General features: G+C 46.4%; 3 protein-coding genes across 6 annotated transcripts in view; 2 read left to right on the forward strand and 1 right to left on the reverse strand.

The window, feature by feature from the left end:
• The window catches only part of LOC119449840 (probable ATP-dependent RNA helicase DDX52), a 20,680-nt gene extending 12,090 nt beyond the window's left edge, over positions 1-8,590 (forward strand). For both annotated transcript variants that reach the window (XM_049665473.1, XM_037713108.2), the window contains exons 7-12: positions 588-654; positions 2,025-2,237; positions 2,713-2,803; positions 4,129-4,405; positions 5,179-5,326; positions 8,446-8,590. In XM_049665473.1, the coding sequence (XP_049521430.1) occupies positions 588-654; positions 2,025-2,237; positions 2,713-2,803; positions 4,129-4,405; positions 5,179-5,326; positions 8,446-8,560 (911 nt within the window). In that variant the 3' untranslated portion in view covers positions 8,561-8,590. The remainder of the gene's footprint in view (positions 1-587; positions 655-2,024; positions 2,238-2,712; positions 2,804-4,128; positions 4,406-5,178; positions 5,327-8,445) is intronic.
• Positions 8,591-11,159: 2,569 nt separating this feature from the next.
• LOC119449839 (Hermansky-Pudlak syndrome 5 protein-like) lies at positions 11,160-51,114 on the forward strand. 3 transcript variants are annotated; one of them, XM_037713106.2, is made up of 22 exons: positions 11,160-11,300; positions 12,275-12,501; positions 13,290-13,400; positions 17,152-17,213; positions 17,795-17,981; positions 20,110-20,240; positions 23,031-23,157; positions 23,980-24,062; positions 26,495-26,575; positions 28,594-28,694; positions 29,777-30,971; positions 32,023-32,168; positions 32,793-32,910; positions 33,245-34,588; positions 35,779-35,940; positions 37,872-37,985; positions 38,947-39,054; positions 39,659-39,771; positions 42,478-42,766; positions 44,092-44,233; positions 44,932-45,064; positions 45,990-51,114. In XM_037713106.2, exons 2-22 carry the CDS (start codon positions 12,394-12,396, stop codon positions 46,070-46,072), a joined length of 4,938 nt encoding a protein of 1,645 aa, XP_037569034.1. In that variant the 5' UTR covers positions 11,160-11,300; positions 12,275-12,393; the 3' UTR covers positions 46,073-51,114. The 3 variants fall into 3 exon arrangements, with proteins under 3 accessions (XP_037569034.1, XP_037569035.1, XP_049521431.1); XM_037713107.2 differs by having other exon boundaries at positions 28,597-28,694; XM_049665474.1 differs by having other exon boundaries at positions 11,186-11,368.
• Positions 50,763-85,133, reverse strand: LOC119449841 (protein fuzzy homolog). The gene is made up of 10 exons (XM_037713110.2): positions 84,540-85,133; positions 61,933-62,054; positions 61,164-61,317; positions 60,007-60,123; positions 59,187-59,384; positions 58,468-58,563; positions 58,212-58,345; positions 55,504-55,700; positions 53,736-53,862; positions 50,763-52,892 (listed from the first exon to the last, which is right to left on the reverse strand). The coding sequence occupies exons 1-10, from the start codon at positions 84,687-84,689 to the stop codon at positions 52,835-52,837; spliced, it is 1,353 nt and encodes a 450-aa protein (XP_037569038.1). The 5' UTR covers positions 84,690-85,133; the 3' UTR covers positions 50,763-52,834.
• Between the last annotated feature and the right edge of the window lie 41,061 nt (positions 85,134-126,194).

A 126,194-nucleotide genomic window follows, 5' to 3' on the forward strand; every position in this document is an offset into this window, starting at 1 on the left:
GTTATCGCAAGTGTTCATTTTGTCTTTATACTGTCTTGTTCAAAAAGCGTGTTTAAGAGCAATACAGTGAATTACACAATGCCTGCGAATTAGCAGTTTCCTAAAACCATCTGTAATCAAGTCTCGGTACCCATAAGAACATACACATCTGCAGCAGCTTTTATCCAGCAGCAGTGCTATTGATGCCTTAGTTCATTGTGATGAGTATTTACAATGTTCGCTGAACCTATCTCGTGTCGTATACTAGTAGTCAACAGTGAACAAAATGGCTGCTTTCTCAAAAAAATAAAGACGCATCAACGGATATTAGTCTGTCCAGTCATATGTGTCGCACATTTATACCACTGTAATGTTGCCTCCTTTCTCTGGCTATTGTGCCTTTGTAGTTTTCTGAGCAGATTGGGTTGACCCTATGGCATTTTGTTGAGTTTCAGGAAGTTCATTTTGTACAGTATTATGAATGTAAATCTGATTTCATTTAGAGCATTGTTTCAAGTCCTAGCTAAAGTTGTGCTGCAAGTCAAACTTGACTTAAGTAATGTTTGCATCTCTTTTTATCGTGATTTTGACTGTCCCTCTTCTTACAGATATCTTGGTATGCACACCAAATCGGCTACTTTGCCTGACGGACAGCGGAGTTGTCACTCTTAACAGGTAAACCTGATGTCTTGTATGGCTCCACTGTCATTGCATGCTTAGAGTGTGCAGTCTTTTCTGTTAAAAAAAATACAAGTTCACAGATGACGTGTAAACTTTAGGTAGGTGCAGCAGTGATTATAGAAAATAAATGCATTATTTTGTGCGCTTTGCTTCAGCATCAGTACACAGTGAGAAGTCAGAAGGGTTAAGAAACTGTGGGACTCTTTGCAGCAACCACAAAGCATTAGGTAGATTGTCTGATACAACGTTTCTCGTAACCCTCATCAGTCACACTCACCTCCTCCCATGAAACGTTAAAGTGATGATCACCAGACTCTACCTGCACGCGCTTGTTGAAGACAAAATCGCTGGCCCTCTCGACTGAGCAAATAATGCCTTGTTGCATTGCTGTGCACCCTGTATTGCAAGCCATTGCTTTCTGTACCACGAAACAGCAAAGTTTTTGTCCCACAAAGATTCTTTCTTTTTTTCATAGTCTCGTCATTTTTTATATCTGGGCACATTGGAAAACTGACGAGTCTGTGCTGTACAAACAAATCCTTGCAGATTAGTAGTGCATCATGGTGACCATGTTGCAAACTGCTACCTGTTTTTGCCTACTACTAGCAATTCATATGTGCTGCAGATGTCACCCATGTTGTGCGATCCAGATGCAGAGAGGTCTGTTGGGACAAATTCTCGCATTCACATGAGTAAATTTGTAATTTTGTGTGTGTTGTTACCACATATTGACACACATAAGCCCTTCCTGACTGTAATAAATTGCAGCCTGAAACACAGCCATTGGAAAGTTTTTAGAAAGGCCCCTTTCAAATGAAATGTAAAAGTATACATGCATCATAAATAACCAGAAGGGCAGTTCACGTCCATGTAAAATGGTTGCTCACTATGAGCAGCATTAAGCACTCCTATGAAAATACCATGTTTTGATTGCATAATCAGTAACTGCCACTGCCATAGTGCTATTCACTGAAGTTGCACCAACACTGTCTCTTCCATCAAGGCAGCCACTGAAGCCACTGGTATAAAGGGGTTCTAATTTTTCATTTGTCGCCTTAAACTGTCACGGAGTACTGGTCTTTCTAATGGTACATTAGACTGGTTCCTACGGTGCTCCAACTCAGTTTGCAGCGATTTGGAGCCCTCTTGAGGTTGGAGACAGCGAAAGCCAGCCCCGGATAAACATTCAGCTGCTCCTAGAGCAATCAAACTGCTCTCGAGAGTGCTAGAAAGTGACCAAGTGAATGTGCCAAAGAAGCACTGTTGTGGGTGAAACCACTAGACATTGATTGCTCTGTGGAGGTGCCACTTCTGCAGAGAGTGGCTCGTGCCTTCTAACCCAGCTACTTTGCGGTTCTTTGCAGGGTGGAGTGGCTAATCCTGGACGAGTCGGACAAGCTGTTTGAAAATGCGGGCGGCGCAAGAGGCTTTCGCGAGCAGCTTGCCAAGGTCTGCCAAGCATGCAGCGCAAGCCCACTGATGCGTCGAGCCTTGTTCAGTGCCACAGCTACGGACCAAGTGGAGGCCTGGTGCAGACTTCACCTCGACGCTTTCCTTTCGCTCACTGTAGGCATCCGGTGGGTAGCCATTCTCATTCCTAGACAGAAGTCAGATCTGCAAAGTATAATAGCTTCTATTTTGCAGAATCCGCTCTCGAGCGATGACCTTCATTATTGCTCCAATAACCAGAAGTTTGAAATATAGCACTAGCACCTTATGTCACAAGAATCAATGCATTCGAATATTTTTTTTTCTTTCCACGTAATATACAAGAATGAAAATTTAATCAGGTTATAGATTACAAGTTATCAAATTTTTGCAGAATTCTTATCGTTTTTTTTTATTATTATTATATTAACAGCTCTCTCTTAATCTTCTTTGATGCATTTCTGTGTTTACCCCTTTAATGCCCTCTGATTGTACCTCATGTTCACAGCATTTAAGAATTGAGTGAAGCGTCTCAAAGTTTGTACGCAAGTTTAAAAAGCCTCGGTGCTGGAAGAGAGCTTTTACGAAACAAGTGTAGTCATGAAACTTTGCCTTTACATACAGGAATGCAGCTGCAGACCTCGTGGACCAAAAACTGCAGTTTGTGGGCAGCGAGTCTGGAAAACTTCTTGCTATTCGTGGACTTGTCAAGGAGGTTAGTTTTTCTGCTTCATAGAAAGATGCGGCATTGTTTTCTATGCTATTTTTCATAGCATGACTAAAAGCTGTGTTCAGTAATGCCACGGGAGGCTTGCTTTCAAACTAACTTTATGAAACACAACAAATTTTAAACCCTTTTTTGTTTGTGTTTCTTTGGGACCCTTTTGGGGGGAAGGGAGTGGGGAGGGGACACATGACGTAAACTGTGACACAAGCAGCCTGACGTCACTGCGAGTTCCCCTCCAATCTGCCGCACCGCTGAAGTGGCCGCTGGTTGGCAAAAAATGTTCAGCCAACCGGTTCTCTGCATAGGAGCACTGCTTGTGTCTAAGCTACTGCAATTGCAATTTTTGCATATTACTCTTTTCTGAAATGACAGCATCTACGAACTGTGTGCTTAGAAAGTAACCGTCCCCGTTTACTGGCATAACAACATAGCGTTGTTGTGTTGTGCATGGTGCCTTTTCAGTCAGCATAAGGTGATTTTGTAAGAATGCCTCTTCCGTATATCAAACAGCCACAAAAATTATATTATTCTTCGAAAGCGAATATTTTACCACAGAAGATGAAAATTTTCCTGGTACCAAAACGACACTTTGCTTAAATGACTGGTCTTCGGAAAAAAATTTGCATTGTGTTGACGTGAATGTACTTAATTTTCAAACGTTTACACTGTAATTTTAAACGATAATTAAGATTAACTTCGTTCATGACTATCATCCATACCCTGTGGTGGCGCCTAAATTCCGATGGGGGCTGTATGCAAGAACATTCATTACCATGCTTTAGGTGCACGGTCAAAAAAATTAATCCGGAGCTCTCCCTTACAGCGTTCTTCATAAGCCACTCTACTGATTAGGAATGTTAAACAGCATATTGTAATAATTTTACCTATTAAACATCGCAATGTGAATTCACGAAGCGTATATCAATAATACATAATTTGTTGCGCTTCGCTGTGCCCCTGGCCTCTCCTTGCTACTTTTAATTTTAGAAGACCCAGTTTTTCATGCTTGTGTGCATCATTACAGCCTAAATTTTACGTTGTAAAGGTAGGTATAAAAACAAGAAATAAAACAAGAAAGCTTCACTGTTTTAGTCAAAACCTCACCCTCACTTGATTGCCCTTGCTCCCAAAACATAACTTGCACGGATTGTTCATTCTTAACGCACTTGGACGTTATATGGAACATCAAAGCGACGGCAACAGGTGAAAATTCACCTAGAGTGTCCATATATAATTGCTGTTGCAATAACATATACATTTATGTATTATGTTTGTTAATATACAAACTCTTATTTCACATTACCTGTGTGCAGGGCCAGCTGCAGCCGCCCGTGCTGGTCTTTGTACAGAGCAAGCAGCGGGCCAAGGAACTCTTCGCAGAGCTCGTCTATGACGGCATCAATGTGGATGTGATCCACGCTGAACGAACGCAGGCGCAGCGCGATCGTGTTGTGCGGGCTTTCCGCTCTGGTCAGGTCTGGGTGCTCATCTGCACTGAGGTCTTGGCACGTGGTCTGGACTTCCAAGGCGTGGGTCTCGTCATCAACTATGACGTGCCGCCGTCGGTCGTATCATATGTTCACCGCATTGGTGCGTAGAACTTGAGCACTGGACACATTTTAGTCACCTATATAAAGGTGAAGGTGTGTAAAAGAGCAGCTGTGATAGAATATATTTGCAGCAGAACTTAGATATTCGCACACATGGCACCAGGGTTAACTTGATAGAATAAACATGCATATTTTGTCTAATGTAATACATTGTATAGAAGAAACATGCTTGATCTGGTATTATCTTGATCTGGAATTATTCCACTAAACTTCTGAGTTTAGTGGAATAATTTTTCTGGGAGAAATAATGGGAAATAGAAAATACGAACAATTTATCTGGTGCTGTAAGCTATGGTGGATAGAACAGTCATTGCCTTTTAATTTGAAGTCGAATTTAAGGTGCACTCAAAAATTTTGTGGAATCATTTTTTTTCTGAGATAATAACATAATGGGAAATAGAAAATAAGAACACTTTAACTGGTGTTATAAGCTATGATTGATAGAACAAAGTCATTTCCTTTTACTTTGAAGTCAAGTGAAGTTCGTTTCTCTTCACAATCTCATTGCTACCGGTTTAAAAACCAATTACTGGCCATGTGAAGATCAGGTGCATTGTATTCAACTTTACTGCACAGCCATATTAAAGTGCCTTCTCATTCGAAGTTCATGCTCCTACTTACAGAGCCTTTTGTATGTGTGTGTGTGGGGGGGGGGGGGGTTCCTATTAAACAGTTGTACCTGGCTTCTTACTCACTTCCTGCTGGGAGATTTGTTGGCGGAAAAAAATTTGTCAATCTGCATCATTTGTGCAGGTCGAACGGGCCGTGCCGGTCACCCAGGCAAGGCAATCACATTCTTCACGGAAGATGATGTAATAGAGGGCCGCTTGAAGAGCATTGTGCATCTCCTTCGTGAAGCTGGACAGCCTTTGCCAGATTACCTCCTCGGAAGCAATCCAAAGTTAGTTCCAAAACCTAATATAGTATACTTGTTTGTTTAACAAGCATGTACGTGTATGTGAGTGACGAATTCTTCAAATTTTATCCCAACCCATGACTGGCTAAGTGGTTATGACGATCTACTGCTGATTGTGCAGTCCTTTGTTCAACTACTGACTGTGGCAGCCATGTTTCAGTGGAGGTGAAATGCAAAAACAGTTGTGTATTTAGGCTTCGGCAATTGTTAAAGAACCCCATATGCTCAATATTAATCCCAAACCTCCTACGCAATATCCCACATAACTGAACAGGTTTTTTTATTTTTTTATGAACGATTGTTTTTGATGAACAATTAATATAAAATTTTATCCTGTAAACGAAAAATGGAATACAGTAGAACCCCGCTGATACGTTTTTCACGGGACCGTAAAAAAAAACCTAAGAGCTGGGAAACGCAAGAGCCAAGAAACAAGAAAAATTTAGAATTGAGAGTAGTGGTGAACTGCACACAATTTTATTTTAATTCTTCCGTTTGAAAATATTCGCAATTTTGCGCGAAAGCCGAAGCATCGATTGCGATAGCAAATTAGTAGACAGCTATACAAAGTAAGGATAGTATTATTCTCCATATAAACTTGTAAACATTCACTCTAATGTCATTTGTACATTAGTTTTCTACTTTGAACCCATAAAAAGTGGACAGGCATTTAATTCGTGGACGTGTGTTAGAAGGGGAACTAGAGCACTGCACGGGCCCGGGCCCGGCCCAGCCCGCGGTTATGTTTCGAAGCGTTTGTCGGCGGGCTCGGGCCCAGGCCGGGCTCAGGCTTAAGGCCGCAGGCCCGGGCCTGACTCGGGCTTGAAGCCATGGGTCCGGGCCAGACTCGGGCTCGCTCATTAAAGGGCCTAAGTAAGCCTTCAAGCACACGCGAACGTTATGCATTGCATGGTTCAATAATGCATTCTGTGCCTAGCTGAAGTGACACGTGCAAGAAAGATGACTGTATAGCTTATCAATGAAAATAGGAAAACAAATGAAGGGTTCACATTTTTAACAGAGCTACTTCAGCCGGGCGTAATGTGTCTGCTGAATCCAAAAATGTGAGCCGATCCTGGCAGCAGGTAGTGCAGAAAGGGTCCAAGTGCAATGGCACATACACCTGTGAACTAGCGAATTGAGCCTGGATAGGTCTAGCAAGCATGGTTGGGACTACTTAAGCTTAGTCAGTCATCGATAGGCAATTGATAGCCAATCAATCATCATCATCAGCCTATATTTATGTCCACTGCAGGACGAAGGCCTCTCCCTGTGATCCCCAGCATTTTCCAAAATTTATTGGTTATTGATTGATTATCGACTAGCTACTGATTGTCTCCAGGGGTAATTGGAGCCAATCAATAGCTAATCGGTAATCGATCAATAATCAATAAATTCCGGAAAATGCTGGGGATGACTTGGTAGTGCTTAGCCTAGCCCAAATACGTGGGCAATACATTGTGATAGACAATCGATAGCCAATCAATAGCTGATCGATAATCGATCAATAATCAATAAATCCTGGGAAATGCTGGGGATGGCTTGGTAGTGTTTAGCCAAAAGCCAGGACTAGCTAAGTGGCCATCAGCTCCGCTGTCTCTTAGGATTGCGCCGCCAGTGCAAGTTACGCAATTTTTTCTTTTCTTTTCCACAAAAACGAACATGTTTTCCACGTAAGGAAAAATAAATTACACAAAGAACCGCTCCTCAAACCATTTCCATGTTACCGCTTTTGCGACTGCACTATTACCAGTGTCGATTACAGTGTCGATCGGGCCTCGTAAAGCGGCCCGGGCCGGGCTCGGGCCGAAAAATCAGGCCCATGCAGTGCTCAAGGGGCACATACTGCCAAATGAATCAGCGGTGTATTTGGGTGTTTTCTCTGCCTCGTGTTTCATTCAACCCACCGGATAACTCAACCAATTTTGTCGGCCCCATCAGAGTCAAATCAATGGTAGTCACCTGCATTCGATTCGTTTGTGCTCAACTGTTGAGCTCAAGGTTGCGTGTTTGATCTGGGCCGCAGCACCCACATTCCGATGGGTATGGGATGCGAAAACACCTCTGTACCGTGCACCTCTGTATCGTGCACCTTAAAGAACCCCATATGGTCAAAAATAATCCTGATCCCATTACTATGGCATGCCTCATAACCGGATTGTGGATTTGGTGCATAAAAGCCCATAATTTAATTTATTTATTTCATTATTCTATTCATATTTCATTCAAGAATTCACAATTCAAAGTTGTCATATATGTATACATTTCTTTTGAATATATAATAGATAGAAACACTTACTGGAGTCTGGAAAGAAACAGAACAATATATGTGAGGACTGTTCCAAGTTATTCTGCTGCAGGATAGCCTGCGGTTGTTGAACCCCCTTATCCCGGCCGCAGTGGCTGCATTTCGATGGAGGCGAAATGCAAAAACGCCCGTGTGCTTGCGTTGTAGTGCACATTAAAAAATCCCAGGTGGTCAAAATTAATCCGGAGCCTTCCACTACGGCGTGCCTCATAATCAGAACTGGTTTTGTCACCTAAAACCCCAGAAAGAAGAAGTTGAACAGGGGTACCAGTTCTTGAGCGAACGTACAAGGCAGATCTTCTCAATAAATTTCCAGTAATTCACTGAGAATGGCTCACTTTTAAAGGTAGCCTGCATATACGAATTTGTTCCACTTTATTATTGGGCCAGTCTTACCATGTTAACGTCCCTTTAAAACGATTTGCACTGCTGTAGTATATGTATCACACTTCTCTCCTATAGTTAACACAACATTATACGTGCATCTGGTAACCTCAGCTGTTCCCTTGCTTCACTGTATATATAATAAGCCCGATTTCCGTTTTTTTTTAGCAAACGGACTTTAGGCAAACTTCATTATTGATGTTGCTTCAGAAATGAAAAAATACTATTCAATATTTGAGTTAATTTTTAGGGTCGTTTTTGTTCAATATTCGTATTTGATTCCGAAATTTTGCTATTTAAACCCCCCTACCCATCATATATAGACAGGTTGTTTGCATGCCACTGCAGGTGATGCTGCATGAAACACTGTAGCTTTGTCGTTGAAGGAGCTTCAATCTGGTATTCTTTTCAGGCAACGAGTGAGGCACCAAATGGTTGCTGAACGCGAGCCTATCTCAACCATCCCACCAGACTTCAAGAAGAAGACGCGTCGTGCAAAAAAGGCCTCAAGCGCAAACACATCTTGAGTTTCATTAAATATTAAAGATAGTATGTTACATTGTGTCTTCTGTTCATGTCCCGAATGTACTTTTTTCTCGTTTGATGGACCGCTACGCCTGAACAAGTGCAGGGCAGGTCTGTATACTGTATTTTCCGGTGTATAAGACCCATTCTTTTTTTTTTTCTAAAAATTTTCAGCAGTGTGTCTTGTACAACGGTGCATCTTATAAATGAAATTTACCCTAATGAAGATAGATACCGCATGGCTGCACTAATGACAAAAGTGAAAGAAGCACATCAGTCTTGGCAGAGACACGCACTTGACAGAGACTGCGCACTATCTTTTGGAACACACCATAAATTACCACTAACGTAATGGGGTAAGTATGACATTTTGCGACAAAGATAGTATGTGCATGTGGACCTATTAAGTATCTTGTTGCAGAGTGTGTACCTTTGTATAAGATTGTATCTTATACAAAAGTACACACTTTGCAATGAGATACTAACAGATACTAGCACTCCTTTGTATAAGATGTGCGTCTTATACAAAGGAATGTGTTAAAGATCAACTTTTTCATAAAAATGGCTGTTTTGGGAGGAGTGCGACTTCTACACTGTAAGATACTGTAATTAGAAAAATATTACAAATAGAAATTTCTGCATGAAATTGATTTGCAAAAGCTTGGCATGGCCACTGGTCTGCTTACTAAATCACATATGGAGACACCCTTTAGCTGCAGTAAGAAGGAGAAAAAAAAAAGCATTCAGAAAAATGCCAGTTTATTCAACTACACGTCCCAATGAAACATTTCGTTTGGGATGTATTGATGTGTGGGGTCACAATATGTTGCCACATGGTGAAGCAGACCAGTGACTGGGCAAGCAAGAGGCAAAGATTCTTCAGACCATGCACCTACACATATTCTGTGTGCAGTGCTAACATTTGTGAACTCAACATCCACTTCAACTTGAGTACACATTTCTGGTGGAGATGCTCGACCTATCCAACAGACCCTTCCAAAAAGTAGAAATGTCAGCCCCATCCCAGAGTTTACACCTATACACTGTGCCAGTCATAGAATTTTGGGACTGACCCTAGAGTTCGAAGATGTCGACAACTGACTGATCGACTTCAATTGTGTAGCAATGCATCTTGGCTCAGCGAAAGATGTTTAAAATTGCAGATATTCTCTGGCTCAAGTAAATAGTGTCAATGAATGAATAAATAAACTTTTATTTCCAAAACAGTGTTCCTGAGCGTTTCAGCTCAGGGTCACTATGCGGTTGTCATGCAATATTGTGAGGCCCCACTCAGTATGACGCCAAAGACTGTGCTGCACAAAAGCTTTAATGGATGCCGCAAGAAGTTCATGTTTGAGCTGTAAATTAGGTTTGCTGTTAGCAAAAAGGCACCTACATTTTGCCATGGAGATGGGTGCTAGTATGTGGAGCAGCACATGTTGGTATCCTTATCTCATAAAATGCATTCTCTTGTCTTGAACAAGGAGAAGGGAAACAGAGTGGCTCGATTTTTAATCACGACCATATAAAGCCAGTAGGCAATGAAGCAAAGTAAAAGCACAGGGGTGCTTAGCTGTGGTTGAAATTGAAATGTAGAAAATAGTGAAGAAAAGGGGAAATGGAAGTGGATGAAAATATAATTGTCACTGGTAGTAATAAGTTGGGTGCTGTTTTCAATGCCATTTGGCTGTTCTGTAGGTGTTTATTTCTCCAGGTCAGCACAGGATTTTTATTGTCAGTTCCTCTGCTTTATGCTCATATCACAGGCATCTTGATTTCTGTTTGCTCTGCGTAGTGTCTAGCAGAGCTGCTTGCCTCATCAATGTCAATATTAGCAATCATGCCATCTTTGCTCATAAGGATGCAACCAGCTGACATCTCGCAAACAAATTCTGTAGACACCACCATATTCTGTATGGCACCACCATAAATCCATAGGAGCTGTGAACAAACTGGTAAGATTGAATTTATCGACAGATTCTTGCCTAGTGAGCAGGCCCTCACTCTCCACCAGTCTCTCCGCCATTGCGAAGCGCCGATTTCTCATTACCGTATTTGCGCTGAAGCGTAAACGTAAAGCCATAGAATAAAGTAAAGCACAGACAAGCAATGGCGTAGCCAGGATTTTATTTCGGTTGAAATTGAGACAACCCGGACCGCCCGCTACAGACATCTGACAAAGTACTACATGTTTGCAAGCGTTTCGCTGATGTCGCTCGCATAACGCTGTGACTGGACCGTAACCAACCAGCCGAAGTGGACACCATGTAAACACTCGTACTCATTCGTACTGGCCGAATGTATCTCGTGCGCTACACCCGGGATGATTTGCAGCATTTTCCTATTAATTAAACCTTTGTCTCCTTCTCAAAATCCTTTCAAACTGCTCGCCTGAAGAACTGCCGTAAGTTTTGCAGTAGATATTACGTCTGTGCGAGTGAAAAGCTGCCAAAAAAAAACACAGCTCTCGGGTCGAAACGCTTACTTATTTCGTTCCAACATCGAATCGCTTCGCAAACGAGCGGCTCAGCTGGCTTCCGCTGAAAGCGAAACCGAAACTTACGGCCTCTTCATGTGCACTCGATGGAGCCACTTGTGCTCATCGTTATGGATCACTGTCATGGATGTGAATCTAAGGCTGATCTCGAGGATAAATCCAAGGATTTAGGCTGGCTTACCATGGAATAATGTATCACAGCTGTCTATGGACGAACTCGCAACTCTGCAGCATCGTTTTGAACGGCAAGGCTACCGATCACTTTCAGCCCATCATAATTCGTATCCTGAGCGATTAATAGGCTTAAATTCCCGTACGTTATGCTGTTTTAGCTTACTAATGTGTTTCGGTAGTGGTTTTCAGCGTGCATTGATGATGGTTTGAGTATGGGGCTCGAGACCTTTACTGTAGGCCTGTGTAACGACTCTGTGTGGGCCACTATGAATAATTTACGCTTTACGCAACTACGATGTGACTGGCCGTTATCTGCAAAGTTGTTGCGTCTCGATATCACCGTTTCCAAACCGAAATATTCTACGTTTGTGCATTCACTTGAACAAATAAGAGCTGTCCGCCTTCTAATTATTGTCTTCACTCTCCTTAACTGATTCGTAACATGATACACTTGTCGAGGTCAACGGATCTCGTGCATCAAATTGCGTGCGCCAGCTGCTAATCCGGCATTTCTCGACATGTAACGATGTAACCGCGGTCTGAAACCCTATGATGGCTAACTTCAAATGCCAGGCATGAATGAATGACGTATTGTCCAGCGCTGATATATCATAAAAACTAATAACTTTTAAATTGTCGTTTTATTTGGACACGTAACACCATCATGTACATCAAATCCCTCTCAATCCTGCAGCGGGTCGATCCTCGCGACCAGACAAAGCGTTATACGTATAACTACACACTTGTTGATGTGTTTTCACTTTATGTTGAATAAAACGGTCGTTGTGTTTGCTGGGACAACGTAGTTCACAGAAAGCCGCGCGTGCAATCTACGGCATGCATTGTTCTGGCCACAGCTTTGTCGCTCTAAAGATAGACATTTTTTTCTGCGTATTATTTCGAGCAGCTGATCACAGCGTTTGGCCAGCATAAAAAAAAACGTCGATGATAGTTCCCTTACCGACATAACAATGAATCCGGATGTACACGTTCTGACTGAGAGTCCCCGCACCTTATTTCTTCACTCTCGGGACCTGTTTTGCAGACTCACACATTTGACAGCATGGCCTGCACTGTGCCAGCAACAAGGAGTAACCATGTGTGGACCACTGTGTCCTAGTGCCAAGTGGTCAGGCTGTGCTGCAGCTTACCTAGCCAAAGCGCATGGCCGAAGGTGGAGCCGAGCTGACCTCACAGGCACCCTTTGTACTGGCAGAATACCAGTCGCTTGATGGCATCCTTGCTCCAATCAGAAACCTCACTAGGGTCAAGGTACGTCTTCTTGCGTCACATCATTATTTTTGCTGTCAGGCAAAACGGATGCATATATCTCGGACAATGCAGGACACTCAGAATGGCATCTGTGAGTGCGAGCATGTAAAGCTGATGAAGTGTAATGAACTTTTCAGGGCATGTCTTTCCAGAAAAAAAAAAAAAAAGAAAGCAGGGCAGTGGATGCTATTCATTATAGAAACAGTCTTCTGTAGTTTACTGTAGTTGGCCATAACTTAGGGGATACTGGTGAGGCTTGTTTCACATCCTGTGTGCCACAACACCCCTCCAAGCAGATAATGTTTCTTCCGAGGCACAAGGCCCAGTAAGTAATAATATCATGGGCGCAAGAGCATATAAGGATGATAAAGGATGCAGACATAAAATTAGCAGCAACCGTTGTTATTGAAAGCAGGTGTTACGGATGCATCTACCAGGACTGAGGAATTATTAATGTGCCTTTTTTAAACCGGTGTGCCTGTTTAATTTTATGTTTTAGTTTCTGACAGCCAACTAACGTGAAAATATTTCTATTAAGCTGTATTCACATGAGAGGCCAAACCAAAATATGTTTATATGGTAACCTAGTTGTTCTGTTCAGTTTGAACGAACACAAATCTTGAGTAGTAAAACTCATTGGTGTGGTGCTTTTCATGTTTAAATGTAAAGAACAATACTTTTAAAGACTGGCAAAACTGGCAAAGCTGTATATTGCAGTGTTAGTTTTTCAATACAAACATTCTATTCTATTTTTTTTATGTATCACTGACAGTTCATTCTCTGCACAGTATGCCTGCTTTGACGCATCCAAACGGTATCTCGCCTTCGGGGCTACAACTGGAGATGTGTTCATGTTCCATCGAGACACCACTGCATACATTACAACAATCACAAACAAGGTGTGGACTCTTGAAACCAATCCTATTCATTTAATCAATGCGTTATGTTGGTGGCGGGAACAAGAAATTGATGTACTACATTTATTTTTGTTTTCTAAGCAAGTGGGAACATTTGAATTAAACACCATGCTCTACATATTGTATATCATTTTTGGAATTTGTCATTTGGTTTGACCTTCAGAGTTTCCTTGAAATCTTCATGGTCATGTCTACTACCAAAATGGAAACTAGTGGCAGAATGCAAACTTAGCTTAATATTTATTTACAGTGGAACCTCATTGATACGATTCTGCGTAATACATTTTTCGGGACTGATATGTTTTTTTTTTTCTTCTTTCCGATAATACGATTTAGTTGGATAATACGTTGGATGATACGCTTTATTTTCTGGTTCCCATGAAGATTGTATCAGCAAGATTCCATTGTAATTAGAGCTGTCCTACTTTCTGCTTTATATAAAGTGGAGCAGCATGATTTCTTTCACTCCACTTGGTAGTTGCTAAGAGCTTTGTTTTGAGACATGTTATCATGATGGAATAGAGCAGTTGTGCTGCTTGTGTTTATGACGCGGGCTGTTGTATTTTTTGCTTGCTGCACACTTATTATTGCCCCATATATGCGCATTTATTCTCTGCATCTGAATTTGCTAGTTAAGAGTTTCTCCTTTGATGGCAGTCAAACTCTCTTACCTTTGGCAGTGTGACTCATCTCCTTTTCCAAAAGCAGCTGTACAGCATACTGCTTCATATTTTGGTTTTTTTTTTCCCCCCATTGTCTAAGAGAGACAAAGAGATTTGTTGGCATTTTTCCACACCACTTGTTAGCGTGCAAGCTGTGAGCATATTTAAAACCTAAGTTCATTTTTATTTCTTATGCAATTGCTGTCTGCATCTTTCTTAAAGGGCCCATAAACAACTCCAAGGTCGAAAATTTATTATATAGTGCCAGTTGTGTATGAATCTACAACGGACATGAAGCCGCAAGAATTTTTGAAAATGATGCTGCAAAAGCAGAGTTACAGGCTTTTGATCATAAAGAATTCGGCTGCCACTTGTTTCTTCCTCCCCTTCTCGTCTCTTCCCTCGAGTAGTTTCTTCTCCTCACTGTGTACACCTCTAAAATCCTCTAAATTGCACAAGGACGCTATGTTATTATCGATGTCACATTCTCGTTTCTTTTTGTTTGTTTCAATAAACTGTCCACATCCAGTTAGCATGACTCCGCAATTTTCGGCTAACTGCCCCGGCCCGGGCCCCGTGCCCCGTGCTTCTGTGAAGCAGGGCTGGGCCGCAAGGGAACCTGTTCTGTGAATTATATGTGACCAGTGCCCGTTTTTTTACAATACATTGTTAGAGGCCCGACAACCCACCGTACAAATAGAAAAGAGAAAGTGCAAGCAAATGGTCGTAGGAGGCCCCATTACTCGATGGTGCTTTTCCAGCCCCACAGCTTGATACCGTACCACGATGTGTTGCAGAGACCGCAGAGATGCCCCACTGCCATTTTCAGGGTGTACATTACCAGCACCTTTGAGAAAAAAGAAAGCTGGAGCATCGCGTTGGTGGCGGCAAAGGACTTCATTATGTGTTTCCTTCTTTCTTTTCTGTTTTTACTATTGTAAATGTGTCCTTTAATCACGAGCGATGTTGCACTGTGAATTGCAAACCGAAACATGCAACACATGTGTGCACAAGCAAGCAATACAACTAGGAAGAGCAGGCATACGACTGGCATCAACTGCATGATGGCGTGCCAGCAGATGAACCGAAAGTCGTAGGTTCTTGTGGGTCGACCAATCAACAGCATTCACCCTGTTGACATCACCATGTGCAGAGGGGCACTGGAAAGTCCAGGAGAGGAGCACAGTATTGTGTTTTGAATTTGTGGCCTCCCCACGCCGCATAGCTCAGCTGCATTCGCCAAAGATTATCCTCACGGCATTCTGTACACGATGCGTGTTTATTTGAAATGTGTAAAAAAATGTCAGAGGTTGCTTGGGGACTGTTTAAATGTATTCCTTTCACAATTTCCTCAAAAGGATAGCGCCGATTAACTTTTTGTAACTTATTTCTATCATACATTTTACTACAATTGTGTACATAATTCAATAAATTACAAGCAGGGCGAAGTGAATAATCAAATGACCATACAATGACTCTATTGATGCTTTAAATATGATCCATGTTTCTTTTTTATAAGTAGATTGGTTGAAAGTTAATGGACCAAACAATTTAGGCATGCCCCCGGGCCTGACATCAACATCATGACATCGGGCCTGAATTTCTTGAGCATGCAACAAATAATTAATTATATACTTTTATGCATCTAATTAAAGTGCATGCCAAGTGCAACGCAGCTTTGGGCTTGAAGCAGGACTCCTCTTTATATCATCATATCAGAGATAGTCGTTGCGTGGTAGTGCAGACCATGAACAGTGGCAATTCAGCCTGGTGCAGTGGTTATAGGCCACACCATGGCCGAGGACACAGTACACCCAGGGGCAATATTGTCAATTAATCATATCACGGATGCTTTCACTTATGTGGGACATTATGTCCCGCCCATTGCATTAATAGAGCAATGGGCATCTTATCTGCTTGCATATCTAATGAATGCGCAGTAAAAGTGATAGTCCTGAAAGTGACTGTTCAAGAATGTAGCCCCAGCCCTCAGTGATGAGGTCATTGTGTGGCTTGCGGCCACTGCATCAAACTGACTGACCGGTTCTTCAAGGATTTGTGATAGCACATGATGACCACTTTCGATTTCCGTGATGTAATGAGGAGTTCTGCTTCAAGCTTGAAGCCGTGCTGTGCTAGGCGCATATTATTGAGTTGGTTACATTTATGTATGATGTATTTAATTATTTGTTGCATTCTCCAGGAATTGAGATTTCACTGCAATTAGTAGTAGCTTAACAGTGGTGTAGCAATGAACAGAAATGGAAACAAAAATTTTGTCAGTACTATTTTAATGCTGCCAACTTCCATTGATTCAACTTTGATGTGTTTCATCAATACTGAAAATTGTCTTGAATTATCTAATGTTTGAATTGAAAGGGTGCCTTGTAAATGCCGCCTTTTGATTTGTGTAAATCGCAGTGCCATTGGACATACAGTAAGATAACTGCCCTATTACAAATCCTGTACTTTTGTTCCTTTATTTATTAGTCACGTACGTAGGCAGTCAAGGACTGGTGAACAATCAAGCTAAGCATTTCGATCAACCCCCATATACCCTTGTCACAAAGTGTGGTACTGTTCTATCAGGACTTGAAATATGAGGCAGAGATGCTGAGTGAGGCCCAGTGGCCACGCTTTCTAATATTGTCGCACAGCATAGCCCATCCAATCACACCTGTCTTGTTCCAGTATAAAACAGGCACTTTCTTCAATAAACGTTTCTAATGCAGCCATCTAATTTAGCTTTGCGTAAAAATAATATGCTTAGCAGATTTTACTAAATGTGTTTTGCGCTTTTATCTGCTCTTGGAGCTGAGAGCTGCTCTTTCACACCTAGATGTGCTCATGAGGCAGATTTGTGTGTAATTTTTTGCAATAAGAAATATATAGCAAGAATGCCTTTGCGCTAGAGGCACAGTCATTAACACAGCACAACATTTTCATACTTCATTTCTAAAGGTTTTGGAGTGCCATTGCTTGCAGTTTGCTGGAATAAGTTTGTAGACGATTGCTATAAATGAAATGTCTACTAATATGGTTTGTAATCAGATATATGCATTCCTTTTTAGGAGGGTGCAGTGTCACAGGTTGCCTTGGCACCGGATGACTTCGTCCTTGGTATCGCCACTAGGTGTGTGTAACGCCACTTTGTCCTTTGGATTATATAACTCAAGTCAGTTTAGCTGGTTGCACTAATTTCAAGCACCACTTCTTTCTCACACATGCTCATAGGCATTCGGGATCAACAAATGGATAGTTCTGTAAAGACATCTTTTAGATTCTCTTTGGTGTTTTACTAGGCAATACCTTTGTGTCTGTGTTTATGTGAGAAAAATAATTTTACCGCAGCACTGAGCACGGTGTAACTGTTTCTGTACATTACTCAATTTTGTTTTTCTCATATTAAGAATGAACTCTTGTAAACATCCCAAGTATGATTACTACTCTGTAAATGTATCAAGGGGTTTCAGGGAGGGAACTCAAGGATTCCAGATATGACATTGATTATTATTATTATATTTATTATTATTAATTTATTTCTCAGTTTTCTTTTTCCGTGCGAGTGCTCAGGCTGGTGCATGTACTTCTCCTCCCCATTCTTTCACACCCATTTGACAATTTCATTTGATAGTACACTTGTGCATTATCAACAGTAGATAACTCAGGGGAGTAGGATCTCACAGGTGTGATACTCATTGCACACTGTTACAGTCGTGGGCATGTTGTTGTCATGGAGCACAATGCCAGGAGACCCGCAGTGCAGGCGCAGAGGCTGCAGCTGTCTTTCGAGCACAAGGGAAGTGTGGTCACATGTCTGGAGTGGAACAGTGTGGGAACCCGACTCTTTGCCGCCGACAGTACTGGAAAGGTCTCCGTCCTCAACGTGTCTACATCCAAGGTACATTCATGTTGAAGCACACTTTTGCCTCACGGTGCAGTTACGCTGTCACTCTCGCATTTAGCCCCTCTGTGTAGCTCATCATGCCTTAGTTAGAATGTTTCAGCAAAGCGTGATAATCGATCTGCTACTAGCCATATAATAGATTGCTCATCGCATTATGGCTTGAAGGATATGTTCTTAATCAGTGGATATGCCTGCATTGCACATTGTTTGCATTATAATCATAGTATCTTTATTTTTCTAGTTGTCGAAATACCCACCCTATGTTATGTTCGTGGTCACATTATATTCATGCATGAAAAGTCATATATAAGAATTACCATGCAGAGAGCTTCAGATTAGTTCTGACCACCATGGGTTCTTTAATGTGCCCCTAAATCAACGTACTATATGCAAGTTGTAATATGGCACCACACTTCAATACAAGGACGTAACACAGTGAACAAACACGAGTGCTGTGTTTGCTCAAATAAAGAACTAATTTGTGATTCTACAACCAACCAGTTGTAGCGATATGTAGAATTATGGAATTGTTTACAAGTTTGGAATGAAGGCTTTGCAAAGGTACTGAGCTGGAAAAATGTATTGTGCATTGGGTTATTTTTGCAATACTGTTTTCGGTCTGCCCCCTTTTCCATCCCCTGTCTTAATGATGTTCAATTTGCCCTGATTTTAACAAGCATTCCACCACAAAAAACTAACATGCATGCTCCTGTTGAGGGGTTTGATTGGATTTTTGTAATATAAACTGGGTTCGTTTTATTAATTTATTTGTTCATTTGTTTGTTGGTTTGTTTTTATGCAATGGCAATTACATGGACACTCCAAGCGGATTTCTGCCGTCGCCGTGAGTTTCCGTATAAAGTCCAAGGGCGATAAAATCATCGCCACGCCGTATGTTGTATGCGCGAATGAAAGTGCGTGAGGGACACGCGCTTTCACGGAGAGTGAACGCAGAGCGGAGAGGGGTGAAAAAATCGTCGCCGTGCGCCGTATGCTGTATGTGCGAGTGAAAGCACGCGAGGGACACGCGCTTTCACGGAGAGCAAGCACTATGTCTTCCGTCGTGTGAAAGGTCATGGGGGGATGGGAGGGAGGGGAGGCGACTTTTAGCTGCAGCACCAATTGCGTATCTTGCAACCGGGCGCAAGGGGAACTGGCGACTCAATTTCCCACGCGAAAGGAGGAAAGCGGGAAGGAGGTGGTGTTGCTTCTATTCTGCCAGCAACTGCGTACTTGTACTTTGCGTGGCTACAGGCTGTCGCGCGCGCCGTATCTTGAAAGCCATCTCCACACGGCTCTGACCTTTGTATGCGCTGTGCTTTTGCCGCTCAGTTTCCGTTGCAGCGATAGACGTCATGAACGTTCACTAGCTGCTGCTGCCGCGCTTGCTCACGCCAGCATTTTGACAGTGGTTGTCTGCAGGCATCGAGTGTGATCTATTCATGTTTGCTTGTGTGCGCTGACACCATGCTTGTTAATTCAGTTAGTAAGCGAATGTGTCCAAGTTTATGCAGCCGATACAATTACTATCCTTACTCTGTATAGCTCTCCACGAATTTGCTATTGCAATTGATGCTTTGCCTTTTGGACGAAACTGCGACTTTTTTACATACACTCAAGCAACAAGGTATTGTAGAGGGCAGTGGGTTACATAATATAAAAAAGAACAATAGCAGAATGATACAGTATTAGTAGAATATCATGAATACAAAACAAGTATCGAACAGAAATGCAGACATTGTAACTCGAAACAAAAAAGGGGAGGGGTGAATGCACCAAACGATAACATAGGATTATCACAGTGAGAATGCATAGATAAAGAACAACAAAAAAGATAGTGATCAGATATAGATACAATGTCAACAGGAAGGTGACTCCAATCGTTAGATGCGTGCGATATGAAGGAGTACAAAAAAATGTTTGTGTGTTTGAGAAAAGTGTGTGTTTGCTGATTTCTAACTAAGAGGATTGGTACTTGATAGTGAGTTGGTCATCTTTTATGCAATTTGCTCTTGATTTCAAATAAAAGATTGCCTTTTGTATGCTGCAAATAGTATTGATGTTGAGGGACACGTGCCATTGTGGTAATTTCTGGAAAAGTGTATCCCCTTTTCCCTTGCAGGCCAAGAGTCTGTTCCAGTCGCCACCGAGCACCCTGATGCGCTTAGACTCCAAAGTTGTGCAACTGAACTTCGCACAAGATCGGCTCCTTGCTTCAACTCTTACAAGATGTTATCTCGGTGATACAATCAGGTGGGCAGTCTAATAGTGTGTGTACTACATTGTAACTAGCTGTACCTTTGTACTTTCTGCGTAAGATATTGTTACGGGGAAAAGAAGCAAGAAATATATTTACACTGTATTTACAAGTATGGCAGCGGCTGACAAGATCATAGCTCGCGAAGTCCAGAGCGTCGTCTTCTTCAAGTCATGACCAAACGTCTTCTTCGTCGCTCTGTAACATGACCCCCGGCGGCTGAAGCACCGACCCGGTGCTGGTTAGGAGGCGGTCGAATGATACGGCTTAAGACGCGCCACGTGGACTACATCGGAACGAGGCTGAGCCACGGTGGGGTCAAGAGGGGCGATTTCGTAGGTGACGTCGGTTACTTGACGCAAGACGCGGTAAGGGCCAGAGTAGCGTGAAAGCAACTTCTCCGAGAGGCCAACGCGTCGCGACGGAGACCAAAGCAGAACCAGGGCGCCCGGCGTGTAGTGGGCGTCACGATGGCGGGTGTCATATAAGCGCCGCTGATTTTCCTGCGAGTCCGCAAGTCGACGTCGGGCAATATGGCGTGCCTCTTGTGCCTGGAGTAAGGCGTCCCGGGCGTACTCTGATGTGAAATGCAGGCTATCAGGCAGAAGGGTGTCGAAAGGTAGCGTAGGGTCGCGGCCGAACAAGAGGAAGAATGGAGAGAAGCCTGCGGTATCGTGGCGAGAAGAATTATAGGCAAAGGTAACGAATGGTAATGCAACGTCCCAGTCGCGATGGTCAGCGGAGACATACATGGACAGCATGTTAGTAAGGGTCCGGTTGAGACGCTCGGTGAGACCATTCGTTTGTGGATGGTAAGCAGTAGCAAGTTTGTGTTTAGTCGCGCACGAGTGTAGAATGTCATTAACAACTTTAGAAAGAAAGCAGCGGCCTCGGTCGGTAAGGAGCTGTCGAGGGGCACCGTGGTGAAGGATGACGTTTTCTAGCAGGAAATCGGCGACATCGGTTGCACAGCTTGTCGGAAGAGCCCGTGTGATTGCGTATCGGGTGGCGTAGTCTGTTGCGACAGCAATCCACTTATTTCCCGAAACAGACGTAGGAAAGGGGCCTAAAAGATCAATGCCTACACGAAAGAATGGTTCTGATGGCACGTCAAGTGGTTGAAGGCGGCCAGCAGGGAGTGTGGTCGGCTTTTTCCGTCGTTGACAAAGGTCACACGCAGCGATGTAACGGCAGACGTCACGGTAAAGACCAGGCCAAAAAAAGCGCCGACGAACGCGGTCGTAAGTCCGTGACACGCCAAGGTGACCGGAAGTCGGCACATCATGAAGCTGGGCGAGAACAGTCCGGCGCAGATGCGAAGGGACAACTAAGAGTCGGTCAGGGCCGTCAGGGCGCATGTTACAACGGTACAATATGCCATCGTGGAGTTCAAACATTCGAAGGGAAGGATCGGGCGTCGTTGAAGTCAGCCGGTGAATAAGGTCTTTTAAGAAGTCGTCCCGCCGTTGTTCCGCTCCGATATTTCACCTTTCCACACTAGAACACCTTACTGTTAACATGAGTGCAGCCTTATGGAGAAGATCGACTGAAGGATATCGTTTTGTGGTGGTGACAGTTTGCAGTCAGACAGGCAGGCAGGCAGAGGACAGTGAACGTGAAAGACATGTTCTTTTGTTGCATGTACTGTAATACTTTGAAATACCAAAAAACAATGTGGTAGCATCCATGGTGCTAAGCTTGGCAAGCATCTCTAGCTGCCATCAGACAGAATGCTATGGCTCGCATGCATCCACTTACATGTGTCCTGCAGGCACTGGAAGTGACACAATGGCAGCTATGTTTTAAGCACCACTGTTTTACCAATTATAATGGGGGTGTTGCATCACTGAAGCTGGTACTGTGTTTTCACAGTTATAAGGCCAGTTCTGTTCTACATTTGTCATTTTCTTGCTTAGAAAAGCTCCCATCTCAGTTAAAGTGGTGCACTGGAGATCTTAGAGCACTTTTCTGTAACCGTATTTACTCGATTGTAACGCAAGTTTTTTCCAGATTTTTTTCAACCTGAAGTCGATCCTCACGTTACAATCGAATACTGAAATTCAAGTTGTCTAAAAAGGGCCAAGATGCACCCAATTCTAAAGTGAAATATGCGAGTGAAAGCACGCGAGGGACGCACGCGAGGGACGGCTCTTACCTTTGTACGCGCTGTCCGTTTGCCGCTCAGTTTCCATTGAAGCGATAGACCACACGAACCTTCACTAGCAGCTGCTGCCACGCTTGCTCACGCCAGCGTTTTGACAGCGGTTGTGTGCGGTCATCGAGTGTGATCTATTCATGTTTGCTTGTGCGCGCTGACACCATGCTTGTTAATTCAGTTAGTAAGCGAATGTGTCCAAGTTCATATGGCTGATAAAACTACTGTCCTTACTCCGTATAGCTCTGTACTAATTTGCTATTGCAATTGATGCTTCGCATTTCGGGCGACACTGCGTCTTTTTCATGTATCCGGTGGTCTCGCGTACTTCAGCGGTTTTCTTCTTTTTTTTTTTCTGGACGCAACATTAAGTCACCCCTTGCGTTACTTTCGTGGTTTTATTTTTTCTTGATGGACGAAATGAAAAGTCACCCCTCGCGTTACAATCGTGGTCACATTACAATCGAGTAAATACGGTACTTTTCATTGAATTAATGTTTAGGCTTTTAGTGTCTCTTAAACGGGTTCTTTTACTTATAGAATTACTTTCCTGCTTTACATTGCTGCATTGTGTTTATCTTACCAGATGTGCTGGCGATTATTGACAGTATTGTTTGTTTCTTCTGCACAGGGAAAAGTTCACTCAAGTTGGCAAGAAACTGAGGGACGGCGAGTTTGGTGGCTGTTTCTACCCAGGCAGCAAGCCTCAGGACTCCATGTGCATTTACGCAGCCCGTCCAGGGTCAAGGATATGGCAGGTAACAATGAAGTAGAATTCCTTGAGACTTCTAGATGAGATTTGTTGATATTTCGCACTTGTTTCTTAAACGTGCAGATGCTGCACAGATGAGAAAGAGACAGGCAAAATCAAGCATTGACATGGTGTTGAAAGTGAATACTTGTGTTGTCCATTTTTTACGCACTGTGGGTCACCTGCGCTGTAAGAATGGCAAGGGGGTGGGGGACAAGGACAGGATAGAAGAACTGAAAGTTGGATAGGTTTGTTTATCTTTGTTGTAAGCAGTGTGGAGAGGATAGAGTGGTCAGTGTGTTACATTTTTTTAATAGACTTGTGTCACTCTTCTGTCTGTACCACTCTTTTCGTGCTTTCACAAAGAAGCAGCAGGGTGCTGATAGGTCAGTCGACCCAGTGCTGTGGAGCATAAAAGGAATGTGTGGCATGGTATGACGTCACAAATGCTGCAGTGGTGCTTGTAGCATGTTTTGATTATCTGGAAGCTGATAAGAATAGCAGGGTTGCCACTGACGAGTTGCCACGGATGCCATGTCGACCAAGCAAACTTGTCCTGTGCACCACTAGACACCACCTATTAATTACTTGCCTATCACTAGTGTTCTTTTGTGTGTGTGGGTGTGTGCTTGCACATGTTTCCTAGTCACCCACTGGCATTGATGAAGAGTTAATGCTTGGCGAGTTTTTTTTCTTATGAATTCTCAATATGTATTATATTAAAATGAGAGGACCAAACCAAAGCTCCAGGCAAACTGTTGGCGTGTAGCTCAATGCTTTGCTTTTGTACCAATAACAGCTGTACTACTCTGTGCCTTCTTGTGTGCAGGCTGATCTCAAGGGCAGTGTGCTCAAAACTCACCAGTTCAAGGAAGCTCTTGCCACCAATCCAGTCAAGTTAGTCACGTATAGGTAAGCAAGTGCCGTGATTGCTGCTGTGTTTTACAGCAAAAGCTGTATATGGCTAGGCGAAACGAAAAACCGTTCGCCACATGTTTCTATAAAAGTCTCCATTGGCTGCGCCGTCAGTTACATCGTTCTCTACGCTGCACCCAACCGCACGCTCCATTGGCAGCCCGTTAAGTGAGTCGTTAGTGAATGCGTTCCCGTCATTGGCACGTTGACGCTGCTCTACCCGCAATGCCGCCTCCTCGGCTCGTCGTTGTCGCATGCGTTCGATATCTTGAGTTAGCTCGGCATCGTGGTTAGCAGCATCCGCTCGCCATTGGTGCTTGCGTTCCACTGGAAACACAAACATGTAACCAATAATTGAGAAATGCTTCAATACAGCGTCGGGGATTAACCCACTGCTAAACACCGGGGCCGCACGTTTCAGCTTCGCTGGTTAACCATCTGTACGGAGTGCTTTGGTGGTGATTTTTTTTTACGGAAGCGTATAATTATATTCTGTTATGAAGTGTGTGCCTTAGCCAACGCTACTTGCCTTTTAGGATACAAATTTAAAATAAAGGGGCACACTTTTGCTGCAGATACGCATATTGTTGTTGCTGTCTTGCTGACGCGAAATGCTCTCTCATAATGTCTGAGGCCCAAGCTGTGCAAATATGTGAGCAGCACAAATGAAGTAGTAACACCTTATTCTGCATACCAATTGCTGCTGGTCTGACTGCCACCACTTCGTTATTCTCTTTCCTTTCTATCCACCTATTATGTTATGTTTTAGCTCATAACAGTATTAAAGCACTCCTGTTAAACTGATAGTATATACAGTTAAACCTGCTTATAACGAACCTCCATATAACGAATTCCTGAATATAACGAAGTTTTTCTATTCCCCGCCGTTACTCCATAGAAGCACATGTATTTGATGCCTCTACGTAACGAAGTGGCAGCGGGAGACCCCCTCGAAATAACGAATTTTCCCCACCGACAACCTAGAGATTTCGCCCCAAATTTTGTCATTTATGCACGAGCAGCAGCCGGAAGCACCTTCTCCGCCGCGCGGAATGCGAAGCGGCAGAGTCGCGCTTGAATTCACGACAACTGCGAGGCGAGAGCAACGCACGTGTGCGTGCGTGCGTGCGTGCGCTAGGCGGGCCTGCATCTCTCGACCCGGCGATCTTGCCGCCGCGGGCGTGACCTTTCCCCCTCCCTTCATTCAAACCTGATCCCGCTTGCTGGACGATGACGGAGCAGCATTGTGTTCATTGATGTCGTACGAACGGTCAGTGCTGCCGTCCATCAAGAACAAACAACAAAGTAAAATCACGCAGTTTTTTTACCGTGAAATAAATGTTTTAGGTGAGCTCTGCCGTCTGTTACCCTTTTGCTTACTTACCGTATTTAGTCGAATCTAACGCGCTCTTTTTTTCCGATAAAACGGGTCCAAAAATTGCCTGCGCGTTATAATCGAGTACGACCCTAAATTTGCGCTACCATATCGCCATCGGCATTTCAATATGGCCACCTCCTACGCACTTCGAGCCTAGCTCCCGTAGCTTTGACCATGTGCTGTAGTACGTGTGCTTAGGCATTAGTCTACCAATTTAGTTAAACAGTGAATGTTTACAAGTTTATACGGCCGATAAAACTACTATCTTTACTTCCTATAGCTGTCTGCTAATTTGCTGTCGCAATCGATGCTTCGCCTTTCGGGCGAAACTGGGACTTTTTTGTTCATCGCAACCTGAGTGTATTGGGAGTAAGTCTTGAGCGATAGTTGTATTTCTGTATGAAAACATGAGGTGCGCGGTACTGTAAAGGATTTTTTTCCCCTCTCTTTTGGTCACGGAAAACGGGTGCGCGTTACAATCGAGGGCACGTTAGAATCGAGTAAATACGGTAAGTTTTCTTTTTCAAATTTTCGCGCCGAACCTGCATATAACGAAATCCTCTTTTTAACGAAGTTTGTCGGGAATTTGTCAATTTCGTTATATCCAGGTTTAACTCTAATAAACAGGTTCCAGGCTCTCGTTTTGATTTCATTTTGTACTAGGTCAGGTCCCTCAGCCATTAGCTGATGCAGCAGAAGGATGGGCTGGTCCCATTGTCTCATTGCGACAAAAAGCATTAATGCACTGATCATAAATACGAGTTATGCAGTAATGCATATCTTCTTCTCCAACACCCAGCAATGGGCTCTAGTTGTTACAGCTACTCCAACTGCATACAGAGCTGTGACATTGATTCACTACCAATGCATCTAAACTATGAAAAAAAAAAGAACTTAGAAACCACTTTTTTCTCTTGTTAGCAGTAATCATTTATGCTAAAGCCTGATTAGATATTTTGACCTGTTGCACATGGTATTGTCACTGTAATATGATGGTCTCCGAAGTATCATTAAACCACTCGCAATGTCTTTGTGTTTGCTCAATTCCCAGGTCCGATTCTAGCATTTTTGGAAGCACAGCATCCTCAGCCTCAACAACAGCATTTACTAAACTACTGACTGTATGGGCAAGGTAGGACAATAGAGGCATGCCTCCTTTTATTTCTTTGCTCATGTGTAGTGCATGTTCAAGTTATTACAGCCCAGTTATCTCTGGTGTCAATTCCATTATTTTTTGTTGCTCAGTTGTTGCTGAGATTGTGGCTGGTGCAGCAATGAAGGTTTTCAGCAATCAAGGCAGTTGTGGATGCTTTCTTTTTATGAGATCGTGTCCTAACTTTAATACCCAGAATATTATAATAAAAGAAATATGGCTTTTAAAAATTGGAGTTTTAGCTGGTACATAAACATTGTAGTGATATTGCTAATGTTACTAGGATGTAACTGCAAAAGCGACTGCTGGTGCAACATCTTATGACACTGGGTCCAACCAGACCATGCAGGGTCTCTTGTTGGATTCTGTGGTTGAAAACCCTCATCTGCCGCTATAAACATTGTTGTAGCAACACAAATCTCTTAATACTGTACTTTCCACCACCACCAAGTGTTACACAGCTGAAGAATAATCGAGAACATTTTGGTTTGATAACAGCCACTGGTAGTGCTGTTAGCATTTCCGTCACAACATCCTGCCCGAACGGCAACTCTTAACACATAAACACATACCAGCTAAAACTCTATAATAGATAAAACTGCTATTTATTCATATGTTAACAAGGCTTTCTGTACTGATTTGGTGGCTGCATGACTGTTGCATTGCAGTGCACTGTCTTAGGTTTGCTTCCCAGTCGTAATGGCTGCCTGGTGGAGCAACACGCAAGAAATGCAGCATGTAGAAATGCAGCATGAAATGCAGCATGAAGACCAAAAAAGTTTTCGGACCACGGGATCTCGGAAAACGCTAAATATCCAAGCAGCCTTTAAATGTAGCCAGTAATACCGTACATCACAATGTTGTTTGCATATACCAGTAGAGGCTGGAAATGGGAATACCAGACTACGTTTTGAGGCTGCGGAGATATTCAGCTTTTTGTCAAATCCCTTGGTCCGTAAACTTTTTTTGGTCGATAGTAAATATTTATTAGTGCATTTTAAGGAGTCAAAATGTTAGTTATAGCTTTCCACAGCTACAGTAGATTTCTGTTAATTCAACTCCGGTTAATTCAATTTTTCGGGTAATTAGATCCTGACCGAAGGTCCGCGCTGGCACTTATGCATTTCTGTGGGCCCAAACATTCGTTATTTCAATCCTAAAATTGGCATTCGAACTTGACCAATCCGAAGCGCCTGACCCATATGGTGATCCCAATAACAACTCCTTTAGTGACAGCGTCTGTCATGGCGGAGCATAGGAAACAGTTAATGCGTTGAATACACGTCATCTCCTGTCAGAAATGCCTATTTTCGGCCCACTTAGGAAGATTTTCAAGCAATAAAGGTAGCTCACAATGTCTGATTATGTTATTTACCTTATTTTAATGGGTTTCTGTTGTTTTCCAAGTAAATTGGGATGAAAATTGCCTGCACGGTGCAATCGGATATGAAACTATAAAACTACCTCCGTGGCATGCACACGCTTTACCGCATAACATGGGTGTATTGCGGCGAAACTGATTTAAGGAAACTGGCCACCATTTTTAAAATCAGGTGCACGTTAGCTGACTACTTTGGTTAGGAGCTTTAAGTCATTTGTGCGTTAGCTTTTTCATTTTGGACACATAGAAAGTTGTCAGGCGTTTGATTCAGAGGCGTGTTAAATTTGAGTAAATACTCCCAAATGAATCAGTGGCGAGTTCTGGCATTCTTTTCTGCATCTTGTTTAATTCGATCCGCCAGATAATTCGATCAATTTCGGCGGTCACATCAGGGACGAATTAACGAAAGTCAACTGTACTAGCATTCTCAATTCTCATATCTTCTTTGCACCTTTGGTTTGTAAATTTTTTATACATCTAGCAATCAGATGAAAGTTAAACGTTTTCCTAGTAAAGTATAGCTGAAGTCTCAAACCCGCTGGATAATTTGTTTTGTATTCTTTAAGGTGATGGCAGAAAACCTTTAAATATGTGTTTTTGTTCTCTTTCTTTGCAGCAGTCATAACTTGCCATTTCTGATATCATGGAGTTCCAATGGCCTTTGTGTGATTGATCCACAAGCAGGAGAGATAGTCCTGTGGAATGACGAGCTGAAAGGTGAGAAAGCGAACTGGAACCTTTCAGTTTTATTTTAGTTGTGTGCTATGAATGAGTCATAGCATTAGTCTTGTTTGCATAGCTGAAACCTCTGCTCACAATGATGCGTACTAACAAGTGACTTTATTGAGGTGCTTTACTTCTGATCTGGTTTGATAACCTAAGATATGGTGTATAAATTAAGATGGAAGTAGGGGTTGTTGCATGGTATGTTAGGCTTGGTGCCATGATTCTGTGTTGTGCTAAGTATTTATGCTTGTATAAATTGTTTGTGATGTCTGTGAACGTTTTTCACGAGGCAGTCTGTGTTACAATGTTATCGCTCAGCACAAGAGGTGCCTTTCTGTATTGGAAGTTTCTCGAATGTTATCGCTGGTTCTATCCATTGTCTGTTGTCGCTGAACCTGATGTAATCAGATTGCATGGGCGCAACAAATTGTGTAGCATTTTCTAGAAGGCACACAAGCAAAAGCAACTACACTAGAACCTTTGACAAGTCATGTATAAAAGCCAATGCGCTCGACTTGCAGATCAGATTTTTGACGATCGACTAGTAGTGCTCACTGCTATCATTGTGCTGAGCGTTACTTGTTTTATCGGGCACAGATTTGCCCAATTAACAGTTTGCGTTTTGCTACTGTGATTCTTCACCACATCACGACAATGTGCCAATATCAGTGCAAGACTTTATTGTAGTGATTGTGCTATTTCTGCAATGCATTGCATATGCATTGTCTATGTTTGCACAGTTGATCAAAATAGTGTGCAATCTCTGCAACTTGTGGTAAATTTAGAATTAGGTAACCATGTGTCATTATGTGATTGGACATCAACATGTCACAGTTAAGTCAATGCAGTTGCTATTGCAGTTCAAGTGCAACTCAAACATCATGGCACTCACTCCTGCAACAGTAAAATATTTCCTTGGAGGGTGCGGCCAGTGGTGTGCAGTTCTGATCATATTTTAATTTTTGGCTGGCTGTATATAAATGGCACTCAGCATACTTAACACTAGAGTTGTCTCACTAAGTACGGAGAAAAGAAAGTAAGCTAAAGTTGTGATTGTGATTTTGTCTTTTCAGATGTGAAAGATTTGAGGTGTGTTCGCAACAACATTTACATCCAGCTGCACAGTGGTGAATTCTGTACCTGTTCTCTGCTAACGCCAGTGCAGGCTGTCCTGTGCCTCCTGCAGCACAATCATGCAATGCTGTGTGGTCAGTTTCTCTGTCAAAACCAGCTCCTGATTCCTAAGCCAGCCTTTGAAAAGACTCTGTCCAGTGAGCTGTGCTTTGAACTTCATGATAAACTCCAGGAGGCCGGTCAGGTTTCATTGGCCGTGTCTGTCGCAAAGGTACTCTTGGACAGCTATGACGTTGACATCACTAAGAAGCCAGCTAAGCCAAAGGTCGATCCTACCAAAGAAGAATGTTTAGACTCAGCATCGTCCAACCCTGCGCACGTCTCTGTTGAGCGTGCGCCGACCAAACGGCGCAGCAGAGAAGCCCAGAAATCTAAGGACGAATGCGGTGTCGCTTCGCCTCGTCACGTCCGCTGCCACTCATCAGAGCCAATCAAGACACAGTTGGTGTCCAGCCCGAGACCTGTGCGCAAGACAGTGAGGCGTGGAAGTGATCCTCCACCACCGAGCACATTAGACAAAATACTATCGGCAGAGAGCTCTTTGAAACCCAAACCGACCAAGGCCTGCAGTCCTAGACCAGCCCGTAAAACCGTGGGCTTGTCAAGTGCACAGAGAGAGAGAAGCCTGAGCCTGGATGCTCCTCGACAGGGAACGCACGAATCTCCACCGTCACGAACACTCTCAGAGAGGCCGCGGCAGCTACCAACTGTAGCCAAGAGCTCTGCGCTCATGGGTCTCAGCGTGGGAAGCCGAGATCAGAACAAGGGAATAGCAAAAGTCAGCAGCAGCAACAGTTCGGGAAGGGAGACCCCTGAGGATGCCGAAATGTCACCGACCCCAGGGTGCTCCGTGGCCGAGCGGGGCAACAACAAGAAGGCCTATGGGAGTGCATTGCGGATACTGCCAGCCATTCCCGCATCACCCTTGGATTCACCCATGAGTCCGTTGGACAGGGTGGACCCGGAGGTGTTGGCCAGCATGTATGCTGAACAAGATGTGGGCTACGAAAGCGTCTATCAGTACCTCAGCTTGGGTGTGTACGGCTCGAGCCTTGTGCCTGCTGCTTTCACCATGCGAGGCACTGACCTGGCTCAGCTGGCTAATGTTGCTGACCTTGCGAAGCTTCGAGATACGTAAGTACTCCCAGGATGGTTGTTTCTGGTGTTTAGAAGGAGCCAAGGTTTGCCTGATGTAGTTTTGTGTGCATTCGGAGCAATTATTGAACCGTAATATACTATGAAGGGATGACTTACGCACACCTTTTCTTTGCGTGTTGACAATTTCTTGTTCAGTGATGAATGAGCAGACACTCCTATAGGGTATTAACTGTCAGCTTCTGTGCATTTCACGACACATATCAACAAAATAAGACCTCTGTTCTGCTTTATTACCCCCTTCTATGGATCATGTAGAAGTTGCAAAGAGAGTGCCAACACTGAGCGATGGATACTATTGATGTATATGTAGTGTGTTTATATTTTAGTAGTGTTCATATGGTATATTAGCCTTGTGCAGTATTTTATGTGATGTTAGTTGCAGTACATACTTGTATTGTAAGGCCTGATATTAAGAAATTTGCAGGCTCTAGGGTGAGGTCTGTTGATGCTAGGCAGGTGTAATCCTGTGTGCCAGTAACAGGAATATACACTTGCACAGCATCAACTAGTGGCATGGCCTTCTACTTCTGCGTCTTCCTCTTTTTTTCTTTTTCTTCTCTCTCTCTCTCTTCTTTTTTCTTTGTGGGCGCGGGGGGGGGGGGGGGGGGGGCACACACTCGACCAGAGACGGGGAGGGTGACAAGGGGCTGGCCAGAAATTGGGGGGAGGGGGGAGCACGTGCCCAGTGTGGAACCCCCTGGCTATGCCACTGGCATCACCCGTAGACATCTGGCCCTATCATGACATTGCTCTGACAGTTTAATATCGTAGAAATTACTGGAGGAAATCTTATTCCACTGCAACAAACGTAAACCAGCAAACTCTGAGTTCTTTCCTGCCAAATACCCAGAAGTGCTTTGTGAAGGTGCTGCACGACTCCATGTGGCTTTTGCATTGAGAACTTGCCATAAAATAGTTGTGTCTACGATATTGAGGGCATGTTGGCTGTAAATTTGAAGTTTTGAGTAAAAAAAAAAAAAAAGTCCATTAACAGAGGTCTTGGCATTCTGCTTTGGCTATTCTGTAGGCTGTCGTCAAGGCTATCCAATGGCAAGGACACTATCTTGAAAAATCTCCGTGGCCTGGAGAGCAAGCTGAAGTACTTTTCAGTGGACCAAGCTGCAGACGTAGGCCTCACATCTCCATTGTCTGTGGTACCAGAGTACACTCCAGGTGCGTTGCAAGCTGTGAAGTCATCATTTTACTTATCATGAGTGATTTTTCATACTAGAATTTAAATGCCTGATTGGAGGTGGAAGAAAGAAAACATTGGGTTGACAGGCATCTGTGGCACTCCTCATGGCATGGCAATATATTTCATATTTTTGCAGTCATAAATGACATAAATTGTACAGGTGAAAACATTGTTGAATGTATATAAGTGGAAAAGTAAAAAATTTTTAAGGCACTTAGTTCAAAGCAACACTGCACAACAAGCCTGAAAGTATACGAAGAAGTACAAGATGAAAAAAAAAAATGTCTAAATGGCCCACTAATGCATCTTTGTGTAGTTTTTTCTCTTGCATGCAGTATTATATAGCACGAAATTCCGAAATTAGGTACATATGCATGTACAGTGGAATCTCATTGAAACGATTCTGCATAATACGTTTTTCGGGATAATATGTTTCTTTTTCTTTTCCCGATAATACGATTTGGTTGGATAATATGTTGGGTAATGCAATTTTCGGATGATACACTTTACTTTTCGGTTCCCATGAAGATCATATCAACGAGATTCTACTGTACCTAATTTTTAATGTTGCACTAATTAATCTTTTACTTTTTTTAATGCAGCTGAGCCTAACTTAAGGCCAGGAGAAAATTTTACCAAGCACCTGACACCAAAGGAGGAGTTTTGGTCTTTTCTTCCTGGTGTGAACAGCAGCTTCATAGATGCAACGTTGCAGGCAAGGTAAATCTTAAATAATTTTGTTTTTTGGTCATTCTTTCATTATGTTTACATTGTAGTTTTATTGCTTGTCTGAATATTAGTACTACCTGTTTGTTAGTGCAGACACTGCTATAAATCATGAACAGCAAAAATTATTTTGTCTCGAATCCACTATTTTGAATAATTCGAGACAGTCATTGCTGAAACACCACATATGTAAAAGTGACTACAGAAGTCAGACTTTTGCTTAATTTGGATCCTGAATTTATGACAAATAATGTTTACTGCACTTGTCAGTGTTTTCAGCATTCACCTTATAGTGTTGGGCTTGACTGTAAACATTTTTCTTTTCCAGCTCAAATGCCAATGACCCAGGCATATTCTACCATGGCCCCAGCCTTGTCATGGTCCTCGAAGAATGGCTTGATGCTCTACATTCCACTCAGATTTCTATAGTCAACCAGATAGCATCTACGGAGACAGCAAAGCTTCCTGCTGTTATAAGCCACTGTGATAGTGTACAGAAGTCTCCCGATGAAACATTCTCTTCTCCCAGCTCTCAGGGTGAGACGAGAATCACCGCACAACTGAACCTTATCAAATCCATCTTCACTAGCGATCCGTTTCGCCTCCCCTCCGAAGTGGCAGAGAAAGCTCGAGAGCTTGCGATGCTGTGCTTTCAAACCCGAACACTGGGCAGTGTGGAAAGAGTTGCGACAAAGGTGTCCGAAGTTGAAAGTCATGAGAAGCTTACATCGTCAATGTATAATGGCAGCTCTGCTGCCACGGACATGAAGCTCTCCAAGCACAGTAGTACAAATTCGCTCGGGAGCGAGGACACTTCGACGCACTGTGACCTCAGTCTTTCAATGCGGTCCTCGGTGTCTGAGAAGTACGGGTTTCACCTCTCCGAGATGCCAACCGTCGACTCCTGCAGCGAATCGGCCATGTTCCAGAGCATGTCTTCATCTTGCGGAGGCCTCTCGATCAACTTGGACTTTCGACCCGAAGAATCGGGGCAGCAGCCATGTGCATCGTCTGTGAGGAAGATGTCTCTCAGTCAGCACAGGCAAGAAACAAATGGTGACGGAACTGAGAGTGCAAATCAGGAGCCGGGTGTTGCCACTGTTTCAGGTGCTTCGCCCAGTGAGTCTCCTCTTCGAGAGAATGGAAGTGTCAGCGTGCATGAAGATGCAGCAGTGCCAACAGAAGGCTCTAGTGTTTCTAGAGATGAGTGTTCAGGTGCCGTCAGTATGAATGGTTTTGCATTGCACGAAGCAGCGAATTCATGCCAAAGTGTTGCAGGAGAGGGTTTCACAGGCCAAAGAAACTTGTCAGTTTACAGTGATCTGTCACCTAGTCAGGGTTCTCAAAGCGAAGCCACATCGGTTTCCTGGATGCCAATGATTGCACAGAGTAAGGAAAAGACAGAGTTGTTCAAAAACCATGTAAACGATGCCAAAACCGCACTCTTCATTCGGTATTACTTTCACTTCCTCGATCTTGAAGTTGTGTGGGACGTTGTGCAGCTCACGGAGAACCCATGTTTTGAGACATGGAGCACTGTGGTGTTGGGTGTGCTTCAAGAGTTGAAGGCTCGACATCGGAATCAAAGTGGTCCCGAACATCTGGTCATCATTGCGCATCAGGTGGAAAACTTGGCCAATCAACCATGGCTGCTTCTAGCCTACCTTGTGCTGTAAGTTACATGGAGATGTAGCACTTTGAAAACAGAATGCTGTTTGAAATAATTTTTTTCAGCAATTATTTTATTCTGTAGTGCTTTTAGTTTAGTGAAGTGTAATTTGCAGGACTTAAAGACTTGCACCTCAGTTCCTTTATTTCAGTGACACATCTCATAGCTCAGTGTTGGACTCTGCACTGGCCTTTGAACTGTTCATGAAAAGGTGTGCTTCAGTGGCTTTCAAAAGTTTTGGCTATCTGGACCCTTTAACCAACTCAGTAAGGATTTGTAGGAGCATCACGAGCAATTTATTGCTATTTGTATAAAAAATGGGGATCATGCTAAATACATTATTATACTAGTCAATTTGCTGTGGTTGCATCTCAGAAGCAGTAAATGTTACCAGCGTTCTGTAATTGTCAAGTGATGTCATGCCAAAAACTGAATGCAGAGTTAAAGTTCGGTAACCCGAGTTGCAAGACTAGTTCAGTGTCAATGGTGTTTTTGTCCTCACTTTGATGCTGATTAATGTAAGGAATCAGTTCAGAGAACGAAAGAGCAGTTCAGTAAAAAAAGATCTGCCAGACGTAACAAGACCTACTAACAAAACTGTTTATAGAAGGCCCTTTAGTTGTGAGCACTTTTATGTAATGCAGACAGGTTGCTTCCTCAATCGGAGAGGAAATGAGTAGTACGTGTGTTGGGGGGGAGGGGTTTACCAGTGGAATGTCGTCAAAGCTTTTGTTTCACTATTGCAAATGAAACTGCATTCTCAAATTTGAAGATAGTGAAGACAGAGGAATGAAGAAGTGCGTCTTAAGATCGAGGCAGGTCATATATTAGTAATTTTGGTAGCATGTGTGTAAGCCAGCTTTTGATTATCCTTCGTAAAGAAGAGTCGTTGTGCCTCAACCAATATATCTCGGAGTGAACACATGTGTCTGTGTGATTTCTGGGCGCTGCCTTTGCTAGGGCATGTACAGATAGTTTGATGTGTTTTCCTTCTTTTTCCACAAGTGCGACATTTCGCTTGATTGGCACTTGCGTTGGCATTTTTGTTCCTCTTCTTTCCATATTATTTTACGCCTGCTCTTTCATATGGCGAATCTCTGTCAACTCGCTTAGCTTTCTGTCATTCTAAGATAACCGATCAACCTAGCCAGCAAATTTTAGTGCTTTTAATGGACACTGGTGTTCTCCTGCAGACTGCACGAAGTGGCACAGGAGAAAGTGGAGGACACGTTTACCAAGAAAGCCAGCTGTCTGTCAGCAAGAGATATCCTCTACTTCACCCAGCTGTGCAAAGTGGAATCCCTTTTCCTCGGAGCCATGCAGGGTGCTCTAAGCTGTTTCACCTTGCCACAGATGTAAGCACACATTTGTCAACCGTGCTTCGTCCATGCTCTTGCTTGTGTTTGCATTGCACAAAAAGGCAAAGCCATCGCCTGATTCAAAAAGAGGTGTATTGCCCACCACTATTGTGGTTGCCCGTGTGTAGTGAAGCCTTGTGGCAGTGGCAAATTTGCTGGTGTTGACCTGATTTTAACTGATAAAGGCAGCCTGAGGCTTCTGAGAGGCTGTGCACTATTAAATCAGGCCAGTACAAGGCACTGTAGAAACGACACAAGGCTTTATGCTCACCCCAGCAGCAGCAGTTGCAGCGGGCTAAAATTTTTTTAACAGCTGAGCTGTTCTTAGTCGAGCGAGCGCCATCTGGATGGGATTTTCGCAAGGAGGAAACCGCGGCGCTCCGCTGTATGAGTGGTAGAAATGCTGGAAAAGGGGCTTGTGTTTGAGTTTCCGCGTAAGAGAATGATATTTTCTCGTATATTCAAATTACAATCCGACGCTATCACGTCTGTAGGTTGTGGTTACGTCATACTTTACGATTTTTCTGATGCATTTTACTTTGAGAAATTCTGTTAGTTCACCAGCACCTCTGCGCTACATGGAGGGCCTGCGTGATCGGCGTGGTTCAGGATCATTTTCTTGGCCGGGCAACGCCCCAATGCCGACGCCGGATTTTCTGCGACACAGGGCCTTCGCATTAAGAGAAACATACGCGACAATCGCAGAAACAGCGCGACCACAGCTCCGCTGTTTCGACAGATTTCACTTCGTGGAACTGGCTGCACTTTTTTAAACAGCCACTATATCCCTTTAAACCTTTGACATACAATAGAGAAAGCCAGGAGAGGATAAGCAGGAACATCAAACAGACCCAAGTCTGTTTTCCGACCCTACACAAGACAAAGTGGGATAAAGGTTAGAATGTACGAATCAACCCTGCTAGCAAGGATGGCACGGTATTACACCTGTGAATGGTCACCAAGGCCCGGCCTCTTTTTAATCGCTCTGGATTGAGTGTACATGTATAACCTAAATAATTTTTCATCTGAGCTGTGGAGCCTCACTGGCATTCCAAAGCCATAAACAATGGGCAGGCTAGTTCAAGTTGATATGATCTCGACCGGGTGAAGTCAGTCGTCACCGCAAGAATTAGGAGACGACGACGAAGACGGACATCTTGATGATGAGAAATAGAACGAATGTATTCACTTCATTGGTACGTTTGTGACTCTATCCGATTTTTGAGTGGTTCTGCCTAACACGTGGGCCAGGGCAGCCTTAAATAGCCCCTCGCGTACAGCCGTTACAATCGGTGAAGAGGTCCCCACCGAGAAGGTCCGAAATCACTTCGGAGAAGTGATCCGAAGTTTGCTGAGGTTGTGCCCATGTATTTGCCAGTGCCTGCGTGTTCAGCACAGTATTGTGTGCCCTTGTCAAGTTGTAAAGTCGGTGGCCTCCTCCCCTTCGTAGCCTGCTGGTTACCCATGCCAGCTCAGGATGTGGCAGGGTCCATAGGCGTGACGCTTTCTTGATGATGAGGGAAATTACCGCGACACGGGAAAGTGAGCTGGAACATTTCCCTCACTTGCGAGGTTGAATTCCATTCTGATCATAACAACGCGCTCCAGAGCTTAGGAGTGCTGCAAATTCAACTCGGGCCCTGTTACACATCCTCAATGCATCCCTGACAAAGGTTGTTATTGAAATTCTATTGTGTCTTTATTTACATTTTGTTGCCTTCAGGTGAAGTTGTATAGGTGTAATTGAATAGCATGATTTTTTATTGATGCATGATTTTTGCAACGAATGCTCAATGGCTTGGAAACATCTTGGGAGAGGTATGCATGGAATTGATAGTATGGTTTTAAAGAAAATGGTGACATTGTTGCTGTCGGAGGGGGACATTCTTGGTTTTATGTTTTATGTGTGAATATGGGTATCTTTTCAGGCTCTCGCCATTTCGCAAGTACCTTGAGAATGAGGAGGTTCGGTGGGAGTGGGTAACGCAGTGCTTGCAATCTGTAAATAATGAGTGCCTCAAGTGTTCCTGCGGAGCTCCAAGGTGAGAGAAAAGCATCCATGGGCATACACTTCCCCAATCCTCTACTGAAAGCGGTTATGTTCGATAAGTGTCTTGTTCATCAGGACATGTAGGAGACAGAGAACTACTGTACTCACTAAATGCTGCCTGCGCTCATTTAAGTCTGAAGCTTCATTCTGCCTGTTTTGCTGTCTCCATGGCATCTAGTTTGCGCTACTGACTGTGCATGTACCTAAACGAGCAATCGCTTTGAAATGGAAGCATCAAGGCAATTACACTCGGCTTCTGTTAGTTTTTTTATGTGCCTACTCAGTGACACTAAAAACAAGAGCTTAGGGGGTGCCACTTTCCCAGTGTTCGGTCACAGTTTATGGAGAATGGTAAGGGTCATATCAACTTTCTTACATTTCATGTTGTGTGGAAGCAAAGGAGTGACAGCAGCACATTGTGAAAGTTGCTTATGCTTTTAAAAGGTATAAAATGTCAGGGAATATGACGCTGCTGCAGTGGGCCACTGGCTTCCATGCACTGCATAGTGACTGGGCAGGCATTGTAAAAATACAGGAAGCTATAGTTTGACATAATGCAACATTTCCTTTCTTGTTGACTTTGTTCAGTTAAGAATTCTTGGCAGCTGCCAGTGCTTCATTATATTGAACTTAAAATAAATTTCAAAGAAAACAAAAGGGAATTGTCATCGGCTAAATTGCAAGCACTCGCAGTGGTGTCGGGCTCCAGTGAGTTTTGGTATGCCATCAAAGCACTAGAAAATCAACTAACTTAATTCAAGAAGTGTGGTTTCACACCACCCTAGGACATTGTCAACTTAGAAGGCTTGGTTAGGTTGTTGCTGGCTGAAGCCCTGTCATTTCGAGGCAGCACTGACAGAACAGGTAATGGGGATTTTGTGCGACACGAGCGAACTTAAAATTTTTAAGCCCATTATTAGATGTTTCATGTGGCATTCTTTTTTCTATTTCAGCTACAACTCACACAAAACTAACTGGCCCATGTATGAGCACTTAAAAGCCGTGTTGTGCAACAAGGACTGGATATCCCAGAAAAGCTTGGAGCTTTGTCGGACATATGCGTAAGCAATATAGTACATTATTGTTTCACTTCCCTTGGTTTTTAACTTCACAGCTGCAATTAACAGTGGCAGCTATAAACCATTACAGGATTTTTCCTGACTTGAAATGAGGTGATGGTGGTCATAGCTGTAGTATGTAGTAGTAGTAGCAGTAGTAGTAGTATTGCAGTGAAAGGTCATTATGTATAATGAAGTCACATCTGACACGAAAGTCCGATATTCTTTATATGCATATAATCATTACAGACTGATATCGGCGAGAAAAAAAATTTACATTTACTTCAGTACATCTGATAATTTGTTATATCCATGTTCGTTATATAGAAGTTCGGCTATTGTAGTAGTAGTAGTAGTAGTAGTAGTAGTAGTTAGTGGTGTGCAATGGTTGTAGTTGGAAGTCGACTTTCCAGGTTGGTTCACAGGCGCAGTGGTGTAACAAGGTTCACGCAGATCAAAAACAATGTCATGATGTGATGATAATGTGATCACAGGTTCACTAAAATGTGTGCAGACACACACAACGGTCTAGTAAGGTGCCTGCAATCAGACAAGACCTTGTGGTTTGTTCTTGTAACAGCTGATATCGGATTTTCTCTTGTGTTAGGTTTTGGCCTGGCTACCTCTGTGCACTGAAGCACTTGGGCCATCGGACGGAGCACCTTGTGAATGTGATACAGCTGGGCGATGCTGAGCTGCTTATGCCAGACCATTTTCTAGGTAAGTTTTCTCACTACTTTTCATATATTAGTCTTTCACTTGTGCTTTCAATCAGTGTTAACTATTGTTGCATTCTGTCAGTTCTCAGTGTTTGCTAAACATTTCGTAAAGAGCTTAATATGACCATGCGAATAACTTCATGTAAGAGATGAACTTGTGATTCCCCTTGGCAAGTTGGCTGGAATGGATAGCAGTGTTTGTTTCTTGCAGGATACTTTTCCTCTAAATGATCACATAAGGGCTGCATAATATTCTTTAGTTTATATGTATTATCAAATAAATTTTGATTATTTCTATTATGTTCTGGCACCTTGAATTGCAGTCTGTAGTGTAATCTGCTAAAATAGGCTGCAATGAAGACCTATCCTTTTTAAATATATTTCCTAAATGAATAACCTCCGCTTCAAAAAGTGTGTCTGTCTTTGTCTATAGATGACTTTATAAAATAAGTTAACAGAGAGTTTTAGATTAGGAAATGCAAGCTGCTTGAGTGCGCAAGTAGGGTTGGTGGAACTCTGCATGCACAGAATCCAATGTGCTTGGCTCTTTGGGGCAGCTGGCTCGAAATAAACATTGCTGCTCCAAAGACGTCTCATTACTTGTGCCAGGACAGGAACTTCCGAGAAACAAACTGAGTCGATTCTAGCCAAGAGAAGCCTTCAAAGGAACAACAGTAGGTACTGAAATAACTAATGATAATAAACTGAAATAGAAACTGAAACATGGCGGCGCCATTATTCACCGGGGATGTTGACGTCATCCTGTGGGAAGTGAGGACGACGAACCTCAGATCACAGTGGAAGCCAGTCACATTGGATGTTCGCAGCGAACGTACCATACCAAATGCTAGCTTTTTGGATTGCTTCAGCTTGGCTACAGCTTGACAGAGACCTTTGGCATGTAAATTAAATATCTTTTATGATAAGGTATTTCTTTTATTTGGCATTTCATGGTTTATTTTATATTTTAAGAAATGCAAATGCAACCGTAACTACATGTTGACAATGCTGCAAGCGTTTGTGCCTTGCATTTGGGAACACAAGCCTATAATGCTTTTCTGCTCGGGTATGCGACCCCAAACGTACCAGGGGACTCCAACACTTAGGTACCCTAATCTAAAGCTCTTTAATAAATAACACACACAAAATAATAAGTATAGCATCTGCGTGAATGAAGCGATAACTTTGTATTTTCTATAAAGATTATCATTAGACTCCTTTCAAGGCAAACTGCATTAAACTGAACTCTCAGATAAGCTGAACAATCTGGGGGCCTTAGTTTAATAATCTCTGTAAATTCAGTGCACTTAACTTTAAACCAAATTTCTAATAGGACAGATTTTCACATTGTCTTCAAGTTCATCTTAAAAAGGAAAGTCTGCTGCTATAATAATCCTTCATACTGCCAAAAAATTGATTAACTTTGATTTCGCTATAAACTTCGCCTAGTTTTTTTCACAAAGATGAATTGCATTCTATTCAAAAATTGGGGAAATCTCAGCATAGTAGCAATTGTACCTGTGCACTGTTCTTGCACACAAAATACAAAAATTTGTGAAAGTACCTATGAGACATGAGAACTGTGATCAGTGATTTTAATGGTGCTGTGGTGTGAGAAGTAAAAGAATTGTGTAGATCCCACACACTGTGGGAACCAATATTATGCGAAGCACTTTGCAGATATTCATTGAGTCCACAATGCTATCATGCGTTGTTTGCGGTTCTGCAAAGCTGTTACCAGGTGGACCAACGTATCTATGTACTATATCAAGTAATGTGTGTGATGCGAGAATACGTGTGTGTGATGACAGTAGCAAGATGGCGACCACATTGGCAATAATTGTATTACGGCAATGGCATGATTTCTACTGTGCCATTTGACGCTAATTTATACATGGTGATTGTTGGGTTCTGCATAAATATTTAACGAGCATAAGCAAGAGACTCAAATTTTAGGGCCCGAATCTGCTACTAAGCATTATACAATCGTTTGTACCATGTCTGTGTCATGTGGTCTATGTTAAACGATGATGGCATTTGTACTCTGTCGAAGAAATCTTAAAACGTGATTAACCTGAGTCGATCATAAGGACGGTACAATGTCGCAAAGTTTCTATGTAGCATTACCTGCTATGAGGAAAGTATTTGGGAAAGAAGGCCATTCCCGAAAACTGTGCAGTTTAACACAGCGCCCCAAAGCACAAGCTGTCACGAGGAAAAGACGAGAAAGTGGCACGGGACTCATGGACCAAGTGTTTTAAAGAGCTGGCTGGCTTTGGAACGAGAGAAAGATGCGCGCGATTGTGGCCTAATGGTTGGAGCACTGGGCTCCTGTGCTCGATGGCAGTGGTTCAATTCTACCATCAGTCACACATTAATTTTGGCATTTTATTAAAACAAGGCTAGACAGGAACCCACCTACCTACCTACCGTAAAGGGCCTAGAATGAGGCAAAGAATGCTTTGCGTTAAAGGAAGGAAGGAAATTGAAATGTGAATTTTGGCTTTGTTCTATCTACTGTAGCAGCTTAGGTGCTAATGGTGTAAAAGTTTCAGCACTGTAGCTTACTGATATAGCCTGAGCTTGTGTATCCCCATCAGGGCCACCTTTTACCTGAATTCTGCACTACGCTTAACTATGTTGGCATCGTTTAGAATCACTAGGATCTCACAGGTGTATTTTCTCGGACCACTGTGGTGCCTTCCAGGGTTTGTTCCAGAGTCCCCCCAGGAATGGAAGTTGGCGATGGAGCTGGTCGGGCGTCACCGCACCGAGAGGGTTGTTGTGGTCACGTGCTTGTCATGCGGGAAGCCGCAGAAGTCGGCGGAGAGCCAGATGCCCCTGACGGTGCAAAGCGTAGCACAACGCATGCTGGCCTCTCTGGGTTTCGAGCAGGCAGCCGCGGTCCTCCACGAGCTGAATCTGCCTCGCAACTCCTTGGGCCAGGGCTTCTACCTTGCCAGTGTGCTTCTAACACTCATTGAACAGCAACAGGCGTGAGTTGGTTCTTCTTTTCAACTGAAAATAGCTGTAGTTGATCCTCATCCTTACAATGTGTATGCTTTAGTTGAATGTGCAAGTGGCAACTGAGCCTGTTTGTTTAAATGTTCTCATTCTTGTTATCGTTTCGACCCCTCTGCGATAACGCCCGATGTAGGTTCCTGAATAAATGAATGAATAAGTAAATAAATTAATTCATTAATAGCACTGTACAGAGAGGCACAGCAATGTCAGGCACCATTTGTTCAGTCTGTGTGCATTCTATGCATTGTCGGCAGAGCCATCATCACTGCATGTGTAAAAGCCAGCAGCATAAGTTGCAAACTTTTTCAATATTATCAAATCGATCAGTCAATCAATGAATACCTGAATACCCACCCCTGCATGCCATAGTGGCTCTGAGGGGATGGCGTTCATATGCTGATGATGATGATGATGTACTATAGTGTTTACTGGCGCAAGGGCCAAGTATGGCCAAAGAGCGCCAAGAATGAGCTTGTGGGTTCATATGGAGCTTGTGGGTTCGATATCCAGCTATGATGCCCACATTCTGATAAGAGCTGAACGCAGAAACACTTCTATATGACATACTGGAAGGCTAGTTGGTTAATCATGATGTAATATGGCAGCGCACTTCGATGCAAGGACGTAACACATTGAACAAACACAGTGCTCGTGTTTGTTCACTGTGTTACGTCCTTGTATTGAAGTGTGCTGCCATATTACTTGTATATAGTACGTTGATTTAGGTGCACATTAAAGAACCCATGGTGGTCAGAACTAAACTGAAGCTCTCTGCATGGTAATTCTTATAGTGCAGATGTTACTTTGTTGTGTTGAATCAATCAGCCAATCAACCAACCCTTAATGCCTTAAGCACTCACATGACTGGATAGGCCTGAAAGGATTGCCATATGAAAAGCAGTTGTTTGGCCTACTTCTGTGATATCCATAAACCTTGCACTGCCCACATTGATATCAGAGTTCGTCTGGCATCTTTAAACACCTTTGTACAGCCTAAGCCAAGGTAGTTCTTTTTTTTTTTCCCTCTCTCCTTTTCTTCTTAGCACAAAGAATTTTTTAGTCTTCATCATCCTTAATTTGGAATTGCTTCTTGTCACTAACACATATGCTGTCTCAATTTATGTAGTAATCTCTCTGAGCAGATCTTTGTTTAATGGCGATGCAGCTCTACCTTCTGTTGTACGCTTAGGCTGTGAAGAGCAAGTGCTTTGTTGTTCTTTTTTAGCACTTTAGCTTCTCTGAGACTGAAAAGGTTGAGAATCCTTGAGTTAGAGAAGTACGCCTTCTTTCTGCACAGTGCCCTGAGCCACCGCATGTTGTCTCGCCTGGAGAGCTATGTCTGGTCACGGAGGCCTGTCACACTACCACCTCAGGTTGCAGATGTCCTCGACAGGGAGAAGCAGGGTCTGGCTGGCCACGATGACCTGACGGACGTGCAGGTAAACACTTCACAACTTGACTTCCCAGCATGCAACTTTTGGCTTCCCTGTATACCCGGTTACCACAGCCCTTCTTGTGGGTGAACATAGCAGGATCGGTATATGCCTTATGCCTTATTCTTATCTAGTCTTATCATCCACCGCTCACGGCCGGCTGATCCCGTTGATAACGTGAGCGGACTGTCGTTCTGACCACTGACCAAGCGCGAAAAGGCATTAGCATCGGAAGGGCATCGCTACAAAATACCGGCCCAGCGCTAGTCACCTTATAGGTGTGCTGAACAGTGCTAGTACTAGCTTGTTTTTGTTGGGGAACAGTGGTTTAGAACATTTATCATAGTATTATAATGTGTCTGCCACAGTGAGTCAGTGTTTGCAGCTGAGCTTAGCGTTGTCGCCAATTCCTGTCTGTTGCAGCTGTTTCCAAAGAAAGTTGAAATGGGGAGGCAATCGTTTTCTGTGGTTTAGGTGGTCTGAATTAATCTTGTGCTCTCAACTATGGCACAGACAAATTCTGTGTTGCACTGAAATGCAAGAAGAAGAAAATCTAACTAGTAGTCAATCTAACTAACAATCTAACTATCGTGATATAAAAGGTTTGCAGGCTGAAGTTGCTAATTGGATTTTCAGACACGGAGGCAACTTTGTGACTGGAATGAAGCCGTCATTCTTTCTTTTTTTTTCTCTTCACTTTGCAGCTGCAAGGATCATTTGTGGAGGAGCCTGAAAGCCACTGGGGGGGCAACATTCCTCTTCTCTCAAATTGTCTTCTTTGTGGGCTGCCTCTAGGAACTACTGTTAGCGCGCATGCCGTCGTTATGTGCCACTGTGGTGAGCATATTTTTATTCTCTCTAGAGCAAACAGTGTACTTCGAACAGTGTTGACTTGACCATGTAATAGACTGCGGACCCATGATGACAATTATTACTGTATATTGTTTTAGAAAGGCCACACCAACACTATTCAGGCCACCTAACACGGTGGCTTAGTAGCTGTGTCATTCTTCTGACAAACATGAGGTTACGGACTTTATTTCTGGCTGCAATTCTTTTTGGGGCCAAATGCAAAGAGGCTCATTAAAACCTGACTAATTTCACCCCCGTTAGTTATGAAAATTTAATTATTCTTCAGACTTGCCTCTAAAGGCACCTCCTATAAAGGGAGGTGCTAAATCAAGCTAGACTTCCAGATTACCCCCTTTTGGGAGTGCATGCATATTTTGAGCGGAAATAGGCAGCTCGTTATCAGAGCAATTGGCGGTCAAACCTCTCTTATTGAATTTCGCGTTGATGTCACAGCACTGACGCCAATGAGAGATAATGTATTTGGCACTATCTTTGCTCATGTGGGTACTTTTGTGCAAGAAAAGAATATCTAGGAAAATTGCCAAGTTCAGTGCTCTTCAGGAGTCACATAGGAGTCCAGACTTTTTTCTTTGGGTCCCTTTGAAGATGCTATATATCAAGTCACTTCATGCTGTTCGGTTGATTAAATATAGCAAAAGCTTTGTTAAAAGCCTGACACTGTGCTTTCCACATTTTGAAACGATTGGTATAGTAGAAGGCTTTCACTACAAAGTTGTTTGAGTGGAGACACTATAAATGTGATAACACACTATATTAACAAAAATAAAACTTTGTAGACCACAGCGTGCCTTTTTTAATACCCTCAATAAAAATTAATCTGCAACCTGATGTTTCTAATGATTTTTAAGTTTACCAAACTCGTAACAATTATTTGCGCCCACAATTGCAGGTCACTGCTTCCATGAGAGCTGTCTTCCTAGTCCAGGAGACTTTTGCGTAGTCTGCAAGGAGGAGCATATCTGGAAGCGATGATAGCGTTTGTGATGTTACGGCACACTTGAGTCAACAATTGCTGCTTGCCATGCGGCCAACTCAACAGCGCCTTTAACTCCTGCCAGGTCGCGCCTCATCAGAAGGAAGTGTTTGTCGTCTGGATTTCTTGCTTGCTGTGTATGTGTGTGCATCGTCCAGACAAGTGGCAATAGCGGTACTCAGTGCCATGTTGTGTGCTAGCCCTTGAAAGTCCGCTGCGTTGTCCTCAGGCTGCAACGTGCCAGGTTGCGCCGCCATCAGCATTTTGCAAGTTACCTGTTAGCCAGTTCAAACCACTTGGTAGTGAGAGACCGTGACCCTGCGAGAACCTAGACGTTGCTTGCTTTACAGCTTGGTGAATGGATGGTTCAGGTAATAATGCACTGGTATATAAGTGGCAACCACGTGGAATGTATTTGCTATTTTTATTTGATGACCTGGAGAACATGAAACGCCTGTAATTAGAGTGCTTTAGCGTGTCCGGTATTCGGATAAACGCAAGATGTCTTACCAGATGCGCGGAAACAGAAACGTGAACGGCCTGCACGGTGCAGCCACCTGGTGACGCAGAGCTCAATCAGACAAACACAGAGCTAACATAGCAGTAACCAAGTGTATTCTACTTCGCTTCTGGTGAAAATTTTAGGCAGTGGCGTAATCATGTTGCTGCCGAAAATTTACCCTTGACCACTTGTTTTCTGAAAATGACACTGCGGTCTTACGAAATTGTGCTTTCTGTGGAGGATAGAGTGAAAATGCATGTTACAAATATCGCAGATATGTTGCAGCCATTTTTTAAAAACAGCCATTAGGTAATTTTACTAATGATGAGGCTGAGGCCTATAACTGCTTGTTGCAGTAATTAAGCCATGGAGAGAGAGAAATTGTGGTTGTGAAGAAGAAGAGGCGCTATTTTCTGCGCCCCTTTAGGGAGCACGACTCAGCGCCTTGGGGAAGGGGCGGGGGATGTAAAGAAGAAAGAAAAGCCATGGAGCCCATTGATGTCAGGTAGTGTGCTGCTCTCTCTCTTATTTTATTATTATTTTTTATAACATGCAATCTTCTTGCTGAAATCATGGCCAAAATGTGGTCTTTGTGTCTACTTCACTTGGGATCACATTTTGGCTGCCATCTTGGTCTGGACACTGTGCAGTGTGAAATAAACACACGTACATGAAAATTACGTCTTGAACACACATTCCACACGGTTGCCACTTTATGCACGACTCCCCCTTCCCCTTCAAAGCAGCTTGTTTTTTACCATGACATGCAGTGAAACCATTTTTGATCTCTTAAAAGTAACAGTATTGTGTCTCTGATCTTAATATTTTGGGAGTGCTATTTTATTGAAATTTTCTTGCACCCGTTGCAAGGCTCAAGAGATAGTGGTAACCATTCAGTTCCTTTCATTAAGTTATTTTTAATTGAGAGTATATATTTATCTGGGGTGTATATCATATCTACACTCTGTCGAGCGCTTTGAACTGGTTCTTTTAGCCGAATTAACCTGACCTGCGAGCTTGCTTGTCCAAAGAAACAAACTTGTGCGTGCAAATATGCGAGCTGAAATATTTCCTGCTCATTAGGTGCTGTTTTACGATCTCGCATATGTGTTATTTTTGTTTATCTATTATACATACTTGTAGACCTTGACTGTAAAAGATACTCTTGACCATACTTTTTATTAGTTTTATTAGCTGCATGTCATCTGGTGTTCATTGGATCAGCACCATCAGTTTCCTGAATCATGTGCTTAATGTACAGTGAAACCTCATTATAATAAATCAGCATTATAGGAAGAAGTATCTCCAGTATATCCCATATATGCCAATGAATGTACGCATGGAAATTAGAGAGATTGGGTCTACAAGAACGCCCATACGAAGATCACCTAAGGTGCACAGAAATTATACTAAAACAGAAAAAAAAAAATTCTTCTGTGAATTGCTGACTCCATTATGAGTCCGTAATTCACGGTCTGTTGCTAAAGTGTAAAGGCCCCCCGCTGTCATTGCCACCAGCTCCTGTGCTTAAGTGGCGAGTCGTGCGACCTGTTCATGCTGACAAGTGAAAACTGGCAAAAGGTATTGTGTTGGGTGACATTTGCCTACTGGAAGGTTAGGCTTTACTCTTGCTGCCAACAGAGGCAGATGACTAGCTTCACCTTGCACAAGCTGGCATGCTTCTTCAATGAGAGTGATGGCCCTTACACTTTTGTGTCAGATCGTACACAGATCTCACTGAAGTGCAAAAAGAAAGTGCAGCATAATTTTCAACTGCATTCATGCACTGCTTATGCAGTTGATAAGCACATTGCCTTTGCAGGCAGTACAGCTTTAAGCTGAAAGTTTGCTTTGCCATGATCAAAACCAAATCAGGTCTTGTGCTCTTGGGCTTCATCATAATATACAATTCCTGTTGAAACAAACCATGGCCATTCATATTTTATATTTGCTTTATTCCATCCAATAACTCGCTGTAGCAGTGTTCTTTATAATGAGGTTCTACTGTACATGTGGTTGGAAATCATTCATTACACTTCCTTTTTCGGAGTTTTTGATGAGGTGACTTTTTAGCAATGAAACAGAAAGAATGACGAACAAGAGACTTATTTTCTAGTCGCGCAATAAAGAGCATGCTAGAGCCTAGCTAGAGAGTCCAATAATTAATAGACCTTTAACCTGATAAGTATATGAATGGACTCAATAAGTCACTGTAGTCCTTATTTTCTGGTCGGTTTGTGTTCCAGAACATAAATATCAGCGAAAGTGTTACCTCTTATTTGGGGAGTCGCTTTGAGCTTGTTTAAGGATGACTTTGCTTGCAGCATTCAATTATGAATGGCGCTGCATGTTGGCATACCAAAGCATTTTATTATGTACATATGATTTGTGCATTTTGTGTGTATCTAAAGAACTTCGCTCTAGTATGACGTTGCTTACATGATGGAGATAGGTATAAAGGACTCTTCTGCTTAACCGCCGACTCATCTGCACTTGAATTTCACTTAGTACTAGCACTTTGCCATGCATTTTGTTGAATAGCACCATGCTTGACTTGGTGCAGTACTTGCCTACTTTTTTCAGAACCAACTGTATCTCTCTCTCTGAGCACACGATCGTGCGTTCTATTCCTGGCCATTGCAGCTACATTTCGATGTGGGATGGAATGCGAAAACATTTGTGCCCTTTACCAAGAAATCAGTGCCCAGTAATAAACCCTGGGTTGTCGAAACTAATCTGAAGCTCACCTCTGTGGCATCCCTCACAGCTCCTGTGTTTCTTTGGCACGTTATAGACTTGACTAATCATTAAACTGGAGGTACATGTTGTCTTCGGCAATGTCAGACGTAAAGTGTAGATTTTCTTCGTAATGGGACAGCGGGAGCCTCACAGTCTGTCTAGTGTGAAATAGTTTTTCACTCTAATACTGATGGATGGTGCTGCTGAAGCAGTTGCTTTCTTCTGATATATGACGTGTAGCTGCAATTTATTCTTGGATGGGTGAAAAAGTCAGTGAGTAGAGCATCCAAATGTAGTATCAAATGAAATACTCTGTGGAATGCTACATCTGCACAAAATCTTGCGCAGATGGAATTTCACCAGAAGAGCTCTTCATACCCGTCTCCCTTATTTATGCAACATTCAGTATTCACTTCCAGGAGTTATATTAAAAGCACATTTTCAATACTGTCTGCACCAACAAAAAGAGTGAAGGGTGGTCAGAAGGGGATGGAATTATGTTTCATACAATAGCCTTAAGGCTAAGCAAGACTACAGTCATGAGGAAAAGCTCCGCACACTGCTTTACTTTTGCCGAGACAATTTGACTGGATGTACCAGGTTATCACCGTACCATGCTGTGTGCCAAGGCATGTCTTCTTTTTTATTCTATCCACTGTGGATCTTGCACAGTGTAGTCAAGATTACAGCCTTCAAAATTGTAAGTTTATGGCATGCCCCAACTGTTTTAGCGCATTGTGGATGTGTGTTATATGTTGTTACCATTTACATGACTAGTAGAAATGTCCTTTCATGCATGCACACGCATTGCTGCACCTACAATCAAGTAGACTTACCCTTACATTCTTGAACATTACTTCAGTCAGCATTTTACCTTTACTTCTGAAGGCAAAGGACAGTTGGACCCATCAAGTGAATTGCTTACTATGCTCCAGTAACATTCCTTGGCATTTTCGAAGGTGAATTTTTGTAGCCACGCGTAGCTAACTAGAGGAGGCACTGCGTCAAGATGCTTTTCTCTAGGAACTCCTAATCGCAAGAATCGACAAGGAGCATTATCGAAGTGCACTGTTTACTTCAGTCAACAGCTGGCGCTGTCTTGCGCTCAACGAAATCAAGGAAGCCCTTTGAGTTAAGCCTGTTTGTGGATACATGTTTACTGTAGGTGAGGATAGCAGCATTATTGTTATTTTTTCCCTCTGTGCCACATTGTTCGTTGCTTTCTCTAGTCCCTTTTTGAGCCTTGATGGTTCTCGGCCATCGACTTAGGTGCTACTTTGACAGGTGTTTGCTAAAGTGCACAAAAGTCATCTTGCTGGAATGTCCCCAATGAATGCGTGGGTTTTTCCCGTGATTGCTGGTGTGTTGAAAGAAATTGTCTGTCCCATCTGCTGATGAGTGGAGCCACACATAAAAGACAATGATGACACCCAGATGTAGTTCTGTATAAAAAAAAACATAGAAGCTCCTGTTTATTCATGCCGACTAGAAAATGCACACACACATCAGATTCCATCCACTCGCATCTGCTTGTTTATGTACAATGTTAAACTTGTTCTCTCTCTTGGCATTGTATGTTGGCTACCCGTGCACTCTTGCATTCTTCGTTTCTTTTTTTTTCTTCTTCTCCTTTCTTGAAGTGTTGCACACTGATGAACATAAAGTCCTTGTGTCAAGCTCATCATCGAAGCAATGTGCAGTGAAAAAGTGTGATTGCGAACGATTGCTTTTTACATTACATCATCCCATCTTTCGACGCTTGCATTCTTGTCACAGAAATAAATTAGTATGTACATAACATCAATAACCGTTTCTTTTTCACAGAGTACTGGTGCCTTTTCATGAAGTCAACTCGTCATAATTCAAACTCTGGTAATTCAGAACTTCGGTTAATCCAGACAAGTCTCAAGGTATTGGTTGGCAAGGTTCAATGCATTCTGAAACCGGTTCACTTAAACAAGGCTTTCGGCTAATCCTTTCCAGGCAAGAGTAGTGCAGCCAGAAGCAACTGGTGATGAGATATTCCAAGGACAGAATGGTCAAAGATGTGCCCTTGTTTGATGCTGGAGGGTGCCGCTAAGCATTGCCACCAACTTGGCTGTGCATTCACATCTCTGACATTCCAAATGTGCTTGTGCATTCTATGAAACCTGGCAGTGACCGTTCAGCCACCTTAGTGCATATAATGATCCCTAATTCTGTTTTGTATCATACAACAGATCACTCAAACAAATATCCGTGGTACCGAGGAGTTTGAATTAATACGAGCCGACTGTAATTGATACCATACAATGGCATGCATTCAAAGATGTTGAAAAAGCTTTTGCTGTCGCTGTGACTAGTAACTTCTCTAAGAGCAGGGTAATTTTTACTAGTTACATCTGAGTTCTTTTTTACATGCAACTCTATCTTAAGTTGTACGTACTCTCTGCTGTAAGCTAACCATTACTGCCTTATTTGCTCTTATAAGTACATTGGTACATGCTTTTCCTAAGTGAAAAGCACTTGTTTATGGCTGATCCATCTCCATTTATATTAAAAGCAAAGGCTCTATCGTAAATGCATTAAAGCGATAGCTTTAAGGGCCCCGTTACGCAATGAGCCAACGGCATTGAGCGTGAGCGAAAACTTGCCAGCAATCCCAGCGCAGCGCATGCCGCATTTCTACCAATCAAAGAGCAGTGTGCGCCCCGTGCTTTTTCACAACATAAATCATGAGGCGCATTATGTGGCAACTGGAGGTTTGGGCCACCAGACATGCTAGTAGTTCGTTACAATGCTAGAACAAGTGGTAAAACTCGCCACTGTAAAGGGGGGGTCTTTAATGATGGGGAGAAAAGTAATTCCTGCAATGAACAGCACACTTTCTACATGAAAATCCTATTCTTATTTTCTTATCTGTCAGCCTGGAAAATTCATTAGTCGTAAGAGTAAATTACACTATAATGTCATGTCTTTGGTATGTGCTATACCTTAGTTAAACTGTGGCATTTTAATTCTAAATTAAGAGCAATGGTTAGCAGTTCTTCGATAAAAGGTCACTATTTTCCTGATACTATTGAATAATAAGCAATTTCTTTCTTTCATATGGGGGCATACCATATTTTAAAAAAAGGTAGAGGTAAGGTTGACCTAGCTTACAGGCAAAGCTTTACAGTGGCATAAGCTCGCAGTGACGTTTTACTGTGAGGCACATTTATCACGAAAAAAAAATGCAAATCAAATGTGTTGCAGCCAATATCCGCATCATTTCACTCAAGCATAAGGAAATTCCTTGAAAGGCAAGCTGTCATATCACAATTAACAATCACTTTCCTCTCCTCTTGCCGAAGGCATCCAAGCTCTCAAGAACATCATAGATAAGCTATACAGAAGCATCGTCACAACCTTGGCGCAGTAGTCCTGCGCAAATATATTATCTCTACATGAGGTAATCAAAATGCAGGGCACTTTACAGGATTTCCTTCGGTAAATATCACAGACTAGATTAAGGTTGTCTTGCCAGGCGACGGCTGCACTGTCAGAGAACACAGACTTTGTTGGTTGTGAGGGCCTTGAGCGTTTTGTGGCTGACAGATCTGGAAAATAAAAAAAGATGAAAGAAAGCAGCGTGCATCAGTGAACATGAAAGAGCACACTTAATGAGTATGTGCTGTACGGGCAGTCACTGTCTGCTATATATAAACACATGCGACACTGAGGCAGCTTTTTTTGAACAAAGCCATTTTCACAACCTTGCTCATCTGGTGTTCTGTGAAACTAGACCAGTGCCTCTCATTAGAAAGAACAAGTAATAAAAAAAAGCATTGTAAAGGCGTTTATTGCACGCAAGCGTTAGAACCGACCGTTGGATCAGCTCAGGGAACTGCGGGCACGAGCGGCATAGTCCGAGCGATGCGCTGGAGAGCCTGACATACTAGACAGCGCTGGTAAGGATGCCCCACTGCATCATCCCTGTTCTTCACTACAGCATGTATATTAACGGCGTTCGGATTTGGCTGTTAATGGCAAACTTTCTGATGGTTCTCTCAACGTATCTGTTAATGTGTAGGAACACCACTGCTGCCGCCATGCGAACATATGGCCTTCAATGTTTATGGTGTAGCAGGATGCCTTATTGGGTATGCACCATAACCTCAATGGCTATGGTGCATACCCAATAAAGGGAATTGGCCAATAATTGAGCATCGTAGGTAATGCTATGCCATGTGTAGTGTTGTCTTCCTTTTTCTTACCCTTCTTGACACCTGAAAATTCTCCCTAGGCTATCATTGCCAGCACGACATGTTTCTTTGAGCATGCAGGTTATTAGGCAACTGTGTAGCTGCTGAGCTCGTACATCAAAAACGGCATCTTGACAGAAAGTATGCACTATGGGTGCAAAGTGCTCAAAAATATAATAAAATGTCTGTGAAGCTTACCGCATGGCAAATGTTGGTATAGATGATGAGAACAAAATGTACAGCTGATAATCATTATTTCGAAGGGCATAGTTCTTATGCGTTTCTGTACACATGTACACTTCTGTGGCCTGGTGACTTGAACTGCCTGCAAAGAAAATTTTTTCATGACTTAATATACAGCTCAGTATCAGGAACTAAGAGCTTATCATAACCCCAGTACATTCATACCATACAAAAGCAATGTTTAAGTACACAACACACTTGGCTGCAATGATTTATGAAACATGACTGGCCATGAAAAGGCTAAGTTTCCTTAGTTTCCTTGCTGTAGCAACATGTAGCCTGAAATTTAATGGTTCTCTGAGATGGCTATGAAATGCACATTGCCCTTGCAAATCGAATGTGCATGTATGTTTTATGAGACAGTGGGCTTTTTATTCACTACTGCAGTATGTTCCACAAATTTTGCTACCAGTATGCTAATCACACCATTATCTCCCCTTCTGTCTTCTAAGCCCTTGGAACAGCCATTAGTCATCACCTTCAATTTAATAATGCAATATCCACTTCAGTCTGAATTTAGAATTAAGTACACAAATGTGCATTTTTCGGTGTTTTTAAAAAATAATTAATGCATCAAAATTTCAATCATGCTAGCTGTATGCCTCATGAAAATGTGTTCCCAAATAATTTTAATAGAGCCAACACTGACATTGTCAGCATAGAAACTGTTACTGTTATGCTGTTTATTTCTACACACCCCCAGGCCTTCATCTTTAATGCTTCTTTGCCTAGCTTACAAAAAGGCTCAATCAGAACGACTATTGGTAATCTTTCATCTCCCTACACAAGATGCCTGAGGAGACAGTTGTAAACTTGAGCTTACTGTGTTGCGTCGCATTGTTCAGTGAACAAGGCTTCCGTCTGGAAACAAACATTGTTTTATCCTGTACTATGAACTTTAAGGCTTACCCTTTGTATTGTTGCAGCAAACGGTACGGGAAAGATATCGGCCTTAAATGTCCTTTCATCCTATTGTTTGTTCTGCCAGACTTATCAATCGATCTCCTCCTCTTCTTACCTCTACCTTTTACATACTATAATCTCCTCTTGACTGCTTTTAAATCCCAATGTTTCCTGTAAATTTGTGCCTGCATTGCCATTACACTGTAATTAAATGTGCTCAATCGATTCCCTGGATTCCATGCAGCAGTGCCAAATATCTACATTGCCTAACTTTTATTTAATTGTAGTGTTCCATGCTCAAGCACGCAGTCGTAGCCCGTCAAAGAACGCCGAATCACAACGCCCCATTTTTCACAAGCACGAATTAAGGAGCTTGTGTGCTCGCCTGTGAGAGACCGTCTGAGAGACCGGCGCGCACATGAACACCAACATACTCTGCAGGGGAAAGGTACCAAAAGATTCGAGGAGAGGACGGAAAAGGGTGGTGCGGAAGCAGTTTCACTTATAATGTGTAGCAGTTCCGCAAATGAACTGAGCTTCAGCTAATTTTGGGACCTAAGAATTCAGTGCAAGCTCCGCCCACGAAACCACACCGCACTTGCCCTCCACGCTTCGAAACATAGTTGCAGAAGAATGCCGATGTTGAAAGAGGTTTGCCTCCGCCATGATGTCACGGGAATAAGTGAACGTAACTGGCTGGCGCATCTGCCCAGATTCTCGAGTACGACACCGCAGTCATGGGACTTAGATGGCTGGGCTGTACTTCAATTATAACCTTCAGTGGTATGAATCCAGCACAACGATAAGCCACAGTGCGCACCTGCATTTGGGGCCGCCCCCTGAGCGTCGTCCGTCGTCGTGAAGTAAGTGGAGCTGACGAGCTTGTACAGCGCACGCAGCATCTCCTGGCGCTTGCGCAGGCTGACGCACTTGCCGTCCCTCGTGCGGCCGATCTCGTCCTCCACGGGGTGCACGCTCGTCAAGCTCCGCTGCTTCTTTATGTTTACCAGAAGGAACCTGTAACGAGCAGAGAAATTGAGGTTAAAAACATTGTGCAGAAACCATTGACAACGATTGTCACTGTACGTAGCAAATTAACTGAACGCTTCTAGAAAGCTATTCGCTTTACTAACGGAATTGTGAGCTTGAAGGCGCGTATTTGTTGCAGTGAGGACATTTAGGTGGCGCTTGTTGTTTCCTTGCGTAATTCGATAGAGAACAGAACCGTTAACCAGGACATCCGGAGCGATGCCCTGTCGTGCAGACGCCACAGGAGGAGAGGGCGGCGGGAGAGGAGGAAGGCAAACGTTCCCGAGCGCTCCGCCACAGCATATAAATCTTCGGACGCCCTAAAGCTCTGGCGCAGCTATATACGCTTACATGCACAACTCTAGACGATGTTAAACGAAGGCATGTCTTCAAAGGAGCGGAGATTTATTCTGTACCTTCGCACTGTCGCTCATTATACCTATATTCACAACCTCTGGAATAGCCCTGGTTGTTTAATGAAATTTGACAAAATATTTTCCCGTTGGAAACGTCTTATTTAGAACTCGAAAGACTGCGAGAACTACGTTCGCGTCGAAGGTTCTTTAATGCGATAAATTTACTACTGGCGTTCGGCTCATCGCCTAACGCCAGCAGTAAATTGTGAAAGACCGATCGCCGACCACCGACCACGAAAACAGAGAAAAGAGCCAAATAAAGCTTTCCACTTTAAAAAATGTCGAAGTTTCGCCCGAAAGACGGAGCATCGATTGCGATAGCAAATTAGTGGCCAACTATACGAACTAAGGATAGTAGTTTTATCGGCCGTATAAACTTGGAAGCATTCGCTTACTAAGAAAATTAACAAGTACGGTGTCACGCGTGCACAGGTAACATGAACACATCGCCCGATGACCGCGGAAGTTCACTGTCAAAACGCTGGAGTGAGGAGGCACGGCAGCAGCAGCGAGCGAATTGACCTTCGTGCCGTCTCTCGCTTCAACACGAAATAAACGTCGAAAGCACAGCGCATATACGAAGCTACCGGCACTAGGTGCACTTTGTGCACATCGCAGATCCCCTTGAAGATGAGGCCCGTGCGGGCGCGCACTTTTTCCAGGTCACAGATCGCTTTCAATGCTTTCTACTTCCGCGCAGCCGCCGCCGTATTAACCCCCCCCCCCCCCCCCCCCCGTTGCCTCGCGCGCGACAGAAGAGGCGCGCTTCTGCCCCGCCTTCCTCCCTCCCTCGCGCGCGCGACATTGAGCCGCAATCATCGGCTGACCCTCGCAAGCTTTCACTCGCACATACAGCGTACGGCGCGCGGCGACGATGTTACTGTGTTTGGACTTTATACGGAACCTCACACCGACGTCCACGACCACGGCAGAAATGCGCTTGGAGTGTTGATATAATGAGGGGGAAGGGGGTAGCCGTCAAGTGCTGCCGGGGCAGTTCACTTTTTCTGTGTTCGATACGTGAAGCGTTCGTCACGTGATATATCGGATTTAATTTGCCATTTCCCTTTGTACAAGTAGCCTCCTTACTTTTGAAGAAGGGTGCGCACGCGCTCGTATCTTGACCTACAAAACCCGACAAGCCGCAGCTCGCGCTCTGTGCACATGTTGATGGGCGTAGACGTGACAGAAGCTTCCATTAAAGGGACACTAAAGAGAAACACTAAATTAGTTTGAACAGATGAGTGTTCTTTAAAAAACTCTATTTTCGTTAATTTTGCGACAAGTTGATTGTCAATATAAAGGTCGGAAATTCATTTCCCAAATTTCGCGCCAGAACCCCAGCGCCGGCATGCCAGTATGATGTCACGGATTTCAAAGTATTTTTTTTTTTTCGTATTTGGGACCGCATCGGCTCAGTAAATGTTCCCGAAATTTGCCATGTCAATGTGTGGCTCCTTCAGAACACAATGTAGTCAATTTCTTACTGATGAACAATTACCTAGGCTCTAGCAGACGCCGTCAAAATCCGTGACGTCACAGTGTGCTAGTGCGCGGACTTGAAGGTGGCGGCGCCACCCGTCTTTCGTTTGTTTGTTTTCTTGTTTTTTTTTTTTCTGGCTTGCGAAGCCTCTTCTCGCGGTAGCAGGTGCGGTTTTGTTATTGCGGAAGGGTAATGTACTGATACAGGTGAAATCGTAATTTTCTCGTTATAGTGCCTATTTAATTATAGTTTGGTATTCCATATTCAAGGCAGTGTACTACATGGCAGTATAGTGAACTTTGAAGCTGTAGCCGGGGGAATAGGTGCAGTTGAACATCTGCTCTCCGAACCCCCTACATGCCTATGCTGCTGGTATTACCGGCCCTATATTCATTCCCCTTCTCTTCATAGGCGTGTGACCCTTCTCTTATCGAAATAACTATCCTCGAACTTCGAAATAACACGTATACGTCCGTTTCACGAGGATGTATATATATATATATATATATATATATATATATATATATATATATATATATATATATACGCACACATGACTGAAGAGAAGCGGGCACGATAAATGCAGTCCAGAGTTCTTACCCCAGGATGTTTTTGTCCAGGGGAGGCAACGTCACTGTCTTTTTATCGGACGTCGAGCAGAGCGGGAAATTTCTCGGATGCACACTAGAGGCCGATTTGAGCAAGTCGAAGGCTTCGTTCCAGAACCTGCACACCTGCGATGACGGGAGAAGTAAAGTTTTTTTATATACCCAAATATGCCAGGCATGAACGGAAAGATAAGAACGCGATAAGTGGAAAGTAATGCAAAAATCGCGAAAGGGGCGGTGCTTCGTACCTCTTCCTCGAGAACTGGTAAGGATGGCGCCGGTCCGCAGAGAAGGCACAGTTCAACTCCCTGCGTCAACTGCAGCGTAACCAGGCGGTTGCTGACCTGCGGTGACAAGCAGATAAAAGAAAAGTGGGGTTAGGCGTTACGAGCGACGGCATTACGAGGCGAAGAAGCCGATCGTATAGACCACTATATCGCATGCCGTAGATCGCGCACATGGTCGAAACGCTGGCGGTAGCAATGGCGCAATATAACGCAGTGCCCATCATCACGTCTCTGTGTGTGCGCTACGTTCCCGCGTCGTCGTACACATAACGCCTCCTTCTGCCGCGATGCTTGTCTGTTCATCGGCTCCACTCCCTGCTGCAACAATTCCCAGACGCGCATTGCGCAACACATGTTGCATATACGACATATATTATTACGCCTCTCCCCTTGGGTTTTCATGCACAATGCTCCCTCTGCGCAGCTAACTGCCTCCACCACGAAAAACACTATTTCTCGTCCGAGCAGGCTGTAACCTGCATACATGCAGGGTAAAAGATGAGCGAAGGCTGAACGAGGCCGACGTAATACACGCAAGCGCTCTTCCTGCGTGCATCTCGATGAATGCGACGATTGTCAGGTTTTCGACACATCCCTTTCGCCGAAACTAAACCTGCCGATCGTAACGTTCTTGGCGTCCAGTAAGTTCGGCGCTTGCCCGCCAGCCGCTTGTAACTTACCAGCGGGCAGCTGGTGGGCAGGTAGACGGGCGTTTCGCGAGAGATGCAGCGCGTGCCCGCGCGGGCGGCGACGGCCAGCAGAGTGGTCTCCTCGCGGGTGAGGCGCATCCACTGCTTGGTGGCCACGGCCACCTTTCCCCGCACCAGCAGGCAGCCGTACAGGCTGTCCACTTCCTCCACGAACGTGTCCAGGTAGTGCTGCGCAATCGAGGCACAACCGGCCGTCAAAAACGCTGTCAACACTTAATTTCGACAGTAATACCGCCGTCACGCTGCTAAATTATAGTGAATGCCGCATTCCGTCACACATGGCTTGTGCGACAAACAGAAAATAATAAAGTACGGTATAGAACAGGCGGCAAATACGCACAAACGCGTTATTTTAACGGCGACATTTGACTATTACCACTGAAACTATATATATACCTCGTGACGAGGGTTAAGATACGGTGCGGCAAACTGCAACCGAAGAGAGTCAGGCTTCACGCTAGCACGAAACTACATGTTCGAGCAATAACCGACGCCGGGGATGCAGGGTGGAAGGCAGCTTCATTCACTCCACAGTTTCGTTTAAAGTTTAAACAAAAAGAAAAAGATAAAAAAAGTGGGGGGAGAGAATAGTCACAGAGATAGAGAAATAAATGCCCTGAGTACTAAAGCGCGATTTCTTTTCTTTTTTTTTTTTTCCCATGCACTTAGCGCATACTATAGTAATTTCTTTTTGCAGCACACACCAACGTAAATTCTATATCCTTGATAAAAGTGTAACCTTAAGCTCTGATCGCTATGTAAAGTAATGAAAACATGACTTGCAACATACCTGAAGCGCCTGGCTTTCTGTACATAGGATGAAGTCGGTGACGCCCGTAAGGTCACCGAGTGTGCAGGCATCTTGATCCAGTTGGCACAACAGATGATCCACCACGGGATAACAAACCTGGACGATGGAATCAAAGCAAGGCAAAAACCTCTATGATCCCGTCCGCGCTCAATGGACGCTCAATCCGAAAAGAAAATGCACTGCTTCTATTGCGTACTTTATACGGTGGGTTGGACATGGTGAAGCCATGCCGCCGTCTCAAGATTAGTTGCCTTGTTGACAAGCTTACCTATAGACGTAGAATAAAGCTCCAAACTTAAATGGGTATTCCACATTCCTAAAAATCTAGATATTCTCGAATTACGAGAAAGCTCTAGGGCCTAGCTTTCTAGATCTTCTGAAAGCAAGTTTACTGAAGATTTCTCAGTGATTCGTAACTGTAGACCGAAGGTGATCCCTATGTTCAGTCGAAGCGCATGCACATAATGAAATGGCGGAAATTCGCGAATGCTTGTATGGCCTTCATATACGTCACTTGCTGACCGGTTGCTTAACATGGTGTTTTCTTTAATACCGCCCTGTTGTGATTGTATCATTTGTCAGCAAACCGTAAGCGCTAGTCTAGACGCTGTCAAATTCCGCCATATTGTCGAATTCGCCATATTGTCAGCTCTGGCTCACCGGCAAGCTACGCCCCTCTGATTGGTTCAAGGAGCCAACGTGGTGGAATTTGTTTCCAGAACAGCGTCCTGTAACGTGCCGTCACTAACTTCTTTCGATTCCGTGAAGCCCGCGCGTACAGTGCGAACATGCAAATGAACCGAAATCATTGTCGGTATAATTAATTTAGCGATTCCTTCCTCTCGATTCTATGCCCCCCTTGTTATCCACCGTTTACGGCCGGTTGATCCCATCGATAAGGAGGGCGGAGCGCCGCTCTGACCAGTGATGAAGCGCGACAAGGAATGACATTGGAATAGAATCGTTACTTTATCCCGGCCCTGCAGGACATTTGTCTTCAGAAGCAAAGCGTAGGAAAGAACTGCGTAGATGTCTGCCCGGACTTTCTATGCCCCTCGGCTGTTGGCGCTTTGTCCTACTAAAGGCGAACGCGCAACATGATGGAAGTGGGACGAAGCATGAAGCGAATGACTGACCCTGAGTTCCCGCTTGAGCCTGTCGACGTTGTGTATGGTCTGCAGGGTCTCCAGCCCCACGGCCATCACCATGGCGGCGAACACGTTGTCCAGCAGCCGGTTCAAGTGCTCGTCGCTCGAGTTGTCGTTGTTGGTCACCACCAGTAACACCACGCTGCGTACCAGAGTAAGCGGGCTTCATTATCGGCAGGAAGGCCTCGCGGCACAGCCAGCAGAGCACGCGTATGATATAGCACTGCGCGCAACCTCGTACTCGCAACACTGCTAAAGATGCAGGACGATTGACTGGACAACCAAAGTACGTCACGGTGTATCTATGTACTCGCTGTTTTTTTTTTTTTTTTTTCGTTACAAAGTACCTATTTTACGTCGGACAAACCAGTAGTCCTACTGATTCGTTTTGCCAGAGCAGAATGGTGAACACAAGACGTCGCATATATATATATATATATATATATATATATATATATATATATATATATATATATATATATATATACTAGTAATTCGACTAGCAAATGAGGTTCTATCGGCATGGTGACACAGAAATCTCTTCGATCGACGCCCCTTCGGTAACTTTGCCCAAAAACGCTACGGAGGAGCTTTAGCTCATATAACATAAGAAATAAACAAGAGCTATATAGCAACGCTTGTCCCCGCGGTTACCGCGGCTTACGCAGAAAAAAAAAAAAAAGAAAGAACGTTCTGGTTATAACTCCACCGCAACCGCGTGATCGGCGACAGGTAAGAGTAGGTCATGCTCGCCCACCTGTCGTGGTAACTCCTCCAGACGGCCTTGGCTCCTTTGGTGGTCGTGCTGTGCAGGGAAGCGCCCCTCAGGTGCGAGAACAGGTGTACGCCGTTGAGCGTGCCCACCGACGCGAACGGTAGCTGCGCACAAAAGCAAGAATGTATAAGAACTCCCGTTATTGAGGCTTCGTAATGGCGCGGACACGTTCGCATAGTGCTCGCGAGAACAGCGAGTGGCATATGTCAGGGTGTCTCGGCGATGTTTGCCGACAATTTTATCACAAAGCGTTTGTCGCAGTGATCATAATGAAATGCTCGAGTGTCTTTTCCTACGTCAGCACGACAATACAAATCTGGGCCGGTATAGAAAACGTAAGGATTCCTTTCGCTCGATTCTATTTCCTTATTATCATCCACCACTCACGACCAGCCGATCCTGCATGGTGACAGCGTAGGCGTGGCGCCGCTCGGACCACTGACGAAGCACGAAAAGGAATAATAGAATCGCTATATTATACCAGCCCTGGAAACACAATCTCCGGATTCTTTTCACTTTATTTTATGTTTCATACAGAGAAAGAAAACGAAGAAAGTTGGGACACACAAAACTGCTAAAAAAAAAAAAAAACACAGCTTGACAGGGGCCCATGGCTTCCTTGAAAAGGTCGTTTGATGCAGAGAGAACGCTACCCCACAAAGCTGTTAAAGGGGTCCTGCAGCCTGTTCTCTTCAAACCTGAGAACACACTGGAGTGAGTGCGATGCGTTTCGATAAATGCATTCCCGAAGAAAATTTTGAGAGCAATCTAGCAACAACGCAGATACTAAAGAGTACGATGTTTACTTCCCACATTCTTCCTCAACACAACCGTTCCTTTATTTCTTTTTCGTCTTTCCGCGGTTCCACATATGGTAACCCTTCGAGAGTGACGACTGACAAAGGAGCGGCGACAGGAGGGCTGTGCATGCGATGTTGGAGGGCTGTGCATGCGTCCGCGTGCGAGCTTTTGCTCGGGAGTAACTCGTGGTCATGAACAAACGCGCAATGGTTGGCGTTTATCGGATTGCGCAATCTATAGACTGCGGCGAAACCGAGGTGGCCTCCAAATCCGCAGGAGAGAGCGATCGATCTTTTATGTGAGATTGTGGGATGCCTGCCTGCTGCATGCAGGGGAAATTGTCGCGCGTGTTTATGGTAGCATTGTTTACAGATTGCGAACGAAATGTGTTGCAAAGCCCCTTTAACAGAAAGAGGGTAAAGGGAATTTAAGCGCAGCGTACCTTTTCATGGAGGACACCCCCTCCGACACAGCATATAAGGAACGAACTTCAAAAGCACTCCGCTGAGCGATGCGTATACAGAGCGCGCATTTACCGCCATTTCCCCAGTTGTCCCATGCACCCTCGATGTCCGGCCGCGGCAACACCGCCATCGTAAACCAAGTTCCTTTCAAAACATTAATGCTTTAAGCGACCTTCCTACTTCCGTTTCTCCCACTAAAGGAAGCGGACACTCGATTAGAAGCAAGGTAGAAAGAAAGAAAGAAAGAAAGAAAGACAAGGTACAGAACACTACGCCCCACCCCCACAGCCGTGCTTGCTCGGAGGGACGCGGAGCGCAAGGTGCGTGCGTCAGGTGTGCGCACGGCCGCGGCGGTGGTCGTCGCCCGCACCTGCTTCACCTTGCGACCCCGAGAGGGCACGCACCAACACATCGCGGTCTGTGCGGAGTGGCTAGATGGCAACAGACGCGTCGAGCGTGAGAACCGCATCACAACGCCACTTTCACGGTCCGTGTGTGCGTGTGGTGCGTATACGACTCTGCGCGCGCACCGTTGCAGAGGGCCGGACCTTCCCAGCCGAAGGCGCCGTCGTGCCCCCTTTGCGTATCATGTTAAATGACCTCTTCCTCCCTGCGCTGCCGTGTCATGGGGCAGTGTGTGTGCGTGTGTGTGTGCAAGCAAGAAGACTGGTGAGGCGCGTCAGTGTTTTGGCGCATGCCCGTATACTCACAAAGGTCTTCGCATCGCCGCGGCTTTTGTTGTTACATCGGGCGGGTGCCCGCGGACACCGGTCAATGATTTTATCGAATGGAGTTATCGTGCACCTGAAAGTAGCGCTAACAATTCGTTAGCTGAGCAGCCTTCGAACTACTAAGCAACGAAATATAGAAATTTTATCAAATGAAACAATGCCACTGATATCGCGATTGTTGCCGAGTCCTGGATGCGGTTGCAAGGTAAGCGTGAGATCTGGCCTCCCTCTCAAGAGTTTTCGAGCGACGCCGATCCATGCATCAGCCGCACCATAATAAGCTTTCGTCACGCGTGCAGTGGCTTCGTTTCTTTTGGCAAATACTGTTCATGTCGCGATTTCATGCGCACCCCACAAGCGCTAAGGGATTTGTGTACACGTACTCCGTACAGCCGGCGCTCGTCCACGTTCTCAAGCAGCTTCGGTGTATCCGAAAGAGCAATCGCCTAATCAGGGTGCGCTCCTGCGAAAAACAATTTCGCGCGAACGAGGCACACAATGAGGGAGTGGAGCGTGCATGTTCACGCTGGGCGCGGTTGCTGGCCGGGTCGTTAAATTGGGCACCCGATATACCCTCACGCACTTCGAGCTCGCATACGCGTATACCGCGACATGGATAAATGCAATGGGAGCGGGACAGTTCAAACAAGCGCGTGCGTGCAAGCTGGAGCCCGTTCTTGCGAAGCGTTGCTGCCGTATAGACTTCAAAACAAAACTAGTATTTTTGATAAAGAGGAGATGCTATAGCTACGCCAATGCTGCTTGTACGGGTGGGTGGTTTATGTGGTTTGGCGGCCGCGGACACAATATCTTTTCGAATAAGTATAGAGTCAGCAAATACATAATTGACAAATATGTGTTGAATATATATGTTGAATTTCGCGATTATGGTAATTAAACTTGAAACTTGGAAGACAATCGTATTCAAGGACAACTCCATTTTATTATATATATATATATATATATCCCCGTCTGCAGACGCAGCTGGCATGCAAGCTTTCTTAATCGTGCACGTGTAATAGTAAAACCGCAGCAATTGCATTTTCTAGTTACATACGTTTTCTTTGAAATAAGCATTCCATTTGTTCCCGAGAACGGGAGCGTTTGGTCTGAACAACGAAGGCCATTTCACGCGCACACCGCCATCGGCTCCGTGCATGCACCGCTGCCGTTACCGTCGCTAATCCTCTGCGCGCTACTGGTAATTCTATATTTAGGCAGCGTCAACGATCTTTCTCAGCATCGCTTGTCATCATCGAGACGCTGGCCGCCTGGCCAATTATTACCTACGCGTAGCCCGAAACTGGATCTCGCTCGGCCGTGTGACTTGACGAACCGCCTCTCTTTCTTCCATTCTTCGAGACGCGTCACCGTTCGAAGTCACCGCGCATTGCGGAGGACGATACTGGAACGTGGGAATATGGGTTCCCCTGGTACAACCTGCCAGAAAACTGGACTATACAGTCTACATACGCCTCTATTTCATCGGGCACAGTTATTTGGCCCTCCCCCTCCTACTCGGGGACTCTTGTTCCTGTCGTTAGTTTATTTATATTCCTTTTTCCCCGTCGCGCGAGCAAGAGAGCAATTTACGAGACTGCGCGATCGTCATTTCGGCGGGCATTACGCCGTACGCGCGCGCGCACACACACATACACGGCCTGAACGGCAAGCAAGCAGACAAGGCGGCGCACGCAAGCATTCCGTGCTTGAAGCGGCACAGTGTCCGACGAAGAAAGAAAGAAATAAAGAAAGGACGGTGAGCCCGAGTGGTGTAATGGGGGTGGCGTCGAGCTGGGTGAACAATGGTCTCCTTTTCCCATGAAGCGGTGCGCGCGCATCCTGAAAGGTCCGCGCGCGCAGTGCGGCCTGAGCGTACCGGGGGCGTGGCGCGCACCAGCCAGCGTGCGCTCAATCGAAATGTGGGAGGGAGGGGCGGTGTCTGTCTTCGAGCAATCTTCCGTCGTCCCACGATAGAGGAGGGGGGGGGAGAGGACCGTCTCGAACCAGAGCACCGCCCGAGGTGGTGGTGGTGCTGCAGAGAAAGAACGTGGCTCGAGGTAAAACGGTCGTCCATGAAATGAGCGTATATGACTGGCCCCCAAAAAGATGAGATCGCGAGAGAAAAGAGGAGGAAAACGGACGTGAAGTGGACCCACGACTTCCTTCGGGCAGTCTTTCAGAATGGAGGACGTCGTCGTGTCCTGCGCCGCGGTACAGTGCATTGTAGCCGCGGTGGCGCCGCAGTGGCGCTTAGCCGGGACACGTGCAGGATGATGGTGTGAACGCAGCGTCACCGCTGCAACGGAATCGAGTATATGGGGGGCGCTCTCGAGACTGAACAGACCATGCTCCGATTCGGATGGGCAGACGGCTCGGGGACAAGTGAATTTGTATGACTGCGCTCCTGTGTGGCTGACGCCTGCTGCAGCTTGCCCTCGAGTTCCACAAGGGTATATTGAGAATCAAAGTTGTAAGGATAAGTGTTGCATGCTACCGACCGCTGCACGTTGCAGTCACCGCGATGCATCGCTTTCCGCTTCCTACAAAAGAGCAAGGCGATTACGAGTATCGAACTTTACCCGCGCTGACTGCGATGTTGCACGCTTTGCATAAAATGCCTGGTCGCGTTGGCCTGCGTACGTGAGGTTGTTTGCTCATCGAAAACCGTTTCCTTCACATAAACGCATGCTTGAGCAGATGCACAGGCGAACATCAGCACTTCTTATTTCAGAAGACGAAGCACAAGGAAAGGCAGGACACACCCAGTGCACGTGCACTTCAACATTTCCTCCACTCATCGATTGTTGAAGATGCGATAACCGCCACGTTGGGATCGTCACAAGGCAAGAAAAACGGATCTAACTTTGTCATAGACAGCTAGACAAGAATGCGGCACATCGCCTTTCAAACGCTTGTATAATAATCGCGTTTTTTTTTTTTTTTTTTTTTTTTACATGGTGCCCTGCCCCCAATCTTGTCCTTCGCCCAAATTGCACGCGCAAATGATGGCGCAGGATATATTTCTCTGATGTAAACTATATTTTTATTCGATTCTTGCGTTACACCTATATATACGCCGTTTGCTATCACGCTCGGCATTCGCAAAACTCCTCTTGCGTAAGTGCTATCCTCAATTGGCCACCGCCACGACGAACGTCTCGTCATTAAGGTCACCGCCGCAATCATCATCTGCAGGCCACCGACCAATGAGGACACGCTCTCGCCTAAATAATGTTCTACTAATACAAGGGCACATCTATGCATTTTCCGCAGGGCTGCGATGCGCCCAGCCACGGTTGTATACACACATTCGCCTCGCCCGAGAGTCCGAGACACACGCCTACAGTTCACAGGCTATACACCGTCATTTGTCTGCAGGGCCCGTTTCCTCCAAAAACCACGGTAACAGGCACGTCGGCGGCCCTATTCTCTTTTCTATTGACAGGGAAACACGAAGGAGGCGCTGAGCTCCGAGCACTATATGGAACCCTGCAGAGCGACAAGATCGTTGTTTGGCGTGTTCCGTCCCCTGTACAGGGGTGCTGACTGGATTTCTTTAGATTTTTTTTCTTTTCTTTTTTTCTCAGCGCCAGAGGGGGTGATATTCTCCGACAGAGGATAGAAGACGGACTTTCACGCGGCTTCGCCGTTTTACGGGAGAGGTCTGGTCGTCGCGCCAAATAACACGGCCAGAATCCTCCGGGTCAGAGGTCGGCACTTCCCTTCCTCTTCCCAGAAACGAAAGAGAGAGAGAGAGAGTAGAGGGGGTTGCAGCCAGTGGGACGCACCATTAGGCCACACGCCCACGGAACGATGATGGCCTAACGAAGGGAAACGACGCTCAGGCCGAAAAGTCCGCCGCGTCGCCCGCCGCTGCAGGTGCACGGGGCCCGGCCATTATGTGTACCGGCGCCGAAAAGCTGCATGTGAGGCAGCGAGCGAGGGCGATGGGACGGTGTGGTGGATGTTCGTGGTACATACCTGTTCCCACGTGCCGCCGTCGCCGCGAGCAGATACCGTTTTCCCAAAGGCCGAGCACGGGTGGGTGGTTTGTGTGCTGTCCCCGACTCCGACGCGCTTCCTTTCCGCCACTTTTGTTTTATTGATTTATTTTCGTTTTTACGCGTCGGCTTTTCTCTGCGGAGAAAAGAACGCTCGTCGCCTTCCGAGAAAAGAGAGATGCCCAATAGGACCGCACCCCCAGCTGCTAGCTAGCATGCCCGCGAGGAGACGCTCCGATTCGTTTCGTCGAAATACCTCGGATGCTTTTTCTAACGTTATACCGACAGGATTCTGCGGGTTCACACGGGGTGGCGTGACCTCGTGTACGGACACGTCATTTGCCGAGAGACTGCGAGTGAGCTAGAGGTCACTCGCACGGGGCACAGGCCGCCTCCTAGTCAGTTTAGGTACAACACGGACCTCAAGAGAGAGAGAGAGAGAGTTCCGGCATAGTTCGCGGGTCCCGCAGCATATTGACCTCTCTGATGGTATAGGTAGATGGAAGAGAAGTCGTTCGGGCGCGTTCCGTCCGTCGAGCAGAGACACATGTATACGTTGCACGTTGCTGACGGTCAGACATCAACGAAAACGAAAAAAGAAAAAAAATTTAGACAGAAATCTGGGAGGAGCTTTGCCCAAAGCTGCGAAGCGACGGTAATAGATATGCACCGCAATCTATATGAGCATCGCGTCTTCTCCTATACTCTTCCCCTTTATTTTCCTTGCTTTCACAAAAGTATCGGATGGCTGTGCTTTCTCTTTGTGCTTCGACGCATGCTGATCGATGAAATCTACAGTACGTGGTGTCAGTGTTTCGCCTTATTCTGGGTCCGTATATTCACAAAGCAGTTCTTACGCTATGTAGAACTATTCGTAAGAGCAGGTGCTGCAGCTAACCGCGGTGTTCGACATCTCATTGGCGAAGCCAAGTGACCAATGGCCAACAACACTTACGAACAAAAATACGTATCAGTTCGGCCCCTGGTTATTCACTGCTGCGTAATTTTTAAGCATTTCTTTATAGGAATGAAAATACTAAGGCTATAGTTGCCGTATAGTTTTGACGGCTTATGTAGAAGGTGCTAAAGGCTAAAAAAAAAAAGGGGGGGGGGGGATAACTAAAATTCACATGTACACAACGCGCACACGATAATGGGTAACTTGCCCTATCAATTTCTATCTTTCTTCTTTTTATTTTCTCGAAGGCAATTTTTCCTGCACGCTTATTAGTACCGAACAACGGTAGCATATGATCCAGAAGTCGATGTTTCGACAAGAGGAGTTGTCTAAACGTTGGCTCCAGGCCTGAGGCATTTTCCACATCAGCCCAGTAACCCTTTTGTTTCGCAAAATTAGGCTATTTAAAACGGAAATTTGGTTAGCCGTGTCACAGAAGTCCACCACCTTTATCTTGAACGCACCGAGCATCGGCTATGTGGTGTTGCGCGAAGCAGGACGAGGGACACAGAGAAACGAGAGCAAGCGCTTACTGTCTCGTCCTGCTTCGCGCTACACCACATAGCCTCATGGAAAACCAACTAGCCCAAACCGTCACCCTTCTGTAAGCACCGAGCGCGGACAGCAAAACTGGGCGATACACCGAAGCGTGCCCTGCTCGAGCCAAACAATGCACAAAACAAAATGTAAACAAAGCGGAAACCACACCCCCATTACACTACGACCATTCACAGCGCAGATATGAAACGTTTCTTTCGAAACACGAGACTATGTACTTTATTGCGTCACCAGACTGAAGTACCTTCGCAGCAGGGCCGTACAAAGAAGGCTGGGGCTGCAGATCATATTTCATCGGGCCGCCTCGTTGCTGCGCATGCCGGCCCCCAAGACAAAGAGGAAACAATGAAGGTTCGCAACAAACCGATGAAGAATTACGATGCTCCGTACGAAGCGCCGGCGAAGTCTGAAAGTATATATATATACGAGAGGCAGGAGATCGCCGCACAAGCGCCGACCTCCACAAGCGTATACAGGCAACGTTCATAGGCCAAGAACTTTGTCTCCACGGGCGCATACTTCGCTGTACTTCTCCTCAATCAACCTCCCTTCCCCCTTCCCATTTTCATCCTTCACCGCTATTTAGTGCTTGGACAATCAGGCTACTAATTAGTAACTCGAGCGACAGCGAACGACCGTTGCCTGCATTGTTGCCATCGTGAGGGGGAGGGGGGGCGGGGGGAGTTGTCGCATCCACGCGCTGGACGCCGGCCCATGCATTTTAGCAACAGCAACCATCCGCGGCCCATGCGCCGTCGCTCGGAACCTACGTTGCTTGGAAGGCATGCACCGAGAGAACCAGATCGGAAACTGCGATTAAAGAAAGAAAGAAAGAAAGAAAGAAAGAAAATATCGCGTGCCAGTAGCTCGCCCTATACCCTATAACGCGCGAAGGCTTCGATTTTCCCCGCCCTCCGCCCATCTTTTGCGCCCAGTGCCGACGCTGTAATGAAATTACAGACTTAGCATCAGCTCCCCCCTCCCCTTTTCGTTTGTGCATTATTTCGGCTGATGGTTGCTTGAACGGCGGCCAACCGTGCTGCCAACCTCTTCAGCGAAAAAAAATTGGTGCGGTGTATATGTACACTACATAGTACAGTGGAGCCCCTCGGAGGTGCAATATAAGAGAAAGCAGTTTCGTTGCATATAGCGCTGATTGGAATTCCTCAGTGACCTCTCTCAGCTATCTCTCTCTCTCAAACACACTCACACACGCGCCCATACACGGACGAAAGGAAGTTGCTTTCCTTTTTCTTTCCTTCTTTCGTGTACGTAAGATCAGAGAGTGCGACCCCGTGACAGGGCAGATGAATGAACCAAAATTAGTATTCACATATAATGCGACTTTCTGTCGTTTTCAGTGTGTCTACGTATATACTATACGGCGTGCGGAAACGGTGCATGACCGCTCGAAGGCGCAGACGCCTCTCGGCGAGGAAGTCGGGCAGGAAACAACCATTCTTCCTTCGCCGAGCGCATAAGTGGCGGAACCTGCACTGATAGCGATAGCCGGTAATTTCCCCCGCGCAAGACGCATGCGTAGCGGTGATTTCGCTAATGTGAAGCGCGCACGGCAATTTATTTTCTCTGCCGCCGCCGCCGCTGTTGTCGTCGCTCGCGAAGGTCGCGCGGGGTCGGGTCCGCGTGCATGCTCCAAGGGGTCAGGGGTCGAGCGCCGCAGCGGCGACAGGCCATTACCCGCGCGCACAGGTAAAAGGCCGAGATGCATGGAGAGGCAATATTGGCGCAGCCACCTCGCTCGCCTTATATGGGAGGATACACGCGCCTCTAACGAGCAAAGTCACTTCAGAAGTCTCATCAAATTTGGCTTAACTCGGTCCCCAGGTTTAGCGTCTGTGCACTGCCAATATTTGCTTTCTATACTCCCGTTAGTCAGGTGCGAATAAGACCTATCGCCTGCCCTAAATTCTGCGGTTATCTCCGGTAATATAAACCGGAAAGATAAGCATTTGAAAAACGCGGAGTGGGAGTGTTTTCAACTCCTCAAAGGACAGCATCGTGCAAGTGTGCATCGTGGAGGCGGGCTCAAATTAATTCTGGGGGAGGGGGGGGGGGAGTAATTGTTTTGTACAGTATTTGTCAAAAGCACGGCTGCGTCCCGATTATATTTAGAAACGGCCGTTCTATCGGCATTAAACTTCATACGTGGGCCACCAGTGGCCCACCGAAAGGGGAAGCGGGAGGGAGGGATGGGGGGGGGGGGGGGGGGTTAGTCGTTACACTCCATCCTAGAGATCGACCCCCCCCCCCCCCCCCCCCTTTTCAGGGGAACTTGTCTATTCCGGCTGTTGAGCATGCAGAAAAAAAAACATTATTATAACACCATCATGATTTGTTCCAAAATACTTCGGCCCCCCAACCCAACCCTGAACAGAAATCCTGGGTGCACTGACGTTCAGTCAACATTAATCTCCGCGCTCCTCTCATGCACACTGACTAGCCTTGAATTCAAAGCTGCAGCAGTGTTAACTCTGACATAAGCACACTCCGAGGCCTGCATGCCCAAACGCAGGTCATATATTTCGAAGACCCGGCACAAACTGTGCTAACAATTGGCGCTGATTAGCTATGCGCATTAAACAGAATCGACATCACGAAGCGCTCTAAATAGGCCTCACAGGGGCTGCTCAGTGCGTAAATTAATCTCTCCTTCTTACACCACTCAGCGAACCAGTCAACACCAGCATCATATATGTATACGCATACCGCGCCTACAGACATGTATGGTGAACGCAGTCTCCCGGCCAATATCCCCCACTTCCCCCTTTATTCTACTGCTATACCCATTTCGTTTTACTGAACGTGCATACCATTCAATCAGCAATGGGATCAGTGAAATTGGTGTCCGATAAGACGTCGTTGAAGAAGGAACAGGAAAAAGCGAACCATGCAGCGTGGACCCGGCAGACACAATCTCGCGGAATGTTATTAAGGTCAATATCGTGCGTACGATGAGCATCTACACTAACGCAGGGCGTGACAGTGCGCGTAGCCTTACTCATTTGTACCACGTGTGCGCAACTCGCTCGTATAGTACATGCGCACGAGCAACAACAACATCAGCAAACCTCGCCGCGATCCCGTTCGTCTCGCGGATAATGGTTCATTTGTCTTGCAAAGTTTGCGCCCGGCACGTAAGGCAGCGGAGCGAGAAGGTCCTCGGACGCTGCGTCTCCGAAGAACTGGACCGCCGCGCCGAATCTGAGCCAGCTAGTCTGCACTGCTTGCTATCATCAAGCGAGGCGTGAGGCGTGCCCTGTTTACCTGAGCTGTTTCCTTCTTCCGTCTGTTTTTTCGTGCTCTCGCTTCTTCTTTATTTCCTTTCTCTTCTTTATCTCTCGCTGATTACCATGATCATGGCACTGCATGCATGCATGTCCCGAGGCGGTGGGTGCCCTCCATTCCGAGAGCGTGATGCGCCGGCGGATCCTTCCTCTCGGCTGGGGCCGACTGACTTCCTTACTCTTTGTCTTATTATCTGTTCGTGCCGTGCGTGTTCGATGACTAATACACACTTAAATGCAAATCACTTTCGTGTTGCTATAGCGAATATTATGAACGGTCATATTCTATAGCTCATCGCGGTGGCATCGTTGGCTCAGCTGATGGCGCTCAGCTACACAACGCAAGGCACACTATAATAATATTAATGATGATGATAGCAGCAGCAGCAGCAGTAGTAGTAGTAGTAGTAGTAGTAGTAGTAGTAGTAGTAGTAGTAGTAGTAGTAGTAGTAGTAGTAGTAGAGGAAACGCAGCGATGGCTGACCCGAGGACGGGGATAGCATGAGTATATATACCTCACGCGACGTGCATCGGGAGTCGAACCCTGAGCCCGCGGTTGCTGGAACGCTTTCACCCCGAGGTGAACTTACGCCGGTGCGAATTCACCTCGCGCGAAGAGTGCGTTCTAGCAATCGGGCGTATTCGTTAAAAACCGATGAGGTTTTCTTTTCTGGGCGCTTCTGCGAAGAAAGCAATTACACTGATACTGGCAACATAAGCTTGATAAAAATATCTTCCTTGCTTCCCTTATACACATAAGCTGTAACCTTATCCATGCTCAACATCGTCAGCCTATATTTTATGTCCACTGCATGCAGGACGAAGACCTCCCCCAGCGATCATGCACGCCCTGACGTTTGTCAGGTGATGTTCCTAATTTCATTGCACCACCTAGTTCTCGGTCATCATAGACTGCGCTTATTTCCTCTTGGCCCCCCGTTCTGCAACTCTACAATAGACCATATGTCTATACGCATTACATGGCCTAGCTGCCCAGCTCCATTGTTTCCTCCTAATGTCAACTACAATAACAGCCACTCTCGAATCCACACCGTTATCTTTATTCCTGCATGTTTCTTAACGTTCCGCACATGAGTTTTCGTTCCATCGCTCGGTGTACAGTCTTTAGCATCTTCTCAACCTTTGTTAACATCAAAAGTTTCTGCCCCATGAAGCAATACCGGCAGAATGCAAGATTGTGTACTTTTCTTTTCGACGAAAGTATAGTGAGCCGGCCATGACTTGGTAATGCCTGCCCTGTGCGTTAAGCATGATCAATAAATCAATCGCGCCGTATTATCCTGTCCCCTTAGTCGTATTTCTCCCTGGCAATTTGTTTCTGTCAGTGAAATGGCCAGGTGCATAGCGATGCTCTGCGTGAACTCGGTTCAAATATGCTTCGTGCATGAGGGGTTATCGTGACGGGACAAAGGCTTGGCGACTGATTGATAAACCTCCCCAGTAATCGAATAAGGCTCTATAATCACGATATTCTTTTTTTTTTCGCTAGGTCAATCGACTCAGGTAACGCGTGTTCCGTGTTCAAGCAGCAAGACTTTCAATCAATTTCAACCTCTGGTACGCATAGCACCGTTATTCCGAGAATGTCGCGAGGCCTCGCAAAATTATCAATTTCTCGCAACTAACTTGTTTCGAAATATTCTGCGAGCAGGCACTTTTAAGGTAGTTTACGTTCACAGGTATACTTTTACGTTAATTGTTGTCTCCACCATCTCCATAATATCGCCTTTCGATTTGCATGTACTCGTTTCAGTTCGAAAACAGACTGTTCCAAATTCATTGATCATTCGGGACTTGCATCGTGCCAAACGCACACGCATATATACCTTGGCAGCACAACACGCCAGACACAGCGCGGGATTTGTCGCATTCTGCGTTTTGAACTGAGCTCGTTTAGCGTTTGATGATCGGCTGATGGTGGCAGAGCTAAACCCATACCATCTTCTTTACCTTGTCCCTCCCTCTGTCATCTTTCCACCCCTTCTACTGCATTACTGCTTTTGCGGCTAACGCATCAGTCTGTGTTCCTTTTGCGCCATAAGACCCTAACTAACTAACTAACTAACTAACTAACTAACTAACCAACTAACTAACTATAAAATACCACTGACTGATGTTCAGGTGTCACCCGCGCGCGAGACAGTTACGGTGCTGCCAGCGGGTCTTCCACTACTTCCCTGTCAACCATCTCTCTCTCTCTCCCTCTCAAGACACCCCCGCGAAGCATTCCTCCTCTCTTAGCCACCGATCTTGCCTTGTATACATGTGGCGTCGCTCCTACGCGTGTCTGAAGTCGTGCTTTCTTGCCGCGAGGCCGCTCGTATAATTACCGCGAAGACACGCGCAATTCGCCCACCACGCACGCGCGCCCGTCTTCCCCGAAGGCACATCTGCGGACATCACGCGACGCGTGGCTCGGCGTCGTGGTGCGTGCGACATCACGGCGCCCAGGCGCTATATAGTCGCCCCGGGCGCAAGGTCCGAGTAACGAACATCGCGTTCAACTGGCTTGTGGTGTATACACATGCCACGGCGTGCGGCCTCGTTCGCGAACGTTGTCCGCCACGCCCCTTCTCGCCCTCATCTATACAGGAGCCGCTCCCATTCCCAAGCAAGGCTTCTTCTTCTTCGCCTTCGGGCTGTGATATAAAAAAGAAAAAGAAAAACGGGAGCGGTGGCACTGCGCACTAATACATCCCCGATCGCCATCCTGCTATTCTGTACAGCAGGTGCGCGCTCATGGCCGATATCTATATAGCTGTTGATGCGCCAACGGCTCGCGGGTTCCTCCTGTCGCTGGCGCGACACTTTGTTTGTCTTACTGTTTTGTTTTGGTTTTGTTTCACTCGTGGGTGAGGATGCTCTCAGGTGATCGTGCCGCGGATAAATCGTGCACCAGACTGACCCCGTTTGCAGATGCGCAGCTGTATACACGGACGGCGCGCATCTTCGCGGCGCGAGCTCGCTAAGTGGTCGTCGTCGTTTAGGGGGGGATAACGTGCCGCTAATTCCGGGTCGTTGGGGCGATAATGATATAAGAACCTGTTCAGTCAGAGAACGGCCTAGAAGCAACCCTTTTTCGATGAATTTGTATATGGCCGTATATCATATAGACCGCGGGCCATCAGGTCTCAGTGCCGTTGTGGTTGTTACCGCTGATCCGCGGTTGCAGAAATTCCCGTGGCCTTCCAGTTATCAGGAGCTCGGCTGGCCACGTCACTCCGTTCAGCAAGCTTCGAGACCGCTGTTTATGTGTTTGTACACACACGCACGCACACACACACACACACACACACACACACACACACACACACACACACACACACACACACACACACACACACCACACACACACACACACACACACACACACACACACACACACACAGCCTCAGGCCGCCGTGCGCGAACTGAACTGAAGCAACAATTGCTCCGTCTCGTTCCCACGAGGTTGTTTTAAAATGCAAAGGGCCTTATCGTTACCATTCGCTTACGCAGCAACGGACGCGCGTTTCTTTTTACTTTTTTTTTCTCTCTCTCTCACTCCGCTAAGGATGCGCTAATTAAGCAGATTGACTCGTTCTATATTTCTCAGCGTCCACAGCGCCGCGCAGCAGCTATTAGAGCAAATTTTCGCGCAATGCCGCGCAACAAATAACAAGAACAGCAACACACAACCAAAAACAACTTCCGCCACTTCATTTTTTTTTTCCCCCAAGCCTGCTATTCGCGAACAAGACGAAAAAAATACACGGAGTGCCGCGCTTTGAGGTGGACGCGCTCCAGAAGACAGCAAATAGCCAAGACGCTGCGTGGCTCGCACTGTGAGCTCGCAAACGAGCGCGGCGCGCTGATTATTATAGGAAAGCGCAGCGAGAGAGGCATTCGCGACCGTTTCAAAAGGAGGGGGGAGGTCTCCTCCCACGCCCTCCTCCTCCCTCACACTGGACAGTGGACGGCGAGGAAATGAGAGAGGAGGAGGGGGGGGGGCGGTTACAGCGCAGGCGTGTGTCTGCTTGAGCTGCGCGGCCGGCGGCAATCCAGCAAGTCTGGACGGCTTCGGAGTCGTCGTCGTCGATTCACACGAGAATCGCTCAAGCGTCGCCCGCTCCGCATCGTCGTCGCCGTCGTCAGTCGCTCGCGGGACTCGACTTCACGAAGGCGGCGAAACTGAGCGTAGGCACGCTTCCAAACTACGTCTATTCCCACCCTCTCCACGTCCCTCTAGCTTCTGCGGAGTTCTCCGCGCGAACGGATAAGTGCGTGACCGTATATACGAGCACCATAGAAGCAACACTTCGTACACACGGCGCGCCGCCGTTCTCACGCGGAGTCGCTGCTTTCTCTATACTGGACACACGGACATGCTAGCGGCCATGCGGGGTCCGGGCCGGCCACTGCCCGCGCGTTTCCCAGGTTCCGTCACCGAGTCTCCTTGGGTTTTGTTTCGTTAGAGTTCCTTTCTTTTTTATATATAATCTCTTTTTCCCGCGGCCGCCCCGCGCGTCCTTCTTTTGTCTCTTTCGGACTGTCTGTATTTGCACCCTCTCTCCCGTTCCTTTGTCTTATAGGCGAGATATCCTAGCGGACAAACCGAGTTCGCTCGCCGAAATGTGCTTCCGAGCAACTCTGCTTGCTACGTGTACACGCGTAGTCGTTGACAAAAGTGCGCAGGACAACGCGGACGTGACCGGAATTGATGGCGCCCTGCGCTTGGTTTCTCCTGCATGGCAGTGCGAAAGCCACGAGGCTCACGTGGGATGGGGAGCGAGAATATTTACCGAAGACGCAAGAAGAAGCAAGACAATTAGTATATATATGTAGAGAGAGAGAGAGATATGACTAGTCTTAGAAGCAGCATTTCGCATAATAACATCACTTTTACTTCATTATTATCTTCAACCCTATCGAGAAGATCTGCCTGGTATATAGCAAGCTCACCTACGCATACAAAAATATCCTGTTGATAATCATGTCAGTATCAGCTGTACTCCATGAGGGGATTACAGGTGTTTTGTTTATGAGCCTATAGCTTGCGCACAGTGGCGAAAGCTGAAGCTTACCGGGAGAACAAGACTTACATGAAGACGGAAGTTTTCGAGAAGCCAGCGCTTATATTTCTTGTAATCTTCTTCTGTCGCCATTGTGAACACGCGCGAGAGCTTCAACGTCTAGAGCTGTATGAGCGCAGAATTTCGCTTCTCAGCAATTGAAGAGATGCCAAATTTGCACATTACTATTTGAAACAACGACGGCACCCATCATTCGCTCGCACATATGGCCCAGCACCTATAATATGCCGAACAGGCTTATGGGATGATCCCCCCTCCCGAATGGTTCTAGACAAAAGATGGATTTAAAATCGATTGCCCCATTTCTCACGAAACGACCGCGCATTTCCAACACGACCGGAGGAGAGATTCAGTCTCCATATACCGACGCGATCAAATTTGTATATACCGACTCCCAGAGGAGGTATAAGCCTTGATGCGGTGCGGAGGACCGATTACGAGCTAACGGGCCTACATACACAACGCTGCGTGCGCGCAGTTTCCAAAAGTAGGCCAGCAACGTCTCGAATCGATCACGAAGACCTGCATGCAGCGCCTCGGCACGGCTCCCTGCATGCGCCGAGTTCGTTCCTCTTCACCCGGATTCGCGGAGTTGTTTCAGCGCCGGAGGAGAGCAGTCGGGCCTGTCCGAAACGTCGGCGCGTTCCTCGTCGCGCTCTTGCACGGCCGGGTCTTTCGCAATCGCGCTACTTAATCGAGCCGGGAGCACGAGGAGCTGCCGGATACAGCTCGGTCCGACGACACGTCTCCATGAGAACTGCGCGCTCTTCTCACTCCCTCATCTTTCTTTCTTCTTTCGTATACTTTCCATCTTTATCTCTTAACTCGCCTCCCTATTTCACTAGCCATGGGGTTCTGCTATTGCTGCTGAGCACGAAGTCGCACATTCGATTCCGAGCTGCGGAGTCCGCACTCCTACGGGGGAGGATTGCAAAGACGCACGTGTACTTGGATTTAGGCGCCCGTCAAAGAACCACAGGTGGTCAAAAATTAACCCACAGCCCACCACAACGGCGTCTATCATAGCATGTCACTTTCGTTGCGGCGTTAAATTCCATCATTAATATGTATTTTTCTTTCTGTCAGTAGGCTCAAACGTCGCTTAATATTTCCGCAAAAAAATTAATCACACCTCTTCGTCGTTCTTTCCTGCCAACTAACCAGACACGGTATTTACGAATGTCCTCCCCCCCCCCCCCCCCCCCCCCCGCCCTGTGTTCTGATTCTCTTATGAAAAACTTCCGCGCGGCGTCATGACCGCGATCGTGCACAGGGTAATTGTGACGCACGAATTAAGCTTACGGTCTATAACGAAACCTTTGTTAAACGACGTATACTCACTCGAGGCTATCCCTGTGGATAGCCTCGGGGATAGCCGATATTCTAGTTGACATTAAGCGGAAACAATAGACCTGGGCAGGCCATATAATGCGCAGGATGGATAACCGGTGGACCATTAGAGTTACAGAATGGATACCAAGAGAAGGGAAGCGCAGTCGAGGACGGCAGAAAACTAGGCGGGGTGATGAAGTTAGGACATTTGCAGGCGCCGTGCGATTGCATGTGAATAGTGTATGTTGTATTTGCGTTTCCTTTTCTTGCTTGTAACTTAAGTATGGAATAATTTTGTATTTGTCTTGTATGTGAAAGTGTTTTTATATATTCTTATGTGCCTGGAAGAATGTATTATTTCACCACGTTACATAAATCTGTAATTTCTGTTACGAGAAGGCGTGTATTGTTGGTAAAAAAAAATTGGTTATAGTGTATGTTTACAAAAACGCATGTTATCGTGCCCTTAGAAATGTTTTTCAAAATATATTTTATGTATCGATGTATTGTTGCGTGAAAAGAGTTCACACAATATCTGCTGCCAAATACTGTAGGGGCAGGGACCTTTGTCAAGCCGCTTAAAATAGTGGCTTTTTGCTCCTGTCCTAGCATTTGTACATTTAAAGATGACTCACTCGAGGCAATTATAGCTGTTCACGCTGCGAGCCGGACAGTGAAGCAGTTTATACAGGCTCGAGCTATTCATGAAATGGCCCCAGGCACCCGCCAACCGAACAACGAACACGAACGAGTGCAGCCGTCAAGTAAGAAACGGTTCTATACGAAGGAGAGGTTATGTGTCTTCGGCTCCCTGGATGGCCCGTTTCTTTTCCGTGGCAGAATTTGCCAACTAAACCATTCGCCACAACCTCGTTTCTGTTTCGTCGCAAGTATTCCTCGTCGGGTCCAACGAACGGTGAGACAGCGTCCATCATCAATACCTATATTCGATCGGCATGCTTGCGTATACAGGAGAGTGAAATCTCCATTCAGCTTGTCAGCCGCTTCGCCACTCTCCGCTGTATATAACGCGTGCTTCCGAGTGGCATAATCTAATGAACGTCGGGTGCCAGTTCGCACACTTCCCATTGTCGCGAATTATATGCGTCCCCCTCCCTTACTGTCGGTTGTACGAGCACGTGTTTCTTATTACCGCGCTCTCGCCTTCACCACCGCCGTGTACACCGCCATTCCTTTCTCTTTCACTCCCACTTCTCCTCCAACACTCTCTCTCTCCCTCTAGGACCGACGTGCCTTTGCCACTACAGCATCGTGAGCCCCCCTGGCGCGTCCCGCGTCGTTGGGTAGTCATTCTGTTCCTGTTTGTTTGTTCTTGCCTCTTCCAGGACGCGTTCCTGCGCGTCGCCGAGCCTCCGGGAGAGGAACGGAGGAGGAGGGGTTGTCGCGGGGAAGAAGCAGGGTCACTTCCTGGCATTGTTTTCGGTGCGCGTCCCTCCGCTGAGCGAACTATTTGGAGCGGTGATGCTGCAGTACTAGTACGCTCTAAAGCGCTAGCAATGACTCACGCTCTCCTCCCGAGAAGAGAGCCTGAGCCAGCCTGTGAGCTCAAGCAGCGCCCCTCCAGCACCGCATTGTTTTGCTTCTCAGGATCGTGTATGGATGGTCCTTCGCACAGCTCACTGAGTCGGCGAGAGAGCTATGCGAAGAGAGAGCTAGTCGGTAGTGGCTTGGCGTACCTATACACGCAGAAAGTTGCAGGAGCGCTACAGCATAAATAAATAAATAAATAAATAAATAAATAAATAAATAAATAAATAAATAAATAAATAAATAAATAAATAAATAAATAAATAAATAAATAAATAAAGAGGGACCAGTGCGATCGCTTCTACTGCCCTTATAATATATATTTCGGTAGTTTATAGGTTGTCTATACAGAGGGCTTCTTGTGGATGCCTTTTACAGACTTGTCATTCTGGGTGAATAAATTGTGCATATTATCTATGTAGACAAAATTAGTTAATAGGTATGTCTACTTAGGTCTATTGAGGTCCATAGACGTCTGGACGGGTTGTTTGCAGAAAGTCTATACACACCATTCGACAAAAAAAAAAAAAAAGGTGTAAAGCCGCATACATCCATGGGCGATTCTACAGCCAGGATTTTGTAACGATTCTATTGCCTCTTCGCGCTATGTCAGTGGTGAAAGCAGCGCTCTGCCCGTGTTGTCATTTGGATCAGCAGGCCATGAAAGCCGGATCTTAAGAGTGGATAGAACCAAAGCCTGTGGAATCGCTACAAAATCCCGGCCTAGATTTCATAACGCGCACTGTCTACATATACTGCGATCATCACCCAGTTATAAGCGGTCACATATGCCTTTGCACTTAAGATGAACTCTCGAGCGTGCGTGCGTGTGAGCAAAAAAATCGCTCTCTTTTCTCCTATACTCAACTCTCTCGTCTCCTTTTCGTCTTCCCTATACAGTATAGGGTTGCCAACTGGGCTAAGATCCAGTTAACCTGCCTATCTCTCACTAGACTTCTCTCTCATGTTGCTCAGTGCGACATCAAGATATGTGCGCTATCCGTCTCACACAACTGCCTGTCCGGAGCACAGATTCTGCGGAATCCCTGAGACGTATATATGTATGCGCGAAAGTATAAAGAGCAGGACGACCGAAGGAATAAGTGAGACATACAAACAAACACAAACACGCGCTCAAGACGGCGATAACAGCGTATAGATGAGCACGCCGGTCGACGAGCACTCTCCCACGGTGTTCTTGCTCGGGGAGGGCTCGGATGGGAACCCCTCCGCTTTCAAAGTATACGCGACGTTTCGAGATCCTTTCCTGCGATAGGAGCTCACGCAACGCCACATTTTATTTATTTTTTTAACGCGCGAAATGTTGCTCGGCTGGTGACGTCGAAGCTGGGTTCAGAGCTCATGCATAGCTCTCCCGACAGATCACGTCACTCGTTACTCCGGCCAGCTAGCGCTGTAACGGAGCGCATCAACGTCACGGACACGCACACCAACTTGATCGGTATTAACGGGTCAAATTTTCCTGCAAGCGACGAAGGAAATGCGTATATAGAGACGGTGATTGACACTCGACTTCTCGAGAGGATTAGTGTTAGATAGTTGACCGCGCTCCAACATCTCCCTCAAATTTATTTCACAAGGCAGGTATGTAAACATTTCGGGGAACTGCACGGTGAATGCAAGGCGAAGTCCCTAACTTAAGAGCAACTAAAGTCCGCTCGCTCCGCGTCATCAAATTAGCCATCGGAGAGACGGAGCTGATAATCGTATCGCGACCACGATCAGCGCCATGCGAAGTGTGAGGCGATTTATAAAGTGTAGGTTTCGCGACTGGGCTGTCGGAAAAGCTAGCGCATTCGCGATAGAGTGACAGAAAGAAGAAGAAAGAAAAGTGTCCAAGGTTGGGAATGGGCTGGGGCCCTCCCATCTCATCCCACATTCCTCTCTTTTATTTGGTTATTTTTCTTCCGCAGTGGGATGTAGATAAGCGCATGGCAACGAATGACGCCGTATCTATAATGCGACGCACCCATGTAACAGCTGGGAATGTTGCGCTCCAGGCTCAGTGCGCTGATAAAAACCTTGCTTCGGGAATGAGTTCTTGCACATGCAAGCTGGGCTGATATTTTCACAGTCCACATTTCGCACATTTACATTCGCGTCGCGCCCCACGATTGCCTACACAGCAACGCAGTTTCGCTGTAGACCCGGCTGAGACGAAAGTTCAAAGAACGAATAAACATCTCGCGATGCCGAATCACCAGCGCGTCATTGTTCACTCCGAGAACACACTCCTCGCCATGTTAACGTTCCTTACGAGTGAGGCACGACCTCCTGCTTGGTATAGAGCTGGTATATAGAGGGACCCCCCATAGCGTGCTCGCATATGCTCGCGCGATCACGAGACACGTGTGGTTTGTATACGAAACGTATACGCTCGGAACGCTCGTTCAAGACAGCGGCTAGGCGTCGTTAGCGCACAAACACGGGTAAACAGTCCTTCGTGATGGCCCATTCCGAAACACAGCTGCAAGAGCGGGCCAGCCAGGCCAGCGCCGCTGTCAAAATAAACGAACGTCTCTAGAGAAGCGCGAAAGAGTCTAGCGAAGCGACGCGGCCGTGTAAACACGTTTATATATCTGTCGTTATATGGACGCCCTTTTTTTTTTTTTTTATGCCAGAAGTTGGTGCAGCGAGACGCCGTGCATCGTTTATGTTATGAGTATAACGGTCTTTAGTGATCTCGTGGGTGGCACAACGCCTGTCTCAGTGATGCTAACTATACCCGTTACTTAAACACCCTGAGGGCACATGCATGTACCGCACATTTTGTATTCGCGCACCTTGGGTTGTTTTCTTCTTCATTTTTCCACTCTTCCGTGTATATTAACTCCGGCGACGCGCACTGTGTGAACATCGCGCGTAACGCGAATTTCATCTTCTATAACTTCAAGATAGGCGTCCGCGGGTGTGTTACAAGAGATCAGAATTGAATAAAGCTTTTACGAAGTTCGGGAGTGTAATCGTTGAGGCGAGCTCATTATTTGATGGAAGGGCTTCGCGTCGAGGAGGAGGCCGGACACCTCCACTGCACCGAACTGTTTTGTTTACACACAGATCGAGTAAAGTTCTGTCTGGAGAGCAAAAGCGAGCCACTCCGGTTCCCTCCATTGAGGTGATAAGTGCATCGCAGCAAGCCCTTATTAGCGCGAAATAGCGAAGCCAAGTCACGTCGCATAGTTCACACGCAAGGTGCTTCAACAACAGGTTTCGGTTGCGGGCGTCGTCAGTAGTGTGCAAATGCACTAACGATAACACGTGTGTCGCGCGGCGTTTCCAGCGAACTGCAACGTTGTCTTGCGCCGAATTACAGTATGCAGCGCCAACGCAGTGCGGTGACAGCTATGGTTGAGAATTCCGAGATGACTCACGAGCAGTTGGGTTTCGCGGCACCGGACCACGCACCTGTATAGAAATCCGCTACCTGGCCGAAACGAAGCCGGGACAGCCGACGAACGCAGGTCGAGTTGCGAAATGACATTTCAATGACGTCGTTGAGACGCAGCCGTTTTAAGTTAACAGGCTCAAGTTACCGGACTAAAACACATTTCGGTCGCTAGCGACGAGTTACGACAGCGGTTGGTAAAAGAATGCGACTGCCCCCAACAAATGAGAAGCGTAACCCGAAAAGACGGAGGAAACACCGCCGTCCCGTACAGTGCAACAAGTCGACGTATCCATCGGTGCTCTGGCGTCTTCGCAGCGTGAGCTGAGCTCGCAGTGATCCGCAGCTTGCGTCTACCGTTAGTTAACAATGTGTTTGTCATCACTCACCGGTTTGACGTCCCCTATCTTCCGCGTCAGTAGTGGTATTCCACCGTCAGCAGTCAGAGCGGCCAGGTGGCCGGCCATCTTGGGCCCCCGCGCTGGCGCATGCGCAGAGGGCACCGCCGTGGCGATCGCCGAGCGCGGGCGTTTACCCATGCCGCCGCCGGTCCGCCGAGTTCACTCCGCGGCAAAACGACGGGACGTTTCTCTCCGGCAAGGAAAAGTTCTACGCGTGCGTTGCACTCATGGGAGATGTCTCAAACACACAGTTGACCACACCTTGTCGCTTCGCAAATGGTCTTTTTTTCCTTTTTCAGAATCACGCACACTCCCGCTATTGCAAACTGGAACGAAAGCGCTACCCAGTCGACTCCCTTTGGCGAGGTGTAGCAGACGACAACACACGAAACGCAGGCGCTTACTGCTGCGAAAAGGTTTCGGTGACGCTATAAAAATGTCACACTTTCAGCGACGTTTAAACGAAGCAGAACGTGCTGCACTGTGACACAAACGCACGTTGTCGTGAGCACAACTCCAAAAGCGAAAGCATTGCTCGAAGTGCCGACGCCATAACGGAGACAACTACCCACGGTGAGGGCTCTTGGCGAGTGTGTATCGCGGGGAGCGTCTGCTCGCGCGCTCGCTCGCCCCAGCGCGCGCGCGCTCTCCGTGCTCCGCCCCACAGAGCAGAGACGCGATTGGCTGCGCGTTGTCACATGCTGCTTTTTTCGACCAATAACGACAGTTCAAGTTCTCCCGCGGTTTTCGTGCGCGCATTTTTTGACGGCTGGGCGACCGACGCTGGACTGACGCGCGCGCTGCTATGAAGCTCAGGCCGGCCATCGAGATGTACTGCTCAAACATTTGTGGTTTTAACATGTGATCGTAAAGCCAAGTGTGATCCTTGTGACTTCTTGAGTAGATGTATTGCAATAGTTCGCGAATATTTTGTAAATTTAGCAGCTCTTGGCAAGCCAAGAAGTACAGTCGGCTACCCAACTCAACCTCATTCTCATATCTGAAGCGTAAAATAAAAATAGCTGCGTTTCTGTGAAGAGACACGTTGTCAGCGACCAATACCCATTGAAACTTGAAACAAAACAAAAAAATAATAACACCATCTACTTAGTCTTAGTATGTAGAAGCGTTTCCTTTTCTTTCTCCATCGCTCTTTCGCTCCCACCTTAGTAACATAATTGCACAAGGATCACTGTCATGTTTCATATTGTCCTCTAGGGGCTGATGCACCCTACAAGAAATGCAGCTGTAGAGTGTGATGCGAGCAATATCTACAATTTCAGCTATAATTACAATAGCGCAACTTGAAATCCCGGTAATTCGATGTCCGCAGCTTTCACGCGCTCTACCAGCTTGCCCTGTCGGAAAGATTGCTACTACCGTCCCTATAGTGAGAAAATAATCACCTAACGGTAACTGTTCTCGGGCTTTCGCAAAAGAGCATGTTCTGAAGTCTAATCCTGCATGTTAAAATTTGCAGACTTCCAAAAAGCGAGGTTCCCCTTGCAAAGATGTTATAGTCGATAAGGCGGCAACCTCTTCTCCGCAATGTCCTGCTTCTCCTAGACGCCTTCTTTCTGTTGTTGTTGTTCCTGCATGGGGCCGCGCGAGTCATTTGCTTCCCTCCTGGCCGAGTGGTGATTGAGAACCCCGATCGTTTGGACTCTCTGGGAGAAGTGGACGGTGGGGGAGGGGGGGGGGGGATATTACGCTGCAAGACCTCAGCGTCTACCGCCAACGAAACACAAAGCAGTTGGCCTTTTACTTTTTTTCTTCCACGTTTCAGGTCTTTCTGAAACTTCGCGCACACTACTCGCTAGACCCATCGTCATCTTCGTCGTCCTCGCATGCAGAAGAAGGCCTGACAATCGCCACCAGCAGAAGTATACGCGGTAGAGGGCGTGCAGACAATGGCCTCACAGCAGTCGTGCATCACGACACGACAGCGCGTTTGTGCCGTGCGGGCCCCTGTTCCACCCTTCCTCTCGCGTTTCTGTGTCCCTCTTGAAACGGCTAGCCCGAGTTTGGCAGAGAGCGCAGCGCACAAGCCAACGGCGAAATGGAGAGGGATGTCCCACAGAGACGGGCGGTGGCTCGGTCACTCGGCATCGGCGCATTAAAAACGACGGTCGCAGCAGCGGCAACATCAGTAAAAGCGGAGAAGGGGCCAATGGTTTCGCCGATGCGCGGTCCCGTGCGGCATGCAGGCGCGCTGGTATGGTCGTCATTAGACGCCCAGCATGTGGGCGACGACGCCTGCCGTCGCCGGACGCAAGTGCCGGCCATAGTGTCGTCGGTGGTGCAGATCCTCCGCAACCATGCAGGGCCCCGCTTGCCCCTTCCGCGGCTCAATAGCGGGGCACTTTTCAAGCTACGCGTTTTTGTTTGTTTGTTCGTTTGTTGTCCCTGATGCGCGCCTCGTGAAGCCATTCATTTTGAAGTTTAGAACCAGGAAGCTTTGTAGATTTTTCTTCTCTTTGCGGCTGTTAACGATGTGTTTGCAGCGACCCCTCCCCCAGAACTCTCTCTCTCTCTAATACTGAGCACGTATGCTGCAACCCGGGCACCATGTTTGCTTTGGCTGATGCACACAATACAACATGGCGCTAGCGTCACACTTTCGGCTGATTGACAGACAGACTGGCGGACCGACGGATGGACGGAAGGACGGACCTATTGCGGCGAATTAATGTACGGCCAGAGATTGGCCAGACACGTTCATCCGGTTGTGATAACTGTAGGTGGTGGTGTATAAGCAGTCTATAGCGTCGTCGAATTCACGTAAATTATCATCAATGAAGTCAAGGTCGTGCGCGGACGCAGCTAGAGCCATGCACGAAACGTTGTTGTCATTGTATGCACCTGTTGTGATACAAACCACTGTTTTATGCGTGCCTATGCATGAACAAATTTTCTTGCAACTCCGCTGCGTGCGCGCGCGTCTTTTACGTCGGCGCCTTCGTATCGGCTGTGAAAGTCGGACTAACGACACGAAAGCGCGGGCGAAAGAGCCAAGCTATATTCGCTGTAAAAGAGTGCGCGTGTGTGACTGTGAGCTCGTATGTATGTATGTATGTATGTATGTATGTATGTATGTATGTATGTATGTATGTATGTATGTATGTATGTATGTATGTATGTATGTATGTATGTATGTATGTATGTATGTATGTATGTATGTATGTATGTATGTATGTGTGTATGTATGTATGTATGTATGTATGTATGTATGTGTATGTATGTATGTATGTATGTATGTATGTATGTATGTATGTATGTATGTATGTATGTATGTATGTATGTATGTATGTAATATAGTTGTTGCTGCCTTCACGTTCTAAGTGAACACAGCTATCGTCATTCGTTGGGCAACGATGTGAGATTGCTAACCTGGTGGTAAGTTATCACCTCATTTTGTTCTCTTTTTTTTTTTTTTCTTATTCTTTTTTATAAGGTACAAATGACAGGCGACGCGAGCTCGTGCCTGCATGTTCTCTAAACCTTCTTTCAAACCTCCAAGACGAAGGCAATCCGAGGCTTAGAGCTAGCTAAGTTCTGAGCTAAGAACGAACAAGGAGCTGCTCACGCGAGTAAGTCGCTGCTTGTATTAGACAATACCTACATGCCAGTAGTTGTGTTACGAGCAAGAACTTTTCTGAAACTCGTAAAGTGAGCCGCACGAGGCGGCTTTGGCATCCTCTAAAGCGATGTTAATTCCTATTTATTGCGTCTTATACTTCCCGCCCGTGTCACAACGTGCACGCGTACTATAGAGCCTGCCCGCACACGCATAGAGACGCATTAAAAGCACAAAAAGAAAGAGCGCCCCCGAAAGCGCTTAACCGGCACGCGCGCGCGCAAACGTGGGGTCCGCAACCAAAAACGGGCGCCACAGCCAGGTCGGGTCGTAGCTCCAGGAGGGCAGCGCATCCGGTGGGGTCGTCTCTTTGAACCTGGGGTCCTTGAACGGGCGGATGCGCTTTCGGCGGGCGCGTGCCGCCGCTGTAGCTGGCACGTGCTTGGCGCGTGCGCTCGATCACTCGCTCAAGAACAGCTGCCTGCGCTTTCCCTGTCTCTCTGCATCGCCCCCCTCCCCGCTTCCCCTGTCATCCCTTCCTCTCTATCGCTTCGGGCTCTCTCGTGTTAAAAAGCAAGAAAAGGAAGGCTTCTGCACACCTATCCTAACGTTTCCCCCCGATCCCCTGCTCCCCCCCGAACAGCTGACGTATCCTCCATCCATACCTATCACCCCAACCTCCTTTCCATCAGCGTCGCCCGCTGCAAAGTCGCTCCACCTTTGCACGTACCTTCCCTGTAGTAACTGCGACGCACCGCTATGAGATCTTCCATGCGGTTGCCTCAGCAGGAAGAGGGGGAGAGGGGGATCGGCAAACGCACTCACCTATACTCTTCCATTTATGACTTTTTGGATAATTACATGCAGTACAGCGGAAGCTAAGACCTGGGACTGATTAGAAAAGGAGCTCCAGAACGTCCTAAAATATTAGAGAAAGAGACAGTCGTTCAAAAAAGGAACTGTGTAGAATTCACGTCTTACACTGATCCCTTTCGTCAATGCTTTCGCGTAGCGTTACACCCACAAGAAGTCATAGCTGTAGTTTCATTTTATGGGTTATACTACGACGCTTCTATATACTAGCTGCCGCCCATTCCTTCGACGTTTTCTGGCATGTGCACGGGAAGTGAAATCGACACGAAATGGAAATGTATCCCGCCCATATAATTAGGTTCGTTTCGTCACGTCTGTTTCCTCCGGTTTAACCATTCGGCATGCATTGTAAAGGGAATGTCCCCGAAGGTGGTAAACCCCGAGCAAGGAGACCGAAAAAGATGCTGTGACGCAACTCATGCGTCTGCACGATGCAGACGGTTGAAAGCAACGTACATAAACACGATGGCCAATTAAAGGCACCCCTGTCTGTTGTATACAGTATATACGATTGAGATCAATTGTTCCGAATAAACATCAAAGGGGGGTCTTCGTCAGACGGAAATGTAGAGCCGATATTCAGCGCCGCTTCGTGCACCGCGATTTCACGAGAACTTATTCCAGGTTGGCCGGGCTTTTCGCCTTCGTCATGCCGTCACGAATATAGCGTATAGGTCGAGGTGGATTTCACGCTTCAAGTCACGAAGACCCTACAGCTATATGTACAAGAACGCATCAAAGTGCGAATGTATATTATGGCGCGTGGTACAGCTGGCACACGTTTGAAGATCACTGTTTCCGCTCCAATGCGCGTAACTAACGTGACCACGAACACCCGTGCTGCGTGGGGATCGTAGATGCGTGCACAAACGGAGAGAAGTAAGACTGTAGGCCTGCACGGATATGAATGGGCTTCAGTATATATAGCCTAGAGCGAGGTAAGGGGGCCTCTGGGCCGGAAGATGGCGAGGGAGGTTTGGTGCCCGATCTATTTATACGCCTTACATACGACGCGCTTCTTTACATATACACAACCGCTCTACAATCGCTGCTGCTCGTCGTACGTACAAATTTCGCCGAATTTCGGGCACACATGGCTACTCCCTAATCGAGGTTTGCTTTCCCTTTCGTCACGCGCCATCGGCCGTGAAAGGACAACTATAATGTCTATGACGGATTGAATTGAATTCGAGCGTTTAGAGCATACACGCATTCCTTCCTCCTGGAAGGTTTGCTGCGACATCACGACACATTTCGCGAGCCCTATGTGTATTAGATAAAATGAATTTCATTGACTCTTCGTGTGCTCCCTTTCATTCTTGGCTGTCCACACGCCTTCATCATCATCATCAACGATAACAAACATCGAGATTGTCGTCATCATCATCACGTCCACTGCAAGATAAAGGCCTCGTCCATGCTATTTCGTAACCCTTGTCCTGTGTAGGACGCCTCCGTCCTATACGCTTGCAAATTTCCTGATTTCATTTATCTATCTAATCATCCACTCTCGATTGTGTCCCTCATTAATTGACGCCCATCCTGTTAATCAGTTAGACCACCGTTCAACCTTTGTATACGCATACATGACCAGCCCAATTCGACCTTTTCTACTTGAGAATCTCAACTACAGAATATCACTTACCCGAGTTATCTCTCGCATCCTCGTTGCTGTCTCCACCTGTCTTTAAATTATTTTTTTGTTTCGTCGCTCGTTGCGCCGGTCGTTATAGCTGTCCTTATACACATTTATTCGTTACCCTCCAAGTCTCACTCTCATGGGTCCGCGCTCGAGTTAGTTTAACGCTGTATGAATGCTGAGCGCGGGTGAATCATGTATATAGCCATGGTGCGTCGAGTCCCCTGACGCTCGGATTTGTCGCATCAAGTTTCTGAGCAAAGTTTCCTGCAGCTTTTAACAGGTTCCATTTGGTTCCGATGACTGAAGTATACTATGTTCCAGGCGGCGTCGGAAAAGAATTGTTACCTTATCCCGTCCCTGTTCGACTCTGCATCGTCGTGCGTTTGGCTTCTTTATCTGCAAGCAGAGAGAGAGAGAGAGAGAGAGAGAGGAGAATCTCATGTAGATCCCAAGCACATGTTGGAATCGTTGGAATCTATACAAAGCGAAGCTAAAATAAAGTGGTAAATTATGTGCTTTACGGCTAACGGCGTTGCGTACAATTTGGCGATGACAAGTGCGGGCACAGAAAAGTACGGCACATTGGAAAGCAACATTTAGGGATTCTGTACCTCTTGAGTCACAGTGGGACATACCCATTCGGGAGTATACATTGGCCAAGAACGGGCACATACGAAATGGCTAAATCCAGGAAGAAAGTAAAGTTAATCAGAGGATTCGTGAAATATAATTAACCGTTCTATTAAGAGATCGGTGTGCTTTAGATATACGAGTATATCTGCAAGCCGACAATATATATGTTCACGTTTTATGTAGGAACCGTACACAACAGGAATCTGGAGGATTGGTCAAGAACCTAGTGGCACATACTGAGTGGCTAAATGAAAGAAAATAAAGTAATCAAGGAATCCGCTAAATGTAATTAACGATTCCATTAACAGATTGGTGTGTTTTAGAGATGCCTGCAAGCAGACACTATATGCGGAGATTTTATGTATGAAGTTATTTTTTATTTTATTTTTTGTTACGCAGAATGGAGCTGGAAATACGTGATGAGCATAGAATGTTTATATGAGGCATTTCATGGGCACCTTCATATAACCTTTGTATATATATATATATATATATATATATATATATATATATATATATATATATATATTCGGCAGGACAGCAGCCACGGTCATCCCTACATAACTGTGTAAATTGCCCAGACAAATCATCACTTGTACATAACCTTCATGTATGTTTTGTGACGATTTGCTTGTGTGTAACAGCGTGTTCCTATTCGTCGAAGTCCTAATCTATGTTTGGGAGATCGTCTGGATCTTCTGTGAAAACGTGCAGTGCGTATAGTTCTCAGTTCTTTGTAATATGTTATCGACTTGGGGCTATCGTGCCGTCATCGTGACTAAGAGTGTTAGTATCGTCTTTTGTTGGAATAAAATTTTTCTAAACAGTCACGGCCAGGAAAGTCTGGGAGGGTTCGCAAAGAAAGGATTTGCTTTAAAGTAAATTACAGATCCAGCGCGCTGGGGGAATCGGTGTAAGCGCCGCCTTAATCGGTGCCTGCGAAGAACGCAGTTCTTGTTTATCGACCATTTGCCAGTATAGAGATCAGGATTAGCCCGGACGTATTTCAAATGTGGATCCCACACGTCACGACGACGGTGTGACGACGATGGCGTGACGAAGAATGGTTTTTATGAATATGAACACTCATATTTCGGCCGACCGAAAGAAGCGATTAGGTGGACAGGTACCTCATTAAACATTAAGATGTCAGCACCTAGATATTAGGGAAGTTGACGTCAGCCTCACGTGTCGAGCGTTTTCGTGTTTCGCAAAAGAGGCCAGATGTACCCGTTACAGAAAGACAAAACTACTATTGCTCAGAAGTTTGCGACCACTTGTAAATGAGAGATATAAGAACTAAGGCATCTGTCATTCTCACGCCCATGCACGTCAATCCTGTAGCAACGGCCGCGCGTCATCCGCCTGTATAGTATCTGCTATGTATCATCTGATACGTAGCGGATCCGTGTAGAAACCCGCTGTGAGTCCGTTCCCCAACTTGCATATAGACGTACGATGGATAAACTCCCGCAGGGCTTCACCCCCGCCCATGGCGTCCATTCTCCGCGAACCTCATAAACCACGCCGGTGGTGTGCACGTTTCCAGCAATGGTCCGACTGACAACTGCGCAGCGGTGCTTTACTTTGTTTGTTTGTTTGTTTGTTTGTTTGTTTGTTTGTTTGTTTGTTTGTTTGTTTGTTTGTTTGTTCGTTTGCTTGCTTTATGGCAAAAAAGAAAGTGGGGGAGGGGAGGGAGGAGGAGACGAAACAGGATAACATTAAAGAATACAAGAGGGACAAAGAAACAGACTGTTTTGCCGGACACATTGTCATGGGTGACCAACAAACAAGCGCGCAAACAAACTTCGGTGGTCAGTGCCCGGAGGGTGGTGGTCGCCCCGACATTTAGGTGTCGCCATGCGCGTATTCATCACCACTGCTGGGAACGCTGACCGTTACCCGCTGGGAAAAGAAAAGAAGTACAAATGCGACAGAGAAGGATAGAGATACCATCCCCAGCTCAATGAACCTTGCAATGCGGCGGATTGATTAAAAAGAAAGGAATAAATATCACGTCCGGAGTCCGTATAGTAAGCGGTGTCGTGTTCCCTCGAACAAAGAACGTGGTGTTGTGTGCATACGTATAAGTCAGGAGAGTGGCCATCACGCGAAGCAGGTGGCATCCCACGGCTGTCGGGGAAACAAGTTTATCGCGGGCACTGTCTCGGGCAGCAGCCGTGGCTGTCGCCAACTTGTTCACAACTGGATGAGTCGGTGTCGGTTTGTTTGTAGTTTGTTCTTGTTTACACAATGTCCTCTTTTGTTCAGTTGCAACAAACAGCAGCTGCAGAGGCCCCCCGAGACCTGACGATAGTTGGAGTCGCTTTAAAGTTGTTCCTTCTTTTTTCTTTTTTTTCTTTTCGTTACAAACAGGGAGCATTTCATAAGTTTGTGGTGGGAGAAATTCACCGCAAGTAGATGTCTGAGTGGTAAACGTTTTGATGCATGATGTTCAGAATAAACATAACCACGGTACGGTTGCAAGACCACTTTAATTAGTTTCGTTTTCTAGAAAACCCGTCTAGATTGTTCTGGGTTTGATTAGTATCGTCATAACATACGTGGGCGCCTAACAGAGATTGAAGCTTTCTCACCTGCCCAAGTGTTAGACCCATGGCAATAAAAAATGCTGCATCGCCAAAGCAGTGAAATCATCTCAACGTTTCTATGAAGACGCTGGCATTTGCGACGAATATTATCTTACTGCATTGTGTGTTTGTGTATCATTTTTGCATCGTAAACTTGTGATACCCCAGACATTCGCGGACTTTGTTACAACGAGAATTTTTCGATAGATACTTATAATTTTAGTGCTGTTGCCTAATCGTCCGATTTATTTAGGTATCATCTAATGCAAAAATTGATCGTTGTCGACTTTTGCTTCATCTTATATAATTAACCATATGAAAAGAGCCAGCAGTCACCAGCAAACGGCGACAACAACTCCTCTGTTTATTTTTATCTTTAAAAAAGAACTGCCTATATTTTCAATACTGTCTATCAGTATACTATATGGTACAAATCACAGCCCCAGACTAAATTTATAATTAACGCAAGCCACATACATCATTCTCCTTGACGACTGGATTGTTAAACATCGTTGCGCAGGCGATTATTTTCGAGGAGTAACATAATTTGGCACCTAGAGACCTGCGGCTTCGACATGGGGCTTACTTTGGAGAAAATTAATTCCTACGTATCTGACACAAGAACGCTTTTCGAACTTGCGAACACCTCTCCATTAGACGAGCAGTTAATCCAGTTCCGCGTTAACGACCAGTCGATTTAGAGCCGCGCCACTTCAGCAAACAATAAGGGAGGGCAGTGTTTCCGGTGGCGGTGCAGAACACGCCCGACGAATCCCGAACGGAAGTCGATTGTGCTCTTTGAACCCTGACCAACAACATTTATTTGTTTGTTACTTTCTTTAATGCAACGCGGTGAAACCGCACCCCCTGTGACGCCTCGTTCCGTTCGCGCCTCCTTGGAAAGTGTGCGCATGGCGTCACAGCACACACGGACGTGTCGCACATTTGTCGGCCGAGAAATGAATGAGTGTGTGCCCCTTGGATTAGCACCGGCTCTATCTTAAAGGCCCGCGGGAGCTAAACCTTCAACCCGTAACCCAGCATCGGTATTTTTGAAAAGTAAGCGCCCCTCCGAATGTAAACAATACGCCTTCCCCCTCCTCATTCAAAAAAAAAAAAAAAAAAAAAAAAAAAACGAGAGGGGGAGAAAGGGAAGGAATAAAAAAGTTCGCATGCACTCCTTTGTGTGTCTGCTGTCGACGTTTTATGGCGTTTCTATGGCAATTTTTTTTAAAATATTGCGGTGTCACAAGCGGGGACAAACAGGTAGTTATTTATAACAGAATCCAATTTCCAGAAAAGCCTCTGTTCGCTGCGGCGCAACTTGACAGACGTGTCACTAGCGCAGCCTTCTCGCTATTTATTTGTCTTTTAATTTTAATTATGCAGACCCAATGCGCATGTTGGGATCTATGTGAACAGAATATATCATGAAGCGGTTAATATGTACAACTAACTACGGTGTACAACTGAGAGAGAGAGAGAGAGGTTTATTTGAGGAAAGGCAGAGAGGTCGGCCTGAGCGATAGTTCGCTCTTAGCCTGCTAATGTTTTCATTTACATGTTAAGCCACGTATAATCGCGCGCAATGGTTCCTCACCCGCACGGGTCACAACTCTAATCTCATGCAATGTTTACGTTTATAAACAACGCTGCTCGATCACCAGCCATGCCAAAATGCGTCCACCGGTTCACGTGCGCATGCGTACTGCTGAGACTTCGGCGATGTTTGATCCTTGACGAGGGAAGAAGGGTGTGGAGAGTTGTGTGCAGAGAGATGATAACGACACATATGTGTAACATTCACACATGCCCGTTATGGGGGATTGGTCACGAATGGCCACATGTACGTATTGGTCCGAGAATGGGGGTAGGCCAAATATAAGAAATTTCAAAGAAACCGTTGAATATTGTGCGCATTCTCATTAGGAGATTAGAAGATGCCATGAGGAGACATTATATGCGCATGTTTTGTGTAGTTACGCGTACCTATTGTTTGATTACGCACAACATGTGTGAGCGTACTGACACTATAGTTACCATGCGATTTGGAGGTTAGCATATATATGTATATAGCACTCCTTCAAAAAAAGCTTACAAAATATTATAGAAATCGACACCATCGAACCAGACCCGTCGCGAGCCCCGCCCGGGGCACCGGCCCCGGAGAGCTCGGCGCGGCAAGTGAGACCTCGCGCCCGAGCTAGAGCCAATTCGTTGGCGTTGACAAGCCCCCCCTACTTTCGACCCTACGTGGGCTGGGAACCAGGTGATGGTGTGATGAGCAAGTACTTTTCCTTCGAGTATCTTGGCGACTTTCTTACAGACGGCCTCAGATGCGAATGCTCTGGCTGCCGATCTTGTGTCTGTGTAGACTTCCGTTTTGCTTGGATCTAACAGCGCTAATACTATAGCTAGCTGTTCTACCTTGCCGGGCGACGAGGTAATTCTTTGTGACTTCGGTGGAGAGTATGCGGCTGAAAGTACCCGGCCCTTGGTGTCAACGGAGACGACCACAAAGCGGGAGGTGTTGCTAGCGGAACACTCGTATTGAGCGGCATCGACGAAACATGCATCCGACGCGTGCGCGTGTGTCAGGAGTGCAGAAACCCTAGCCAACCTTCTGCTTCTCTCTCGGAAAGTAGGCCAGATGCAACTTTTTCGGGCACTGTAACCTCCTATCGATCTTCTCTTCCATCGGACTTCACGCCTGCCGCAAAACCACCTTGTCCTTTGTGGTGTCTCCGGCAGCCACAAGTGCGGCTCTCCATTCCAGGAGTTACAAAGAAGTCCGACTTGCCAACTTGTGCCCTGAATCAAGCTGCTCTACATATGCTGCATGATTCCTACTTTGATCGAATTCACATCTATACAGATGGTTCTTCGACTCTGACCAGCTCTACTGGTGCGGTAGTTATTCCGTCGGCATCATTCTGCAAGAAGTTCAAGATCAGCCACGTCACAACATCGACAAGGTCTGAACTTGCCGCCCTCCGTAGCGCAGCGCTTAATGTGCACGAACAATCACCAAATAATTGGGCTATATTCTGTGACTCAAAGGCAGCCCTACAGTCACTTTTATCAGCTCTGCGCCGCAGCCCACATGAACAATTGGTAGCAGAGATACGAGTACGCTACCATCAAGCGGTGGTCAGAGGCCACGACATTGTATTTCAGTGGCTACCTGGGCACTGCAACATCACTGGCAATGAATGTGCCGACAAAGCTGCCCGTGAAGCACATGACGAATATGAAAGAATCCCCATACCATTGTCAAGAACGGATGCAGCGCGGCACCTCAGCAGTCTTGCCCATACTATAACTCTAAGAAAATGGCATACACGAGAGTTTACCAACCGGTGCCTATATGCCATGGACCCACAGATGCAATTACGACTTTTACCCGGTTTTAAACGACATAAAGAAACCTTACTGTGCCGCCTGCGATTAGGAGTTTCTTTTACGAACTCCTATTCATTCCTAATTGGAATGGTGGACAGTGCCAACTGCAGCACATGTGGTGTTGAGGAAACCACCAGACATCTCTTATGTGACTGCCCTAGATACGAAGAAGAGAGGATTGCCCTTCGGACTGCTTTGGGGCACTTAGACGACAGGCCTTTTACGGAGGAGAAGATCTTGGGCCCGTGGCCTCGTGCGTCTTCTATGTACAGGGCTACAAAGGCGCTGCTGCGCTTTTTGAAGTGCACAAGCCTGCACGACCGCCTGTGACGAAACTTAGCGATGAACGCTTGACTGTAAATGTGCAAGGTGTGAACTGTGAACTTTTCTCTTCCTTCTCCTCTTTCAATCCCTTCTCCCCCTTCCCCAGTGCAGGGTAGCCTACCGGCTCAGCCTGGTTAACCTCCCTGCCTTTCCCTTATGACTTCTCTCTCTCTCTCTCTCTCTGCCTGTATTGTGTTGTAGGTGCACGTTCCTCGGCAGTGGAGAAACCTTAATGCCAGATCTCGTGTGATTTTGAAGCTGCGTGTTGCGTTCCATCGCAAAAACCGGATTGATGTTAAAGTCTCCAAGGATTTTTCGCCCCGCGATGGTGGATGAAAGTCTAGCAAGCTGTGCCGTCTGCTGCGCTTCGATGACTTCCTCTAGGGTGTTGTGAATACCTAGGCTCTCGAGGCTCTCGGAGCTAGTACGCATCGGGAGGCCAAGGATCCTCTTTATACTCTTGCGAATGAGCGTGTTTAGTTTGGTTCTCTCGTGAACTTGCCATTTGTACATAGGTGCAACGTTGTTTACATGACTCATTAGGAACGCGTGGTCAATCCTGAGGAGGTTGTCTTCTTTAATCCCTCCTCTATTGTAGGATACCCTGGAGATTAGTCCAATTACTCCCTCCACGTGCGAGATGAGATAGTTGATTGTGCGACCGTTGTGCCCGTTGGCCTCGATTATCATGCCTATAAACCCGGATAGAGTCAACCCTTGGGATCGTTTGCCCAGTTGCCGTGTGTAGTCTGATATCCATCTCTTCCAAGGGCTTCCAATTTTTTGGTTTGGGACCCCTTTAAGGCTGGGCGATACAGGAGGAGCTCAGATTTGGACTACGAAAGTTCAAGTCCCATTTCCTGTATGTGAGTAACAACGCAGTCGACTGACTCCTGTATAGAGATCGTTTGACTTGTCCGTCCGAACCGCCAGTGCACCAGACGGTGATGATGTCAGCGTAAATGGAAAATGTAAGACATTTTTAAAATTATTTTTCCGGAGTCCCCCACTACGGCGTGCCTCATAATCAGATGGTGGTTTTGGCACGTAAAACCCGATAATTTAATTTTTTAATTAAGATCCATTATTTCTGCACGCTTTGCCTCCGAATTGATCCCTTCATTGCCTCATAAATTTTTCTGCGAGTATAGTACGCCTTTAATTGCGCTGCCTTCGGGATCCGCCCACCGGGAGCTTTGCACGGGAATCACCAAAAAGACCGATGACTGCTGCACTGTATAATTCTATCGCATGGAAGAGAGGGCAAAAAAAAAAAAAGAAGAAGAAGAAGAAGAAGAAGAAGAAGAAGAAGAAAGAATGCAGCGTGGTAAAGTCTTAAAGTTAACAAACCCTTGTATGCGGACGGTTCTCACCATCATCTCGTACCTTCGAAAATGGCGTTTTTCATACACCTGTGTCAGTAAGCTATACTTTGTGAGTACACACATATTCGCACCGTTATTCTTCACGCTCCATATATCCGTGTCGGCGTACCCAGGCGCGTAGTGGGTGAAAGACGCGGTAAATTGCCGCCTCCAGTTCCCAAGTTTGTCGTACAGATAATACGAAAGTACACACAGCTTCGCCGACGCGGCGCCGATTCGTGGAATCTGTCCATCATTGTTTGTTTTCTCACCTCGCCCTTCGTTGGGGATCCGGCGAGGCTTTTTGTACCGGGCGGAAACAGGCACCGTGGACAGAAACATCGCCCGCTCCTCTCGGGAGAGAGGATGTAAACATTTCCTGGGTCACTACCACATTCAATGCGTTCGCTGCACGCACTCACATACACCTTTACATACACCAGTCATTTGCACGGATTATAATGTCGTATTTACTCGGTTATAAGCTCTTCTTTTACCTTCATTCTCACGCCCGTTGCGATATGACGGTAGTAGTACAGGGTGCTTCCTGTGAAAGAAAATTTAACTAGAAACGATCTGCTTCTTCGTACTTTTTTCACGAGGCACAAGGTGACTCAAAGACACAAAGCAAACGTGATCAGCACGGAGGAAAGCTGCCAGCCAGACACAATCGCGAACGAGACACACTATCGAAATCGGACGCTGGCAAATGTGCCAACAACACACTTCTGCAAGAACGGCCTCATATTCGTGGTGTTAAGCCAATGACAAAAATAATACGCCATGAGCTGTAATTGCCCTAAGGCTGAGAAATGGTGAGCGCTTTCCGTACTTACAGCAAAAAAAAACCGGCGAGCTTTTCTGCTGATTCCTAAAAAAGGCCGCCATAGGCACACGTCTAACTCCGTAAGAAAACGTTGAGCCACTTTCTCTGGTCAGCCAGCACATTTCGTTGAGTCAGGTGAGGTTAGGCTCGGTAAGGTTAGGTTATATAGGCTAGGTTGGGTTAGGTCAGGTTAGGCATTGCAAGGGCACAGAGCGCGCGCAGTCGATGACAGAGTCGAGAACGCGTCCCGCCTAGTCTCCGGCTCCGTTCTTGTTTGGTCACCGTCAGTGGTATAGTGTGTATTGGTAGAGGCGTCCGTAATGTAGAGAAAAATGCGGTATACACACGTCCTGCTGCCGCGTCTAACTACACGCGCCTTTCGGCATACTATATGGCGAGCCTGCACGCTCCCGTTGATTCAGCGGATCGTCGTCCGAGAAGAGGAACTGCGTCACGGGCCGCCGACTCTCTCGCCAGTGACGCGATGGCCCCTAGCGTCGACTGTAATATACGCACACACACACGCTGGCTCTCCGCTCCAACGATCTCCGTGGAAGGTCGGCGTTCGCTACCAGCGCGATGCTGCTCCGCGCACTGCGCTACGCGTTCGGGGGATAAGGGCTGTCTGGCACATGCGAGACCGCGGTCACCGAGCTCGCGAGAGCATTCCGCCTCGCTCTGCTGCAGAGTTGGCCATCGCAACGGGGCCGTCATTACAGCGACGCCTGTTTTTCTCTTTCTGGTATGCACGCGAGCGTAGGCGGCGTCAGCGCTGCTGGGTCCTTTTCCTATTTTCGGCCGGGCTGCCGATGAAGAGAAAAATAGAAGAAAAAAGGAAAGAAAGAAAATGCGGAGACACTCCCGCGCGTGAGTGTGTGTGTACTACGGTGAAATGGGGCGCGGTGCGTGAGCACACGTAGGCCTGTTGGCTTGACTCAGAAAACAAGGAATTTGTTTCCATCTTTGGAGGTGGCGAAGCCGTCTTTTTTTTTGTGTGTGTGTATTTGCGATCCGCTGTTCTATTTTCGTGTTCTCTCTTTCTTTTTATGTGAGGCTTGCCCTTCGCTATTGTGTCATAGTATTGACGGCAGTGTTAGGGGCACTCGCGGAACACCATTTGGCAATCGCGTGAGAAATCGTTGGGTATGGATCCCAACTTTTGGAACAGTGGCTTAAAAAAAAAAAAAAAACTACAAGCAAGGCGCCGCACAGTTGAAGTAGTTTCTTTCATTTGTAAGATAGGGAGCGATTTACAGTCTCAACTCTGCAGGACGGGCTATACTGGTGCTTTCGACACCGCTTTGAAGCTTCGCTTTTTCTATTTTATTTTCTCCACGACGGAATTGTGAAAACCATTAGATACTGTTTGTAAGCTTTGGTAATGATATTGACCTCCTCACAGCACTAAATAAACAACAGTTTTCACACACACTAAATAAACAACAACCGCAACCAAAAAGAAAGAGAAAATGGACCCATAATTTGCAAAGCTTCTTTTCGTCCGTAACAACTTTCTTGTTATGGGACCGTCACCTTCTGTAATATTACGTGCGCTATCCCGATCGGTCGGTGTCTATTCTTATGAATCACTTTAGCGTAAGAACAGGCTTTGTGAATACGCGGGCCCTCTGTGGTATGTTCCATCAATAATTGGCTATCGCCACGGCGATCGACTCGTTATCCCGCCTATCGACATCATAAAAATGGCTATATAGCGCTTGAACACCAGCCATTCATAAACACTCTCACGTTAGAGAAGTTTTGTGAATACGGCACAGGAGACTGAAAACAATACGTGGTCGATTTCACGGGCCTTTCATTATTGAGCACTGCTTGTCCTCACTAATACTATCCCTTTCAGACACGAATTATGATCGACTGTTGATACGTGTGTGAAACAAACATAATTTTATGCCAGGGTGCGTATAGACTCCACTGAAAGCAAATCAAGGTGGTAGCTTTGTGCATTTTATGATGAATCATCATAATTGCGGAGTATTATGTATTTGCGAAGATTGTAATGTCAGTCATGCTACGTTTCTTTACAAAAAGGATTGAATCATCCGCTCGAATTACATGCACAAGTTATTTATTGGCCACCATCATTTAGAGAAAGAAAAAATATATATATTTCGAGGTGGCTACCGACATGCTATCGTCAAACGTCTCGCAAAACATGACAGTGCCTTCACCAAAGTGGTACTTTCTAACAATACATATCACTCAGAAGTAAAATGGAAGTAATATACGTTAGCAGAATGATCAATTTACCCTAAACCTAAGGTATGTGCTCTGTTCCTTGCTGCCACTACGCAGAAATGGCAAAAATAGGTCGCGTCTACAAATGTGCATGCCGTGTATGAAGGCGTTATATATTCTCAAGCGTGATTATCCGGCGCGTGGGAACTACGTGCCTGGTGAATACGAGCCTGTCTGTTCTTACGAACCGCTCCGTATTCACGATGTAGTTTGCACACTCGAACAAGAACTGGCGCCAGACATTCGTGACTGCGAACATATCCTATTAGCCAAAACGACCAGCCAATGTCCGACAGCTCCTGCCAACGAAAATCATTGCACATTTGGTTTCTCGGTTGGTAACAACCATATAGACCCTCTCATTGTATGATTTCTCCTTGCCAGACCACTTTCACTGTGTTTATAAACATAGTGAGAGTGGTCTGGCAACCGGACACCGGGTCAGTCGTGACTGTATACAGTCACGATTGGCCCGGCGTGCGGTTCTTACGAGGGAATTCAAATTTCAGCGTATACGAACTGCGCGCTCAGTGAATACTGACCCCACATTTCCACGTGACTTGGACTCGCAGAGTATAATTACGGACGGATGCGCACTGATGGCCGTGCAACCAAGTGAAGAACTTCGCATCCCTACAGGCTGCGAGCTCAATTCTGTTTCCCCCCCCCCCCTTTTTTTTTTTTTTTTTCCTTACTGGAACTGCCGCGTTCCTTGAACTTCGTGGCCGACGGTGCCAACTCACGTACGAACGACCCGCATCATCGAAAAAGCGCTCTCTGCATCCTAGCTCCCGTTCAGCGCGTGGCGCTATAGCTAGGCGCGAACTCAACACGCTCTGTTACACTTCGATCCGGAAGCTGCACCGGAAGCGAAAGCATGCGTACCACACGCGTTCTCCACATTCCGAGGCGCGGTCAACAAGGGGGGCACATCCCGGCGATGCGCGCACCTGAACACGAACAAACCCCGACGCCGCCTCCGCCCTCGTGAGGCCGGAGAGAGCGCGACCCGGCCGTCATTTATTTGACCCGAGTTCCAGGACCTCCGGGACCGCACCCTTGCAAAACCGAGAAGAGCCCCGAGGCGAGAGGACGCTCGGCCGTCCTTATTACGAACCGCGCCTTCGCGTGTATACGGCTCGGGGCGATGTTTGAGTTGCAACCGCTCCATCACGGAAACAATCTACGGCCGCCCGGTCCAATTCTTCGCCAGCTCGCGCGTGCGCGGCTTGCTTCCGCGGTCCTGCAGGAACGCGTTAAGGAAAACCCGTGAATTTGGCTGGATTGTGAGCGATAGCGTGGAGGCGAGACAGATTGAAGCCGCTTGATTAGGCCGGCTTGTACGAGGGCAGTTCATTAAACTTGTTTCAAGTTGGCACAGCCGCGGCCAGTTTTATCGCTTCTGCGTTCCTTGTTGCGTTGCTTATACGTTGGTACTTTCTTTTTTTTTTTTTTTTTTGGCTGCGAATGCGGGTGGCGCTCACCTACGGTGAGCCTATTTACGTCCATAGATCGCTTTATGAGCATCAAGCTTTAGTCACTAAGAATGTCTAATTGGCCTAAAGGGTAGAGGGATAATGGGGTTGGGATAACGCTCGCTTTATAAAGAGGGAAAGAGATAGAGAGGGGGGGGGGGGCAGAAAAAAGAAGAAGGGGTGACGACAAAATGAAGAACGTAGGTGAAAAGAAGCTTCACGATGTACCCAAACGTAATGTGAAATTCTTCAGCTCGGACTGTATATAGTTTGAGGGACAGGACATAAACACATTTCAATCAGATCCGACGTTCACACGCTCTGTGGGTGGGTGACACTACTGCAGACCCCCACGCTCTTCCGAATGCCATTCTTCTCTGGGCGTCGTCACGTCGTAAAACGGAGTCAGAAGATAGCCATCCACGAGCGCTCGGCACGTACACACCACCACACCGTCGTCAACGTATAGCGGGCAGCGCGATAGGCGTGGCGTTGGTACTATGCCATTTTTGTTTTTCCTGGCACCGAGCGCGCATATAAACGCACGCACAAACATAAACACGTGGTGGTCCCCAAGACGCTGGCAACACAGAATTTGTTGGGTGTTGAAAGGAGGTCGTTGCATCGCAAGTCACACACATAGATCCCGTGGTATGATATAACAAGCGCATGCAGTGTGGCGCGGCTGAAAGCCGATTAATCGGTGGGTCGTGGGAAAAAAGAAAATTACACGTGCTGACATTACTCACAATGTATTAGCTTTGTGAGCAAAACGTGAACTGCATGGCAAACTGTAGATAGGGACATCCTCGTAAAACCTGCGCTAAAGAACCAAAAGTGGAGATATAGAAAGAAAGAGACAGAGGGACGATAAATGAAAAGAAGGGAAGTTAACCAGAACTGAGCCTGACTGGTGAATTCAACGCTCAGGCGTAAGCGAAACAACACTGTTTCTTCACTTCGGGCAAGACCAGGAAACAGAGGTAGCAGTTATTATCTCAGTTGCCTGGTCCTGCACTAAGACTAAGATATATATATATATATATATATATATATATATATATATATATATATATATCATTTATGAAATGCAGAAAGGTGGGTCTGAGGTTGAATCCTGTTGCCTGCTGCTACTCGGCGCCGTTATAAGAGGAATTGGAGAGAAAACGGGTTATGAGCGGTGACGATGTGGGCATAAGCAGTGAATAAATAGTCTTTCAGGTGGACTTTAACCAGGAAAATGGCTGCTACCTATATTACGACTCTCCTCTGTTCGACGCTCTTCACGTATTCGCAATGCACACGGACTAAAGGTGGCGCACGAGGTGATCCATGATGGCGGACAGAGAGAGCATCATAATTCTCGACTGCATGTCTGCGTCATAGCACGCCGGGCTTTTTCTCATCCCTCTTGTAGCACGCCGAGTGTATTCTTATTTTTTTTTCAGAGTTTATTCTCATTGGCTGCGGAATACTGCTGTCTTTTACAAAGCCGCTATCTCATAGAGAGATTATGGGACACCTTGAAACCTACGAAAAAAGGATCCGGTGTCTATTCGAAGGCGAAGTTTTGAACGCTGGCCATCTAATTTGCTGCGGCGTCAAGACATGCAGTGCTCATGATGTTACATTTCATTCAAGGACTGTGTGTGCAGAAGTCCCACATTCGAGGGACGTCCCCCGTCCAAGTTTATTGTTGTGTGTTGCAGCCGCAGTGGCTGCACACGTTGTCACGGCGTGTGCGGCCCACAAATATAAATGAGCCTTGTATGTATTAATTCACGCCCCGCGTAAATATAAATGACTAGCGTGCATAACCAGGAGTGCGTGCGTGCTTGTTATTTTACGGCGAATGACGCCCTTTGTGAAGGGTGTATGCGACGCGAAGTGTAGCTAGAACGAACGCTTAGGCTAGAGTGCAGCGTTATCGGTTTAAGCCAGAAAAGGTATTCCGATCTTGTTTTCAAATTCGGTTTTTGTAGAAAAGGGTCAGTGCAAGCAAATATGCCAGAGACCTAGCGATTGGCGCGGAGCTGCGGACCTAGTTTCGCTCCGATGCAACGCGCAAGCGCAGTACACTTCCACGCACTTTAACAATAACACATGCTTGCAGTACGACAGGCTCGCACTTACCAGTAATGCACGTTTGGCAGTATGCCTACAGCTCACGCTATAGGCTAGCCAGAAGAGAATGCAAGAAAGCGAAACATTGAAAACAAAGAAGAAAGGAAAACGCTAGGCTGTAAACAACCGACAGGGCCGGCGAAGACAGCAACGATTGTCGCGGCGCGTTTTTTTTTTTTCCTGGAAAGCTCTCCGAAACCGCGGTCGCAGCAGCGGGAGACGAGCTCGGCGAGACCATAAAAAACCGTCGACGGAGACGACGAGCTACGACGGGGACGCATCGATGTGCGTGCGCCTGTCCTCAAGGTCACCTCGCCGCGCACTCAGCCAAGTGGGACACACAAGTGCCGAGTGAGCCCGCAGGGCTGCTTTTGGGGCGCCTTTAGCGAAAGCTCGCAAACCACTTTGTGACCTCCCCCTCCCCATCTTTTCTTTTCTTTTTTTCCTCCGACATCTCGTTTTCTCTCTCAGCGCAGGTCTGACGTTGATGCATGACCTCCGCAATCGCCCATCTCCACTGTGCGCCGTGGGCGCCCGTCGACGCCTCCAAGATGGGCGTGGGAGGAAGACGGCGTTCGCCCTGGTCTCGCTGGTGAATGCGAGGCTATGTTGTGAGCATACTGCAAAAGGCAGCCGTGCACGTTAGCACAGCGTCGGAGATCGAGATAGCGAACGTCTATAGGAGCATTTGTGAGCGCTGTTGGTCATTTACTGGTTGCCCGGTTGGAATCGTTCGTTGCACCAAGTTGAAGAAATTAGTACAAGAATGATTCTGAATGAAAGAAAGAAGAGAGGGAGGGAGAGAGAGATAGAGAGAAATGAGAGTTTGCAGTAAGAAAGTTAATGGGTCGCGGCACTGTATATACTAACTACTAGATGAACGCTTTACGCTACTATCTGAAACGTGGCATGCTCCTTTTGGTAGGCCTATATATATATATATATATATATATATATATATATATATATATATATATATATATATATAATACGTGAAAGGCAAAGTTTACAATTCACTGGCAAGCATCGAGAAGGACCCACAGCAGCACAAATCTGATATAACGCTCTCAAAGCAGCTGCAACGTTGAGAATTTTGCAGAATGTTTCTTCGTGGTTCTGAAACTACGCGCTGTTTGAGAGCCCTAGGCCGCCAATAACGTAATTTTCGTAATTTTGACAACGCACGTGTTTACCCTACACGCTTGTAGCATTTATAGCTACACGCTTATATCATAAAGGCCCCAGGCCTTTATGATTAAAAAGTTTATCAATCCGGATGGAATTTGTGACTGCGACCGCGGCCACATTTATTCGGTAAGCGTCAGTGGCGGAGCGGCCCGGCGTACCGCTTGACCGTAGCCTGACGTTGGCCGCCGACTAGATCGTGTTGTTGTTGTTGTGGCCTCAAAACTCGTGTTCTCTGTGCGCGAGATAGAATTCGTCTTTCTCGTCCTCCAGCGCTGCGGCCTATAGTAGCGTCACTGCAGAATCAAACGCACAAGGATTTCAGGTCACGAATCCCCAAGGTGATCATGACGCTTCTCTGCACACATAGATGTCCCCAGGCATAGAGATGGAATGCTAGGTTCCTTACTCTTTGATGATTAACGGCTGAAGGAACTTTCACGGTGGAAAACAGCTCGAAAAACGAAAATAAATAGAAAAAAAACGCACTGTTTTTTGTCGTGAAGCCGTACCAGCAAGCTAAAGTTCAGACCGTTTTAAATGAGTCCTGTGTAACCGCCGTTCGTCGTATGTCCCTGTTATAATGCCGCCTTTAGGATTAAAAAGTCGATCAATCCGCAAGGAATTGAACCCCTAAAGGCTCTGAGCTACTGGGCCTGTATTCACAGAAATGCTCTTACGCTTGGAATCGTTCGTAAAAACAAATGTCAGCCAGTCCTGATAATGAACATAATGTTATCGAAGGCGGCTGGCCAATGACAAAGACAATTTGCGAACGAAAAGTCTTGTGAATTCCCACGGTGATGAACCAGAAGATCAGTGCACCTAGCGAATAATGCCCGCATCCTTATCTTCTGCACGATGATTCGCGCCTAAACAAGACGTCGTCAACGTCTTGTTTAAACTGCCTAACGTCGCTCCGGAAATTGCGCCCGCCAGCGACTGCCAGAGTCGAATTTCGAAAAAAGAAAAGCGTGGTCCCGAAAGGATCACGCCACGGTCGAAAGTCAAGCGCAAGACGTCGTTTCTCTGCAGGCGAGCGCAAGTTTCCCACGATGGCCGTGACGGAGAGAGCGGTTAGCGCGAAGCGCTAAAAGCCGCGCGGCTGCTGTGGATGGCGTGCAAGAATGTTAATGCCCTGCCATTGACATTGTGCCGAAAACAATGGCAAGCTCGTCCGCTCGCGGCGCTCTGCCGACTTGACTTGCAAATAACTGCAACGGCGGCGGCGACCCACGCTTTGCTGAAGCGCTGCGGGTCATGCAGCTATAGCACTACCCGCTGCCGTCGCCGGGGAGGACACGCGAGAAACAATGGCTCGCCGCGGCATGCAGGTATATACGGTATTCGCCGTGAACGGTGCGCGTGAAAGAAACGGAGAACGCGGGAAGATCAAGGGCGACCCTTCTTGACAGAGGACTCTTTTGTCCGCGGTGCCCCGCGAGAGCGAACGGGCAACTTTCGTCCTAAACGCTGAAACATGCCTCTCTTGCGGGTCAAGTGAAACAGAACGAAACGGCAGGAAGACAAGCGCGTTCGTTGCTCGGCTCAACCCTGTACAAAATTAAACAGGCACTAAAGAGGGCTATTAGGTTACGTTGTATTTGTCGAACACGTTTCTGCAATGGCAGAATACCACTCTTAATACCGTGAGAGAAGGCTTTGGAAGTAAGAAAAACTGTAAGGCCGGTGGCGACACTACCCTTAAGTTTTTGCGCAAGCACGAAGGACGTCACGGATTTTTTTTTTTCAGCGTCTCCTCCTATCCAGTTAATTGTTTACCGGTAAAGAAGTATCACAGCGTAGTATTCCCAAGGAACCAGAGGCTCAAGCTAACAAGCGTAAAGAACTTTTCCTGCGTCAAAACGGTGCAGATGCGAAAAAAATGTGTTGAAACCTGTGTCGTCACAGTGACGTACCGACACTCAGGTTTCGGTGAGAAGTTAATTAAAGAAAAAGAAAAAAAAAAGACCTTCTATGCAGTCTTGGAGCGTTATAATCCCGTGGTAGGAATAGGATGTACGATTAGAGCTTTCTCTCCTAGGCCACGGTGACTATACAAGGTATCAGGCTAATCATCACGAAGGCCAGCAATTGATGCAATGTGCTATCGTGTAGCTACATGGGCTTGTTGATAACGCATCTTCTACTTTGTTGTAGCGCAAGCAGAACGACATTGACACATAAATGTACATTAGACAAACACATAGCGTTGTGTGTTTGTCTAATGTGCCTTTCTGTGTCCCTACCATTCTGTCTCTACTACAACAAAGTAGAAGATGTTTTATTGTGTGTTCCGAAAGTAAGTTCGGAGCTGCGAATAAATGGTTGAAGTCCACTTATTGTGTTCCTAAGTGTATAGGTTTAGAATCTGATTAATCAATTAACCAGCCTATTCGCTAAGCAAGCTCCTACGAATTATTAGACTAACAGCTTTGCACTTTTCAAAAATGTGATATACATTAGATTTAGTACAGACATGAATGAATGAATGAATAAACCTTTATTTGAAACAGTTAAAGGTTTATTCATTCATTCATTCAGATAGAAAAAAGAATGGATAGGGAGGTAGCCTATATAGTATATGAAAAAATAAAATTGTTGCAGAAGCCATCTAAGGTGACCGTCAATGTTGGCGATAGCGTTTTTGTATGACCGTGAAACACGAAACCTTATGGGCGCCTCGGCAGACAGAAAAGTGGCAATCTCAATACCAACCACAATGCCAAAAGATACCGCGACATATTATACATTGTTGTAATCACAGCACCGAAGTTGAAACTCCGGAGCAACCGCCACTATCGTACGTTAGTATCCTGGCTGGAACTTCGTTGCAGTGGACATCCATTAAGCAGCGGCAAGCGGAGCTGTCCATCGCGGATGCATGGGGCGCTATCGATTTAAGATATTTAAGGTTTACAGAACCCTTTTATCACCTTGGAACATGTATTACGCGGAATTGGCCAAGAATGCGCAAATACCAATACCACATACGCAATGCCGAAATTGTCTGTTCGGACACATAACCAGTGACCCAAGTTGCCTACTACGCCAGACAGCAGCCAGCACTGCAGTAAGTTGTCGTTTCGGGCGCGTACCTAGCGGCCCATGTGGTCTACTCGGCAAGACAGCAGCCACATTTACGCAGTCTATACTGCATAAATGCATTCTTAAATAAGACTCGGATCGAGTGTGCAGCATCGAACGATTCCCGCCATCTGTGTGAGCAGGACGAACCGATGGCAGAGCCGCGTATACGACTCGGCGCTGTCCACTCGATGCCGCCGACGAGAGGATGAGGGAAAACACAGGCCTGGACAGGGAGATGGGGGGTTCGACCACGAGAACGGCACACATGCGCGCAGTGCGCGTGCATAAAAGGCTTATCGCAGGCGTCCGTGCCACTGCATCGTCGCTTGTCCGGTCGAACAATGCCCTGACCCCTCACCCCGTACAGGGTGGTCTCTACTCCGCGACAGGCAGCCCCTGGGACGCCTCGGACTTTCCGTTACGCGATACTACACCGGTCTCCCGCGGCGGGGTCGCGTGCGTGGGCGGGGATGATGTGCGTAACGCGGACCCTTTTCTAAAGATAGCCCTCCTGAGCGCGCGGCATAAAAAAAAAAAAAGCAAGAAAATCACAACCTCTCCAAAGAACAAACTCCACAAACTCTCTCAACATGCGTACGCGTGCTGCCGTTGATGCTGCTTTCGCGCACGCAGATGTCGGGTCGAAGGAGGGAGTTTGCGGACGAAGCGATGTGGTGGTGGTCAACGTTTCTTTCTTTCTTTCCTACCCCCCTCCTAACGGTCATGCCAAGCCAGGCGTATTTTTAGTAACCCTGGCACCACTTATAGGAACAACTGGCCCCAGGTCGTGAGCCAGGGCGCGTCGAGCTCGCTGATCAAGCGGAACCTTCAACATCTGCGAAAAAAGAGATGGTGGGACGGACCGCGTTTGCACGTGTTTCCGTGTTGCAGGTTTTTTTTTTACGCAAACTTTCACTCACTTCATCTTGATGTTCAGCTTTCAGCCTCCGTCCACGGTAGACTGTTATGACGCGGCCCATGCATGGGACCTTCCTCTTACATATTTTGGGTCTTCCTCGTCTAGCAATGATAACCGATAGGCACATATAACGCCGCGAAAACGGTGCAGGCTCGCGCGAGAAAGGACGCCTCTACGAATTATATTCGTTGTGTTGCAGCCAGCGCACGGCCATCGTTTTCCTGAGCAAATAGAAAGAATGCCTTGAGCGGTCATACATGCCCGGTACAAAGAACGAAGAAGCGATATGTAATCTCTAAGAAATGTGCCATCTTGTAGCTATGACGTGGTACTCATGCGATGGTTGCCAGCAATGACAAGATTAAAGGGGAAAAAGATGGCGGTGGGGTGTGCGCTAGTTTCATACTGAACTGCGATACATTACTTTAGGGGTGCTCACAATACGCGATTTCTCATGCACCCATGCCCTTTAGCGCAGATGCTTCGGGTGAATCATGCAGAGGGTCTGTCCAGCGTCCTGTCCGCCGGACCCCGCAAAATGACCACTCGTTGGCGACCCCGTTAGAGTGACCTTCGACTTTAGAGCCGACCTTTGTGTTGGCATTATTCACGCCCATACAAAGTTTTTGGAGGGAGCAGGGAAAATCATGAAAGGTCTGGCCAACGCAAGCTGCTCGCTCAGAGTCCGAAGCGAAGAGGCGACCATGTTGACTACCTCTCACCGTTTCTCTCCGGTGAACACTTTCCAGGCAATCTTCGCATTTAGTCGCTTTTGGTTCGCCGTTGAATCACCTATGCGCTCACAGTGCAGATGTGTGGAGACTATCAAGAACTTATGTGCGCTCAGTGCAGATGTGGAGACTATCGAGCACCTCTTATACGCCACAATGTCCGCTCCGATGAACAAAGCGAAGGCGATCTGCTCCGGTGGGCCTTGAGCAGATTGTAAGATCGGCGTTTTACTTACGCTAAGGTGTTGGGAGCCTGAGCTCTCCTCTCATCAGCCCAAAAAGCCACGTCGAGCACTTATGCTGTACCTGAAGGCAACAAATTTGAGTAACAAACTGTGGACACGCTGAAGCCTCGTCTGGTGCACGTCATTGGTCTTAACTCGTGTCTTCTCGCTCTGCCTCTCTCGCTCCTCTATGCCCCTCCCTGCATGTAGGGTAGTCAAACTCAACCTCCTCCACTTCTTTCTATGCTGAGCAAAAACAAATCAATGTTGTTAAAATAGTTCGCATTACTACGTACTAAGCGTAAACATTATGCCTGTCCGAACATTAACAATGAAGCGACTTTCTGTGTGTACCTTGCCCGGTGGTAGTATTAAGAGATATTTTGTTTCATTACGTGATCAGAATAAATTATGGCCACTTTTTCAAAATGGGACAGGATGCTTGGCCAAGTTATTTACCCTTGTACAGCGTGAGCGCGCCTCCTCCTTTTGTCAGTGTGTAAACTTCCTCCAATGTCCCCCCCCCCCCCCCCCCTTCCGAAAACAAAAAGTACTGCGACATGTTCTGGATAGGTAGCGCTTATATTTCTCAACAATATGTCAGATACTTCTGATGTCCTTTCTATCTCGCATTCAGTTCATCTCGCAGTTGGGCTTCGAAAAAGTTCGCCAAGTGTACGCCGGCGGTGACGGAAACTTGGGCGAGCTTGTATGACTTTGTGGTTGACTATACAACGCTAACTAGGCGATAGCTTGAGACAATAAGCAGACTGGACAAGCATTGACTTCAATCTGAAGTCTATTAAACAAGAAATGCACCGTTTAAACCACTGTGAAATAATACTCTAATGCTCTTCTTTCTTACGCCGCTAACTGACAGCGCGGTTTCTTCTCCTATATATAAACGTCATGCGAGAATTCCACGCTCGTCCGGTCTATACTTCTCTCGTGTTTTCGTCTTTTCTTGCGCTGTTTAGTTATTCACGACCGCCTTGCTTACCGAGGCGTTGCAACCCCGCCGCGCACGCCCGACAACACACAGGGAGACACGGCATTCGCGTTGCAGACATCACGTATCGTTTCTGGGCGCCTGGAGATCGTCATCTCGCTTATCCCGCGATGGCTTTATGGGCTTCTCTCGACACCTAATGACGTCGCCCTTTCGGCTTCCTTTCGCTGCCGCCGTCTCTTAAGATCGACTATTCGTCGGGGTTGCGCGTCTCTCCTTGGATGCTAAAGGTTCCCATGCAGCTCTAGTGTTCTGTCGCTACGGGTTCCTGCACTTGAAGCTTTAGCACGCGGTTCTCCATCAACATCCCGAGAGTGGTCGCTCTGCCACGTCGGTTGCCACCGCTGCTTGTGCGGCGAGGACGCTTGTGCCGACAGGGTGGACCGCGGGTCAGGCGCTTTCAGTTCTGTAAACAGAGAACCAACCACGTAGTATGTTGATTGCCTGGCGTACGTATATTATCGTGCGGAGAAATTGAACACGAACGAAAGAGAACGAACGGAAAACGCTCACGCACGCACGCACGCACGCACGCACGCACACACACACACACACACACACACACACACACACACACACACACACATACACACGCGCGCGCGCGCGCGCGCGCCCGCACGCACGCACGCACGTAGGACATTTAATGTATTAATGCGAAAGTATTATTTGTCCCACGAAACGGAAAATCCGGCGTCCGGCGTTAACACCCGATGGCATCAAAACCCACGTGACCAAATGATGACGTCACGTTTAATGTCAATGAAAACCGACCTGGCCCACACCCAAAAGCTGACTTTGCCCAATTCGAAAATTTAGTTCACCCACGTTGAAAACCGAACTGGCCTAATACCAAAATTCCCTTGGCCGATCCCCAAAGTTTGGATGGCCCACCCTCAAAATTGACTGCCCAATTTCCATGCCCAAGTGATCACGTCATGTGACAATGTCACGTGACATGGACGTAGTTTTAGTCTGGATGTCGTTATAGTCGACACGTTCAGAATGCTTTGGCGTTCAATGCACATATAAAGAGACTTAAGTGCCTCTGTAACTTTTTTATTTTGTACCCATGGTGGCTGAGGGTCAGAACTAAAGGAAGCGATTAATATTTTGACAGAGTCTTGCTTCCGCTGCGCAGCCGCAGTAGCGATACAAATGTAATTTGAAAAGATAAATAAATCAACATTCAGCCTTTTTCTATGTGGTTTTTGTATGTGGTGCATCACGTGTCGAAGTTCTAAACAAGCACTCTGATATGTCTACATCAATTAAGCCAAATGTTCATATTCTGATGTGCTAATTAAAGAGTTCTTATTCTTTTTTTAGGGGCGAAGCACCTTAGGGCCGAGCATTGTCCACGACGGTATGCATTTAAGCACAAGTACAACCCTTGATAAGGTCGGACATACAAGAATCTGGGCTGCATTTTTACTAACCAAAAACCGAGTTGCAGAGCATTATGAGAAGCGAGGTGTTCACTTGAGGTTCCGTGCGCTTTAATTTGAACTCAGGCTTGCTGCATGGTGCAGTCAGAAATATGTACAACTCGTTGCTTCCTTTTGAGTTGCTGTTTGCTGGCCTGCATGCTCAGCTCAGCCATTAAAGCCCAAACCGCATTCACGCGATTTTGTGCGCGACGGTGACGAGCGACGGCTTCGAGCGACGAAACGGGCCGTCGCGCGAACAGATCGCTCGGTCTTTTCGCTCAATCGCTCGGTTCTAGAAATCTAGAATCCGTCGCTCGTTGCCCGGAAGTGCTATGAGCGACTAGCCAATAGCGCGAAGCCGGAACCGGATATACATCAGTCAAGTACTACCGATTGTCGCACGGAACGAGCGAACGACTAGATTTTGATGCGTGCATGGATAATAGCGTAGTGCAAGACCTTTAGAAATATTTATGGTGCTCTTTACACTAAAACACATCAACTTAAATTAATAAAGCAAGCGTCACGCCTGTTTCGGCGAGTATTCACTGCCCTCATACCGCCAACACCGGGGAGACGTCGCTCGTCGCTCGTCTCGTCGCTCGCATGCGGTATGACTTGATAGCGACGAGCGACCGCGACAGCCATCTCCATCGCGTCGCTTGTCGCTGTCGCGCGCAAGATCGCGTGAATGCGGTTTATACTTAAGCTTTAAGTTGTATGCGGCGTCTTTTCCACTTTACCAGCATGTATAACTGTGTTTAAGACCCAGTTTGTCTTTGTTGTAGTGCTGACCGATGAAGTTTAACAACAAATATAAGATATGCCTACCGATGCACTGGCGCCTTGTGCAGCGAGTTGCAGACTTCCATTATTTTGCACTCTGACAGTTTTTTATATTTTTTCGCCTCTAATGACTTGTTCATTCCGCAAACGCGAAGCCTCGGTTACAAAAACGTGCAATAGACTGAGCATCATTGACCTTTACAAATGTTTAAAATCAAGAAACAAAATATCGATGTGGTGCCTAATAAGCGGGCCTTCTCGCCATGAGGTGATCATGTTTGGTAACATAACGAACAAGTGTTGTGGGATTACCACTTACTCTGGGAGCATTGTTAAGAACGCTGGTAAAGTGGAAAAGACGCCGCATACAACTTAAAGCTTAATCATGGTGAGCGGAGCATGCAGGCCAGCAAACAGCAACCCGGAATCACTTGTTTCTTTCTTTCTTTCTTTCTTTCTTTCTTTCTTTCTTTCTTTCTTTCTTTCTTTCTTTCTTTCTTTCTTTTTTATCTTGTGCTGCCTCAATTCATTGCTTCTTCAGGGTGTAGCAACAGCCACCTGCGCAACTTTAAATGCGGCGCCCAACAATGACATGAGCGAGCAGGGGGCAGCGCAGGGCCGGCTTCCGGTGGGTAACCAGGGGCAACAGTTGTTGTTTGAGCGTGCCGCCACTCTGGCCCGGCTTCCGCATCGGAAAACGTGTGGCCGCGACGATGGCTGTACGCGATCCGTGCGCTGAGCTCGCGGTGCGAACCGCGTGTGCCTTCCTCGAGGCGCCGGACCAGGGTTCGCACCGGGGTCAGCAGTTCCTGCGTGCCTTCGTGGACGACCCGTCGACGCTCACGCTATGCGCCGCGCGCACCATGGACGCCCAAGCGCTGACCTTCTCCGTTCAGGTGCGCATTCGCATGTACAGGCTGCTGGGTAAAATGGCATGCGTGTTTCCATGCGATGACGGAGACGATATGAACTAAATGAGTACACTTGAATACAGAGGGTTTGCAGCGGGCATGCGTTAGACACGGATGAGAAGGGGGATGACACAGAAATTGACATTTCAGTAGTCAACTGCAGGGCTTAAAGTGTCACTTCAGTGTAGAGGGGGGCCCTAATAGGCCGGCGACCAGTAAAGCGCGCGCACAGACGCTTAAATTATATATATTTATATAACATATCCCTTTTCTTCATTATTTTCTACATTTCCGTTTCAACCGCAGCTAATTTCCCCCATGCTGTCCTTGGCTTCATTGTCTGTTGGTTTTACATGGTCATGATTAACAAAAATCGAGCCTCCTCGGTTTCCCTTCTCTCTCGTTCATATCAGTGAAGGGTTCACATGATCCGGTAGTGAAACAAAGAATGGAAGCACGTAGAAAAAATACCAGGAGCAGTGCGACAACACCTGCTTTCCTGTTTTTGCTCGTGCCACATCAACCAGTTAATCACGCTTACATCATTAATAAAAAATCGAGAGTTACAATTGCCCCACACAGGGCACTACCGGTAAAAAAATCATCTCCAGATCTTCGGTCTCCCCGTCCCGACGTGGGTGCGGCCCGCGGCTTCGTCGCCTCCCTGGGAGGGGGCAACGAATCTTCTCAGGACCTTCAATAAAGTTCTTTGTCTGTCTGTCTGACCTCCAGATCTTGTCGAATGGGTGCTGCAGTGCTACAGCTGGCCTGCCGAGGGGTGGGAGGCGCCCACCCTCCTTAAAGTTTCGAGGGGGGAGGCGCCCCCCCCCTCTCCCCCCCCCCCTGGCCCTCCCTGCCTTTAAGCACTGGTGAGCTGCTGAGAGAATTCACAGGGATGATCTACTATTTCTTGTCCAGTCCTGTGCATGTTAATTCTTTCGGTGCCACGTGCAACGTGTGCACTTGCAAGTGCAAGTTTTAACAGTTCATCCACACTCGTGGAACCGCCATGGGCCCGCGGGCAATCTTCAAGCCATTCCCATAGGCCGACGAGAAGTATATATTGAAACGAAACTGTGAAAAAAACTTATCAGACTTTGTGTATGTCGATTAGGTGCCACAAGGACTGTACGGTGAAATCCTAAGGGTGGTAAAGTTTTCAAAGTTGCAATCGATCCTGCTCAAGAGGTCGTTCTTAATGTTTCTAGCGGTCGTGTAATCTTCGTATATAATTTCCGGTCATGTAATTCTCGGTAGACTTGACTATATATCTGTGAAGTCTCCAGCATCAGCTAAAGATTACATTTGGGGAATTCTTGAGGTCCTTTAGCTTTTGAGGTTGCGCTCACATCGGATGCTGTTGTTTCATGAACTTTTGTTTACTGTAAGCGTTTGCATAAATCTGCAAAGCTGTTTTTTTTTTTTCGTTGCAAGTTGCGGGTTAGCTACTGATTCGTCCTCATTCTTGTGCGCGCCCAATGTGTTGTGGCCGCAGAGATGCTTGGCACTTATTAGATGCGACGGAACGTGGAGGCATCTTCGCTGGCAGAACCACGATACGCGAGCGAACAGTCGTCTTGCATGTATAGCATGAAGACAGATGTCATCGAAACGAGGCTGTGCGCGGACACTTTCCTCCCAGACACCTTGTTGTTCGCCTCTATTAGCTTGAAAATACTGTGAATAGCTATCGAGGGCTTCCAAAAGAATGCAAATACAATACCCTGTTCATTTCGACAAGCTTGATGTTAAAAGCTCTGTCATGCTCGACGAGCCTACTGTCGAGGTGGCGTCTTGGAGATATGCTCCGGCACTCTACTGGCCTTGCAAAAACAAGTGTCGCTTTTACAAAGTGCTGTTGACCGGCGCCTACCAGACTTTGCTGTGGAGATGCCGACGTACTAAATAGCTTCTAGAACGTGACGTCGCTTTTGCTGCGGGTAAACAGCGTAAGTGATAACTAAGTGGCTGCCGAATTCGTTTTCACTTCATTTCTTGCGTTCTTTTCTACCGCGGGTGAACCACCAGCGACCGCTTTCTCGTCAATCCCACGGAACCACCACAAGTCGCAGAGCCTATTCGATCGACGCGACGAGTCGGTCGGATCAGTGTGTCACGCGCGCGTGTTGCTATGGCGACAGCCAATCGTTGCGCAACCCAGACAGCGGGTCTTTTCGATCTGTCAAGTGGTTCTATATACTGGAAACTATGCTTGTCGTCGTAACGTTTTACAACTGCCAGAGCGGTGTCCGTCAAGTGTGCACGAGGAACAATAATAAGGTCGGAACAGAAGTAAAATTCAAGTTTAGAAATGAACGCAAGTTTATTCGAGGGGATCAAATTGGCGCGATCATTTAATTAGCGGTGTGCTCCGACACTCTGTCACACTCTGAGGTCTTGGAACGCCACTCTTTGACGGGTTCGGAGGGGCACTTACCCACGTGAAGCTTGCACCGTGTGTGGACAGTAGGTACAGACTTATTTTCATAGATTTATTTGAGGCAGATCAGATCAGGACATTATGCTGAAATGATGGCTCGACGAAAGGGAGATTGGAATAAGTATGGCTGGCTATTAAAGCTTCGTATGCGAAGCGTTCGTATGTTTTACGAGGAAGTTTTACTGCTGAAACTCCTATCTAAATACGTGGGAACAGATCAATCGTTGTGTTCGGTATTCACTCCGCCAAATTTTATGCTGATTATTGCAATAGTAATAAAAAAGTTAACCTACCGAACTCCGAAAGTTGCGGGAAATGGCGGAGAACAGTGGCGATATACACTCGCCCGACCCCCTCTCTATCTTCGTGAGTTCTCGGGGTGCGGAGGTCCCGAATGAGAACCTTTACTGCGCCAGGACAGCCTAAATACGGGGAAAATACTTTGCAACTCATGACAGCACACTGGCGCACAGAAAGAAAGACAGAAAGAAAAGTATGTTTGACCTTTATTTCCTCTCCTATAGTAATCAACCTCTTAGAGCGAAATTAACGAAAGCGACATTTTTGTCAGAAATTTTTGTCAGTCCAAACATGTTCCGCTTTAGTGTATCTTTAATTAAGTGAGGCGGTCGCGCGTGCAAGCTCACGGCATAAGACTGTCTCCACCGAAAGGTTGCCACTTTCAGCGTTCGTATGTACACTATACGTCTCAGGCAGCATGTGACGGTTTGGCCTCGACCGCAGGCTTCTGCGCTCGAGGAGGGAGGCGAGCGGCAGCTGGTGTTCTTCAAGCGGCGACCTCAGGTGCTGACTCCCCAGAACCTGAGCGCCGACGTCGGCGTGTGCGCCCTGCTGGCACCCTCGGCCGCCGAATCATTGGGCGCCTGCCTGCGAGCCGTTTTCCAGCCCCTGTTGGCGAGCGAACCGCTTCTGGCCACTAGTCTCGGACAGTTGCAGGTGTGCGCGACTGTGCGGGACTCTTCTATGGATTTGTCATTCTGGAAGCGATGTGTGCAAACTTCCGTATTGCGCTGCTGCGCATCCTTAGATTCATTACCTATATGATCGCTCGTGATGAACTGAACGATCCACGTGAGCTTCTCCCCTTCGTCTCCTCTTTCGTCCCCATTTCTCACACTTCTCCCAGTGCAGGGTAGCTAACCGGGCTCAGCTTCGTCAATTTCCCTGCTTTCCCCTTATCACTTATCCCTATATCTGCGTATTACGCTGCCGCAACTTATGAAAATGCATTGGCGATTTATTTATTTGTTTATTTATTTATCAATTTATGAAAATATTCTGCAGCGCCACTAAAGAATTACATCAGAAGCGAAAACAAAAAGACATCTGTAGTATAGCAGACAGCCACATAAAGACACATACACACTCCACAGAAATAGCAATTCAAAAGGAATGAAATGACAAAGAAAAAAAAAGAATAGAAGAAAAACGAAAGTATGGTGACTTGTTCATAAATATATGAAACATTGTGTAGAATAAAAAATACAAGCGAACGCAAGAGAAAAGAATAATGCGGTCACTAATTAAAAATCGCATGCAACATGGCCGTCCAATTATTCCGGTCACATTCCAACCTTTGTAAATATTTAGGGCGCTGTGCATTTCGAAGTTCAACGATTTGTTGAGCATTCCATGTTTATTATTTGGTTAAAGTGCTAACGACGCATGCATTGAGTAGACATGTAGATGCAGAGCGATGAATGAAAATAACACACATATACGTTCTGCTGGCTGAGTGCGAGCTCGCGGGTTCAATTTATGGCCGCGGTGGCCGCATTTTTACGATGGCATAATGAAAAAAAAAATACTACTACTAATAATAAGAAATCTCTCGTCTATCGTGCTTCTGGGTGCACGTTAAATCCTACAATTAAATTTACAATGATAATACACTTCATATTAAGAAATATATTTGATAACTTTTGTTGCGCTGGCAGTTTTCGCTCAGGCTGAATTGTTGTGCAAAGTTGCGCAATGGATTTTGGTGTTGGGCGGCTACTCCCGGTGATAGAGCCTTGCGTGGCACTCATCGTTGTAATGGAACATGTTTACAAAGCTGATACAGTTTTTGATGAGTGCATTGTTTTATGTTTTTTATGCGCTCCAAATTGCTTCGCAGGCTGCCCTAGGCACCGCACGCGACAAGCCCGTTGCGCCGAAAGGTGAGTGGCTCTCACCGCAAGCGGTCAGTAACAAATTGCAGCAAGCGCTGTTAAAACTCTCAGCAAAACTGATATGTACCTGTTTCTTTACACGTATATCTCCGGGGACCCGGGATGTTGCACAAGAGAGCGAGACATAGTACAAAAGAATTCATGACAAAAACGGCTAGAAATGCAGAAAACCGATAAAGGAAAAAATAACAATGTTGCATTCGAAAAAAAAAACATCCTAATATGACTGTCTTAAATTACTGAAAGCTACTTTTAAGGATTGACTGGAATTATTTATGTTTATCATAGATTCAAAATGGCAGCTTTCAGCAAGACAAAACTAAACTACTAGACAAAAACTAGCAAGGCAAAATAAGTAGAAAAATGACTCATTTCTCGATGGTGATGAACCCAAAGACGCATTCTATACATTTTTTATGGCTGGCAGGGAAAGATGAGGCTGCACTGGAGCAGCACTGGTGCGCCCTGGGCTCTGCGAGCCTAGACGAATGCGCTGACTGGCTAGACGCGGGTCTGGCACTGCTGGAGGACCTGCGACATACAAAGTCCTTGGATTCACTTAAAGATGCACTTGGTGAGCTCCGTGCGACGTTTAACGGATTCCTTGCTCCGCGATCTATCTATCTATCTATCTATCTATCTATCTATCTATCTATCTATCTATCTATCTATCTATCTATCTATCTATCTATCTATCTATCTATCTATCTATCTATCTATCTATCTATCTATCTATCTATCTATCTATCTATCTATCTATCTATCTATCTATCTATCTATCTATCTATCTATCTATCTATCTATCTATCTATCTATCTATCTGCCTGCCTGCCTGCCTGCCTGCCTGCCTGCCTGCCTGCCTGCCTGCCTGCCTGCCTGCCTGCCTGCCCGCCCGCCCGCTTGCCCCGGCCGGCCGCCCGCCCGCCCGCCCGCCCGCCCGCCCGCCCGCCCGCCCGCCCGCCCGCCCGCCCGCCCGCCCGCCCGCCCGCCCGCCCGTCCGTCCGTCCGTCCGTCCGTCCGTCCGTCCGTCCGTCCGTCCGTCCGTCCGTCCGTCCGTCCGTCTGGCAATCGCCGCAAAACACGACCCCTGATCTGTGTAGTGCGTGGGGAAATGCTATACTCGTACTTGGATAATCAGCATGGGCGCGGAGAGCGCTTTGATGGTGAGAGAATGACGTCCTCCAGCTGGAGAGAAAGAGAGAGAGAGTATGAGATGTCGGCAAAGATGTAAAAAACGTATACGGGTTTTTAAAGTCAGTTTTGCTGCAGTATAATACTATTTAACGGTGAAGCACACACAATGTATTGCGGTGAAGCATACTGACAGAGGAAAGGGGCCACTACGCACGACAAAAAACTGGGTTCACTCGGGCAAGAATGCTTCGCACTAAAAAGTTCACACTAAGGAGCGGTGCTGCACGTAGCTATTATTGTAGAAATAATTCAACAGTTCCGAAAACATGAACCGCGTCAACATCGGCTAGACAAACAAAATATTACTTTCGTAGAGCTAAGGCAGCACTTGTCGCCCCATAACAAGGGGCTTAAATCACCGCAGCAACGTCAGAAACAGCTTTTAATGGCTGCCAGTACATTTATTGGGCGCATCGGTGCTCGTACTGTGATCGCAGACGGCGGTTGCGCGTTTGTTTAATTAAGGAACACATACTATGTCCCGTGGCAGTGGCCCCTTTTCACTTTTAGCATGCTTCACCGCACTACATTATTCTATTATAGCAAAGCTGACATTAAAAACCGAATTATGCAACGTTTATTACAGAACTTTGCCGGCGCTGTCCTCTAGCTGGACCTTTCTTAGAAAACTTAATGTAGCAACTTTGGGAAAGGCGACAAGTTAAATAAATTGATGACACGCTTAGTCAAGTGCAGTGAGAGTGAGGGTGAATGATGACTTCTTATACAGTGCTACGTTCAGGATGAGAAAAAGAAATGTACATAGAAGAAACATCTGCTTGCGCATTCTTTTGCTGCGTCGACGAGAAGCCAATTTCCCCATCGTCTTCTCAAACAACCTGAATGTGCGCCTCGGTTAGGGCCTCTGAGCAGCTGAATATACCGGAGGCCATGCCTCGACCTTCCGGTATATCTAGGAACCACGGGATGGCAGCACTTGCTTGCTACGCAACACAGAAATTGCGTTTCGAAGTTCTCTTCACCACAGGCCTTTCTTGTGCTGCAGCAAAGCTTACGTGTAGGCATTGGCAGTGAAAGTAACATGCTAGGAGGTATTCGATGCGCGGAGGCCATAGCACGCTGCTAGAGCGAGGAACTTTCGGGACACTGCAAGTTCATTAAATATTTAGGGTAGAATTATCGGTATACAGGATGCACTACTACCTTTCTTCATCCTCGTCTATGGCGCTACGTTTAACTTCTAATGGATCCATGCTAACTCGCCCGAATGTAAACCTTGCGACACAGTACAGGGACGCTGCAGATGTTTACGTATGACAGGGTACAACAGTACGAGCATAATACGCCAAAGAAAGCGTGACACAGAACTGATGAGGATTACCTGGGAGATGTTCGCTACGCTACTATTTCTGGTTAGTATCGGAATAAGAAATGGCGGGAAAGGCAGCATTCCATCGGTAAGAACAGAACCGCACAATTACCACCCACCGCGCGCCGGACACGTCGCGCTTCGGTCTACGACACAGTGTGAGAAACGAAGTGCAAACTTGGCCTTGCCTAGTTGTCTTTTGCCTGTGTTACAGGAGCCACCAGAAACAATTTAACTGCGGTAATTATTGCCCTGGCCATCGAAAATGACGCAGCGAAAAGTATTCAACGCATTCGAACATTTTTTTACCAAGACACAGGTATCCTTAACGAGGAACATATAGCTAGATGTCGCACTGAATAGCAACATAATGTAACTACAGCTTTCTTTGTATTTGTAATTATTTGTATTTATGAGCGCTTGTATATTACGTGTTATAGCTTTTGTGTTCTGTGCTGAAGCTCACTTTGGCTGTCATATCTATGTGCGTGCATTCTTTGTCAGTGTGTTTTCCTCATATGCTTACTTGCTCATCGCAGACTGCATCGCGGCCACGCGTGTGTGTTTGTGACTCTGTTTACGAACTCAGTGTGGTGCGACATGCCTTCGCCTTTTATGAGTATATTTATATGTTCGTGTGTGTATAGGATGGTGTGCTGTGGATTTTCGGCCCTAGAACGTCATTTTTTCCCCTCCTTTTTATTATTATATGTACATTTTTATATTGTTCTTTCTGCTATGCGAAAATGAGTAGCCGTCACCGTTATACGGTGACTACAACTCTTTCTTTTATTTTCCTTTCAATAAAAAATTCCCATTCAAGGCTTTGCAGAGACGAGAGAAACAGGATGCGTTATTCGCTTTTTGATCTGTGACTTCACATAAGCGAGCTAAAGTTCATTCTACATATCAAAAAGGACGTGGGCGGCGCTTTCCTCCTTCTCTGTAAACAGAACTTAGTTATCTAGCCTTCACAAAGCTTTGTAATAAATTGTGGACGTAGTGCAGCCGCAGTCGCAATTAGTATGCTCGTTATTATGGCAATTGGCCGGTGTCTGTTCGTAAAAACCCACCTAACTTATCAACTGCTGCTTCCGCGAACATTCCTCCTGCTTGAGAGCATTATGCGCCTACACATCTCCTATTTCCTCCAACAACAACAACAAAAAAATTCCGACTACACTTGAGTGGCTATAGTAGCTTCTGCTGTAGCGGGAACGACTTCATGACCGCCCCGTCTCGTCTCAGGGCGTGGTCTGGCGGCGCGGCTGGAGACCCTTCTGCGTGACTTGGACCCGTGGCACGCACCTTTGACCAAGGTCCAGCAAGAGCTCGGTCAAGCACTATCGGCGTGCGGCCGCAGTCCAAGCGCGGACGCCGCCCTGGGCGGCCGGCTCCGTACCATGCTGCAGGCGCGCCTGGCGCAGGAGCAGCTGGTCCGCCTCGCGCCGCCGACCACATCGGGAGCCACTGCCCGCGGCACCGCGGCTGTCGGACCCCGAGCCCGAGTGGCGTGCAGCCATGGCGCAGCACACCCAGTGGTTGGCCCCACTGGCTGCCCGCGCTGCCGCCACTCTCAGGGAACGCCTGCTGCGGACCACTGGACTACCGGTCAGTCATGTCCGGAACCGGCTAACCGAAATTAACCGGAGCGAAATATGGCACATGGTTTCACATGGCAGAAACGATAACAATTTTACGGACACTCCATGTTCATTTTCACCGTCGTCGTCAGCGTCGCCATGATGGTTCATGTGTGCGATAGCATCGTGGACGCGCGCCGTATGCTGTGGGTGTGAGCGAAAGCGTGCGAGCGTGAGCCGAGGACGGTGGCTTCATCTCGCGCGCGCAAGGGAGGAAAGCGGGAGGAAGCGCGCCGTCTTCCATCGCGCGCAAGAGGAGGGGGAGGGGGGTTCATTACATAACTCTAGCTAGATGTACGAGTTATGCATCAGTATGATAATACTGTGGATCGTTGATGCAGGTATTTGTGAGAGTAGATCAGCGGATGAGTATTCGCGCGACGGCATGCATTGCTAACACTATTTCGCCAATTTTCTGGGAACTCAAAGAGGCATCGCGTCATCGCGATACGCGAACAAACAGCTGTGGCGGCCGGGTTTCCTGCACTGTGTACAGGGGACCTTCTGTACGATGGGTACGTATATCTGTTATTGGTCACGTAGACGTCTTCACTGCAAGCCTTGTTCCCCGGATAAAACATGCTCATGTCTGCGCACAGAGGAGGTAACCGCGGAGCAATGTCGAAAACCATTTCCTCCCGTGCTTGGCGCGCATCGTATCCTGCTTGCTTGTAATGAGCTGGGTGCTTAAACTGCGTTTTGTTTATCCCTGAGAGATTGAAGTGGAAGTGCAGGATCTCAGGCGACTGTCTGGAAGCCTGAGTAAAAGTGGTCTTGAACTCTTAATGTCGATCTCATAATTTCCAGAAAGTAAGTGGAACATACTTAGATATTTGAAAGTCAGGTTAACAGCGCAAGGCCACCAGACGGCATGCATTGCTAGGGTGCCTTGATGGCGGCGGGGGCGGGCGCATCGAGGCACTCTAGAGGGGACAGAACTTCAAGCCCCTCTGGTGGCCTTGCGCTGTTAACCTGACTTTAAAGCACGTTTTACCAACAATCCTGATCTTAAACCCTTCATATTTACATAGATGTTTCACATTACCAAGGAGAATCTATCTGGAACAAATGTCCTTTAGCGTCGGCTTTCCCTTCCGCCGATGTTCTTGCCACTGTTACTGTATATCACTCCTAATATCGTTCCACTCAAGTTTCACAAAGTGGAGCATCTTAATCCTGTTCCACGTGTTCCACCAACTAGAGAGTACATGTTTGCAAAAATGTTCCACTTGGTGAAACTTAGATGGGAGTAGATTAAGAGTGTGTGAAATTAAGCGCCTTCTCGATCTGAATGCCTGTAATGCATCAGCCACGTTCGGTCAAAGAAACCTCACAGAAAACGAAGTCGTTTGCGTTTCTTCTGGCCCAACACGCGTATAAGTGACTACGCCGATGGCTGTCCATCTCGAGTTGAGTTACACTCTTCTTTGCAGCTTCTGCAAGAATGCAAATCCTACTCCGAGTTGCTT

Source organism: Dermacentor silvarum, chromosome 4 (genome assembly GCF_013339745.2).
Source record: "Dermacentor silvarum isolate Dsil-2018 chromosome 4, BIME_Dsil_1.4, whole genome shotgun sequence".
In the NCBI taxonomy this organism is placed as follows: domain Eukaryota; kingdom Metazoa; phylum Arthropoda; class Arachnida; order Ixodida; family Ixodidae; genus Dermacentor; species Dermacentor silvarum.

Coding starts and splice junctions, on each gene's coding strand:
- LOC119449839 (XM_037713106.2), top strand. CDS start 12,394: ATGGCCGAAGGTGGAGCCGAGCTGACCTCACAGGCACCCTTTGTACTG. Junction 37,986..38,946: donor TGTTCCTGCGGAGCTCCAAG/GTGAGAGAAAAG, acceptor TTTCTATTTCAG/CTACAACTCACACAAAACTA. Junction 42,767..44,091: donor CTCATTGAACAGCAACAGGC/GTGAGTTGGTTC, acceptor CTTTCTGCACAG/TGCCCTGAGCCACCGCATGT.
- LOC119449841 (XM_037713110.2), bottom strand. CDS start 84,689: ATGGGTAAACGCCCGCGCTCGGCGATCGCCACGGCGGTGCCCTCTGCG. Junction 58,564..59,186: donor TGCCCACCAGCTGCCCGCTG/GTAAGTTACAAG, acceptor TTGTCACCGCAG/GTCAGCAACCGCCTGGTTAC. Junction 58,346..58,467: donor TACCAGTTCTCGAGGAAGAG/GTACGAAGCACC, acceptor CCGTCATCGCAG/GTGTGCAGGTTCTGGAACGA.